This window comes from Equus quagga, chromosome 1, assembly GCF_021613505.1.
Source record: "Equus quagga isolate Etosha38 chromosome 1, UCLA_HA_Equagga_1.0, whole genome shotgun sequence".
NCBI lineage: Eukaryota > Metazoa > Chordata > Mammalia > Perissodactyla > Equidae > Equus > Equus quagga.
In genome coordinates this window covers 13,290,715-13,434,893 of record NC_060267.1, presented here as the reverse complement: position 1 = coordinate 13,434,893, position 144,179 = coordinate 13,290,715, and the positions used below count along the sequence as shown (strand labels likewise).

At 35.0% G+C, this 144,179-nt stretch overlaps 7 protein-coding genes and 4 pseudogenes across 7 annotated transcripts; 4 read left to right on the top strand and 7 right to left on the bottom strand.

Moving 5' to 3' along the window:
- Positions 1-12,815: 12,815 nt before the first annotated feature.
- LOC124233506 (olfactory receptor 6C3-like) lies at positions 12,816-13,607 on the bottom strand. The gene has a single exon (XM_046650682.1). The coding sequence runs from the start codon at positions 13,605-13,607 to the stop codon at positions 12,816-12,818; it is 792 nt and encodes a 263-aa protein (XP_046506638.1).
- Positions 13,608-17,206: 3,599 nt separating this feature from the next.
- LOC124235086 (olfactory receptor 6C1-like) lies at positions 17,207-18,159 on the bottom strand (annotated as a pseudogene).
- A 7,073-nt stretch (positions 18,160-25,232) lies between these two features.
- Positions 25,233-26,171, bottom strand: LOC124251432 (olfactory receptor 6C3-like). The gene has a single exon (XM_046684231.1). It carries the CDS (start codon positions 26,169-26,171, stop codon positions 25,233-25,235), a length of 939 nt encoding a protein of 312 aa, XP_046540187.1.
- Positions 26,172-43,192: 17,021 nt separating this feature from the next.
- On the top strand, positions 43,193-44,137 carry LOC124251718 (olfactory receptor 6C6). Its single transcript, XM_046684532.1, has one exon. It carries the CDS (start codon positions 43,193-43,195, stop codon positions 44,135-44,137), a length of 945 nt encoding a protein of 314 aa, XP_046540488.1.
- Positions 44,138-49,905: 5,768 nt separating this feature from the next.
- LOC124251523 (olfactory receptor 9K2-like) lies at positions 49,906-54,297 on the top strand (annotated as a pseudogene).
- Positions 54,298-59,021: 4,724 nt separating this feature from the next.
- LOC124229367 (olfactory receptor 2AP1-like) lies at positions 59,022-59,963 on the bottom strand. The gene has a single exon (XM_046644553.1). The coding sequence runs from the start codon at positions 59,961-59,963 to the stop codon at positions 59,022-59,024; it is 942 nt and encodes a 313-aa protein (XP_046500509.1).
- Positions 59,964-70,682: 10,719 nt separating this feature from the next.
- LOC124251462 (olfactory receptor 10A7-like) lies at positions 70,683-71,602 on the bottom strand (annotated as a pseudogene).
- Positions 71,603-80,447: 8,845 nt separating this feature from the next.
- Positions 80,448-81,394, top strand: LOC124251454 (olfactory receptor 10A2-like; annotated as a pseudogene).
- A 16,754-nt stretch (positions 81,395-98,148) lies between these two features.
- On the bottom strand, positions 98,149-99,057 carry LOC124251415 (olfactory receptor 6C74-like). Its single transcript, XM_046684189.1, is given in 1 exon segment — positions 98,149-99,057. A coding segment is annotated over 1 exon segment (909 nt).
- A 16,125-nt stretch (positions 99,058-115,182) lies between these two features.
- On the bottom strand, positions 115,183-116,366 carry LOC124251336 (olfactory receptor 12-like). The gene is given in 3 exon segments (XM_046684059.1): positions 115,183-115,423; positions 115,425-115,851; positions 116,096-116,366. Coding segments are annotated over 3 exon segments (939 nt in total).
- Positions 116,367-123,888: 7,522 nt separating this feature from the next.
- LOC124234694 (olfactory receptor 9K2-like) lies at positions 123,889-124,854 on the top strand. The gene has a single exon (XM_046652056.1). It carries the CDS (start codon positions 123,913-123,915, stop codon positions 124,852-124,854), a length of 942 nt encoding a protein of 313 aa, XP_046508012.1. The 5' UTR covers positions 123,889-123,912.
- Positions 124,855-144,179: the final 19,325 nt, after the last annotated feature.

Genomic DNA, 144,179 nt, shown 5'->3' with positions numbered 1-144,179 from the left:
ATTCCCACTCTCAAAGGAAAGTCATCTTCATGACGAGGTATATGTAACTCATGTTTAGCTTCTGTCTCCTTCTGTGGCGGACCCCAAAGCTTTAAGAAATATCTATCAGTTTATGGAACATTGCTCTAGATTACATCTAAGAACAAAGTTAGGAAAACTTAATCTGTGGGAAGAAGAACAGGCTTATTGGAAAAACAGCAAATTTGTCAATTGATATATTTTACCACTAGTAAGCTTAATTCTGTGAGCACAGTGTAATATTTTCTGCCCCCCAAAAAATATATATATGTGCTAAAATGTTATGTTTTGTTTTTTACCTGTTTCCTTAAATCACTTCAATTTTTTTTTGAAAAAATGTATGTACAGTTATGTCAACAAGCAAACATGAAAGGTACACAAACAAAACAATAAAGAGACTATATGTCTCTAGTTAAATGTAGCCAACTCTCCTACCTCAAACAGGTGAATCAGTTCTGCCTTAGTTCCAAATCAGCCCCTTTTGTGGCTGAATTGGAGCATATAAATGTTTAGCACCCACTGAGAAACGGTCCCTGTGCCAGGAGAATTTGTCTGCTTCAAAATGCTGAGGAACGCCTTGCTTTCTGTTCCAACAAAGATGGGTCAAATTAGTAGGTATGAAGAAAACAAAACACAGCCTGTTTTAGACTATGTAAGCAGCTTGCAATCCCCTGCCAGGCTTTCTTTACCAGTCCTTTGTTCTTAGAATTTATCCATCACTGTTTTTCATATTCATTTTGCTCTAAGTGAATTGATATCTTGCTATTCCTTGGTCATCCAAGCCCATTGCCAACTCAAAGCCTCTGTACCTGCTGTTCCATGTTTCTGTGATGTTCTTCCTCCAGACATCATGTAGCTAGCGCCCTCTTGTCATTCAGATCTCAGAACTGGGCTTGCTCCAGTGGAAGTTTCTCTGATCATGCTATCCAACACAGCCACTACTCAATCACTGTCTAACACCTTCGCTTGCTTGATATTCTATACATAGTAGATTTTTTTATTGTTCATATCACTCTTAAATTCTATTATTTCCTTATTTGCTTGTGTGTTTATTGTCTATCATCTTCACTAAATTGTAAGCTCCATTGAGTGAAGGACTTAATTTAATGCTGGATCTCTGGGACTCATGAAAGTGACTAGCACATATTTGGAATCCTATAAATATATATTAATTGAATCTTTTTTTACCTGATTCTTATTTTATATCAATTTTTTCTAAGCTTGAGCTATTCCAGTATATCTTGCCTTAATCTTTTATAGATCAAAAACAGTCTTTGAATGAACTATTCCTGTTCTTCAAAGCAACCCCAAAATACCTAAATACAGAAAAAGATAATGGTCACAAGCCAAAAACCGTTTTATGAAACTCCAAAGTAATATTTGATTTATATCAAGTATTTTAAATACATTGATCTGAAAGCCCTTCGTAACTGATCGGTTAGGAATTAGATTTCACTATAACATTTCCCACTCAGGGATGACACTAAAGGAAATTTGTACTCTTTTCCTGAAAAATCTTCTGATTGATATTCCTCATTAAATTACATAAATTATGTGGATAAATATGGAAATATCACAAACAAAATAGTTAATAGCTTTTACAAGCAAATTAAATGCAAAAAACATGAAATGGAATGTCAAGATTATACAGTTAAATAAAGTGTCATCTTTACATTATTTTCTTAACTCAGTTCTATTTTTAAAAATTATATAGATTAATTCTAATTGAAGAATTACATAGATGATTCTTCTAATCTCTAATATACATGTATAAATCTTCAGCATAAATTCAATTTATTGATGAGAAATATATTCAACCAAATATATGGGTTTTTTTTAATTTTTAATTTTTATTTATTTATTTTTTTGACGAAGATTAGCCCTGAGCTAACTGCTGCCAATCTTTCTCTTTTTGCTGAGGAAGACTGGCCCTGAGCTAACATCCATGCCCATCTTCCTCTATTTTATATGTGGGACACCCAGCACAACATGGCTTTTGCCAAGCGGTGCCATGTCCGTACCCAGGATACGAACCAGTGAACACTGGGCCGCCGAGAAGCAGAACATGTGAACTTCACCACTGCGCCATCAGGCCAGCCCCTGTGTTTTAAAAACTCATCTGGTCTATAAGATAAACACCGTGTAAATAAATATATAAAAATAAATAAAATGCATAATATATAAATATTCATTGTTTAGATATATAGATACATATATATAAAGATAAAGCATATGTATATATGCTAAATATATCCATGCCTCAAAATGAAATCAATAAAAACTTTCTATATACAAAATAGAAATATGAAAAAATATTGGATGCAATTTGAACTTCATCCAGAGAGTCACTATTTGCTTGCCTGACACCACGTATATTAATGTTAATTATTCCAATATTTTCTCAGAAAAACAGGCACATTTAAATTCAACACAATTTTGGAGAACTAGAGGTTTATAGTGTTACATAATGTACCTCCAAAGATGCCTCTCAGGAGTTGGCCCAGTGGTGTAGTTCTTAAGTTCGCATGCTCCACTTCAGTGGCCTAGGGTTCGCAAGTTCAGATCCCAGGCGGACCTACATACCTCTCATCAAGCCATGCTTTGGCGCCATCCCAAACACTTTGGCGTCTATACAAAATAGAGGAAGGCGGGCACAGATGTTAGCTCAGAGCCAATCTTCCTCAGCAAAAAGAGAAAGACTGGCAGTAGATGTTAGCTCAGAATCAATCTTCCTCACCAAAAAACAGAACAAAGAAACAAAATCCCCTAGTCTTTCTATGTAGTAAAATACCTACTATTACATTGCATGTATCCTCTGAACGAGATTCACCAGCAGTGATGTGCAAGATTTACACCGATCTCTTTTTTAAAAACTTGCAAATTGTGATTGAGTTGCCATGAGTACTACATAGCTCTAGAGAATGTATTGTTTTACTTGTTGCATGGCATTTTGGTAATTTAATGGCATTTACTAAGTCCACTAATTTAATCAGCTATATCTTAATGAGGCCAAAGAGATTTTTCACTTCTCATTAAATAGACCAAGTTCAACCTTTTCTGGGAAAATAGACCTTATCTCTCATTCTGCCAACTTTCTCACAAATATATGGTTTTCATGAAAATGATTATGGTTCAATGCAATTATATCATCAGCATTTGGAGCACAACCTGAAGCTGAGATCATCATTAAATTTCTCTAACTGGAACAGCACTTCTAACAACCATAATTATAAATCGGTAAAAATTGGAGAGTAATTAACCTCATTATCTGAATTGAAAGTACTCTGTAGTGTTATAATCCACAGCATTTCTTAAATCTACAGTTATTGTTTTCTTAATACTCTTTTCCTTTGCATTCTATAACTTTCTAGCCAGAACAGGGCCCTATTGTTTTTGTTTCCTTCTATTTTAATAAAGCATAAGGTTATTCCCTTTTCCATAAACAAGGTCCAATACATTTTTCTTAAAATGTTTTCGTTACATAGGTACACAGATAAAACTATTTTTTTTAAAAAATTGAGGAAGAAAATAAATCTTAAAGAAAATACCTTAATATATCTTACCAAATAAAACCTTGTATTTCTTTTTTAATCAGAAGTGTAATGAATTTTTTAAAAAAAGAAGTAGTAGTCTGTGAGAATTTTTAACTGATCTTGAAATCTGTTGATTGTCTCAGATCTTCACAATTAAGCAAATACCTTAGGCAGACTAACATGCTTTGCACTGGCACAAATGTTTCATATACTTTAGTAGTAATATTTAAAAGTGTGACTGGCCTTGGGGAAATGATCCCTTGGGCATTAGAAGAGACTACTGTTAATTAAACAATTTTCTTAATCTCATAGGGGAGAATATAGAATTTTCATGAAACTGGTATATTTTCTATAAATCATAATGACTAAAATTCAAGATGAATTTCTCAATAATACATATTTTGAGGTGGGTTGATTGGGCACACTGGTCAAGTCTCTTGGGGTTACAATCATTAATATATCAAGACTATTTGAGGAATAGAAATTTTAGTTTTCCCTTGTAAAATTTTTGTATCCGTGGGATAGTTTTTGGTCCAATACAGATAAGAGAAATGTATACCGTGCCTTTGAAACATATGATTTTACATCTCATTTTTTATTTATTTTTAAAATTTTATCATTTTAAACATCTATTTTCCTAATAACAATCTTTTGTAAATGATTAAACACATCGAGTTAAGCTGATAGGTGGCTGTATTTTATTGTTGTCCTATACTTAAATAGTTTGGAGAGTGATTTGTTTTACTATGAGAACACTGTAAGCAGTCCCAGGATTCATATATTCATTGACAGAAGCAGTATCTTATATATGACGTGGTCAATGCCATAAAGAACTGAGCAATTTTTCTTTTTTTTAAATCCTTAGTTTGTTCTATCCTTAGACTTTCTGAGACTATTTTAATTTAGAAGGTAGAGATATAACATTATTCTTCGAAGTGCTTTGTAATGAGCTAAGAAAACTGTGGAAATCACTGTCTCTATTTTATTGTAATATATTTGCTGTAGAACCAATGCATAAAGAAATACAAACTTAAAAAATTACAAATTTGCAAAGTGGGAATGATTCCAAAAAATTCTAATGAAATCTTTGGAGGGCATAAAGCCTTGAAAAGGCCCCAGGAGTTTAAGGTTAACCTAAGTCTGAACAGGAGACAGAATAAATAGCTAAACAGGAAACCTCATGACTTCCTAATTTACCTCTTTCTGGAAAAAAAAACAGGGAAGCTTCCACATTTATGGAAATTAAAGGAAAATTCCTTAATCCTTATTTGCCAAGTAAGCTAAATAACAATGTTAAAGTAGTTAAAAATCTTTTTTTTAATCTTCAATTGGATACATGAATATTTACAATAAGTAAAACAAACCTGTAACCATTTCAAAGGAAAAGTTGTAAATATAGTTCATCTATCTTAATTCATACCAGTACCAAATAAATAACTAAGCATCATACTGAAGGATTTCTTTGTAACATTGGACAGGAAAAATCAAGTGAAAAAACACTACATTACTGAATCATGTATTAGGCTTTTGTTTTCAAGAATTTTAAATAAAAGTTTTATAAGATCTCAACAGGAAACATCCCTTATCTGAAGGTGAGGTAAAAGTCAATGGAGTTATTTCTGCATTATCTGTTCCTAAATGAACACCACCTCCCCTTCCACCACCACCAAGAAAAATCAGATAAAAGACAGCTCACTGAGTGGTGTCTGATTGCCACTCTGGAGCAGTCCATCTCCTTATCAAGCAATTCCTACAGTCATATTACACAATGCATTCACTGACTATTTATTATTGCCTACTTGTGGGTAGCTCATCTTAATTATTTTTAGCCAAAAATTTTTCATGTCATTATAATTTTGCATTTGCCTGCAAACAAATTAATGATTCTTTCCCTACAGATTTCTGGCTTCACCTACTAAGTGGCATGCACTGCAATAAGCAGCAGGTTTGGAAGCTGAAATAGACACACATCTCCATCTCAAAAAGATTACATTGTTTGTAATTCTCATTTGAAGAATTCATTTTGAGGGAGTAAATAATGAAGACATGTGGGGCCGGTCCAATGGCCAAGTAGTTAAAGTTCTGCGTGCTCCACTTCAGTGGCTCAGGGTTTGCAGGTTGGATCCTGGGTGCAGAAATACTCCACTCATCAGCCATGCCGTGGAGGCATCCCACATACAGTGCAGAGGAAGATTGGCACGAATGTTAGCTCAGGGCCAATGTTCCTCACACAAGCACAAAAAAGAATGAAGACATGTCAGTAAGAGAGGCTGTTTAGTGGCTCATGAAACTAGACAAAATATGACCTTACATTGGCCTAGGGTCTGGTCTGTAGGTTTCAGTTTCAGAATTTAAATGTGTGAATTAATCCAGAGGATTTCAAGCTCTTTGAGAACGGTGAACACAAATTAAATTTGTCCAAAAGTGGTCTGTAAACATGAAAAATACGGAAAATCTAAAGTACTATAAAATACTATTTGTGAACTTTAAACCAAGTTATTTTTTAATAAACTTACCACCCTTGTCTACTAACCTGGAAGTTACTTTTTGGAAGTCACATCATTTTGGGGAATTAAAATAATATTTAGAAAATTTCTTTCAAAAATAAGATCAGGGCCAGCCCTGGTTGCCTAGCGGTAAAGTTCAATGCAGTCCACTTTGGCAGCCCCAGTTCAGTTCCCAGGTGGGACCCATACCACTCTATTAGCAGCCATGCTGTCCTGGAAGCCCACATACTACAAAAGAGAGGAAGATTGACATCAAAGTTAGGTCAGGGAAAATCTTCCTCAGCAGAAAAATTAAAAATAAAAAAATAAGATCAAAGAAAACTGCATGAACTTTTGAGATTTTTCATATAGGCTTTAGAAATACATTTTGAACAGCCATTTTATGAGAAGAGTGAACATCTCTTCTAACATATCAGAATATTTTTCTCAATATCAAAAAACCCCCAAACAATCTGATTAAAAAATGGGCAGAGGACCTGAATAGATGTTTTTCCAAAGAAGATATACAGATGGCCAACAGGCACATGAAAAGATGCTCAACATCATTAATCATCAGGGAAATGCAAATTAAAACCACAATGAGATATCACTTTGCAAAAAGACAACAAATACTAAGTCTTGCAGAGGATGTGGAGAACCTTCTTGCACTGTTGGCTTGAAGGTAAATTGGTCCAGCCGCTCCAGAAAACAGTTGGAACTTCTTCAAAAAATTAAAAATAGAACTACCATACAATCCAGCAATTCCTCTTCTGAATATTTACCCAAAGAAAAAAAAATACTACAAGCATACCTCGTTTTATTATCTTTTACTTTATTGTCTTGGATGTGCATTGATATTCTCTTACTTATTCCCTACATATATGATCTTAAACAAGGTAATTAGCATTCTATTCTTTTTAAGCAAAATGGGGAATAATCTTGGCTAACAGGACAATTTTGAAGGTTAAAATAAATAATTATGGTAAAGCATCTACTATAGTAATCTAGCACGTTGCAAACAAGAAATATTAGGTTTATTTTCCTCTGATAGTTCAGTTCTGGTCTCATGGAAGAAGAGACTCTTGTATCTTCCAAAACAGACAAATATAGTAGATAAGCACCAGTTCTTCTGAATTCTTAATAATAATAAATAAAATCTAAGCTCTTGATAATGAAGATAGGATTTTTGGGCTCAAGCAGAATTTTAAACGCTTTATATTTATTCATTCCTTTAAATGTTCCAAAATTTAAAGAAACATGAATTATTTATATCACCACTTTATAGATGAAGATAAGGACACAAAGGAAGCATAATTATTGCCCCAAATCACAGTTATTAAGTTGAGAATCAGGGGAAATATTTAAACTTTCTGACTTCATAGCCCATTTCCTTAATGGATAAATTATTTTAACCCTAATTTGATAGCATGATAGTTTCCAAAATCATCAAGTCCTGATTCCTTTTCACTTAACAGTTCTTGCTTCGATTTATCTCTCTCCTCTCATATTTACTGTCATTAGCAAGACATTTCTATTGTTTGCTTGGAAATTATCTCAGCTAAATATCCAAGTCCACCATTTACTAGTTTTGCTTTCTACATAACTGCAAGATATATGTCTGTTATTTGTTAAGCTTTCTGCCACCATCTAACAAGGATCCCCTTTCCCTCAGGTTCCCATAATGTTCTTTTCATTTCTCTCTAAGCCCTCGACAGTGCCTTTAACATCTGTATTTCTACTAGCCTGTTCTATTTCTACAGTCTGGTCATGACAATTTATTGGTTTTCTAAGGTGATTCAGGTTTTTCTACAATGCTTTCACTTTCTCCTGAGCCTTCATTTCTGTTAGCAGTCTCCTCAAGACAATGTAGGCTTTTTCTATCATGCTCCTCAAATTCTTCCAGTCAATGCCCACTGCCTGATTCAAAAGCCATTTCAACATTTTTCAGGATTTGCTATTGAAGCACCCAAATTTCAGGGACCAAATCTGTATTAGTTTTCTATAGCTTTCATAAAAATAAATTATTACAAACTACGGCACTTAAAACCACAAGAAGCTGTTTTCTTACTGTTCTGTGGGTCAGAAGTCCAACATGGGTCTCAAGGGTCTACATCAAGGTGCTGCAAGGCTGCATTTGTTCCTGGAGGTGGTAGAGGAGACTCTTCTTCCACCTTCAAGAAGCCACTTACATTCCTCCACTTGTACCTCCCCTTCCTTCATCTTCAAGTTTGCATCTCTCTGACCCTTTTTCCATTGACGTGTTTCTTTCTGACCACAGCTGAGAAAGGTTTTACATTTCTAAGGATGCTTTCTGACCACAGCTGAGAAAGGTTTTACATTTCTAAGGACTGATGTGATTACATTGGGCCCACTCAGAATGCTCAGGATAATCTCCCCATCTTAAGGACTCCAGCATTAATTGCATCTGCAATATCCCATTTTCTCATGGAAGGTAACATATTCACAGGTTTTGGGGATTAGAATGTGGAGATCTCTGGGAAGCCACTGTTCTTCCTGCCAAATGATTTATCAATAAAGCGATCTGGAATTCATGAAATTTCTACTTAAAGTGAAATTATGTACTTATTTTTAATAGTGACACAAAATAGTGACTTAACTATCCATCCCAAGAATTTAGAAAACAACAGCAAATCAAACCAAATGAAAGTGGAAGGAAATACATTGCAAAGAAAACTTCAGAAATTAATGAAACAAAATGTATATACAGAAGAGAGTATGAGTGGAGCCAATAGTGATTTTAGAAAATAATTAAAATTTGACAATATTTGCTCTGGCAAAATAAAGTGAGGAGCAATTAACCAAAATAAATAATAAATAAAACATAGCTCCCTTCAAGAGTTCCAGATATACAGGAATGAGTCAACTAAACATAACAATGTAGATAAATAAAATTTAAAACCTTAAGAACAAAACTAGATTTACTAAAGCTGACTCAAGAAGAAATAGAAAACTGGATCAGTTAACACAAGAAATTTTTAAAAATGAATCAGTAGTCCAAAAGAATTTCACAAAGAAATATAGACCTACATGTCTTCACCAGAAAATTCTACCAAACAACTAAGGACCAAAAAAAAAAAAATCAGTCTTTCACAAACTGTCTTTTTTTGTGTGTAAATAGTAGATGTTAATATTCTAAACTTATTTTCTCAACCTGGATCACTATTGATCACTATTGAGACCAAATCAATAAATTCTGTACTGGGAAGGAAAATCACCTACCAATTTTACACTTGAACACCAACATAAAGATCCAAAATTAGATATTAGGAAAAATAATTCAGCCATGTATAAAAACGATAATAAATGATCAAATTTGACATTGGAAAACTAGACAATAGACAATAAAACTTACCATTTTAAGAAGTTAAACATAGGAAATAATATTATCTCTTCATTAGGTGCACACAGGGCTTGAATCTATTTCACAGCCGGTCTTTATAAAAACTCTCAGTAAACAATCTATTGAAGGTGTCATAATTATCTATTGCTATGTAACAAATTACCCCAGTACTTAAAACAAAGTAAACCTTGATCTCCTCACAATTTCTGTGGTTCTGGAATTGAGGAGCAGTTTCTATGAGGGGTTTGGCTCAGAGCCTTTAATGAGGTTGCAGTCAAGATATGATCTCCAGGCGGCCCAGTGGCGCAACGGTTAAGCGCGCACGGTCCCCTTCAGCAGCTGGGGATTCCTCGGTTTGGATCCCGGGTGCAGACATGGTACCGCTTGGCATGCCATGCTGTGCTATGCCTCCCACATATAAAGTAGAGGAAGACGGGCATGTATGTTAGCTCAGGGCCAGTCTTCCTCAGCAAAAAGAGGAGGATTGGCAGCAGTTAGCTCAGGGCTAATCTTCCTCAAAAAAACAAAAAAGCTAAAGAGATGTGATTTCATTTATTTATGGAATCTAAAACAGCTGAACTCACAGAAACAGAGAGTAGAAAGGTGATTCCCAGGGGCTGGGCTTGGGGAAAATGGACAGATGTGGGTCAAAGGGTACAAATTTCCAGTTATAAGATGAAGAAGTTCTGGGGATCTAATGCATGCATGGTGATTATAATTAACAACAGGTATTGTATTGTTATTCTTGTATTATTTGTACTGTTATACTTGTTATACAAGTATTATATGCTCGAAAGTTGCTAAAAGAGTAGATCTTAAATGTTCTCACCACATGAACACAAAAACGGTAATTATGTGAGGTGATGGAGGTGTTAACTAACCCTATTGATGTAATCATATTACAATATGTGTATCAAATCATCACGTTATATACCTTCACCTTACACAACGTTGTATGTTGATTATATCATATTTTATCATATATTAAAGCTGGATAAACAAAGCTCAATAAAGCTAGGATTGCAACCACTTGAAGACTAGGCTGGGCTGGAGGATTTGCTTCGAGACGGTTTTCCCAAATTGGTATAGAACTGACTCTGACTCAGTTCCTCTGCATAAGGCTGCTTGAGGATCTCATACGTGTCAGTTGTCCTCTCCAAGAGCAGTGATTCGAAAGAGCAACATGAAAGAATCAGTATCCTTTTTTAATTTAATTTTTGTTTTTTTAACGAGCTTCATTTATTTATTGAGATATATGACAATTAAGAATTTATATATTTAAGGTGTACAATTTGGTGATTTGATATACATGTACTTTGTGAAATAATCACCAAAGTCAAGCTAATTAACCCACCCATCTCTTGGATAGTTACACATCTTGCTGCACATAATGATCAGATAATGAAGTGATTTGCAGACCACAACAGAATAGTCACAGGACATGGAAACAGAAAATTCTGAAGCTTCCAAGAGGGTAATAAAAGAAATAATCGAGCTGCACCAACCCTCTAGGCAATGGTTAGTCTTGGTCACCATAGTTATGAGGAAGTTTGGAAGACACACTATTGTGAATGAAATATCCAAGATGGAGAAATTTTGGAGGAAGAATTACATTAAAACATTTAAGCAAGGATTCATCAAAGTAAAGAGGGTAAGTTCTCCATCATGCTTAACCATGTACTTGAGAAACAGAAACAGGAAAATAACAGTTTGCAGCAGTTTCATCTGTAAGTCCAAGCCCAACGAACTCTATCTCCATTAATTCGTTATTTCACTTTTATAAATCTTACCAAAACTACACAATAAAGATGATGAAACAAGTGATAACAGTGATTTTTTTCATTTTTAAAATATTCTGACAACCAAAGAAATACATTTTTGCAGAATTGTATCCATGAGCAAGTACTTTTTTTTCCTGCATGAAATTTCCCTTGTGATTTCTTCTTTTACTCATTGGTAGTTTATGAGTGTGTGGTTTAATTTCCCTATTTTTTTAATACTTACTATGAACTGGTTCTGAAGTTTCTAAGAAGCTAAACTAGAAATTGTTTACATTATCTAACTATGTTTACATTGCCCAATATGGTAGCCACTAAAACTGAAATGTGGCTAGTCCAAATTGAGATGTACTGTGAAGATAAATACACGTCATATTTCAAAGACTTAGTACAAAAATAGTAAAAGATTTCATTTCTTAGTGTATATTAGATGTTTAAATGATAATATTTTGTATATATTGAGTTAAAATGTCTTAATACTGTATGTTTGTCACTATATACTTCCCTCTTAGTGTTGCTTTGCCTGTAAGGAGTTAAAGCACAGAGAAAGAGAAGGAGCAAGAGATGACTAGTTTCTTCTTAAACAATGGAACAAATTTCAAATTAGGAACCTCCAAACACAAGCCTCAGAAAATACATCCTCAGAAAGATTTGAGAGGCCCCCAAAATCTCTGGGTAGACTGAATGGTGATTGTTTTCACCTTCATGAATTCAAAATTTTAGAAAGACTGAGAGAGGTGGTTGTTTTTTCAAATGTGTAGATATCAACACAAAGTTACAAGGAACATGAAGACAAAGAGAAAAATGGCCCAATTAGAGAAAAAAAATAAATCTCCCTAAACAGACTCCAAAGAAATGGAGGTATACGAACAGCTGACAAAGAATTCAAAATAACTGTCATAAAGATGCTCAGTGAGTTCAGGAAAGTGGCATGTGTTTTAGCTTATTGCACTTATCTTGAATTTTTCAAAATAAAAATATTTTCTAAAAGAAGATGGAGAACATGGAATTCCTATAAATAATACTTAATATCATGATCAGTATCTATCTTGAAAATATGAAGTAAACTTCACGAAGTATAAAGCTCTATATTTAAAGTACAATACACTAGAACATATTCACTCCAAGCACTGAATTTAAAGCACAATAATACAGACCACGCAGATTCTTTAAACATTACAAAATTATCAATGTTCATCTTGAAAATGTACAAGAAATTACACACTAATTTTGACACTTTACATTTTAAATACGTGTTATTATGTACCTTTTAGTCATTGATATTAACAGAATTGAAACCATTTTTTACATTGTGCTATAGGGTATGTCTTAAAGATCACTTCTAGAAAATTTTGTAGTTCATAGTAAATAAACTTTACTATATTTTTGAATGAGTCAATAAACAATACATTGAAGAGACATTGGTATGGAAGTGAAAAAAATGAACTGGAAAAATATTAAATTAACTGTAATTTGGCATATACATAGACTATAAAAAACAAGCATATTTATACAGATATTTAGGAGTTTCAAGGTTTTACTTAAATTCTCTGTAGAATGTCCTTTATTTTTGACAAAAAAACAACTGATTTAATTGCAGAAAATAGAACTTTATGGACCACACCTTTGAAAGCTTGTTTTATTGCTGGAGTCTCAGGGTGTAAATGAAGGGATTGAGCATGGGGGCCACAGAGGTGTTGAGAATAGCTACTCCTTTTGTCAATGATGCCTCTTTCTTCGCAGTGGGATTAGCACACATGAATGTACAGCTTCCATAAGACATGGAAATGATAATAATTTGAGAGAAAAAAGTGGAGAAAGCCTTTTTTTCCTGACTGGCAGATGGAATTCTCAAAATAGTTCTGATAATATACATGTAAGATAAACTCACTAACGTCAAAGTGAAAAGGAAATTCACCAAAGCAAAATGAAAACAAGTTACTTCTAAGAGCCAGATATCTGAGCAAGACAGTTGTAAAAGGGGAAAATAGTCACATGCAAAGTGATCAATGACATTGGAAGCACAGTAATCCCGCTGGAGGAGCAGCATACGAGGTGGGAAAATGGTCAGAAACCCGCCCAGCCACGCACAGAGCACAAGCAGGCTGCAGAGTTTCCTCTTCATGATGGTTGTGTAGTGAAGGGGCTTGCAGATGGCAACGTAGCGGTCATAGGATATGGCGGTTAGGATGTAAAATTCAGTCACCCCCATGAAAATAAAGAAAAATAGTTGGGCTGCACAGTTGTTATAGGAAATAGTCTTATCCCTGGTGATAATTGCCCACAGAAATCTAGGGACACATACAGTTGTAAATGAGATTTCTAAGAAAGAGAAGTTCTGGAGGAAGAAATACATCAGTGTCTGTAAACGGGAGTCCACCAAGGTGAGGATGATGACCGTCAAGTTTCCAGTGACACTTAATATGTACATGATAAATAAAAAGAGGAAAATCACAATCTGAAGGTCAGGATCATCATAAAGCCCTAGGAGGATAACTCTGTGATCACTGTGTGGTTCATTTCCCTCTCTCTCTCTCCTTTTTTCTTCTTTTAAAGATATTTAGGTGGAAAGAGTACAAAAGGGAGGAGATGAAAATATGATTCACCATGATCAATATCATTATCATTGATATAATTCTAAAACATTTTCTACAATCCATGCCAATGTTATTTCCTTTTCACAATCTTGTTTGCATTATGTTTTAATACATTTTTGTGAGTCCTATTGTATTTACTAGTTTTCTTATTTTAAATCTATCTGGAGAAGTTAGGAAATCTTCATCCAGTAAGCCACATCATTGAGAGGTGGTAAATAAAATTGATACTTCTTGCTATGTCCAATTTATGCAAATCATTACATTTTTGTTGAAATGATCATATGAAATATGTATTTTTCTTTCTTTTCTGTCATGTATTTATTATAGGATACCACCACCTAGAACCAGAAATGGATGATCTTACTTCCCTCAAAGGTAAAAGTGAAACTTAGAAGACCAAATTAATAATTCATTACACTTTTTATGATATGTAGAATCAATTAAGGTTTTTCTCAGCAAATAAACTTTCACTTTTAATTATTAATTTTATTTTTAGTATTAATATGCATGGGTGTAATTATCAAGATAATATGAGAGCATTCTATACATAAACATTCTATGCAAATATATACATACATTTGCTATAAGATAGAACCAATAGTCTATTTTATTTAAAAAATAGAGAACATGCTCACTTATTGGTTTGTCTTACAATTCCATCAAAACCATTCATATTTCACATCTTCTATGACTTGCTAGAAGTGTATATATGGAAACATTTTTATTTCTGAGCTTGAAAGGTCATACGGTGTTTATCTACTTTTCATTTTGCACTGAAACACAAATTGGAAGACTCGTTGCCTCCGATCTTAGCAGCTCTGTCACCCAGATTGTAGCCCAGTGCATTTTCCAGTTGGACATCCTTCTTTCTGAGCTATGAAGCTTTGGGAAAAAAATGTTTTATTCCTTTGTAATTCTGTCCCACATTTATCTTTCACATAAGACTGCTATCTCAGAAAAGTATAGGAAAACCTCTTCCATTTGTCCTAAACTATTCAGTTAATTCCCAGCTGTGCTGGATATACTATGCTGTAGATTTGGTTTGCCAGAATTATGACAGTTCCTTCCTCCATATTTTAGATAGTCAAATTTCTACTGTGAAGGATAGAATGTAAAATTATTGCTTTCCTGCCAGATGCTAGCCAAATTCACACTAATCAGAGTTTCCCATCTGTTTGGATGAATCAATAGGTCATATTGTACATGAGTTACAGCCGGACTATATTTTATATGGCCAGGTGTAAAATAAATGGTTTATGGTTTGTTTATTAATGCCTCTCGACAATTTTCAAAATGCATCAAGTTGGCCTCTGAGGATTTCCCACTGGCCTGGGTTAGAAGGGAAAGGTAAGAGTGTGCTTTTTTTCTCATGAAGTTACAGAAAATTCCTTTCAGGAAGAAACAGTAAAATGCACTGGCAGTTCTCCTAACTAACTTGCTTTCACCCTCAAGACTAAAATCAGAAAAATCTCCTAAAGAGTCTAAAACAGCTCTAAATCAATTATTATAGACCATAGAAATGTTTCAGGTTAGTTTTCAATGATTTCTATAATTTGTTCCTGGTTTATCACCCACGTATAACCTATTCCCCAATACTGCTGTATGCTGTAATATTCATCACTATCAACATTCCGAGGATACTCCACCTTCTCTGGCTTTTAAAAACTCCCCACATCTCGGAATTCTTATCCATGCCAAGTCTGATAATGTGTAATTCATTTCTCAATTCTGTGTCAATATACAATCTTCTCTGTCATCTTTCCATAAATATCCCCAATTGAGTAACTCTTTTCCTCCTCATCTGTTACCGAGTTTATTTATGTATCCTTTCCAATACTGATAAAAATCTATTTCATTTTTATATTTATGAATGTATCTGTCAGTTATAGTAGACTTGAAATTTTAAAGGAATGAAAATATTATCATTTAATTTTGAATCTGAACATATTCACAGTGATACTAGCATACATAAAAATAATGATAATAATTATTAATATTTATTAATAGCTCATTATGTTATGTGCATTACAGATTTCATTCCACCCTTGCAGTATCTTATTTAAGATGTTATGCCTGGTTTATAGATAAGGAAATGTGTGCTCAAAGGGTATATATATCTCAGGTTTTCAACCATTTTTCCTCTTTAGCACTCAAATGTTAAATTTACTAGGAAAGGATGAAGTTAAGAAACAATTCTTAACCTCCGTATAACATTTTGAATTCATTTCAATTTTCTACCATTTTTTCCTCAGTAAATCTTATGCTAAGTCTCCCAATTGGATATATTGCATGAGGGTCATTAAGAATTTTGCTCTAATGGTTAAAATTATAATATTCTTTCTATTACTAAAAATTATAGTTTGTTTTCCATTGATGAAATTTAGAATATTATTTAATATCATAAAACCTTGTTTATCTTTTGACTTCATGGGAAAACACACACACACAAGACACATCTTGCTTAAATATTTTGGACATTTATTAAAGCACTAAGTAGAATGGGTCTAAGTAAATTTTCACAGATTAACTCATAATTTTATATGTACTGGAAAACTTTTGCATTTATTTTGTACAAAACTTAACCTTAAATCATTTTGTTTAGGTGTAAATAATTGCTATTTTCAAACTAGTGCAAAACTTGAGAATGAGACCTATGTATTTAGTTTTTAGCTATTGATAGAAAATAGTTTATTTTCTACTCAATTACAGAAAATGAATGTATCTTAGGTATCTAACATATATTTCTTCACTATTTTTGACAACATCTATGTATGTATGCATACATGTACATATGTATCTATCTATCATCATCGTTCTTTATAGACAGATATCATGGAATTCAACAAATGGAAATATAAATAGTACCTATTCCTAAAAAGGTGTATACCGACAACGGTATATGCTTCTTTAAAATAGATAAATTCCATGGGCATACCCAATTAAAATGAATAATGAAAATACTTTTTGCCTTTAAAATGAATGAATTTACATTTTCTTTAACTTATAAGGAAACTTCTCATATATTTCCTGGAACATCAGTAACATAGAGAAGGGAATTTCTATCAAAAATAAATGAAAATCATAAAATTATATTTTCTGTGTATAGCAAGTGAAATATCTTATCAATATTTATAAAGACATTCCAACATTTCTGGGGATCATTTTAGTTTCCTGAAAAAAACTCAAGGACAATTTCACTTTCAAAATAATTATTGAAAAGGCTGTAATATAAAACATTGTTCAAAGAAGGGAGAATCACAAAGACACAAAGAATGTATTTTAATGGAATGAGAAGTATATTCAACAAATATGCCTGTAAAGTCTTAGAAAAAAGAAAGAGATAAACAAGGATGACAGGGAGGCTATGCTGATTTGAAGGGGTTACTCAAAATTCATATCTTTGTTTTAAATTTCCCTTCAGTGTGGCTCTAATTCATGACACTACATATTTACATTCCTTTGTGAATGATAGAGTCTTCCTCGCCATGTCCATGAAGGCTCCCTTGACTTTCTGATTCCTTAGGCTGTAAATAAAGGGGTTCAGCATGGGGGCCACTGAGGTGTTTAGCACAGCAACTCCCTTGCTCAAAGATACTCTGTCTTTTGCTGATGGATTAATTTACATGAACATGCAGGTGTCATAGGAGATGGAGATGAGAATCATGTGGGAAGAACACGTGGAAAATGTCTTTGTCCTCTGACTAGTAGAAGGAATTTTCAAAATTGTTTTGATGATATATATGCAAGAGAGAATTATTAATGCCAATGTGAACAGTACACACAGCACAGGAAAATCCCATTATCTTTAGGAGTTTTGTGTCTGAACAAGAAAAGTATAGTAAGGGGAAATAATCACAAGTAAAATGGTCTATAACATTGGACTTACACTAATCGAGCTGTCTGAAAAGTATAAGTAATGGGGATGTGATTAAGAATGAAGCCAGTCAAGAAGCAAAGGCAGGGAGTGTGCAGATTCCACAATTCATGATGGTCATGTAATGCAGAGGTTTGCAGATGGCAATATAACAGTCATAGGACACGGCAGCCAGAAGGTAAAATTCAGTGACTCACCAGAGAAAGAAAAAAAAATAACTGAGCAATACAACCATTAAAGGAAATGGTTTTATGTCCTGAAATAATAGTATCCAGGAACTCGAGTATACTGACAGTCATGAATGAAACCTCTAATAAAGAAAAATTTCTGAGGAAGAAATACATGGGGGTCTGGAGGTGGGAATCCAGGAGGGTGAGGGTGATAATGGTCAGGTTCCCAGTGATGCTGAGCATGTAGGAGATGAGCAGAAAGACAAAGATCACCACCTGGAGCTGTGGGTCATCTGACAGTCCCAGGAGGATAAACTCTGTTATTTCTGTGTAGTTTCTCATTCTTCAGTTGTTTATTTGTTTTTCTCCTGCCAGATGTATGGGAAAAATCACAAAGAACAAACCTGAAGAGTGGTGTAACACATATCCAAGTGTGGAGCTGTAACATGGCTGAAATAGGATGTCATTTCACCTTCAGGGGAAATTTAAAACAAGTTGACACTGGCAACGATCCTCTGATTTCCTCTGTTTTACAGGTGAAAACCTTTGGTTGAGGCAGCCTTAAAAGAAATCAATATCAAAAAGTTTGAAATGTTTCGGCAAGAATTCGTTCCAGACTTTTCTAACTCCAAATATTACCTGTGAATGCTCAGAGACATGCCCAGGATATTCCTTCCCAATGAGATCCCCCTTTATGCTATTCCTCCAATTGTTATACAACTTTCTCAGTCGATATAAAAGTTCAATTACATTGAGAGTTCTCAAAAGTGGGAAAGATGCTTTATTGTTTAAGTGACTGTTTTGTCCTCAGCCATCTATCCACTTTTGCTAACACTCAGATTTTCCAACTCCTGCTACTACCTTTTTGGAAGTCAGAAATACTAAAGTCATTGCGATGCGTAATTTCGGATGTAGAGATAGAGAGGAGAAAGAGGTGGAAAATAATTTAAGCTGGAGAGCTTAAAATTGAGGTTAAGGGGCCGGCCCCATAGCCAAGTGGTTATGTTTTTGCATTCTACTTTCACAGCCCAGTGTTCACCAGTTTGGAACCTGGGCATGGACTTACACACTGCTCAAGCCATGCTGTAGCAGCATCCAACATAGAAGAACTAGAAAGATTTACAACTAGGATATACAACTATGTACTGGGGCTTTGAGGAGAAAAAAAAGAGGAATATTGGCAACAGATGTTAGCTCAGGGCCAACCTTCCTCACACACACAAAAAATTGACGTTGATTACATCTGAAACCCTGTCAATATTTTATGACATATCAGCCTACCTCTGTGTCATTTTTATGACGTTTTTATATTACTTATCTCTTTCTATTTAAAGGAACTATTATGATGATGATGATGATGATTATTATTACAATGGAGAATTTCCCATTAAAGAGTTAGATAAGTGCCCTCCAAGAAAGCTAGGGTAATAGTTTCCTGTTTTTATGTGTATGTGTTTTTAGAATAGTAAGTTTTAAGTTTTCTTTTTTAAAAATAAAATTTAAATGGTATTACCATAGATATTTCCATAAGGAAGAGTGAGGACATCTAGTTTGAATCCAAGCCACTCAGTAGGTCAGAAAATCACTGAGTCCCTCTGTGCTTCATCTATAAATGCAAACTTTATTCCTCTGTAGACAAGCCTATCACATAAGGTTATTGTGAGTATTAAATAAGTTAATACATGTGGAGTGTTTAGAAAAATGCTTAGCATTTAATAAAAGCCTTTCTGCCTTTGTTCAATGTAGAAAACATTCCCTAATCACCGAGCAGAAAACCTTGGGATTAAGATGGTGTCCTGTGTAAAAAGCTATGTCTAAGATAAATAGTAATGAACAAATTTAGCACCAAGAGAACCACATAGAAATAATCGCAACAACAAAAATGAGGTAGCACCACCTGGTTGTACAGTACCTGTCAGGCATTCTAGGCAAGTGAATCTTAGCCTTGTTCTTCCACTTTGTGTACATGGTGACCTCTCCCGCCATGCTGTATCTGCCTTCTCCACCCCATCACCACCCACCATCCCACCCACACACCCACACACTCAATCCACTGCTCTCATCTTCAGCTAGGATTTGATCAGCACATTTGAGGCAAGTTAGATATTTGCAGCATGTCAACATTGCCACCAATGGCCACTTCATTTCTCTGCTACTCCTTAGTAACAGAACTTTCCTGAGAAAGACTATGAAGCTTGCATTAAATACAATTTAGGTATGGAACTGGCAATGTGGGGAGCAGATTCCAATGACACCCCAAAAATCACTGCTTTTATCATTCCTCCAACACTTGGTTTAATACTTGTTGTAGGAGCTCTATAAGATCTTATACTTGTTCTTCCCAGCCCACCACGCATCCTGTGCTGAAATCTGTTGTGAACTCCTCCACTGCTCTGTGTGTTTTTGAAAGTTAGGACAGACTCTTAACTTCAAAATTAATGCAACATAATCCAGTGCCTCGTATAGTCATAGTAGGTTTAAAATAAGCATTTATCTAATGAATTATTTGAATAAGGTTGAGCTTGCCATTGAATCAAACATTGCCATCAGGTGCAATTCTCTATTTTATGCCAAATTCTAGGCTGTACATTATGTACTTTCTCTTGTTTTACAAGGTGTATTTTCCTACTTTACCTGCTTCTTGAGATATATTTATCTACTTGGCGTAAATTTCCTGTATTAAGTAAATTTATAGCAAAGACATGTAAAGGAAGCCCAAGTATTTAATATATAATTTAAAAGAAAATTTCATAAAACATTATTTGAAAATTACTTTTCTTAAATTTCTTTACAATTCATCCTTTTAAATAACTTTCCTCCTGCTCAGTAATATTACTGTTGCTTCATCAGGGTTTGCTTTTCACTGAAAGAGCTAGTTTTTCATAACACCTTGAAGTCACAAAATGCATTCTCATCAAATACACAAGATTTGGTTTCAATCTCATGATTGAAATTTCTGCAATAACTTATTGGCATCCAGGTCTTTTAAAAAATATACCATTGTGATTCCATAGTGAATAATGTATCATTACACTAGATTTTTAATCTTCAACTTTTTTTTGCATATTTGCATTTCCTCTTCAGTTTCCCCTTAATTTTAACACTTTTCTGAATAATAATACCATAACTTATACTTTTTGGCTACTGATTAAGCCTGTGAAGGAATGTATGAGGAGCCATGAAGAAAGATATTAATAGATGTTGGAAAGCTTCATGAGTGCATCACTGAAAATTAATGTTTACATAACCAGTCTTCTAGGACCAGAGAAAACAGGCTTGAAGAAACTCTTGCAAGTGATGACCCAATAGTACAGAATTGGAGACAGTATACTATGCTTTTATGTAAAAATGTTTATGAAAATTCAGCAGATTCTGTTCATTTACCAACATCAAATAAGGCTCATAAATATTATCTGCAGTCATTTATTCACTAATCAGCCTTTTGAGGGAAATAAACTTCAATGCTTAACAAGGTGATGTGGTTCCTAGAGCCTTACCCATCCTAAGGATGTACTGATTCAGAGTATGAATGATATCTCCAGCATTTAACTTGGCTTTTCAGCTTTTTATTTCTGAATGGTGATCCATATTTCCCCTTGGATGAACATGATTGAGGTTATTAAGCTTTATATTTCCTTCCACCCATTTCATCAAAATCAATTCTTACTTGCCTCCTAAGAATCCCTGAGACAGACTCTTTGAGATATTCAAACTGAAAATTAACAACATCTCGTATTTGTTAAATAAGATGGCTACAAAGTATATTCAAGGAGTCCCTTCCAAAATCCCTACCACAAAGTTAATATTAACAATAATCCTTCAGATAAACTATCTATTGATGGTTTCTTTGATGCCCAAGGTGAGAAAGGGGCTCTATATTAAAGGATACATTAAGTTGGAAGGACCAAAGGATGTTCCTTGGAGAGACTGAGAGAAGAGACTTAGATTGGTTCAATTGGTTCAATTGGTTCAATTTTCTGGGTGTTTTTCTGTTGTAGTTTTAAATATTCTATATTCCACTGTGTGGAAATATCCATTAGTAATGAAATAACTTTGAAAGTCTAACTGTTTCAACATTTTCTATGTATACTAATTCTCTTTTCTTCAGTTAAATCTCATTAGAGGTCATTAGAAAAATTTCATAAATCCTATCTCCAAAGCAATGTGCTTTATTGATTATATCACTCAGTTTCTTTCTACTTTATGAGTTTAAAGAGTTGTTCAGGGTGACAGATACGATGTTAGAGAAAGGGAGAATTACTTAATTCAATGTTCCAAGTAAAACTGGTTTGGCTTCTTAAGTACTCTGCATTTACTTTGGGCGCTCCTCAATTATTCTGGGGTTTGGGCCATGGCACACAGTTCATTTAAGAACTTCCCTTGGCCTGAATGAGGCCAGACTCCTTAGGAAAACCCACTGAGTCATTGTACAGATTGTTTAATTATGTACTTTTAAGTTTATTCTCACAATTCTTTTAGATGACTATAGCCCTGAGAAATCTGAATAATTTATAATCTTCATTTCAGTAATGATGGACAGATTCAATTCTCAGCATTCACGAAATGTTCATAAAATAAAATCAAGGTAAAACAGAGCTCATCAAATAATATTTAATAATAATTTCAGAAGTAGTAAAACTAATATCTGTTTATGGCAATTATCAACTCATAACTTCATACTTTTAGTTCTTTCACTAGCCACCTATAATTTAAAGAAAAGTAAAAAAATAAGATTATCTTATCAAAACACTATTAATTTATTATGAAATTCTAGGGTAAATTATTATCACAGTAAGTATATGGGTTTTGCACTTAGAGAAACATGGGTTAAAAATACAAATGGGTCACTTAATGAATTTGTGACTTCGAAAGAGTTACCTAATTTCTTTAAGCTTCAGTTTTCTCTGTTTAAAATGTAGTTGAAATTTCAAGGGTGTTTTTGAGAATTAATAGCAATACAATAAATGAAAATACTCTATAAATCATGTGGCACTTAATAGTTTTCATGAATAGTTGTTTTATTTACTTTATTTTTTCTGTCAGTTGGAATTAACTCAGGGAAGGACATTCATAGTAATTGTGATTTAGCAAAGACATTATTTATTCCAGTGAAATGCTAAGTACTTTTACATTTTATCTCATTTAGCCATCTTAACACACCTATGAAATTTTTGTCTTTATTCCCAAACAAAGAGTTAGGTTCAGAGAGGTTATACAGTTGGTTATGTTCCTATAACTAGCAAACGTCGAATATAATCTCAGACCACCTGAAACTGAAATCTATTCTTTTAAGCAAGAACTACATAGCCTACATTCAATTAGAAACACGCAGAGACAGAGATAGTAGTTTTCTGCCTTTAACAGAGAATGAATAAGTTGATAGGATAAAACAAAATATATTCACCTATTTTTATAATTTTTAATATGTCCATTTGTAAAATACAACTCCAATATATCCTATTTAATTGATTGAAGCTGAGCTGATAAGTAGTAAATCAATGATAAGGCTTGGAAGACTTCCATTGCCATCTGTATGTCCGACTTACCTCTGATTTTCATACAGGTTCACTAACACTCAGAATAACTAGACTATAAAAAATTTTAGCAACGGCCATTGCTGTAATCCAGGGAAACCAGCATTTCTGAAAATATTTGCTCTCGTTGAACAAATTTGTTCTCTATTGTCAATGTTTTTGTCTTAAATTTTCTATTTTCTCCAGATGGGATATATTTCTTTGACTACAGAGAGTGAGAAAGGAGCAAATATATCAAAGAGAAAAAAATACCGGGAGGCATTTAAAAACTCTCTGGTGTGGTTTCTACACAGATTTTATGTAGCACAACCAGTTAATTTTTTTGTCTGTTCTCTCTGCTGCTGGCTTAAGAGGAATAATTCAGTGAATCGAAATTGCCAGAACAGGAATGTACACATAACACTAAGAAATATGAAACATAATACACAGTACTATTGAAATTGGAAAAGGAAGCTTGGGAGACAGTGTCCAGTGAGAACGAAAAAGTACCAACAAGCAAACAACAACACTAAATGAGGAATTTGTTTCCTTTAACATTATTTTTCAGACAGAGATTAGTAACCAAATGTCTGAATTCCTGATGCAGATCTCTACCCAATACTCCATCTCATCTTTTAATCTGGTTATCTACCACATTGTACTAAGTACATTTGTTAACTCCATTATTTTTAATATGCCCTCCAATAAGAATTTTTGGTAGCATACCACTGTTTATACTTTTTTTCCCTATTCACTCTTGCTCACCAGGAATGGCAGTTGAAGAGTTACTTGTTTTGATTGATTAATGTTGTAATTCATATGCCAATTATAATATTAGGATTTAGTACCTTCTGTGACTAGACTATAATAATATAATCATGACCAAATGGGATTATGTGAGTGACAAAAAACAATAAAATTGTGCAAGTCCTTAGTAAAAGCTATGTGGAATTTTCAGGCCTTGCAGAGTTTCAAATATGTATACAATAGAGCAAACACAAGTTTTTTGTTTACTTTGTTTTATTTTTTCAGATCAGGCTATCATACTGGCTATTATAACTCAACACCTCAGGCAAGTTAGTCAACTTTTCTAAGCATCAATTTACACATTTATAAAAAAAGAGATAACCATGTCTAATTTGCCATAAAGCTGTGAAGATTAAATAAGATCTAGTATAGAACAAACCTAGTTTAGCATATGACGCAGGATAAATGCTCTCTACGGAAGAGATATTACTTATGAAATTCCTATCAAATTTCCAGGAGGCATAAGACTAACGGTAATTATGCAAATATTCCTTTTACGTTTTATTAAATATAATACTGATAAACAAGGAAAATATATAAAATGAGACATACATACCTTCAGTATAACTAAGAAATATAGGATATTATTAACTACAAATTATTTGTAAGTAGGAAAATAAAATATCCGTGTCCATCAGATAAGTGGGAAGAATTGAACAGATACTGCAGATAGTGTGCAAAAATATGGTTGTTGTAAATATTCAATTTAGGTCATATTTCTTATAACTTCAAGAAAGAAACCGTTATATTAGGAACAAGAAAAAAATTGAGTAATTTGACCAAAACAATTTACACTGCTTTAGCCCTTACCTTATAAAGTATTTTTATTATTGGGGACAAAAAGTAAAATGATTCCCATTCTATAGCTATTGGTTTCCTGTTCAAAATTATAAATCCATGATTCCATGGACCGTACAGGTAGTTTGAAAGGAAAACACAACATAGTCGCTTTTAGGTTAGAAAGAAAGCTTAAGCAAGTGAGCTCAGCATTGCAGGTATCTGCGAGATGGATGTGGGAGGACATTGCAGAAGTTACAACTCATTTTCCCCTTATTGCCTCTTCACAATGACGTTCAATAATATTAATACACACTTTCATTTGTTTCTAGAAAACACTACTTTATGAACCAAGTTTTTGAAAGCTTGTTTTACTTGCTGGTTCCTCAGGGTATAAATAAAAGGGTTCAACATTGGGGCAATTGAAGTGTTGAGAATCGCTACTCCTTTGGTCAATGATGCTCTTTCTTTGGCTGAAGGCTTGACATACATGAATATACAGCTTCCATAGGAGATGGAAATGACAATCATGTGAGAGGAGCATGTGGAGAAAGCCTTTTTCCTCTGACTGGCAGATGGAATTCTCAGAATGGTGCTAATGATGCGCAGGTAGGATAGAATCACTAATGCCAACGTGAACAGCAGAGTAACAAAAGCAAAGTAAAAGCCAATTGTCTCTAAAAGCCATGTGTCTGAGCACGAGAGTTCTAAAATGGGGAAATAATCGCAAGAGAAGTGATCAATTACATTGGAAGCACAGAAATCTAACTGGAGGATAAGCATGAGCAGTGGGAAAATAGTAAGAAAACCTCCCAGCCATGAACACAAGACAAGCAGAGTGCAGATTTTCTTGTTCATGATGGTGGTGTAACGGAGAGGCTTACAGATAGCAATATAACGATCATAAGACATGGCAGTTAGAAGAAAAAATTCAGACACACCCATGCAGATGAAGAAAAATAATTGAGCCAAACAATTGTTATAGGAAATGGTCTTGATTCTAGTTGTGATTGCCCTTAAAAATCTGGGGATAGAAACACTGGTGAATGTAATTTCTAAGAAGGAGAAATTCCGGAGGAAGTAATACATAGGAGTCTTCAGACGACAGTCTATCAAGGTGAGGATGATGATGGTTAGGTTTCCAGTGACACTTAATACATAAGCCATAAATAAAACAGTGAAAATTACAACCTGAAGCTCTGGGTTGTCTGATATGCCCAAGAGTACAAACTCTGTAATCATTGTGTGGTTTCTCATACTGACTTTTTTTCTTTAAGCAAAACCTATTGGCGAAAAACAAAGAAAAAGATAGAATAAGTGAATTGTACATGAATCGAAGATTTAAATATTGGTATTAGTAGCTCCAATGGAATGAAGCAATAGACTTTCTTCCCTATAGCATGTTTGCAATATCCACTCACTCTTATTAAAGTAGAAAAGTTTCACACATCCTCCATTGAAAAGGAAACGTATTCATGGATGTACGTTAAAAGTCCCCACATCAAAGACTTTCCCAAAACATCTACATGTAACCACATTGTCTATATGAGCAATACACCTTTAATTATATGTTTCTACAACAATATTTATTAATTAGTTTGGATATGAAGACATCTTTTTCCAGTTTTGAAGATTGTGTGGCTTTTAGGACTGAAATATCTCATTTGGGTTTTAATTCAGATGCCAGTTACAAATTTTATTGACTTGCAAGGCTTTGATGGAAATTGATGACGCAGTCACAATTCCTGAACTTAACAATAGCTAAGATAATAATTTTTATTCTTAATACATATTCTTTTAAATATGACCATCAGAAGTAAATGTGTTTGCAATCACAGAAAGATAGGACTAGAATTGCCTTGGTTGTAAACAAAAGTGAAGTTCTTAATTAATGGGAAAGAAACCAGAAGCCAGAGAAATTGATTAATGCTCACATAGATAGAGCTATAATAGTAATATGATTCTACAATATACCAATCTGATTGTGTCATGTTTATGTTCCTTATTTAGATTAAAAACCATATATATATATATATATATATATATATACACTTTTTTTTTTACTATCTCCACTTTGCCTTTTTACTCTTAAACGTGCCTGAGGACAAGAAGGACCACTTACGGGAGTTTTTTGATGACAAAATCTCTCATTTCCTTCTTTTTAGAAATAATTAGAATAAATAAAATTCTCTTTAAGATTTACCTTATAGAAACTAACAATTTCTAAAATGTAATCTAAATGATTTTTATCTACCCATTTTCTCTTTTTTCTTAGCAACCAGCATTTTATCGATAATATAGGTTCTCAATAACGTTTGTTGTACTGTTTTATTTCTACTGCATGAACTGGGTGAGTCAGCAGCTGATAAGTATCAAAGCTGAATTGAGCCTTTTTTTCTTTTATTGATTTCTGACAATCAACATTCTCTTTCTTTAGGAATATACACATTTTTGTTATTAACATATCAGCAAAATGGGAAGATCAAGAGGCAGAGACTGCTACTATGTTTTGAACAATGACTGAAATATTATAATATAGAAGTAGTAATAGGAAATATGTTAAAGTGATAATGTGGAGATCCCTGCAACTATTCTAACAAAATAAACTTTTGAATGCAAGGAAGATAAAACTACATTTATTGACAAATAGGGAACATACTTTTTTGATATGTTCAATAATTTCAATCAGAAATATAATGCCAGATTTTTCTTAATTTATTTAAAATATGAGATGTAAAGCATTCATAATGTACCTCAGGAGACTTTTTGTTATTTCGTTCTCCCTTGCCTCCATCTATTACATAGAAGCCTCTCACATGGAGAAAGTACCGGTTTGATTGCATGCAAGTTTTCTGTAGATTCTGCTATAAGATTCTTCATTATCTCTTTTATCTTTCCATATAAACATAAACATTGGTCCATATAAACATAAACATTGTTCTGATCTGAACTTCAAGAAGTTCCTACTGCAATCTTGAGAGTACTTTATGTAAATTTCCAGGGAATCCTGCTGAATGACTGGAGGGTAAAACATTTCAGAGTCCCCTGGCTGAGATGAAGATTGGAAACTACCCAAAGATAAAACAATGCTACCTTCTCTGGTCATCAGATAAATCCTCAAAAGACCACAGTGAAGAAAGACGGGGTGCAAGGGAGGAGAAACCCAAGAGATGTAGTGATGTCATGACATAAACTTTTCTAAAAACCTAAGCAACATAGTCAGAGAAAAGCAGGAGTGAACCAGCCACCTTATACCAGCAACCTGGTTTCCCTTTGGCTGGACTTGATTTTCCGAATATGCACATGGTGCTCAGTCTACACTCGGGAGATTATTTATCTCAATTCCTCTGGGGTTGGTTAAACACAGGGCTGAGCTACACCACAGTGGACCCTTCACTGAGGGTATTATTCATGTTTTTTTCATCCATACATCTCCCCAATAACAAAGCAGAATTAATGAATAAAGAAAGCATTTTAATATCTTTAAAAGTCAGAAGAGTATTGAAACTTTAGTTTTTCATTTTTAAACATTTGAAGAGCAATATATACTTAATGATATGAGAATCAAGTGTCAGAGAATCAATTGTGAAATTAATGGAATACAGTGATTTATGGAACGGCCCTTATGTGTCCAATCAATCCTCCATTTGTCTTTAGATCTCCAAATTAATCAGTATTAAACACTTACAGTATGTGCTACCAGATTTATTTTTATGTACTCACCCACACACACAGTCATATGCACACAATCAAAGACATACTGTTTTTCTTTATACACTAATGCAATTTTACTACACAAAATATTCTGCAATTTTCCTTTTTTTCAGTTAACAGAATGTAATAGATATCATTCCTTGTCAAATTATGTTGTTGGAACTCATTCTTTAATAGCAATTGCATAGAATACTATATATATAGTAGACATATATAATTTAATAATTTCATTATTTATTAAGATCTAGGGAATTAGGTTACTCCCAATTTCATACCATTATTTACAACGCTGTTCATTTTTATGCATTCCTTTGCATATATACAAGTATTGGTATTATACGTGAGTGCTAAATTTTTATACTTAAATATTTCCCTCCTACAGACAAGTCCTTTTCATTACATCCTGACCAACACTGGATATTATGAATCATTTACAAATCTTACAAACAGAGAGACAAAAGTGATCCCACAATTCATTTAGTTGTAAAGACAGTAACATAAAGACCAAGTCACGATGCCTGGGTTTCGAGGTTACAGACATCCACTATCATTGTAAACTTGCAAAATTTATTTAATTTTTCTGAGTATCAGTTTTTCTACTTACAAAATGAGAACAGTAATAGTCTTAACTCAGGATATAGCAAAGATTCAATGAGATAGTGTATAACAGTGCTTAGCAGTGTAGTTAGGGCATAATAAGGGGTTAGTGTATAAACATTATATATTCTCTTAAATTTCATATTCTTCAGTCAATAGAGAAACTGAATTTTCTTAATATTCATATTTCTCATCCATGAATTGCCTATTCATAACTTGTGTTCACTTTTCATTGTGTTTATGTGATCTTATTTATTAGTAGGACATATTTATGTATTATGGCTATAAACCCCTGGTGTGTCTTATATGTTGCAACATGTGTTTTATCGCCTATCCTTATCTTTTACCTTTTTTATAGTGTGGCTCTACTCAAAAAGATCGTATAGGCTATCATGAATTCTTGATGACATATTCTTCTTAGCACATCCTTCCACACATACTTCAAAATTATGTAAATACTCGTTTATATTTAATAATTCTATGGCTTTGCTTTTTATACTTACATGTTTAATTCATCCAGAATTTATTCTAGATGAGAAATATGGGTCTATTTTTATTGTTTTTTTAACAGATAGCAAACTGCCTTAACATCATTAGGCGAGAGACAATCAGAGTTTGGACAGTGAGTTACAAAGAGCACCAATGTCATGCTACCCCCTCCTAGCAATGCTTCCAGCCAAGAGTTCTCATTAACAAGTTCCACGTGTCATCTTTCAGCAAGAGGTGGAATTGAGTCCATTGAAATATAATCTCAGCCTGAGAATTCATACTTCTTCTATTTCAGGAAAAAATATAGGTTTCTTAGTATCCTCAACATAAAGTGGATAATTTTAACAGATCCAAGGCCCTATGAGTTCTAACCCGCTCCTACCATTTCAGCCTCGTTTCCTACCAACCACCTTCACTTTTTCCATTCCAAAATATCTGTGGTTTTTGTTTGTTATTTTTGTTTTAATATCTGACACTTTCTCTTCTCCTTCAGAGCATTCACACTCACCTCTGTATTCTGCCTCCTGGAAGTTGTTTCTTCGGCACCTCTATTCACTTCTACTCATTCAGCAATTCTACCTTAATTTTACTGTCATTCTGGCAGTCTTCTCTGATTCTTTGATTTTCTCAAACTCTTATATGTTCCCATAATGCCCTGTGCTTCCTCTTTGCAGTAGTAAACACATTTTAATTGCTAACCAGGTGACATCTTTGCTAGACCTTAAATTTCAGTGTAAGTTGTACATGTAGTTATTTAAATTAAAAATATGAATTAATTAAATAAAATATAAATTCTTCAGTTACATTAATTACAATACTCAGTAGTCAAGTGAACCTAGTGGCTAATATACTGGACAGCACAGATTGTAGAACATTTCTATTAACATAGATAATTGTTTTAGACAGTTGTTTCTTCTTTTCGTCACTCTTAAAAAATTAATGAAGTATATAGCACCTTTTCTTGAACGTAGGCCCTGTATGACCTTTGCTCTGACCTCATCAAATTGTTCACCATTTCTTGTAATTGCTAGGCATTTTCTCACACACATGCACACACACATATTTTTCTTTAAGTTTTCGTCTAAATGTCATGTAATCTTTGAAATCTTACCTGTTGGCAAAACCAGAATTAGTTTCTCTTTCTTCTCTGCTCTCCTAAATATTTGTATTCTTACCTTCTTCTGTTGCAATTTTTTGTACATATGTGTGTTTCCACTAAAAAGCTACCTAAAGTTGAGGCAATAGCTTTACTTGATCCATATTTATATATCTGGGTGCCAAGTAGAGACGCACAATGCTAAACCGGATTGTGATGTCTCACTCTTTTTATATAATGCTGTATTTGAATTGCTAATCAAATTTTGTTAAGAATTTCTGTATTTACGTTCGAGAGAGATGTGGGCTGTAGTTTCCTGTTCTTGTAATTTATTTTTTTCTTGTTTCAAATTCGGATAACGCTAATCTCATTAAAAGAGTTGGCAAATTTTCTCAACTCTTCTCATTTCTGAGAGAGTTGTACAGATTTGGTATAAGTTCTCCCTTAAAAGTTTGGTAGAATTCACCAATGAAGTCATCTGCACTTGGACTTTTATTTTTGGAAGCGTTTGAACTAGACATTCAAATGCTTTAATAGATATAGAGATACTCATGCCTTATTCAGCGAATTTTGGTAGGTTGTATTTTTTAGGAATTGGTCCATTTCATTTATCAACTTTATGAGCATAGTGTTGTTTGTAATTTTCCCTTATTTCCCTCTAATATCTTTAGGAACATAGTCATGCCTTCTCCTTCTTTCTTGATATTGGTAGTTTCTGTCTTGGTTAGCCTTGCTACTTGTTTATCAATTTAACTAATCCTTTTTAAAAGAACATCTTTCGGTTTCATTGATTTTACTGTTTTCATGTTCTCAAGTCCATTGAATTCTGCTGTAATATTTATTGTCTTCTCCTCTGTTTGCTTTCTGTTTATTTTGCACTTCTTTCTTAAATTTTCTAAGGTGGAAACATGTTTTCATTTCAAAAGTACCATTTACTTGCGTGTATACACACAGACATACAAACACGCACACACGACACACAAACACACACACACACACACACATATATATATATACATAGTATGATTTTATTGTTCCCCAAACTATGCATTTAATGCGGTAAATTTTTGGCTATTACGTATGATATTTCTATGAACATTTGTGTATATTTTTTTCGTGTGAACAGTTTTGAATTCCTTGAAGTAGAATTTCTGGATCATGTTTTAACCCATATGATAACATATATAAATTTTTGAAGAATTGCCAGACTGTTTTCCAAGTTGCTGCACCATTTTACATTCCCATCAACGTATGAGGGTTCCAATTTCTGCACATCATATATAATACTTGTTATGTATGTGTCTTATAGTCACTCTAGTGCCTCTGACATGGTATGCCATTGTGGGTTTGATTTGTATTTCCCTCGTGACTACTGAATTTGAGCATCTTTTCATGAGTGTTTTACCCATTTGTACATCTTCCTTGGAGAAATGTCTACTCATTCTCCTATTTTTTGTTGCGTTTTGGTCTTTTTATCATTCAGTTATAGGAGTTATTTTAGGTAAATTTAACCAAGGACGTGCAATACTTGTAGAAAAAAATGACAGCACTTTTTTTAGAGACATTGAAGAAGACCTATATAAAGACACTGCGTGTTCATGGATAGTAGACTTTAACATTGTCAGTTAAGATGGCAATACTTCCCAAATGGATCACAGATTTAGTGTAATACTTATAAAAATTCCAACTACTCTTTTGCATAAGTGAACAAGACAATACTAAAATTCACATGGAATTGCAAGGGACCCTGAATAGTGAAAACAATATTGAAAAAGAGGAAAAAAGCTGAAAGAGTCATACTTTCCAATTTCAAAACTTACTCTAAAGGTACAATAATCAAGAGAGTGTGATACTGGCCTAACAATACACATTCAGATGAATAGAATAGAATGAAGAGTCTTATAACAGAACCATACATTTATTGTTACTTGATTTTTAACAAGGATATCAAGATTATTCAATGGGAAAATAATAGTCCTTTCAACAAATCATGTTGGTATAACTAGATATGTATACATAAAAGAAAATTTTCAACTCTACTTTATGCCAAATACAAAAATCAACTCAAAAGAAATCAAAGACCTAAAGGTTAACAGCTAAAACTATTAATTTTCTTAAAAGAAACCATAGGAATAAATCATTGTAACTTTGGATCAGGTAATGGTTTCTTAAATATGACAACTAAAGCACAAGCGAAAAAGAAAAAAAATAGATAAATTTGACTTGATCAAAATCGGAACCTTGGTGATCAAAGAACATTACTGAGAAAGTGAAAAGACTAAACATAGAATAGAAAAAATATTGACAAATCATATATCTAATAAGAGTCGACTAGTTTTTAAAAGGCTTATTGAGAAGCTTTCAGGGCATTGAAAACAGTAATATAGACTTTCTTCCTCCTATTTGCCAAAGAAATGTAGATAGATAGTAGTGTTGGCCTAAAAATAATAAAATGAAGCAGAACGCAAATCTGAACTTAAATTATTTCTATTCGGGGCTGCATGGATAACATTTCCATCAAATATATTAATTATTTTTTACTCGTATCTCTCTGATGGTATATTATATCCAGTATGAAACTCTGTATATTTTAGGGATTTCCTTGTAGGTCATATTTTTTATGTGACAAGATATCAAGAATACCCATTTCTTAAAAGGCATTAACTATATGGATGAGAATGTGCAGGAGTGAGCAGAGGGGAAGTCCCAAGAAGACTCAATGCAGGTTTTAAAACCTCCTTCCATTTATACCAGAAATCCAATGCTCAACATTTCCCTCAGTTTATTCTCTGAAATATCTCTGGAACCATCTCCCTGAGCTACAGATTCATTGCCACTATTGTGTTTTAACCTTCAGGTAGCACATTTAACTAATACATTAGCCTCTAACTTGTCTTCCTGACTCCAGCATCTAAAAACCCACCTTCAATACAGTTAACATAACAATTTTTAAAAAATAAAAATCTGATCACACAGATTGTTAGAATCAAATTGAAAACTCTTATATGAACCACCTGCCTCAGAATCACCTACAGTCTATGTTTCTACATGGTACACCAGGTAAATTGAAAATATACTTTAAGGATAAGAACATGGACTTTGTATTTAAATATGCTAATGACTTGGGTGATTCTTATTCACTCCAAATTTTCAAGTCTATAGGCCTACCAGTTAAAGTTGTAGTACATTTTTGGACATACAATCTTTTCATGATTTGAAGCCTGTCTTTTTTTCTTGCCTTGTTGAATTCTATCTAAACCGAGGCAACGTTTTCCCCCGAGGGCAGCTAACATTTATTGACAGTTCCTTCTGGGCCAGATGCAGACCTAAAAGCACTTTATATATACTATCTCATCTCATGCCCAAAATAACCCTATTAAATAATAATAATTATTATTACTTCTATTTTATACCTGGAGAAACTTAGCAACAAAGAATTTGAGAAACTTGAACAAGCTCACACACATATCTGGATTTAAACCTTGGCCAACTGGCTCAACAGTCTACACTCTTCATGATCAGGCTTGTGATAACAGCTAGTGACATTTGAAATGCTTCCTAAAGCCCTAGTGGTTGTACAGGTTGTAATATTTATGTCTATAAAATTGTCTTATGATTTATATAGAATTAAAATTCAGTTTTTTTGAGGAGGTCAGTAGCATGTCTTGTAGAGTAAATGAAGTTTAGCATTTATGTTGATAACCAGAAGAGAGGACTCTTCCTATAGCACAGAAAGGAATGCTAATCATAAAGAGAAGTAGGAGGGAAAAGCCACATTGTGCTGAAAGGTTTGGTTAAAATGTTAGGAGAAGGTTAACGAACTGAAGGACAGATTAAGTAAACTTAAAAAATGAGTAAAAATTTTTATTCACTTTTTCTCCAAGTTTAAAATGAATTTTTTTCTTTATTTTTGAAGAAAAGAAATCTTTTGGAGAGTATCCTTGAAGTTTTGTTTCCCTTGCTGGTTCCTTAGAGTGTAAATGAAAGTGTTTAATAAAGGGGCAGCTGAGGTGTAGATAACAGCTACACCTTTGGACAAAGGCTCACTTTCCTTTGCTGATTGCTCCGCATGAATAAAGATACAGCTCACATATGTAAGGGAAACTTCATGTGGAAGGAAAACAATCGTGTGGGAAGAACAAGTTCTTTCCTGAGCAGAGGGGATTTTTAGAATGTTCTTGATAATATATGTGTAGGAAAAAACTACTAACGGCAACGTAGCCACGAGTGTTCCACCAGCTAAGACAAATGAAATCAAGTCTAGAAAATGAGTGTCTGTGCAAGAAATCTGCAGCACAAGGGGAGTGTCATATATGAAATGATCAATTACTCTGGAAGCACAGAATTCCAGTTCATTTGATGTGCAATTGGAAAAAAAGATAATCTTAATTCTTCCAAACATGTTTAAATTTTGATTTTGCCAGGCACCTGAAGCCCTTAGTAATCCAGGATAATCTCAGTCCAAATGCACATATTGAGACAATTTAAAGCTGAAAATATACTACCTGTGAGGGTCTGCCTATTAGAATTTCTCAACTCAAAATTAGAGGTGTTCATCAAGTCTTCTCTGATGCGCCCTATCTCTGTCTCCCTGGACCCAGGAATCAGCCAAAAACACCGGTGTTTCCTCAGTGATGACACTTCTGAATCAGCAGTTCTCTTGGGAAAATGAGGCCCAAGGGCTAAAGTTATTTTCCTGGATCTTGCTTCCCCGTATTATGGACTGATCATTCTTCCTTATCTTGTTATCTCTCCAATTTATGTCAAGCACATGATTTTCATATTTCCCTTTCCTTCTGACACTTTTCCCACTGAGGATTGATATGTATTCAAAGTTCTCTGAAATTTGTTTCTTCATAGTGATGTGAATGACATTTTTCTAAAGAAAAGAGGTTGAAACTCATCTTTCGATGTTTCAAGCCCTGTGAAGTTAAGGCAGTTGTATGCAGGTTGTTTATCTATTCCCTATCGTATCACAGGTCTGTTTTTATATATCACAGATACCAATCCTTTCTGGCTGCAAATATTGCTTCTCAATGTGTGGCTTATATTTTCATCATTTTCTGGTGTTTTTGAAAAATTGACTCTCATAGCTTTTAAATTAATTTTGAATTTTTGGTATTCAAATTTTGGGGAAGTATGCAATTCACTTCCAAATATGTCTAAGCGTAGGGATGAGAAAGAAGTTCCTAAGGAAGCTTTTTTTTTTCTTCCACCCATAGCCAAGGTCAAGGGAGGCAAGTGTTCACACATTTATCTCTCTTTGGTGAAGATGTTATATCTCTTATTCAGATTTTGAGGAAGATAGCTTTCCCTGGTTCCAGCTCAGCATATCTACATTCAACACAACTAACCACTCTATATGGAACCCAAATTTTGCTTCATTACCCCATTTTCTGAAGCCCAGTAAAGTCCACACCTGGGCCAACACTTGTTCCCTGTCTCTTACCTGTGATGATCTGTTTCTGGACTCATTCATTCTTTCTATCTTTTCAGACATTGCAGATTTCACTTACTTTTCCCCCAGCTTAGATATTCACTTTTTCATTTTCTTTTTCAATTTATTTCAGATCTTTTAGGATTTTTGTAACAGGAAGATTTTTTTTAAGACTTCTGAATGCCATATTTTAGGAAGTAGAAGACTCTCCTTTCTTATATTTCTAAGGATGAATTTTTATTAATATTGATACTATAACTATGTACATATTGCCACTTCTTTTACTGTGCAGTGTATTAGCTTTCTGAGGATACTGTAACATATTAAACAAAATGGGTCACTTAAGACAGAAAATTTTCTTTCACGTTTCTGGATGCCAGAAGTCTGAAATCAGTTTCACTGGGCCAAAATCAAGTTGTTGGCAGGGCTGTGCTCCCTCCAGATGCGCTGGGAGGAGATTCCATTCCCTGCCTTATCCTGGTTCTGGGGGCTGCTGGCTTTCTTTGGCTTGAGGTCAGATTATCCAGTATCTCCCTCTGTGTTCTCATTGCCTTCTCCTCTTCTACCTGTGTCAAATATCGCTCTGCGTCTCTTTTATAAGAACACTTGTGATTGCATTTCAGGGCTACCTGAATAAACCAGGAGAATCTCCCCATCTTAAGATCTTTATTTTAACCACATATGCAAAGACCATTTTTTTTGGAAAGCAGGTAATGTTTACATGGTTCCAGGGATTAAGTCCTATTATCTTTGGAAACCATTACTGACCTATCAGTTACATAATCATCACTATCTCCTTATTAGTAGATTTATTATTCTCATTATTCTGGTTACTTATTTTTAATTAATATGCTAAGAGGGAGTCCATCAATTTGGTGATGAGGATCATGGAAATATGTAAAGTTTATAATTTTTATGGTCTTTTCCCATGGAAATCAATTCTTTTCAAATAATATATCCTGATTCACAGCATCAAATTTGATTTATTTCATTGTCCAAGTTTGTTTTGTTATCCTTACATTCCTTAGGTACTGTGATAACTAAATTGACAAATGCATTATACATGTATTGATTACTACTAAATGCTAAGTCAAGTACAAATATTATGTCATCAATACTAATAATAACTCCATAATAAAACAAAGCCTCGCCATCTCCTTTTAGCCAACTAGGAAAGAAATGCTGGAATGATCAATTGAGTGTCACAGTACAGCTAAGCACTTTGGAGCTGGGATTGCAAAGAGCATTTCAAGGAGGCTAGTAATGACTGTTAAGTAGATGTGCCATTTGTTTGAGAAATAATAGGTTTTGGTGGTATTTATTTATTAGTTTTCATTTTGCAGAACCTAAACAGATTATGTGAAATTCGACAAGCGTATGTGTCTGAAAAAACAGGGAAGTTGTTGTCACAAGATTAGAGGGACTTTCTTTTCACATGTTTCTGCAGCCCAGTCAATGAGACATGAAATGGGGCAAAAAAAAATCTCACCAAACCAAATTAATATCTTACGGACATAGTGTAAGAGAACATAAGTGAGGCCATCTTGTTACACTAAATGACCCCAGCCCCTGTTCTATGTGACTATTCGCTGCTCTGTACATACTCTAAATTCACATGCTCTCCTGATTTATAGCCTACGCTGACGCATGTAGTCCCCTATGACTTGATAAATTAAAACTTCGTTCTACGAGTTTCTCTCCAGTAACAGGCTGACGCTGGTGGGAACGCTCCAACAAGGTGTCCATCACAGCTGACAGAAGAATGGAACAATGTGATGCCTGGTGCCCTTCATGCCTGGAGACCAACATCCCTCAGCCCCCTCCTCACTGGCCATTTTCCTTGTGTAACTACCTGATGCTTCTGTAATTTTTGGAAGGCAGATTTTTTGAGACACTACTCACCCATCTTCCAATTTACCAGCTAATTTGATCTAATGAAAACTCCCTTTCTCAATCCCTAACTTGTTTTTATTAATTGGCTTAGATCATGGCTGACAGAGCGATCCCATTGCTCAGTATCGATAATTTTTTTCTTCCCACATAGAAAAAATCCATGTTAGAAATTATCCCTAAAATTCAGAATTTTTAGTTAAAATAAATTGTGTTCAAAATTATTAGAGAACAGTCGTTAAAAACCTGATATCTGATACACTGACTGATTAATGTAGAAAAAAGGTATGTATTGACTTTGAATATGAATCAATTTGAGACAAATATGTTATTTACTTGGCGTTTAGAAGCCAGTCATGAAAATGGGTAGATCCGTGAGAGAATTTTGGGAAAAGGTGAAGGAGGAAGGATCAGGACTCTGTCTCCCCGCCCAGACAACAACTGCACTGACAGAAGCTGCTGTAATCATTTGGGAACTGTGCAGTCTACTGAAGGCTTGCAACTTCCAAGGGAAGAGTGGGGTGACAAATTATTGTTAATTATCATAATTTCAGCTCTTAGCACAGTAGCACCTACCCATCCTGCACCACCACACTCATGGCAGAAAGCAATGCATGTGTTCCTGGATCAGCTTGCAGGAGCCAAGGTGGGCAAAAAGGATCCTGTCCTCCAAATATCAGCAATCTGTAGTCTGACACCTGCTTCTGCTTCAGAGGTGCAGACAAAAAGGCAGGCAGCCGTTATTGTTAAACCTTCCCCACATTGTAGTAAGTCCTTCCCCCTGTGGCTGAAGGGACTTTCAGGGCATTGAAAGGGCTGGTGCAGTCTTCCCCCCTCTTCGTTTACTGCTTTTTCCCTTTTTGGGAACCACACATTAAAGCCAAGGACATTCATAAGAAAATGCATATACAAGAAAATTAGAAAGTGATTGTGCATGCCCAGGGAAAGCACAGGCTCAGAAGATACCTGAGAAGAACTTAAGTTTACGCTCAGGCTGATACTTGGCTCAGAGAAAGCCTACAAGAATAAACAATAAAATAAAAACAGAAACAATAACAACAAAAAACGTATCCCTAAGAAGTGAGAAGAATCTGAATTTCAGAGTTACCACATTATTGGATTCAAATTCCAGTGTTCAACAAAAAATAGCAAGTCATAAAAAGAAACAGGAAAGCATGGCCCAGTCAAAACAAACCAGCAGAAATTGTCCCTGAAAAAGACTTAAGCCTCTAGATCCACTAGACAGACTTCAGAACAACTATCTGAAAGATTCTAAAGAACTGAAGGAAGATGTGGAGAAGTCAAGAAAGCAGTGCATGGACAAAATGCAAATATATAAAAATGAAATAAGAAAACAAAAAGAAATTATGGAGAGGAAAATTACAATTAAATGGTTATCAAGTGTATTAATCTTTACAAAAATAAAAAAGAACTTAGGCTTTGGTATTTTTCACCCCCTTTGGATAAATAGGAAATGCTGCATGTAAGTTCAAAATACCTAATATTCTTAAAATTACATGAAATGTTTACAAAATTAACTGTGAGCTTAGCATAAATGAAGTAAAAAAAAAAATTACACGGTATTAAATTCTTACAAGTACTTTCTAATTATGATGAAATTAAGCAAAAATCAATAACAGACAAATAACTAAAAAATCTCCAATACTGGGAAATTAAGAAAAATACTTCTAAATAGCCAATTGGTCAAGAATTGGAATTAGAGAAAATTTTGAACTATATGATAAAATATAGCATATCGAAATTATAAAACATCTACTAAAGACACCTTTACGGAAAATTTACGTAATTAATGATGAAAGATAAACATCAATTATCTAAGTCAGTGCTGGCTAATATGGTAGCCACTAGACACCTATAGCTCTCAAGCACTTGAAATGAAGCTAGTGTGTCTGAGGAACTGAATATTTAATGTAACTTAATACTCATTACTTAAAACTTTTAGGTATACTGTATATCCACATGTGGCTAGTGGCTTTCATATTGGACAGCACAGATCTAAATAATCTTCTCAATAGCCTACTAAAAAAGAGGTAAGTTACATCCAAATATATTTGATAGATAGATTATTGAGATAGAATTAACTACAAAAAAGTTCACCTTTATGGAGTGTATAGTTTAATAAAGTTTGACAGACATAGAGGCATGCAACCAACACTACAATCACAATATAAAATATTTCCATCACCCTAAAAATCTCCTCCTGACAGTTCCGTGGTCAATCACTTTTCCTCACCCTCAGCTCCTAACTGATAAGGTTTCTGTCTCTATAGTGTTTTCCATAATTATGGAAATAGAATCACAGAATACATAGATATTGTATCTGGCTTTGTTGGCTTGGAATAATATTTCCAAACTTCAACTGAATTTTTTATATATTATTAGTCTATTCCAATTATGGGCATATACCACAATTGTTAAACCATTCATCAGCTGATGGACATTGGATTGTCTCCAGGTTTGGGCATTAATGTAAAATGTATCTAATGGGTAAAATTCAATTCAGTTGAAGAATGAAAAAAAAATTCATCAAAAATCCACCCCAAGCCTCACTTTACTAATCTGATAATAATTTATGCATAATTAATACTTATAAATAAAATGTATATACACTACTAGATGCCAGAGTGTAAAATAATTTATAATAAAGTCTAAAATTGCCTCTCTTGCTCATTGGAAGCAAAGCAATGTCTTGTGCTGGTGGAAACCAGCTTGAAATTCCCCAGTGTTCCCCCAGGACAGTGAACTGCTAATGATCCTGTTCAGTCTTTCACTGATTTTTCTAAAGCACTTCTGATACTCATCTGGAATACTTTCACTTCAGCTTTTATTTAAAGTAGATTGCAAAGGTGTCTCTTATTGTCAATAATTAGTCCTCTGGAATCTGATCCCCAGAGAAGAGTTTTTCTTTCTTTGTTTTATTTCTATAGATCCCTTGAGTCTGTGGTAAGTAGAAAATGATAAAACTGCCGCATCTTATAAGGGTACAGTTGGCAATGTGGAATCTTTCTTGGAGCAGCGGCTTACCTTTCATCAGGTGATGTCCAGAGCTTTTTCAGTTATCACTTTTTATTTTATTTCATTTTGAGGAATGAAAACCTATTCTGAGGTTTTGAATGACAACAATTATAAGAACCAAATTTCATAAATTACAACTTATCTGGAACAGAAGATGGATGTCCATTAAAATTATTGATACCTGAGTTCCAAACTTCACAAGGAGTATGAATTTGAAGGAATATGGAAATTCTTTACAGAAGCACAATATGTGCATGTTGCCTCTTTCCAGAAAAATCATTGGCTATAAATCTCCCTATTGATAATAAAATATGAGCATAAAAGAGATTACAATAATAATTAATTTTGTTAACATACATCTCTTCCATACACACATAAGGGAACAATAAATTCAATAGATCCAACAAGGTAAGTCAATTATCCTTTTGACTCAACTTCGAACTCAGAAATTAAGTCAAATATACAATAAGTCCAATTAAGGGAATTAAATTTGACTACTAAATTTTTATACTTTACAATTTTTTTAATGGTAGAGTCATTTTAAGTTGTGTATTAACAGCTGTTGTAATCTACTTTATTCATATACAATTGCATCTAAGATTCATTTCCTCTGACTCTCTTTATGAATTACATGTTGTCCTGGGTAAGGGAATGTGGAAAAGATACTGAGTGCCTCTTCCCTATAATTTGAGATAACACGGTTCTAGAACCGTGTCAGACCCACATGGTGATAGCAATTGTATGACTAACTCCTAGAACACACCTTTTCAAATCATAGGTAGAGGAAGATGAGAGTCATAGCAAGGACAGAAATACATATTTTTACAATATAATCTTGTGACCAATTAGTAGTTGAAGTCTGCAAACTTCAGATACCTTTAAAAACATTAAAGCTATTCACTAATATCTTCTTTGGAAAATCACATTAAGCTTGGAGAAGCTTAATTTTATTTTTTACAAATAAAAAAAGAAAGTAATAGGATAGCGATATTAAGTCAAATGCAAAAGAATAAAGATAGCAAAGAGTGCTCTAGCAAACCATTTCTTTTATGAGTCTGCAGGTAATGGATGCAATGAAATAGACTGTCATGCTTAACATAACCGAGGGACAGTACAACATGGAAGAAAGTAGAATTCTTATATGTAGAAAGGACAGGAAGTAATGTAATTTCTGGGGTATTTAACAGTTCTATAAATAACATGGAGGAAGTAAAAAAGTAGTGCCCAAAATTATGTAACATATAAAAAATACAATTCAATAAGGTTAATTGAAAAAAAGACACAATATATTATTAACTAAAATATGTTGCTTGTTTTTGTCATGTTTTGTTTTGTTTCATTCGTTGTATATACTGGAAAACAACTGCCCATTTGTATATAGCAAAGCCAGTGAAGAAAATTGGTAATAATAATGGCTTATTCTCAGTACAGAGAAAATTTCAAAACTATTATAATCAGGATATTTATCTAATCAGTGGATATCAATACTGTCTTAGCCACTGACCATCAAGGGAATTGTAATATCACCCTAAACACCCTGATACTCATTCTAATAAGACCAACCAACTTAGCGTATTTGCACAGGTTGAATAAAAATGATAGAAAAATCCATTTAAAATAACTTATATATTTTTATTTAAATTATACATGCAGAGTAGAGTCAATAGGGAAGGGATGGGCAAAAATGCATACTAACCAAAAGACGCTTCAAGCTCTAAAGGAAAAATTCTGAGGACGATTATATAAAGAGAACTAAGATATAGGAAAGAAAGTAGAATTGACTGTAGCATGTAATGTATTTATTTAGTTAATATATGATAATTTAGCTTGTATATGTAAGTTAATTTATACATATTTAGGGTATTTATACACATTTAGGCTAATTTTTATATATACAGGTTTACATACAGGTTAATATATATCGGTTAATTTATATTACATTACATTATATATATGCATATATTTTCAATTCTTTTTCTTCTCCTCTTATGCAGAATTGATCATGCTCTAAAAAGAGAAATGAAGAACCAATCAATGGAAATAGAATTCATTCTCCTAGGACTGACAGATGACCCACAATTACAAATTTTGATTTTTCTGTTTCTATTTCTTAACTACTCATTGAGCCTGATGGGGAACTTAATCATTATCCTCCTCACCCTGCTGGATCCTCGCCTCAAGACACCAATGTATTTCTTTCTCCGAAATTTTTCATTTTTGGAAATCATATTCACAACAGTATGTATTCCCAGGTTCCTGATAACCCTTGTGACTAGAGAAAAAACCATTTCGTATAATAATTGTGCAGCTCAATTATTTTTTATTCTTTTACTGGGAGTTACAGAGTTTTACCTTCTGGCTGCCATGTCCTATGACCGCTATGTTGCCATCTGCAAACCCCTGCATTACCCAGTCATTATGAGCAGCAAAGTCTGCTACCAGCTTGTACTCAGCTCCTGGGTAACTGGGTTCCTAATCATCTTTCCCCCATTGCTCATGGGACTCAAGCTGGATTTCTGTGCTTCCAACATAATTGATCACTTTATGTGTGAAACGTCTCCTATCCTGCAGATCTCCTGCACAGATACGCGTATCCTGGAACTGATGTCTCTTGTCTTAGCCGTGGTGACACTTGTGGTCACACTGGTGCTAGTGATTCTCTCTTACACTTGCATCGTTAAGACCATTCTGAAGTTCCCTTCTGCACAGCAAAGGACCAAAGCTTTTTCCACCTGCACTTCCCACGTGATCGTTGTCTCCATGACTTATGGCAGCTGTATCTTTATGTACGTTAAACCATCTGCAAAGGAAAGAGTGACTGTCTCCAAAGGTGTAGCTTTGCTGTACACCTCAGTTGCCCCTGTACTGAATCCCTTCATTTACACCCTAAGGAACCAGCAGGTGAAAGAAGTCTTCTGGGATATGTTACAAAAGATGATGTGTTTTTCGAAAAGACTATTATAAAAAATGCTACAAATCACCACCTTACCATAAAAACTGCAAACACATGCTTCATGCATTCCTTCTGATCACGTTTGTCTACGTCATCAGTTGTCTCATACAGGAGAGTCTTTTGAAGAATGTTGCAGCTGATTTCTACCCTTGCGTTTCATTTTTCCTTTTGAAAACATTTCATTCTGCTATGATAATTTACTCTAGTCAAGTCTGGCTTCCACATTTTAAATAACATCCCCTTATTGCCTATTAGTTTCCAGAAACCATGACTTCGAAGAAACTATGCCTGGTGTAAGTGTAACTTGTCCTATGATTCATTAAATAATTCAACATATATTTATTGTGTGTCTATTTATTCTGGAAATTCTCAGGAGCTCTGTCCTTACCTTTAAGAAGCTTGCGTTACCTAAAGGAGACAAACACATCACCCCAATATTGCTACATGCTGTATAATTTGTGTTGTAATAAAGGTCTACAAAAATATTGTGGGGCATATTGGATGGCTTCAATGTAAGTTTGGAGATCTGAGAAGCCTTTCAGGAGAAAGTAATAATTATGCTGAGACTAAAAATGTACATAAGGAAAGAAGTCTGAGATAGAAAGATATGGAAACAACAGAGGTGTTCGATAACCACATGCATTTGGAGAATTGGTATATCTAACTATTGGAACAGGATTTTGAGATACTCCAGCCTCTTCAGTAAAGACTTCACTACATACACAATGTGGGACACTGTATAGAATATGTAAACCTTCTATGCCTCAGTTTCTCCATGTGTAAAGTAGGAGAAATATAACCCCACACCTCATAGTTCAGTAAATATGTGCTGTTAGCCCTGTTTATCAATCAGTAAAAGGAGACACTTATTTAAAACAAACCAAAAACGTGTTGCAACTATTACTTGATGTGCTTTTAAGAAGACAGTGGTAAAAAACATGAGATGACCTGTGTTCCAGAGCAGTGTCATAGACTTAAATTTGATATATCAGTAATTTCGAAAGGTTGGGTACATAAGAATGAACTAGGTAGTCTTATAAACGTAATTTCAAGTTACCATTGCTAGTGTGTCCAGGTCGTTATGTTTGGGATCCCATAAATACATCTTATGTTTAATATACATCCAGGTTGTTTTGAAGCGCTATTCTTTACCAGACAGTGCCAGCAAAGAGAATCCTTGAAACTATATTTAAAGTGTAAACACTAATATTCAGCTTTTCTCTTTTTGAAAGATCACTCTTGAAAATGATTTTGGATATGGACTGTCTTAGTGTCAAAGGCACTAGTGAGGAGATCATTCCTTTAAACTATTGAGCAATTATAAAGTTTAGTATATAAATGTGACAGCAGTTCTAAAATACAGATAATAGAGTCAGAGATGTTTCAGGAAAAGGAGAGAGCTTTCTTTAAATTTCAGATTGTAGGGATAACGGAGTGGGAGGAAGATTACTCCTTCTTATTCATTCGCCATTTCCACACTCACCAAATATACATTGAATGATTTTAAGGAAGCATTTTATAATTACCTCATAAAAGTTCTAGGTCACACAGAAATTACAAAAAAAAAAAATGCAAGTTATTTATGACGGACCAGATTTCTCAATCTATTAAGGAATAAAAATGAACCAAGAAACAGACGTTTCGATGTTTTGTTGTTACAATTACAGCTATTGGAGTATGGCTTAGGTTCTCCTTGTTTAAAATTTGTTTTAACAATCCCTTAAGTCATCCATTTATCCCACAGAGAAATGATGTATTACCACGTTTTTCCCTCACCTCTCACAGCCGCTCTTCCTCACAGGCCGCTCCTCCCTTCAGAAGGCAAGGTTTTCTGGGGGCCTGTTTTAACATAACAAAGCAAACATCCATATAGACAAGAAAACTTTAGAAATATCTGTCTGTTTGTATGTAAATGTGTGTGTGTGTGTGTGCTCACTTGAAATTATATCTCTTCTCAAAAAGCCAAAGCAAGGAAAAGTAATGTTTTATTTCATCTGAGCTTTGGGAGTAGTGCCACAGTTTTTTAACCAGAAACTAATTATAACTGTTCTGGTTTATTGCTCTTTAATATTTTGTTAAGTAATACAGTAATCAGAGCTGCCTCCCCCTCCACCAACAGGTAGTGGAAATTTCTCTCCACCAAGACAGAACCCTCACTTTTTTCACAGTGTGACACGTGAGGCTGATCTCATATCTCACGCCTGGGAACTTCCCCACCCACTTTCCCAGGATCTCTATCAAGGAGTCTTTCTTAGCTAAATTGCTTAGGAGAGTTGTATTCTCACATCACTGGGAAGTTTACTCCTTACTTTACATTTTCAACTGGATCTCCTAGGAGTATATTCCAGGGGGAAAACATAAATGAATGAGATATTGAATCAATCATTGCATTGACCTGAGCCCTTTTACTCTACAGTAATAGCAATTCTAAGAATTAAATTTTGTTTTTGAATTAAGACAATTCTCTCATTTCCTCTAACGAAAAGATTTGCTCCCAAATTTAATTTTGTTATATTGCGATGCTGATGCATTTGGATAAAAAGAGCACTGAGGGAGAGAAGGCAAGAGACAGAGAGGGAGAAAAAGAAAGAGAGGCAGAGATTGGGCAGAGCAGATTAAGAAGATGTATCATTTTATTTCAGTGTGAAATGATGTTAAGCATAATTACAGTTCTTGTTACTGAATAGTGCTAGAGCAATATTTCATAGTTACTGACTGTAGTTTGGTTTTTGCTAATCATATTCTTTGTCATAGCTAAAGACTTCGTCTCAGCCCATTTTCAGTATTTCCAGGAAACATTCAAAAGGCTTCCTTTTCCTTTTATCCTCCTTTTAAGTATAAGCTATAATAAGAAAGAATTGAAATGCAACATAAGTATTTTCCTTTTCTTTTCAATTAAATTTATTCAAAGACATTCCCTTGTTTTCTAGATCACTTGATATTACTCTTTTAATCACACATATTTTTTTAAAGTCACTGAATCCCTAGAATCTTTGTCTTAAATATATCTGAATGGTTGCCACCAGTTTTAGTCTATTGTTTGTGAATAACATGTTATTGTATTCCAACATAAAAATATATCTATTTGATTGTCCTAAGTTTTTTCATTAATCACTTTCTTTCTCTTATGATAAAATATGAATCTACATTTTTCATTCATTATCTGTGGAATTTTTATGATGTGGTAGACCAAATATAACTAGTAAGGACATTACATCTTTATTGCATTGCTCTTTCCTATTTTTCATAATCTTCTGAGTTTCGCCAAACATAGTAATTGTCTTTAACCTTGAACTAAGTGTAAATGTGTTTGTTCCATTTCTTCAAGATGTAAAGAATAGCTGCGCGCTAATTTTTCCTCCGTGATTTAACCAAGGCAACTACAAGTTCAGAGTTAGATACAAAAACTGAATTAAAGACTCATTTGTATATTTAGAAAAATACATTATTGTGTTTTCTTTATATGCATAGTAAAATTACATAGCAATTTTTGCTTCTCTATCAAAAAGAATAGATCAAATGAGACAATTTAAAGACAAATTTAATTCTCTTACTTGTATGTCCAGAATTTTTCTCTAATTTCTCATTCAAAGGGCTAAACTTAAAATTTGACTTACCTTACACAGAAGATACTGGGATTTGTTTTGATGTCACGGTATATAGTAGAATACATAGCCTACCTACGTTAAGAGTGATGATGATCGTTTCAGACATTATTCAATTGTTAAAGGGATGTAGCAAACCAAAGTTTTCTTCAGAAGGGTTCAAGTAAAAGAGGAAATGTGTTTTATTTAATTTTCAAAATGTTTCCCATTTTTCAGCTAAGTTCAGATTCTCTGCACATCTCAGTATTCAGATAATAAGAACATTGATGTATTTCCATCATCTTTCCCAGTTTGGTTAAATTTTCAGAAAGTTTTTCTCAGTCTTTAACTGGAAATGTTGTATCAAAGATCAAATCTAGAAAGGGATGCAACGTTACAGAAATTTAACATATCTCATGATTCTAACCAACCTAAAGCGTCACCTTTTGGCTCAATAAAGACACAAGGGAACCTATGGGAATCAGCAAACAAAGAAGATAGGTAAAATTTTCCTAGAGACTGGTATTCAGGAATTACTATCTATCTGCAAAGAAAAAAAATCCACTTGGTTATTATTTTTGTTTTTTAATCTGGGAAACTGCAACAGAATTGTCGATTGTTTCATAGTCCTAAAACAATATGGGAAAATCTGCTGGTCTAGTTCTTTTCAATAAGAAAATTTCTCTCGCTATTATTAAAATAATAATAATGATGATGATGATTAATAATAGTTCTGTAGCAAACTTTAATATTGCAAATAGATTCAATCTTAAAATGAGGGTTTTAATTGTATATTACTGGAATATTGTCTAAGGTTTTAAATTTTATTTTAAGAGAATGCTTCTTTTTGCAATATGCAAAATAAAACTATGATGGTATACTTATTTTGTAACATGAGGGCCTATTTAGGAGAATTTAAATATCTGAAACATATGGAGTGTATTGACATAATGAGTAAAAGGGATTGGTTACATATATCATATCAGAGATTAGACTCTAAAATATTATGAAACAAAGTCTCCAAAGAATTTGTTATGACACTAAAAACAGTCATCAAAAGCAAATCAAAGAAGATTTGCTATTAGTCTTTAAATATGAGGAAAAATTGCTTACTACCATCCATTTATAAGAAAGCTTCAGCTCTACTACAGGAATTCAGAGTCCAACGGCAGCCCAAACACTTTGCTCTCATACAAGAAACACAATAGCAGATCAACCCTTTGAAAAACCCTATCCTTTCTCAACTGATTTGTCTTTGAACTTTTCTTAAAAATTTGGGTTTCTATATTGGTGTTCTCTATTTCTGAACTGCATTCTGTGTTTTTGATCTATTTATCTACTTTAGGATGATGCTACACTGCATAGATTACCGTAGATATATAGTAAATATTTAAAAGGGGTAGTGTTAGTCCTCCAACATAGTTCTTTTCTAAAGTTGTCTTGGTGATTTTAGGTCTCTTGTATTTCTATATGAATTTAAGAATCAGTCAGTTTGTTTACACACACACATACACACAAACACACCAGGCACTCTCTGGGGTTTGAATGAGATTGCATTCAGTATAGATCATTTTCAGGATGATTCACATCTGAAAAGTACTGAGTTTGACCTATGACCATTATATCCGACCCCTGAATATGTATATATATATATTTTTTTTTTTTTTGAGGAAGATTAGCCCTGAGCTAACATCCACTGCCAATCCGCCTCTTTTTTGCTGAGGAAGACTGGCCCTGAGCTATCATCGGTGTCCATCTTCCTCTGCTTTATATGTGGCACGCTTACCACAGCATGGCTTTGCCAAGTGGTGACATGTCCACACCCGGGATCCGAACTCGCAAACCTCGGGCTGCTGAAGCCGAATGTGCGTACTTAACCACTGTGCCACTGGGCCGGACCGAGACAACTGAATATATTTTATCTCTTCATTTTATTGTAGGTCTTCTGAATTTCTCTCAGCAACGCTGTGGAGTTTTCAGTGAAAATGTCTTGCAAATTTTTGTCAAACTGATGCCTAAGTATTCCAAATTTTTATAACACAAAATTGTATTTTAAAAATAATTTTAATTTTAATTTATAGTTATTGAAATAGAATTAATTTTTGTATTTATTTTATATTCTGAAAAGTTTCTAAACTCATTTACTAATTATAGTAATGTTTGTTAAGAAGCCTAGGGTTTTATACATCTTACTAATGTTTCAGAGGATCAAGGTGAGTATCCTATATTATCCATATTTTTTAACTAATTTTTATCTATATTATTCGCTTTCTTTTATTTTGTTTTCACTTGCTGTTTTCTATTTCACATTACTAAGACAGGAGATTAATCTAGATGCCCCTACCTTTCTCCTATATAATATTTTCCTATAAGGTTTTGTATATCTCTCTAAGTAGTTCTTTTTCTGCATCCCAGAAATTTAGATATATCATAATTTATTATAATTTCGTTTGAAATTTTTTGTGTGTCTGTGAGGAAGATTGGCCCAGAGCTAACATTTTTGCCAAACTTCCTAGACTTTATGTGGGACGCTGCTGCAGCATGGCTTAATGAGCAGTGCTAGGTCCACGCCTGGGATCCAAACCTGTGAAATCTGGGCCACCGAAGCCGAGAGTGCAAGCTTAACCACTCTGCCACTGGGCTGGCCCATTCATTTCTTTTTTATCCATTCATTTTTAGGAAGTGCTTATTTAATGTCCATGGCCACAGAGTTTTCTAGCTATCTAATTGTTATTGATTTCCATGTTAAGTTGACTTGATCAAAGAACATAAACTGAATGACTTCAATCTTTCAATTTGTTGAGGATTTCTTTATGTCCCATCTTTTGTCAACGTCAGTAAGTGTTTCTTTTGTATGTATAAGCAGTAGTGTGTTGTTATTGCTAATATTGTGGGAAGTTTAAAGATTAGAAAAAGAATATTGGAAACTGGTATATTTTATATATTAGATATGCAGGCTCCACCCCATGCACTTTCTAGTCTCAGATGTTGGAAAGTTAAAATGTCTCCTGCTTCTAGAGTACTTGACACAGATTTTGTTCTACCAGTTAGATCCATACAAACTTAGAATTTGGAACGGCATCAACATTTTTTTCCTTTTGACCTTTTCTACCAGTTAGGTAGTTTGTAGAAACAAATGGGCTTCTTTTTGCAGCATTGTTGTGTCCCTACCTTCCTAGAGAAGCTATTTTGATGGATGAGGAAGTAGTAATATCTTTTTCTGTCTATGTATCTGATCAGTAGATCAGAGTTACAGTTTTGTGTGTGTGTGTTTTGTTTTGTTTTTTTTGAGGAAGTTTAGCCCTGAGCCAACATCTGCCACCAGTCCTCCTCTTTTTGTTGAAGATTGGCCCTGAGCTAACATCCATGCTCATCTTCCTCTATTTTATATGTGGGACGCCTGCCACAGCCTGGCTTGATGAGCCAAGCTAGGTCTACACCCAGGATCCAAACTGGCAAACCCCAGGCCACCAAAGCAGAGTACACAAACTTAAACACTATGCCATCAGGCTGGCCCTGATGGTGTTGCGTTTTTAAATCATACCTCCCATAGTAGCCCTCTTTGTGATTTAATCCTATATTGCTGTAAGTATCATTACAGTAGTGTCAGCCAGAAGTTCCTCCAGCCTTTCCAAATTTTATTGGAAATTCACATTAATTAATATTTTCCTTTTAAGATAATTAAACTACTCTTTCTTCCTACACTGACCAAACTTTTACTAATACTGTATTATAAAAAAGAGAAACTCTGGCCCCCATATCGTTTTGCTATCTATACATGAAAAAAAAATTCCAGAAAAATTCTAGGAATAATTTTTAATTAAAAAAAGAAACTTTCTAAAAATAGGATTACAATTAAGTGATGGAAATATTTATGAAAAAATGGTAGCCCTATAATACTAGCCTGATTAAATAGAGTATTATGCCCCTGATTTAAATGTTGTCTTTTAGTCCCATAGTCGTTTTTAGAGGATTTTTAAAATATAGGTCCTGGTCTCTTATAAATATTTTTACTTAGGATTTTAAAAATAATTTTATTGAATGTTATCATATCTTCCTTTATATTTTATGTTTATTATTTAAATATGGGAAAGCATAAAATTAGCAAAACATTATCTTATTTTGAGTTTGTGATTTAGAAGGTCTTTGTCATATCACGAAATATGTGTGCATCAAAAAATAAAGGTAAACTATAGTTTGGAATGAATTTTTGTCTTTTTAAAACCATAGCAAATGTAATTTACTATATAATTTAAAATATTCATTTATCTAAAACTTTTCTCATAGTGTACAAACTTTTCATCTGTTTCTCTATGGCTATCAATGTGTCTGCTGTGATTGTCACCACAAAGGTGTTTTTTTGCGGACGAAGAGAATAAAGTCCAGAGAAACTTCCAAAGGATACACACAACCAGAGAAGAAAAAGTTCGTTGTATTTGGACTATTATTAGACTATTCGTTTGTCTCTGAGGTTACTGCAGTCCTCACAAACAACTGCCCAGGAGCCTGTGCCGATGTTTCCGTAATTTACCTTATGACCACTCCTCTCCTAGTGGAATCTATCACAGAGGATGAGCCAAACCTCCAGGCTGAAACATCCTTAAAAAAGATTTCAGAGCAGTAAAAATAACTGAGGCCATCATAATTAACCGCTGTTGATGCTGTAGCAGAAGATGATGGACTCTGGATGACGCAAGGTTGCCATGCTCCTTAAATATCCGTAGTTATCTCATTACTTTTGTTTTAAGAATTATAAAGTATATGAAAATTCAGGAAAGGAATTTTCCTTTATACATACGTTCTTTAAGTTTACTTTCCCTGACTGAGAAGCGAAGGCTTTTGAACTGATGCAGTGTTGGCAGAAAGTCCTTCACTGCTGTATAAGGATTGGATTATTCACCAGATTCTGGTATTTTTTTTAATTAAGCAACTACTGATGGAAGTGAAATATTTATAATGAGTCAGTAAAAATGCACTTATTTTGAGGAATGGTCTTGAATTGAGAAAATGAATGTATATTTGGAAATAGCTTTGGAGAATTTTGTTGTATCCAGGCTTAGTGGTTTTTTGATGTTATTAATTTTAACGTACCAATAACATCCATTTTTATTCTACTTCAAATATGGATATAGTAAAAAATGGAAACTAAATAGCTTGCAGTAAAATAAGGTAAAAACATTTTAAAATATACTTATTACAATCATACAGTGATTCAAACACTGTTCTGAGTATCATAATGACTACAAACACTATCTTAGACATTACACACAATACTTCTATTTTTGATTATATGTAATACTCCTATTTTTACGTAAGATAATTCTTGAATGTAAACATATTGAGAATAGAAATTCAAAAAGTGAGTAAAATTAGGTAATAAAATATACTGCATTCTTGCTGAACTCCATGGATTATTTAAATACAATGACTAAATATATTCACAGCTTAATAGAACGGTAGTCTCAGAAACCTAGTGTTATCCAATCCAGATTCTTGATTCTTCACGACATTAAAAATATTTTATGCAATATTAAGCAGTAAACAATTTATTTCTACATTTAACAGACTATTTATGTCACTAGAATGAAAGGCAAGAGTTCATTTATTTGCCTTGTGCCTCTCAGCAGGTTTCCGCCACGGGGTCAGGAGAACAAGCAATCACTCAGAAGTGAGCGACTTCACTCTTGTAGGCTTCATGGTCTGCCCAGAGCTCCACATCTTCCTCTTTCTGCTATTTCTGCCTGTATATACCATGATCCTTCTGGGGAATGTTGGGATGATGGCCATTATCATGACTGATCCCGGGCTGAACACACCAGTGTATTTCTTCCTGGGCAGCCTCTCCTTCATTGATCTCTTCTCTTTATCTGTTCTTACACCCAAGGCTATGATCAACCTCGGGTCTGAGAACAAGTCCATCCCCTTCACAGGATGTGCGACCCACTCTTCCTCTTTTCCCTCTTCATTGTGACTAAGGGATTTCTCCTGGCAGCATTGAGTTATGACCACTTCATTGCCATCTGCAACCCACTCCTCTACCCTATCCAGAAGTCAACACGTTTCTGCACTCACTTGGTGGCTGTCCTCTTTTTGTGGCTACATCAGCTTGGTTCTTCAGATTAGCATGACATTTACTTTACACTTTTGTCCTTTTTGGACCATTGACCACTTTTACTGTGACAACCGTCCACTTCAGAGGATTTCTTCTTCTGATCTCTACAGTTATAAGTTGGTTTCTTTTTTCTTATGCATCATTATTATTTTGCCTACCATAATTATATTATTGTGTCCTATATGTATAATATGTCCACAGTTCTAAAGATACGCTCCACTGAGGGATGTAAGAAAGCCTTCTCCACTTGCAGCTCTCACCTTGGAGTCATGACTATACTGTATAGTGCTATCTTTTTTATATATCTTACTCCTGACAAACTTTCTTTGCTGAGTAAAGTGTGCTCCTTATGCTCTACCTTAGTCACTCCCATGTTGAATCCTTTGATTTACACCCTGACAAACAAGATGTCAAAGAAGTTCTGAGAAAGATCCTGGGGGAAAAATTATTTAACTTTACATTAAAATTGAAATAACTGAAAGATCTGGATATTATGACAATTTGGGGAAGCATACACTCAAAGAATGCAACATCGATCTTATAAATATTTACTCTTAGTGAGTTTATGTAAATGAATTCCTTGCACATACAGCTGAAGAATACATTTGGATTATATTTCACTTGGCTGTTGATTTTGGACTGGAATGGTTTTCTTTGAACTTCATCTTTATTTTCATCCACATTTTTTAAGATACAGTTTATTGGAGAAAATAGGGGACTAACTAGGTAGAAAATCTTTATGAGAATTTTCAGGTAAAGGGTACTGTGCTAAGGTGGTGTCCTATCTCTTCTGGGATGAAGCAGAAAGATGTTTAGATTGAGTGAGGCACATTTTACTAACCCTCCTCTGGGAGTGCCATGCAGAATCCTTCAGGCAGCACTCTGAGTCCTGTAATGGAACAAGCCTGCAATGAAAGTGGCTCCTGATTCTTTGTAATTCCAGCCCACTTAATGCCCAGGCACAGGGTTCTTGTCCAGTGGATATTAGTAATCTTATATTAAACTGGAAAGAAATCCTAGTAATAAATTGACTGTCAAGGGAGAAGAATGTTTCTCTGTATTCACCATGTTCTGCATGAACCCCAGCCACCATCAGTCCCACACACACATAAATGCAAAAATAATCATAGTCTCTGTCTCTCTCTCTCTGTCTCTTCACACATGTGCATACATACACACACGCACAGGATACCTTTGAGAAAAATACAAGAATGGTCACTGACTAAGTCACCTCCTAGAGTAATATATGTCCACTGTTACCCAGTTGACTCAGTTAAAAGGTTGGCAGTTGCGGGGGGATGTGGGGTGGAGGAAGGGATGAATAGGCGGGGCACAGAATATTTTTAGGGCAGTGAAAATACTCTATGACACCATACTTATGGATACGTGTCCTTATATATTTGTCCAAATGCAATTGGCAGCCTTTTGTGATTGGCTTCTTTTACTTAGTAACATGTATTTATGGTTCCTTGATGTCTTTTTGCAGCTTGATTGCTCACTTCTTTTTAGAGCTAAAAGATACTCCAATGTCTGGATGTACCACAGTTTATTTATCTATTCATTTACTGAAGGAATCTTGGTTGCTTCTAAACTTGGACAATTATGAGTAAAGCTGCTATAAACATTTGTGTGCAGGTTTCTGTCTGGACATAAGTTTTCAACTCCTTTGGGTACATACTAAGATGGGCGATTGCTGGATTGTATGGTAATAGTATGTTTAATTTTGTAAGAAACCACCAAACTGTCTTTAAAAACGGCTGTACTATTTTGCATTCTACCAGCAAAAATGAATGTTCCTGTTGCTCCATATCCTCACTAGCATTTGGTGTTGTCAGTGTTCCAGATTTTGGCAATACTAATATGCATGTAGTGGTTTTTCATTTCTCATTTTTTTCTTTTTCTTCTCTCTTTTTTTTTTTTTTGTGCTGAGGAAGATTCACCTTAACCTAACATCTGCGGCAGTCTTCCTCGATTTTGTATGTGTGTCCCACCACAGCATGGCTGTTGAGTGAGGTAGGTCTGCATTCAGGATCCAAACCCAAAAGCCTGGGCCACTGAAGCAGAGCATGCTGAACTTAACCACTAGGCTGTGGGGCCAGCCCCCATTATCATTGTTTTTCTGTAATTTACATTTCCCTGACAATATAAGATGTGGATTATCTTGTCATGTCCTTATTTTCTATCTGTGGATCACTTTTGGTGAGGTGCCTGTGAAGATCTTTGGCCCATTTTTTAATCAGGTTGTTTGTTTTCATATTGTTGAATTCTAAGAGTTTTTTTTATATATATACTTGGCATAACAGTCATTTATCAAATGTATCTTTTGTAAATATTTTCTCCTAGCCTGTGGCTTGTCTTCTCATTTTCTTGACATTGTCTTTTGCAGATCAGAAGTTTTTAATTGTAATGAAGTGCAGCTTATCCGTTACTTCCTTCATGGGTTGTGCCTTTGGTGTTGTATCTAAAAGATCATCGTCAAACCCGAAGTCATCTAGGTTTTCTCCTATGACCTCTTTTAGGAGTTTTAGACTTTTCCTTGCACATTTAGCTCCATGATCCATTCTGAGTTCAGTTTTGTGAGGAGTGTAAGGTCTGTGTCAAGCATGGGCAGAATCACATGAGGAAGGGCTGAAAGTTGTGTTAGTTCTGAACTCAGGTTTACTACGTTCTACAGAAGCCAGGACGCTTTGTCATGGAGCTAAGCATACATTCCCTGATCTAGAGTGGAAAAGCTGAAAGAGGATTCAGATAAAAATGGAATAATTACAAGCCTGGCAGCTGCTTCCAGCTGTATACCAACAAAATACACCAGCAGATAAGCAGCAACCTGTGCGAGCCACAAAATGATTTCTGCTTCACTCCACCCTCCAAATATCCCAAATAATCTCTCTTGTGGTTCATTCTACCAGGAATCATAGAAGGAAGGGAAATCCTAGAACAATAGTTCAGCCTAGTCAAGTTGAAACATCACAAAGCCTCCAGAGATGTATTGCCAGAGTGGCTAAGAAAACTTTTGAAGTTATATATATATAATATATATGTTAAATCTCTTAAAGTTATGAACTTTGTTAGTTGTGCTTTACTGTGTATAACTTATAACTTAATAAAATTGTAAAATAAACAAGGCAAAATAACAACAACAAAAAACTTGCAACTCAGCCTGAATTCAGCTCAGACTCTAATTGAATTAGAACTCAATTATTATTGCCTCTTATTACTCCTTTGGATGTACCAGGATTTCCCAATGCTCCTCATTTGACTTTAACTTATTTTTTTCTCTTTGCTACAGATGTTCAGCTATTTTAGCATGATGTTCTTAGATATTTTTGGTTGGTTGGATTCAATCTTCTGAATAACAAGATTATGCTCTCCACATATATTGCTGATTTCAAAGGCTCAAAAATGAAATAGATAACATTAAACCTCTAATCAACATTTTTATGTTTTTTATGAATAATTTTGAATTTGACATGCAAGATGCATATAATTTTGAATATCACTTATCCCAGTTCTGTAGAGTCACAGAATCTCTGGGTAATATCTATTTCAGGTTGATGGAATGTTGTACTAATTCATCTCTTCTGCAATTTTTATTAGTTACTAGTTTCCTTTCAGAAAAAGTTTGGGGTGAGTTTCAACAGACAACTCTGAATTGGCTCTTTAAATTTTGTGTTTGTGTGTGTGTGTGTATGTGCATGTTTTGAAAGAAATCACCTCTGTTAATAAAATACCTAGCTGTATATAATTCTTTAATCCGTCTTCCGAAATTGAACAATGACCACAGTGAAATCATATTTTGGATGACTATGATTGGTGAACTCATGATGATCTTTCAAAAAACAAAGAAGTGAGTGAATTAATGAGTCAATTACCTGCCTATCTAAATAACTGATGAAAAACCAAACTAACTCACTTTTTTAATATCAATTATGTGTCAGGTATTTAGATGTTTTTGATGTCATTGTGGCGCGGTGTGTAGGAAGTGACTAATTCTACATTTTCAATCATCTTTCTCCTACACGGTTTCCCACCACACACTTTTAGGATCTCTGCTGCTTAATAGATTCTCTATCATTGTATAGACAAGTAAAGAAGGCAAGAGTACAAATTTGGCACTAATTAAATACATGCCTTAGTAAAAGCTCGCTAACATCTCTAGGACTCAGTTTTCTTCATCTGTATCTTGAAGAGATTGGAGTAGCAATGTTTATAACATCTTTAAATTTTAAAATTGCCTATGCTATAAATTTGGTCCATGTATTCTGAAAAATTAATATGGACAAGAAATATTCAGAAAATGTCATCTTTTTTCTGTGACGGAGACCCTGTCGAAGAATATCAAATTATAAACTTTTAAAGTTTAGTATGAAGTTAACAAAGAATATGATTTAAGTTTATAAAATCATTAACACCATGGATAATATTAATACAGTTTTATTTCAGATTCTTGTAAATGAGAACCAGAACAGTTACTGGGCACAACACTAAATTATATGAAATTTGCTATAATGATGTATTTCTAATTAGCTTAAATTTGAATCATCCCTTTACCTCTTTCATGTATTCATTCAAAGAGTTTAATCTGTGTATAAATCATTATTAAGCATTTTTCCATCCATATTAAAGGAAACATATATTGATTTTCTCTTCTTTATTTCTTACCTCAAACACTGAGTATGCTGAGGTTCTTATTAAGTTATCATTGTGGAAAGTCTGAACATTACAATTTGAAAATATTCAACTTTATATCAATTCACTAATATATTACCTAAGCTATTATTAATAAGCTAAAGTAATTTCTTCAATGTATGCATTTAATTATTCGGTTACAAGTACAGAGATTGAAAACCACATGGCAATGGATAAGATAGGAAAAATTCACGTGGAACAAGCAAGCTATTAGAAGTCATATTTCCAATCCTGACTTTCCCCCAAACCTTTTCTTTAAAAGTGAAGTAAAAATGAAGAAAAAATAGTATGAAAGTGTTAGAAGTCACACACAAACCCCCCCCTCTAAATTTTTGAGAACAGTAAAGTGATGATAAAATTGGTTTACTTAAATAGGTAGCTTTACTGTCTCCATGTTCAGACAGGAATATTAATGATATAATACAGAAAATGTTTTTTAGATTACAATAATTTACATCTATGGTCTTCTAAATGTTTTTTATGCATTAAAATAATGAACCTCAGATAGTTTCATTTTCTTGAAAAACTCGCTATCTTCCTGACCATATCTTTGAAGGCTATTTTCACTTGCTTGTTCCGTAGGGTATAGATGAAAGGGTTCAACAGAGGGGCAACTGAAGTGTTTAAAATAGCCACTTCCTTATTAAAAGTTTCTGCATCCTTAACAGAGGGATTTATATACATAAAGATACAGCTTCCATAAGAAAGTGAGACCACGATCATGTGAGAGAAACATGTAGAAAAGGCTTTTTTTCTTTGTTGAACAGAGGGGATTCTCAGAATCGTCCTGATAATGCATATGTAGGAAAGGATCACGAGCATCAACGTGAAGATGAGGGTAGCTGCAGCAGTGGCAAACTCAATCACTTCTATGAAATGTGTGTCTGAACAAGCTAAGTGCAGTAAGATAATGTAGTCACAGTAATAATGGTTGATGATGTTGGATGCGCAGAAAGGCAGCTGGAGAGTCATTATATGTGGCACAATGACAACTAAAAAACCAGAAAACCAAGAACACAGGACAAGTTGAATGCAGAGTCTCCTGCTCATTACAGTTGTGTAATGTAGAGGTTTGCAAATGGCAACATAGCGATCATAGGACATGGCTGCTAAAAGGTAAAATTCGGTTGCTCCCAGAAGGATGGCAAAAAAGTACTGAGTGAAACAACCAGCAAAGGAAATAGTCTTGTCTCCAGTCCCTATGTTGACCAGCATTTGGGGAACAAAGACAGAGGTAAAAGATATTTCCAGAATGGAAAAATTCTGGAGGAAGAAATACATAGGAGTCTGGAGGCAATAATCCAGCAGGGTCAGAATGATGATGGTCAAGTTCCCCATGACACTGAAGACATAAGTTAGCAGCAGAAACAGGAAAAGCACAGCTTGAAGCTTAGCATCATTTGTCAATCCAAGAAGGATGAACTCTTTCACTGATGTTTGGTTTCCCATCATTAACTTCAGACAAATTAAGGGAGAAAATAATACTAATGATAAAGGTTGGAATAAAACAAATGTTTATAGATTTTTACTGAAGTATAAAATCAAGGTAAAAAAGAATTAGAATTAAAAGTCAAAACTCTGAATCTTCCTCTACTCCTTATTGTAAAATTAATATATCTTTTAATGAAAAGCTTAACCCATTTTCTTAATTTACTTCAGAAATAATGAAGGTTCTGCTTCTTAGGGACATTGTCAATTATTTCTTCTAAATTGTACCAACATTTATTTCTCACTATTATCCCACTTGCTTATATTTGTCTTATTATTCTTTCTCTTCTGATTTTCCTCTCTTCATTATTGGATGCTGTCACATGTGCATAAACAAATCTAAAGCAAACTTAGAGAGTAGGTTTATTAAGATTTCCTAAATTAGTCTTTTAGCTCTCAGTTTATTAGCCAACAAAGTAAATTTAATCCAAGGTATGAACTATAAGAATAACATTTAGCTTAGTTGATTTTTTCTTTTTGCTGTTTTGTATTTTTTGTTTATTTCAACCTTCTCATTTTGAATAATAATACTGTGCACCTACTGAAGCTCAAGGCCTAGATAGATCTTTCTCTTAATTCTTGGCACAGTATTTGGAATTCATATTACTTACACTTCCTGGGTCATAGCAAGGGCTTGATAAATGCCATCACCATTTAATATACATATATAGATTAGTCCTTGGTGAAGTAGTAAATCAAAATAATCTCACTGATTGTGCTTTCTTGCTGAACACAGGATCTGCTCATCAACACAGCACAGTTCCTTAAAAAGTCAGTTCAAGCTCAGTTCTCCATACAATTTTATCTAACAATCCCAAGTGGCAATAATTGTTTTTCCTCTTCTTTAAAAAAATTTACCATAACATAACACTGGGTCATAAAGTCAAGCTATTTTCAAGTTATATCAAATATGTATAGTTTATCTGTCCAACTTTAACATGAATAAATTGCCCACAAGAATAGGATCTTTTTCCTTTCTATTTTTATACAGAGGCCAGAAACTGTACAGATACGGTAAAAATTTCAATACAAAATATTTTTTTGACTTCTCTTTAGATTCATGGGCCTATTTTATTGAATGTGATAGTTTTTTGTTTTTTTGTTTTTTTTTAAAGATTTTATTTTTTCCTTTTTCTCCCCAAAGCCCCCCGGTACATAGTTGTGTATTCTTTGTTGTGGGTTCCTCTAGTTTTGGCATGTGGGACGCTGCCTCAGCGTGGTCTGACGAGCAGTGCCATGTCCGCGCCCAGGATTCGAACCGACGAAACACTGGGCCGCCTGCAGCGGAGCGCGCAAACTCAACCACTCGGCCACGGGGCCAGCCCCCTGAATGTGATAGTTTTTATGTGACTAGAAGCTCCAATTAAGTTTACGCATACAGTTCCTCGGAATTTTTTTTCATATTTTCTATGATCAGAAATGAATGAATGTTACTACAAGAATGCTTTTTCCTACTGAAAAATTATAAAATTATTTTCATTTTAACAGTTGTTTCACCACATACTTTGGCATATTTCACATTATAAGATGTAATAAGTTACCAATAGTCACGCATCTTATACCTTTATCAAGGTAAAATTTCCAGAAACATTTAATACAGACAAAGGGCAGTTTTGCCAAGTTAGGAAGATTTATTGTCCAGTAGAATTATATCTCAAAAATAACTGAGCTCCTAATATTATAACATTAGTGCCAATTTGCACTTTTGTAGAAAATTGATGTTTAAGTAAGTGATCTCATCATGTATTAAATAAAAGATGAACTAAACGATAATTTTTAAATAAGAAAAATTTACATCAAACATCTTTCTTTCAGCACAATAAAAGATGATAATCCTTTATAATAAAGATTTGTGCTATTCACATGAAAAGAATATATACGTGTGTGTGTGTGTATACATATATAAAATCATATGTATAAGGTCAAATAATATGTGATCCAAACAAGACTTATTTGGCAAAAAATATATTGTCTTCAACAGATTTACTGCTAAGACACTGAAAAAAAAAGCAGAAGGTTTATGTCTAGTTAAAAAGATGTGGAAGAACTCCCCAACCTTTTCTGGATATCTTTCGTTAGGAATTCCTTCTCTCAAAGAAAAATTATCTTCATGATGAATTATGTGTAACTGTCATGTTTAGCTTCTGTCTCCTGTGGTGGGCCCTAAAGCTTTAAGAAATATCTATTAGTTTATCGAGCATTGTTCTAGATTACTTTTAAGAGGAAAGTTAAGAAAATTGAGTCTATGGGAAGTAGGAATGAGCATAGTGGAAAAACAGAAAAAATGTGATTTGATTTATTTTCCCACTTTAAGCTTAATTCTGTGAGTATGGTGGAACATTTTCTGCCTGAAAATATAAATGTGCTAAAATGTTATGTTTTGAATTTTTTGCCTGTATTTACCTAAATCATTCCAAATTTTATTTTAAAAAACGTGTGCGCGGTTATGGCAGCAAGCAAACATGAAAGGTACACAAACAAAACAATAAGGAGACTATACATCTCCAGTTAAATGCAGCCGTCGCCAACCCTCTCCTACCTCAAGTGGGTGAATCAGTTCTGCCTTAGTTCCAAATCAGCTCCTCTTGTGGCTGAACTGGAGAATTTAAAGGTTTAGGACCCAATGAGAAACAGTCCCTGGGCCATCAGAACTTGTCTGCTTCAAATGTTCAGGAATGCCTTGCTTTCTGTCCTAAAAAGGATGGGTCAAATCAGCAGGTAAGAAGAAAACAAAGGCAGCCCTGTTTTAGAGCATGGAAGCAGGTTGCGATCCCCTGCCGGGCCTCCCTTACCGTTCCATTGCTCTTGGCGTTTATCCGTCACTGCTTTTCGTATTCATTTTGCTCTCTATGAATGGATATCTGGCTATTCCTTAGTCACCCAAGTCTATCGCCAACTCCAAGCCTTTGCACTGCTGTTCCATCTTTCTGTGATGTTCTTTCTCCAGACATCACATGACTAGCCCCCTCTTGTTACTCAGGTCTCAGAATTGGGCGTGCCTCGGGGAGGCCTCACTGATCACGCGATCCGAGACAGCCACTACTCAGCCACTGTCGAACACCTTCACTTGCTTGATAATTTATACATAGTAGATTTTTTTTATTGTTCACATCAAAATTTTATTACTTCTAAATTCTACTATTTCTTTATTTGCTTATGTGTTTATTGTCTATTGTTTTCAGTAAATTGTAAGCTCCATTAATTGAAGGACGTTAATGCTGGATCTCTGGGACTTATGAAAGTGACTAGCATATGTTTGGAATCCTATAAATATATATTAATTAAATCTTGCTTTTTACCTGAATCTTATTGTATATCAGTTTTCTGTAGGCATGAGCTATTCCAGCATGCTGTCTTTTTTTTTTTTTTTCTTTTTAGGAAGATTAGCCCTGAGCTAACATCTGCTGCCAACCTTCCTCTTTTTGCTGAGGAAGACTAGCCCTGAGCTAACATCTGTGCCCATCTTCCTCTACTTTATATGTGGGACGCCTGCCACAGCATGGCTTGTTGAGCAGTGCCATGTCCCCACCAGGGATCCAAACCAGTGAACCCCGGGCAGACGAAGCGGAACGTGTGAACTTAACTGCTGTGCCACCAGGCCAGCCCCTATTGGTATTTTGATTAGAATTACATTTAATCTCTAGAACAACCTTTAGGTGGAACTGACATAACAATATTGAGTCTTCCAACCCATGAACACAGTAATAGATATGTGAACAAAACAAGAAAAAAAATTCTTCACTCATAGTATTTATATTACCTAGATTCACACTGATATATTTTTAAAGAAAAGTCATAAGCATATATATACAAAGAAGTGTGCTAGCAATATGTAAAAAAATTGATGTGTACAAAATTACATGATTATAAGCTTCATCAAATGCTGTCCTTTCAACTGTTCCCCATCCTCCATTCTCGAAATCCCTGGGCAAAAGTCTGTAATCTGTGACTGACTCCATCACTTTCCTGTATCTGAAATATACTTGTTATTCTTTCTATCTTGTCTCATAAAGCCAGTGAATTATCAAATATCTCCTTTGTGATTTCTTTTTCATTCTTCCTTTTATTATCAGTCTCTCCCCTAGTACTATAATATGGGGTTAACATCACACACTAGCTGTGCTACAGTAATATCCTAATTGGTCTCTTTGAATCCAGCCTGTATTTTGTGCCACCCATCATCCTTATTCCTCCAATTTTAATGTTGTAATTACCCTGCTTAAAAATCACACCATTACCCACATACTATGTCTAATACAATGACTGGCATCGAGATTGTTCTATATCATGGCATAAATATATGTTTCAAATTTTTTTGCCAATAGTTAACTTTGAACATTGTAGCGCTTCAAACTAGAGAATCTCTAGTCCTCTAAATATGATGTGTGAATTCTCAAATACAAAATATTTCTCAGGATACCTTCTATACCACAGCATTGTAGCAGGGTGAGCAGAAAAATAGCTGATTTTTTTTCACCTGCTAGCATTATATTTACTTTTAGTGAATGAACTTAACTTACTTAATAAGAAGACATGACATCACTGATGACAGAAGATAAAGTCCTAAGGATATGGGTTGAAAATGGGTCAAGGAAGTAATTGATATATGAACCTGCGTTAGGAAATCAGTTAAGAAAATCTCAGTAACATATCTAATATCTCTGTACTTCAGTTTCCTCTTCTGTAAAGTAGAGATCTTATTAGCACCTACCTCAGGGTTTACTACATGAATAAGCTTTAGAACAGAGACTGGCATATAGTCAGTGCTATATAAGTATTAAGTTCTAATATGATTCTCCTCAGAGCCTGCTCTCACGTAGTAGATAAGTTCACCAGGAAAGGATTTATTGGCTTAGCAACTGTGCAGTGAAGTGTTATTCAGAAGGAAAGGGATAGAGGACCTATTTTTGCCAATTGCCAACTCTAATTTCTTCAATTAAGCATTACAAGAATAAAGAAATATATCTGGATTTCTGTTTCCTTTGCATATTTTCCCCAAATACCCCAAATCAGGGAATTACCATTTTTTCTCATCTACAGTTTTTAAATATTGTAAATCTCATTTATAGCTATTATTAATCACCTTTTTGTTATAGTCTTCAGTGAGTAGATGAGTGTTTCATTTTCTAAGTAGTAATTTATGGGGATTATACTGAGAGTAGTTCTATCTGAGGGCTAATGGGGTCGTTAGAATTATTTCCTAACTAAAGCTATCGTTGATGCTGTGATCAATGTAGTATTCAGTACCAGAATGTAAAAGAGTCCAAGTAAACGAGAGAAAAAACTACTGGAAACTTGAGGATGGAGTTAATATTCAGAGAGAGAGACAGATGAAGACAGGAAGATTCAAGAAATCAAGTGGGTAAAAATAAAGACAAGCATGAGAAATTAGCTCTGTTACAATACATGGTTAACATTTACAGCTTTTCTGTACCATGCTTCATAGTATGAACAATTTCTGCTAGAGTCAAGGATGGATCTGATAGATGTGACTCTTAATTTCATTACCTGGAATTAGTTATGCATCTTTTAGGACTTTGCCTTTTCTAAATAAATATCCCCTAAACTTAGTGTCTCAAAACAACCACCATTTATCATGTTGCATGAGTCTCTACTTCAGCTAGGAGGTTCTGCTTGTCTCGCCTGGGTTCTCCCAGATTTGAAGGAATCAATTGGCTGTAGCTTATGTAGAATAGCCTCAGTTGGGATGAGTGAGCTGTGCTTCAATAGATCTCTCTCTTCCAGAAGGCTAGCCTTGTGTTGTTCTCATGAGAAATCGTGTGGGTGCAAGAGAGAGAAAGAATCTTTCCCATATCTTTCCCCTAGCCTCTAATGGTTGCCAACAATCCTTGGCATTCCTGGCTTGTAGTGGCATCATTCCAGCTTCTGCCTCCATCTTCGCATGGCTGTCTTTCCTATGGGTTTGTGTATCTCTGCATCTCTAAATCTCTCTCTCCTTACATAATGACTCTAGTCATTGGATTTAGGACCCACCCTAACCTAGTATAACCTCATCTTAAACTGATTACATCTGCAAATATCCTATTTCCAAATAAGGTCATATTCACAAGTAATCCAGTTTAGGACTTCAACGTATCTCCCGTGGGGACACAATTCAGTCCACAACAGTGATCGTATATAATTTATGGAAAGTGCTTAGGAGAAACCAAATATCCTGATTATTGTTGGAAACATAAGCCTGTAAATTCATAAAATATAAAAGCCCAATCTATAAACAACTGTATAGGAAAAAGAGGAAATGCCAATTAACATGCAAACTAACTAAATTTCCTTCGTTTCTTTTTGCCCTCCGCTATCTGCATTCCCTTGTCATGAAAAAGGCATGCTATTCTTTCAACTTAAATTTAAACTCATTTTGCAAATTTCCCAATGAAAATTCCTAACCCAGCTCCCAATTACTTTGCCGTTTATGATTCTTACCTTATTATTTATTTGCTGTCAGATTTTTGTATCATATAATTTTAGAACCTTCTCCTATATAGATGATCAAAGTGAGTCTCAAATAGTTTATATCTTGACAAAGGAAGAAAGATAGTTAATGAAAGAATCAGAAATATGATGTATGTTGTTATTTTTATTTTATTTTCAGATTTCACGAGTCTTATTTACTTTCTTCCAGTTTTATTGAGGTATAATTAACATATAACCCTGTGTAAGTTTAAGATGCACAACATAATGTCTTGACATACATGTATGGTGAAGTCATTACCACAATAAGTTTAGTTAACATCCACCACCTCATACAGTTAAATTTTTGTTTCCCTTGTGATGAGAACTTTTAGAATTTACTCTCGTGGCAACTTTTGAATATACCATATGGCTATATCAACTATAGTCATCACATTGTACATTTCATCTTTAGTACTTATTTATCTTAAAACCGGAAGTTGCACCTTTTGCCCACCTTCATCCAATTCCCCCACCCTTTCACCCTGCCTCTGGCAACCACAAATCTGATCTCTTTTCCTATGAGTCTTCTTTTTAGATTGCACATATAAGTGAGATCATACAGTATTTGTCTTTATCTGTCTGACTTATTTCACTCAGCATAATGCCCTCAAGTTCCGTCCATGTAACAAATGTCAGGATTTCCTTCTCTTTTATGGCTGAATAGTACTTCAATGTGTGCGTGTGTGCTTATTTATTTATATCACATTTTCTTTATCCATGCATCTGTAGATGGACATCAGGTTGTTTCCATGCCTTGGCTATTGGAAATAATGTTGAAACAAACATGGGGGCGCACATATCTCTTTGACATAGTGTTCATTTCCTTTGGATGTATACCCAGAAGTGGAATTACTGGATCATATGATAGTTGTATTTTTAATTGTTGAGGAAACTCCACACTGTTTTCCATAGTGACTGCACCAATTTACGTTCCCATTAACAGCGTACCAGGGTGCCCTTGTCTCCATATCCTCACCATTATTTGTTATCAGTTGTCTTTTTAATAATAGCCATTCTAACCTGTGTGAGGTGATATCTCATTGTGAGTTTTTTTTTTGAGGAAGATTAGCCCTGCACTAACATCTGCTGCATATCCTCCTCTTTTTTGCTAAGGAAGACTGGCCCTGTGCTAACATCCGTGCCCACCTTCCTCCACTTCATATGTGGGGCCCCTGCCACAGCATGCCTTGCCAAGCAGTGCCATGTCTGCACCCGGGATCCGAACCTGCAAACCCCGGGCCGCCAAAGCAGGATGTACACGCTTAATCATTGTGCCATCGGGCTGGCCCCTCATTGTGGTTTTGATCTCATTTTATAATGATTAGTGACATTAAGTACCACTTCATGTGCCTGTTGGCCATTTGATTATCTTCTCTGGAAAAATATTCATATTCTTTGCCCATTTTTTAATTGGATTATTTGGGGTTTTTGGCTATTGAGTTGTATGAATTCCTTATACATTTTGGATATTAACCCCTTGTCAAATACATAATTTACAAGCAGTTTCTCCCATTCTGTAGGTTTGCTTCTCATTTTGTTGATCGTTTCTTTTGCTGTGCAGAAGATTTTTAGTTTGATGTAGTCCCATTTATTTATTTTTATTTTGTTGTGTATGCTGTAGCCATCATATCTAAAAATCATCGCCAAGACTCATGTTAAGAGGATTTTTCTCTATGTTTTCCTCTGGGAGTTTCGTAGTTTCAGGTCTTGCATTTAAGTCTTTAACCCATTTTGAGTTAATTTTTCTGGGTGGTGTGAGATAGGGCTCTAGTTTCATTCTCTTACATGTGGATATCCAATTTTGCCAGCATTATTATTGAAGAGACTGTCTTTTCTCCATTGAGTATTCTTGGCTACCTTGTCAAATATTCATTGATCTACATGCATCTAGGTTTTTAAACACTAAGATTAGTGTTTCTTTTACCATGTGTTGGATTTTGCTTTATTTATATACGGTTTCATTTGTATTGATTTAAAAAGTTGATTGAACAAATTATCTATCTTTTCTTTCTATCAGATTTTTATCCACAAATTTGCCAATGGTTGTAGATAAAGAAAATACACCCAAGTAATCTGAAAATAAAAAATACCATTATAGTTTTAAGGCCGCATGCAATGGGCTTTTTCGAAATTGTTTGTTTCTTCACCCCTCCAGATGCCCCAAATACACAATCACAGGAAGTTATTCACATCTAATTTACGATGAAGAAGTAATTCTGTCTCTACATATCAGTATGTCCCACCTATTCATATAGGTAACATTTTTTGCCTCTATATTCAAAATGTGTTTTCCATAAGACTTCTGTATGAACTATTTCGATGGAACTTATAAATGAATTCAGTCAAGTGACATTTGTTTCCTGATTTGATTTTTATCCATTGGAATTCTTCACTGAGAAAACCCAAAACTGACTCACTGATTTACAAAGGTAAAATACTGAAAAGATATTGAGAAGCACACCACATATGACATGGGAAGGGAATACAAGAATAAGCAGAAGTCGGGACCACGCTAAAAATCCAAATTAATACTCCAGAATCAGTTGTGAAAGCACACTGTTACGGCCACAACTAAAACTTGGATGCCACAGTTTAAGCTTGCACTGCCAGCACTGGACACGGGGAACTGCCACTGCCACTGCGGTCTCTGTGTGGCTTCATGTGAATCCCCACTGTCCCCATTTCTTTGCACTATGAAATCACGTTTCAAAATCTAAGTAGTTGAACTTAGGTTAGATGCCTACAAACTAGCTGTGAGGGACTTTGGTAAAATATATATCTGACGTTCACATCTGCTCCATGGGAAATGGCTCCTGCCTTCCCCCAAGACTCACGAAATGAAGAGTCAAAAGGCTAAGCAGCCCATAAGTAATCACTACCCTCCTTTCTGAATATATTACATTCTAATACTGCAGTGAACACTCACAAGACTACCATAAACCTGCGCCAAATGGGGATTCATGGGAGATAAATAAATTGATTCTGAGTATTGGATTCTGAATTCAAATTAGTGATTATCCGACTGCCAAGTTTGTAGGTTTCATTCCACAATTAATCTTCATATCATCATTTTACATAAATTATATCTTCTCAAATATCTGAAAATTGTGTAAATTCTAAGAATTAATAGCTGATTAATAAAAATTAATACCTTCTTTAGCCAATGATCAAAGAAGTCCAGAATCATGTCACCAAATATTAATACTAAGGTAATTTTATTAAAAAGCTCATTTAAGCCAGCAACTCATATAAAGAATTTGCACCATGAATTCTTGGCAACTACAAATTTCCACCTTTCAAGATGTCTTTTAAAAAGTCACTTAAAACACATTACATGATTGATCTTTACATCATATTAGCTGCAAAATATGTAGTGATTTATGGTGGACATTTTCATTTACCCTTCATAACCTTTTCCATCCTGATCTATGCCCAGCAGGCTGACCTTTATAAACTGCATCAACAGACATTGTTGTCTTCTGTCTCAAAATTGGTTTGATCAAGAAGAGGCACAAGCTGGGCCAGCCCGGTGGCGCAGCGGTTAAGTTCTCACGTTCCGCTTCAGCGGCCCAGGGTTCGCTGGCCAGGATCCTGGGTCCAGACATGGCACCGGTTGGCACACCATGCTGTGGTAGGAGTCCCACATATATAGTAGAGGAACATGGGCATGGATTTAGCTCAGGGCCAGTCTTCCTCAGTAAAAAGAGAATTGGTAGCAGTTAGCTCAGGGCTGATTTTCTTCAAAAAAAAAAAAAACAGGCACCAGCAGTAGATTTGATAAAGTCAAAGCAGAATAAGGCTGAGATGGCAGCCTTCCTCTACTAAAGAACAGAACTCCTAGTGGGTGGCTTTTTCTCATAGTTTTGGCATTTTCCAGGTTTCAGTTAATACTTCTTCTCCTTGCCCTTTCAGGTCAAGAGATATGGAATTTACATCATATGAACTGTGTGACAATCGCCTGACCCCACTCCCCAATTTGTAAATAGTCCCCTCATAAAGATTTTCTCAATTATTCCAATCTGAAAGTACCAAATGTTTCTTGCTGTGACTCTGAGATACTTAGAGCCACCCACCATAGTAAGTGACACTGAAAAAATAAGAGCAAATCTTCTCCTCCTTTTAGCTATTATTCTTGGGTTCTGCTGTCCCTACTTTCTTTAGAGAAACTCTACACAATAGGACTAATACCACATCTAACTTCTGCAAGACTTTTCAAGTGATTGTCCTCCTGACTGCCCCCTTCACTTCGTTGTTCCTTAGGCTGTATATGATGGGGTTTAACATAGGAGTGATGACAGTGTAGGACAATGACACTAGCTTCTTGCTTTCAGGGGACTGGTTGGATTTGGGCCGTAGGTAGGTCAAGCTGGCTGTTCCATAGAAAATGGATACCACAATGAAGTGTGATGAACAAGTGGAAAATGCCTTCTGGTGACAAGTAGCAGAGGGAATCCTCAGGATGGTTGTCTTAATGCGGGTGTAGGAGACCAAAATAAGGGAAAAGGGAAACATAATAAATAGGAGTGTGGAAGCAGGTGCTTGATTTCATATGTGGTCATATCCTGAATGACTAGTTTCAACACTGGGGGACCATCAGAAAAAAAGTGGTCTACAGTGTTTGACCCAAAGAAAGGAAGGGCCATTATCTAAGTTGTCTGTAGCACAGAGACAGGAACTCTAGACATCAAAAGGACTATGGCTATCCACCATCATACGGGCCTACTCACTATGACTGAATACTGGAGAGGGTTACAGATGGCCACACAGTCATCATAAGCCATCATAGAGAGGAGAGAACATTCAGAGCTACCAAAGAAGAAGAAGAAGTACATCTGGGTACCACAGGCTACAAAAGAGATGATTTTCCTTGGGGACACTAGATCTACCAGCATCTTCGGCACCATGACTAAGGTGAAACAGACTTCAAGAAGTGATAGGTTTCGGAGAAAGAAGTACATGGGTGTGTGCAGGGCAGGATCCACACTGGTAACTGTGACAATAAGGAAGTTGCCAAACAAGGTGGCTGTGTAGATGAGCAGGAACAAAACGAAAAGAGAAACTTGCATCTCAGGGTTGTTTGTAAAACCGAGAAGAACAAATTCAGTGACTCTGGTGTTGTTTTCACAAATCATGTCTGAGACTAGTTTCTCTCTAAGAATCAAACTATGTGAATCAAAGGATAGTCTTTGAATATAGATATAATCTCAACAATATCAGTACAATCCATAAATGCGTCTCTGTTCTCAGTGTCATATCATTCTACTTCTCTGAAGCAGAGAGAACATTTATGATAACATAAAATCAAGGGAAAAGAAACATTTTGCACGAATCCTACTAATTGCTGATCATCTAGATGCAGTTTTGCTTCCATCAGTGGTCATAGCCTACAGCTCGTGTTCTTCATCAGAGGCATACTATTTCTCAGGATTAAATATAAAGAGTTTAGACAGATAATTAAAATAGAATCATCTAATAATTTTTAAAAAGAAATCTAGAGTGCAAAAGATAAATTATGAGCTAGTTGGACTTTTCTAATCTTTGATTATATAAATGACATATTTGTACTGAATGGAGTACATTTTACACCATTCCATCCACCATAATTATACATATATACATTTATATACATATACATGCACACACATATATATGTATATATGAGATAAACTCAGTATATAAACATAAGTAAACAAATACATAAATATAACATATGCTTATGATTTTGGTGCTTTCCTGTAGTCTTCATGAGATTGCTAATTTATGTGATTTTTGATATTGTCTCTTGAACATAATTTCGCTTCACTGGGCCTCCATTTCTTATTATGCACATAAGTCTAATCATATCACTTGAGTTGGGCTTGAAAACAAACTTCTGAACAAATTTGACTTGCAATAGGGAAGTCCTGCTTCTAACACTCTTTTTACTTCCCATCCATCAAAATAGTTCTGCTTCCCAATGTGTTGAGACTTTGTTAAATTAACGCTTGTTTAGTAGAGCCCAGGGATGTAGGATGGTGACCTGTGATTTAACAAAACACTGTAAGAGAAAGTGAAATAGAGAAGTTTATTTCTCACAGGTCCTGGAGGAGGTACAGGACACACCTCGAGGAACCACATAGGGAAGTGAGGGAAGGTTGCAGGCAGAAAGAACATGGCAGGACTTGGGGCACATGCCTTTATCAGGGGCAAAGGGTGGAGTAATTTGGGGATTCTTGGCTATAGCCAGATTGGTCAATTCAAACCCAAAAGAGCAAGGCCTGGGTATGCTTCCACCAGGGTTTATCTAAGAGGTGCACAAGGGGAAGCCCTTGGAGGCAGGGGAGACTGTTTATCTCAAGGGCAGTCAGGGAGTCGTATCAGGAACTTACGTCTATCTGTGACTCTATGCGCTGTTATTTAGGTTATGCACTCAAGGGACAGCTTAATGTCAGTCCAAGGCCTCTGCAGGCCACTTGGACACACAAAATGGATACTGAGTCAGTGATATTACGGAGTAGTTTAGCTGAAATCTCAACAGGCTGTCAGTCTCCAAAGAGCATGGTTGGCAACGAGAGCAAGTCACTTACTATTGTGTGTCCACTAAAAGTCCAGTCATAAAAGTACTAATTCAACTATTATGAACTCAAACACTATATCTTATTTAGAGTGAAATATTTTGACCAAAAGTAGAATTATATAAATATTTTCTGTACAGGTCTCACTTAGCGATAGCATACCTAACAGAAACATATGTTGGAAAACCAATTATTCATAATGCTACATTGGAGCTGAGCTGAACAATGTTTCATTTTTTTCAAATGTTGGATCAATTATTCTATAATTAATTTTTCAAATTTAATTCAGAAAAAACTTAACTAGGTTATTTTATAGTCAAAGTTATATTTAAAATAGATTTCTAATCTAAAAGTAAGGAGATTAAAACTCACAACCTATAGATTTAATCTGAAACAAGTGGCCCATTTGAAAGATTCTGTGTTTTAATTCTAACTCTAAAGATACATACTTTGGTAATATTTCATCTGTCTACTTTGCTTACTGTAGTTCTCAAACCAATATCATCAATAGCAAAAGGAAAGGAAATTTGATGATCCTAGGCTGTCTGTGCTCCTTGAAGTCCCAGAATAATAGGTGACAGACGTGACAGTGATTGTGATCATTACTTTCTCAACACTGTTGCAAAACCTGCTTCTATACTATTCTCATCATCAGTAATAACAACAACATCATTATTCCTGGTATATTTAACAAAGCATATAAAAACCTTCATATGCATTATCATGCTTACCCGCATTTTGCAAAAATTCTAAACTTAAGGCTCTAAAAATACTCCATCATTTGTCTAGATAATAAAACAAAAAATAGGAAAGCTGATGAAGATATCAAGATTTTAATAACAGACGAGCAATTTTTCATGTATCCCTAAATTGACTCCACCACCACCATCCCTCAGAATTCTGATGTTAACGAGGCAGACAGCAGCACTGAGTTGAATGGCTGACCCTTGAGTGATCAAGGTTTGTAGTGCACCATCCATGGTCTCCACAATGAAACATAAATAAGGCTACCCAAGAAAATTGTCAATTTAAAAAATTTTTTTGATAATTAGTGTTGCACGCTTTCTACTTTGCCTTGACACATTTAAATTCAATGAAATTTTGAAGTACTCGAGGTTTATAGTGTTAGAGAATGTACCTCCAAATATCCCTCTCAGTCTTTCTATAGCCTAAAAAACCTACTGAAAAAGGAGGTTCACCAGCAGTGACGTGCAATCACTACCACACATTTACACTGATGTCTTTTTTAAAAGCTTTTAAACTGTGGTTGAGCTGCCGTGATTACTACATAGCTCTAGAGAACCTACTATTTAATTTATTGCATGGCATTTTGGTAATTTAATGCGTTTACTTAAGCCCACTATTTTAATGGACTATGTCCTGTTGAGGCCAAAGAGTTTTTTCACTTCCCATTAGACAGGCCTACTTCCACCTTTTCTGAGAAAATACACTTAATCTCTCATTGTGCCAGCTTTCGCACAATTACATTTTCTCATAAAAATGATTATGGCTCGACACAATTGCATCATCGTATTTGGAGCACAACCTGAAGCTGAGATCATCACTGAATTTCTCTTACTGCAACAGCACTTCTAACAGCCAGAAATATAAATTAGTAAAAATTGGAGAGAAAATAACCTCAGTATTGAATTAAAGAAACACTTTGTATGATTATAATCCACAGCATTTCTTAAATATACAACTATTCTTTCCTTAATATGCTTTTCCTTAGCAATCTATGGCTTTCTAGACAGAGCGAGAGCCTTATTGTTCTTTGTTTTCTTCCATTTTAATAAAGCATAAAGTTATCCCTTTTTACATAAGGAGTCCCATAGTTATTTTTCTTAAAATGTTTTTGTTATACACAGATGCACAGATAAAACTGTTTTTTAAAAAAATTGAGGAACAAGATAAATCATAAAGAAATATCTGAATATATCTCTACCAAATTAATACTCATACTTCTTTTTAAATTAGAATTTTAATGATTTTTTGAAATAGAAGTAATAGTCTGTGAGAATTTTTAACTGATCTTGAAATCTGTCGATTATCACAAATCTTCAGAATTGAGAACACCTTCAGCAGACTGACCTGCTTTGCATTGACAGTACTGGTTGATATATTTTAGCGATAATATTTAAAAACGTGACTTCCCTTGGGGAAATGACCCCTGGGATATTAAAAGGAACTACTGTTAATTTAACTACTGTTTTAGTCTCACAGGGGAGAATATAGAATTTTTGTGGCTATATTTTCTTTAAGTTATAATGACTGCAATTCAATAAGTGTTTCTCAATAACGGATATTTTGTCATGGGTCTATAGAGCACGCTAGTCAAATCCCTTGGGATTACAACTATGAATATGCTAAGACTATATGAGGAATATAAATTTTAGTTTTCCCTGTAAAATTTTTGTATTTTTTGTGGGATAGGTTTTGGTCCAATACAGAAAAGAGAAATTTGCATTATGCCCTTGAAACTTACATGATTTTTTTTTTTTCCTGAGGAAGATTCACCCTGAGCTAACATCTGTGCCAATCATCTTCTCTTTTGCATGGCTACTGATGAGTAATGTAGCTCTGCACCCAGGAATATAAGCTGGGAGCTGAAGTGGAGCACACTGAACTTAACCACCAGGCAACAGGGCCAGCCCTGAAACTTATATGATTTTAAATTTCATTTTTTGTCATTATAAAAATTTTATTATTTCAAACATATATTTTCCTAACAATGATCTTTTTTAAACGATGAAACACATCAAGGTAAGGTGACAATTGCCTGTTTTTTAGTGTTGTCTTATACCTTCAATAGTGGGGCTATTGACTTGTTTTACCAGAACAATGTAAACAGCACCAAGATTCATGTGTTGTTTCATGGAAGCAGTACCTTATATCCAACATGGTCAGTGTCATAAAGAAATAAGCGATTTTTCTTTCTTTTTTAATCCTTGAAATGTTTTGTCCTTGGATTTTCTGAGACTATCTTCATTGAGAAGGTGGAGACACAGCACTATTCTTTGAAGTGTTTTGTAAAGCTAACAAAACCGTGGAAGTCACTGTCTTTATTTTATTGTAATATATTTGTTGTAGAACCAACTCATAAACAAATACAAACTTAAAAAGTTAAAAATTAGCACAGTGGGAATGCTTCCAAAAGATTCTAATGAAATCTTTGGAGGGCAAAAAGCCTTGAAAAGGCCCCAGGAGTTTAAGGTTAACCTAAGTCTGAACCGGAGACATAACAAATAGCTACACAGGAACCTTCATGACTTCCTAATATACCTCTCTATGGAAAAGAAAAAGAGAAGCTTCCCACATTTGCAGAAATTAAAGGAAAATTCCTTAATCCTTATTTTCTAAGTAAACTAAATAACAATGGTAGTTTAAAATCTTTTTGTAAAATTTTCAATTGGATACATCTACCTTTAGATTGAGTAAAACAAATCTGTAGCGATTTCAAAGAAAAAGGTTATAACATAAAATATATCTTAATCATCTATCCATCTTTGTTCATACCTGCACCAAATAAATATCCATGTACCATACTGAAGGATATATTTTTAACATTGGAGAAGAAAAATCAAGTGAAGAAATGGTGCATTACTGAATCATGTATCAGGTTTTTACTTTGTTTTTAAAAATTTTAAATAAAAGTTTTATAAGGTCTCATCAGGGAGACCGTGGAAATCCCGGTATCTGAAGATGAGGTAAATGTCAACGGAGTTACTTCCGCATTATCGGTTCCTAAATGAATACCAGCTCCCCCGCCACCACCACCAACAAAAAAATCAAATCAAATACAGCTCACTGTGTGGTGTCCAATTGCCACTCTGGAGTAGTCCAGCTCCCTATCAAGCAATTCCTACAGTCATATCGTACGCATTCACTGACTATGTATTTCTGCCTACCTGTGGGTAATTCATCTTAATTATTTTACCTGAAAATTTTTCATGGTGTTATAATTTTGGATTTGCCTGGAAATAAATTAATGATTCCTTTCCCGTAGATTTTTTGGTTCACCTACTAAGTGGCAAGCACTGTGCTAAGTAGTAGGTTTGAAAGGTTAAATAGACAAAAACCCTCATCTCGAAAAGAGTACATTGTTTGTAATTCTCATTTGATGAAATTCATTTTGAAGGAGTGAAGAACAAAGACATGTCAGCAAGAGAAGTAGTTTAGTGGCTCATGAAAAAAGACAAAATATGACCTTACATTGGTCTGGGGTCTGGTCCATAGACTTCAGTTTCAGAATTTAAATGTATTAATTAATCCAGAGAATATCAGGCTCTTTGGGAATAGTGAACACAATTAAATTCATCCAAAGGTAGTGTGTAAATACTAAAAGTATATAAAAACTAAAGATGTGTAAAATATTATTTGTATATTTTAAACCAAGGGATGTATCTTTGTAATAACCTTACTACACTTGTCTATTAACCTACAAGTTAATTTTTGGAACTCACATGATTTGAGGAAATTAAAATAATATTTAGAAAATTTCTTTAAAAAATAAGGTCAAAGAGGGGCTGGCCCCCTGGCCGAGTGGTTAAGTTCGTGCGCTCTGCTGCAGGCGGCCCAGTGTTTCGTTGGTTCGAATCCTGGGCGCGGACATGGCACTGCTCATCAAGCCACGCTGAGGCAGCATCCCACATGCCACAACTAGAAGAACCCACAACGAAGAATATACAACTATGTACTGGGGGTCTTTGGGGAGAAAAAGGAAAAAAATAAAATCTTAAAAAACAAAACAAAAACAATATAATAAAGGCCAGCCTGGTGCCCCAGCGGTTAAGTTTGCACGTTCTGCTTCTCAGGCACTGGGGTTCACCAGCTCGGATACTGGGTGCGGACGTGGCAGGGTTTGGCAAAAGCCAGGTAGGCGTCCCACGTATAAAGTAGAGGAAGATGGGCATGGATGTTAGCTCAGGGCCAGCCTTCCTCAGCAAAAACAGGAGGATTGGCAGCAGTTAGCTCAGGGCTAATCTTCCTCAAAAAACAAAAACAAAAACAATACAATATACAGAACTCAGATTCTCAGTTTAGTGGTTTTTGACAATTATATACAACCAGGCAAAAAACAAAATTAATTATTCCATAGAGTTTTCTCATGGCTTTTCCAGTCAATTTCCCTCACCCTAAGGCACCCATTTTCTGATTTTACCACCATAGATTTGTTTCTGCTACTGTAGGAATTCCAGTAAATGAAATCATATAGTATATGGCATTTTGTGTCTGCATTCTTTCACTCAAGTAAATGTTCATCCATGAGGTTGAGTGAGTCTGTCGTTCATCCTATTTTTAGTGGCATTGTATGAATAGACCAAAATTCTGTTTATCCATTCCATTGTTGATGAATATCGGGGTTGCTTCTGGTTCAAACTGTGATGACTACAGCATTTGTAAACATTCTCGTATGTGTCTTTGTGTGTTGTATATTTTATGTTTATTTTCATTCCTCTTAGCTAAACATCTAAGAGTGGAATTTGTGGGTAAAAGGGTCATGATATGTTTAAACTTACAGGAAACTATCAAACTGTTCTGAAAATTGGTTATAAATTTATAAGAATTTCAGTGTTTCACATCCTCAACAACATTTGTTTTTCAGTATTTTTTTTACTATAGCCATTCGAATAGCTTCTACTCTCCCCGTTGGCATGTGACAGAAAATCTTATGTATTAGCTAATTGGTATATATCTTTGTTGATAGTAATTGTACAGTTGGTTGGGATCCAACATACTAAATGTCTAAAAAGAATTGAGAAAAATCAAAGTATTGGGCCAGTTATTTATTTATTAACACAGGTAATTAGAATCTTTGATTTGGTTTTGGTTGCTTGTGTTTAAAACTTGGTTTACTTATTTGGTTGATTGTTTAGTATTTATTTTGCTACTAAATACTCTTCTATAAATACGAATGTATAGAATTTTTAAAGATGTCTTAAAAATCACTGAACTGTTAACGAGGAAGAGCTTCGTATTACATCTATAATTATACCAGCTTTTTATCCCCAAGGATTACCCTGCATTCTCAGCAATGTAAAGTGACGGTAGAAACAAGTACCTTCACATTCTTTAAAATAAGTTCTTTGAAGATGTGGAGAATAACCAGAATGATTTGGGATCCTCTTTCTCTCTTCTGGGTCTTTCATTTCCTTCTTTTCACATACTCATAATGTTTATTATTTTCATTTCTTGAGGACATTGCAAAGCAACATTTTTTCACCTTTTTAAGTTTATAAATTATTTTAAATAATTCCATTGGAAATTTTCAATTTCCCTAATCAGGTCATTTATGTATGTTTCTAACAATTTAATCATAGATAATTAATAAAATGAATGCTATCTGTGAAGTTTAAGGAAACTATTGTATACTGTGTTGTGCCTGTTAATATCACAAAGATCTGACAAGTCTGTTTCCATTTGAGGAGCTCAAAGTGGATTGCTGTGGCAAACACCCATAAAATGCAATAATTATATTAATTGCATGATAGGAATGCAATAGAAACGTTTAGTGTTACACACTGAAACTTAAGGGATGGAACCAATAGCAATACATGATCTCTGGAAAATGCATTCAAAAGATGAAAACAAAATTTGCATTGAACATTCGTTGTTGTTTCTGAACAAATTCCTCTTGAGACAAATATAATTAAGCTGTGCAGTGGATGCAATCCGTATGGTCTCTAGTCAGAATTGAAATACTGCGTATTCCATTACCATGTTGTAATGTGGAATCGTAGGAAGTCTAGAAGTCCAACAAGGAAAAGAAAATTTGCCTTGTGTTTCTAGGTATGTTTACCTACTGATAATTTCCTGTAAAGTTACCTGAGGTTGTGGAAAGGAGATTCTATTCCTTTCGATTTTCATGGATTTTAGCTGTCTAATCATTGGCTTATTCTATTCAAATATAAATGAGCAAAAATATGCATGAAAATGAATAGAAAAATGACTGAAAATATAGTCCCTTCCAAACTCTTAAGTGTGGCTTTAAGGAAGGTTGTGGAATTGAGAAGACCAGGATAGAGCACCTTTATATTTTACTCTATACATTTAAGTTTTATGTCACTCCTTTACAATTAGAATGCTTTCATGCATTACTTATGTTATAGCCTGTATATAAGATTAGAATATCAATAAGATAAAAACAAAAAAAAAAAAAAACAGATTATGTAACTTAAAGTTATGTTTTCTCTAAATTTCTGTGAAAATACCATAAGATCCAGAAGCCCAAATCAGGAAGGAATATTGCATCCATTTTCATTGGGCAGTTATTTAGAAAGGTTTAGCAAAAGGAATCTAAGTGTCTAGGTTCTTGTGTCAGACCACTGATGTTAGGAAAGCTCCTTTCTCTGAGGTTTGATAGAGACCTATGCTAGGTGACTGGATTCCTTATGTTATTTGCCCCTCTTTCTCGTCTCTGCAGATGTCCAGTTCTGAGTCTACAAGGAGTGGAAAACAGTGCCTTTGCACCAAATTCACATTTGTGGCTTTTTCCTCTCTAGCAGAGTTACAACCTGTGCTGTTCCTTGTGTTCTTAATCATTTGCTTGTTTACTGTGGGAGGAAACCTCATCATCATCTGCCTGATCTGGGCCATCCCTTCCCTGCACACCCCCATGTATTTCTTCCTGGTTAAACTCTCCTTCCTAGAAATGTGCCACATTGCCAGTGTGGTGCCTCTGATGCTGGTTCACATGCTGCCGGAGACCGAGATCATAAGTGTGGAGGCTGTGCAGCTCAGATGTACATATTTACCATCTTGGGACTGACAAAATGCTGCCTGCTAGTAGCCATGGCTTACGACCGCTTTATAGCTTTGTTACGCGCTGCATTAAACTCTCATGGACCCTCATGTGTGTTTGAAATTGGCTGCAGCATGTTGGACCACGGGGTGGTGGTGGAGTCAGCCCAGACCACCTGGGTCTTCTCTCTGCCTTTCTGTGGAACAGGAAAGATTCAGCACTTTTTTTGTAACATCATGCCTGTAGTGAAACTAGCCTGTGTTGATACCTCCTACAATGAGATTGTGATGTTCGCAGTCTCTGTGCTCTTCATTATGAGTCACTGTGTCCTCATCCTGTGCTCCAATACACACATTCTTGTGACCATCTTGAGAATCCCTTCAGCAGCTGGCAGACACATTGTTCTTCTCATTCATATCCTGGTTGTTTCTCTGTTCTGCGGCACTGCCTTGTTCACTTATCTCCTACTTAAGATGGCACACACTCCAGAAACAGACAAAGCCACTGCCCTCATGTACACCATTGTAACACCTGCTCTGAATCCCATTATCTATACCTTGAGGAACAAGGAAGTAAAGGAAGCCTTTCAAAGGGTAACCCAAAGGAACCCTCTTAGACAAATGGCCTAAACCAGCCATAGTAGCGGAAACTTACACTATTGTACAAAGAGGTTACCTAAGATTTTATGTTCCCCCTAACAATACTAATTGTCATTATTTATAGGATAGCAAGCAAGAAATACTTGGATCTGTTCTACTGAGAGGTATAGCAATTATATTTATATTTGTATTCTAAATATTAGGTTTTTGTCTTCCCTGGTTTTTCTGTTTTTCTCTCGTAGAGTTCTTCGCTGATGATTCAGTGGAAATAGCATAGTGTTCAGCAAATGCTACTGAAACAATTGGATATCCAAATACCATCGAATGAACTTTGATCTGTTCCTCAAACTATATTAAGAAACTAATCCAGTAATCCATTTCCCATAAGATGAGGACGAGTTGATACAAGTTGTTAGCACAGTTTGCTGCGCATAACGATCAGACAATGAAGTGGTTCGCAGACCACAATAGAATAGTCATAGGACATAGAACATAAAATGATGAAGCTTCCAAAAGATGATAAGAAAAGTAATTGAGTTGCACCACCACTCTAGGAAATTGTCTAATCTTTGTCACCATGGTTATCAGGAATTTAGGAATACAGACCACTGTCAACTATAATCCATGTTCCAAAGCTTCTCCTCAGCAAGACTTTTAAGTCCATGTTTATCTGCCAATGTTATGCTTTTCACATTTCTTTTTTCATCCAGCTCCTAAGTTTAACCTATAAACCCTGAATATTGTTCTATACATTTATCCAACACAGAAAAATCTTGTTTATTATTTTTTATCATTATCCCACTTTTTGATTAAAAATTCAATCTATCTGCTGTTTTATCACTTGACATTAAGTCCAAAAAATGAGTTGATGCTTTCCTAAATCTGTCTGATATAACGGAAGAAACATGACTATAGGAAAACTAAACAGAAGAGAAATCAAAAGCGCCTTCCTTAATTTCATTTTCCTTAAGGATACATACAGGGAATGCATCATTTATAATTTACAATTCCTTCAACTCATTTATCATTGTACAAACCATAAAAAGTTGATCTGTCTATCTGGATGATTTTCAAAACCAGAGTTTTGTATTTGCTGCAATTATCATTCTGGTCTATTGCTCATGAGGCAGTGGTCTTCAATACTTTCTCATGGTCCTTACTCCAATATTTGTGAAAACACTTTCATTATATTTAACTCTTTGAGTTCTGCATTTCCTTTACACTCAAATATTTATTTTACCATTTAAAAATTGGCCAGACTTACCCAAACAGACCTTTTTAAATTGAGATTCACAATAGTTTACATTATTGTGAAATTTCAGTTGTACATTATTTCTTGTCTGTCACCACACCTCCTGTGCCCACACCACCCTCCTTCCCCTGGTCACCACTGAACTGTTTTCTTTGTCCATGTTCTTGTTCATATTCCACATATGAGTGAAATCATCTGGTGTTTGTCTTTCTCAGTCTGGCTTATTTTGCTTAGCGTAATTCCCTCCAGCTCCATCCATGTTGTTGCAAATGGGATAAAAATTCTCAATAAAATCAGTATTGAAGAAAAGTACTTCAACATAATAAAGGCCATTATGACAAACCCACAGCCAACATCGTACTCAATGGCAAAAAACTGAAAGCCATCCCTCTGAGACTAGGAACAAGACGAGGGTGCCCACTCTTGCCAGTCCTATTCAACACAGTACTGGAGGTATTGGCCAGAGCAATTAGGGCACAAAATCAATTCAAACACAGGTTTTTTAATATGTCCTAACAGGATTACCCTGGAAGTTAAAATTATTGAAAATCATCAAGTGCTGCAACTATCCATATTATTACCCATGTTATTTTTACATTATTATTAAACTCTTTCATATTCTGTTACAGGTACTTTATGACTAGTATTTCTTTGATGTACTTGTTTAATAGCTTTCTCTGAGCTCCCAATTTAAGCATCTGTTAGGAAAAACATTGATTTTATTAATGTCTCCCTTTTTCTGATCCTCTCTATATTTCTCCCCTTTTACTAATTATTACTTCCAATTATTACTACTAATAATCTTTTACTAATCATTACCTAATTCATTACGTCTCAGTTGGAGTAATGAAAACTAAGCATATCCGACTTTGAATTTTCACGATTCTATTTTTTAGCTCTGTGTCTATCAAAATGTTTTTATTCTTACTGAGCTATCTGTTTCTCCTATGGATAAGGCTAATAATAATAATTATATCACACTCTTGTTTCCAGAATTACATATAAAATACCTACTAATGCCTGTAATTTATTGAGTAGTTAACAAAATAGAGAACTTATTTTTTTATTATTATTTTAATGGGGTCATATTGGCTTATAATATTGTGTAAATTTCAGGTATATATTATTATGTACCCGTTTTTCTTAGACTGTATCATCTTCACCACCAATAGTCTGTTTTGTTTTTTTTTTAACATTGGCACCTGAGCTAACATCTGTTGCCAATCTTCTTTTTTTCTTCTTCTTCTTCTTCTCTCCAAAGCCCCCCAGTACATAGTTGTATATTCTAGCTGTAGGTCCTTCTGGTTGTGCTATGTGGGATGTCACCTCAGCATGGCTCAATAAGCAATGCCATATCTGATCCAAGGACCCAAACTGGTGAAATCTTGGGCCACCAAAGCAGAGCCTGTGAACTTAACCACTCGGCCATGGGGGCAGCCCCACCAATAGTCTATTTTTTATCCATCACCATACATATAAAGATCTTTTATTTTATCAGATTGTTGTTCAGCTTCCTTCACTGATAAGAAAAGCTGAAAGCATTTCAGGATAAAGCATTTCAGCATTTCAGGTGGAAGCTCTCTTAAGACATGAGTTGTACCTGTATTTAAGAAGCTATGTTACTTGCTCAAGAGCTAATTTAGAGGCCAGCCTGATGGCATAGTGGTTAAGTTCATACACTCTGCTTTGGCAGGCCTGGGTTCACCAGTTCAGATCCCAGGTGTGGACCTAAGCACTGCTTGTCAAGCCATGCTGTGGCAGGCATCCCACATATAAAGTAGAGGAAGATGCACACAGATGTTAGCTCAGGGCTAATCTTCCTCAACAAAAAGAGGAGGAAAAGAGGAAGATTGGGAGCAGATGTTGGCTCAGGGCTGATCTTCCTTAAAAAAAGGAGAAAAAAAAAGACAATTAAAAAGATTTAGCATGGGCCTTGCCTGGTGACACAGTGGTTAAACGTGCACTCTGCTTCCGTGGCCTGGGATCACAAGTTCAGATCCCAGGCACAGACACACACACCACTCCTCAAGCCATGCCATGCAGGTGTCCCATATACAAAGCAGAGGAAGAGTGGCCCCAGTGTTGGCTCATGGACAAACTTCCCCACGCAAAAATAAATAAATAAATAAATTCAAAAACCACTATTAAACTACCTGAAGATTCAGAATCCAGAGGCCAATGGTAGTGGTTCTATTAGAAATAATGTGAGGTGATATGTCATAGACTAATAATTCTGGGTCATCAGTCAAACCTGCTAGGATAAACACGGTCACTTTTGTAAGGTTTCCCATTACTGTCCTCTACTATTCCATGTCTAAATAGGAAAAAAAGAAAGAAAACGATCATTCCAATGGAAAAATAACAGTGATAACTAGTGTTTAAGGTAAAGTTCACAAAGCAATATTTCTGATAGAGTAACACAGTGCTCATTCATGTTATAAAGATGGTTCTGCTAGGAAGAACAATATTTGCATTTACAGCATATCTGGACAGAGAATTCAATCTTTAGTTTGTAACTATACCACAAGAAAACCTGTATAATGATAGTAATTGTTGATTGTTTTTATGTGAACGAATTAGGGAGAAATTTAAGGGACTTTTAAAGCACTGAAAAATGTTTTTTGCTTTTCCGATTTTTGGAAGATGTGGGATGGAGGCCATTTCCCATTCAATTAAGAGGTTTGCACACTAGAACCAAAATGATACCTGTCATTACAAGTACATGAACCCCTGTTTTGAATTCAACACACACACACACCCACACACGTGCAAACCTAGCCGTTATAAATAAACAAGGTTAGTTTACCTTTACCATTTTACTAAACTAATAAAACTCAAATGCCTGATTCTTGTATTTATTTTAATGGCTGAGATCAAATTTCAGATAAATGCTTATGAGGCATTGAGAATATATTTATTTGCCATCTTCATTAGTATTCTCATCCCCTCAACCTCTGTGTCATTCCCAACCTTCCCACTTTGTACACCAAAACAAAATCAAGAGAAGCAGTGAAACTGTAGTTTTCCTCTGCATGTTAGGATTCTGAGACTAAACCAGGTAAAATTAAGTGAAAAATGAGAATAGAGGATGTAGAAGCACATAGAAATATATAAATATGTGTTCAGGAAATTGTAAAGCCACACTGTGGCGGGTGTCCCACATGAAGCAGAGGAGGATGGGCATGGACGTTAGCTCAGGGCCAGTCTTCCTCAGCAAAAAGGGGAGGGCTGGTGGTGGATGTCAGCTCGGGGCTAATCTTCCTCAAAAAAAAAAAAGTGGGGTCGACCCAGTGGTGTAGCAGCTAAGTTTGTGTTTTGCTTTGGCGGCCTGTGGTTCTCTGGCTTGGCTCCTGGGCATAGACCTATGCACCGATTATTAAGCCATGCTGTGGCAGACGTCAACATATAAAATAGAGGAAGATGGGCACAGATGTTAGCTCGATGCCATTCTTCCTCAGCTAAAAGAGGAGGATTTGTGGTGGATTTTAGCTCAGGGATAATCTTCAAAATAAAGAAAAACTTAGTAAAATTAGAAAAATAAGTAAACTTCATTAGCCTGTTAAATATCTATAAAAACTGAATGAAGACTTATTCTAATGGCAAAATTTTAGAAGGATTTTCTTTAAAATTAGGAAAAAGACAAAGTGCCCATTATCCTCAAATACAGTTCAGCATTCTAGTAGAAGTCTAGCAAGTGCAAAATGATAATAAATATTGATAGGACACACAACCTGGCTATAGCAGAATCAGGAAACCACTGGTCTTCTATTAATATTTTGATAGTAATCAATTGGACCCAAATAACCCAAATTAGTAAAAAATGATAATTTCTGTTGTCTCATGAAATTTATTGTTGTGATTGTATAGTGCATTTTATACATACTAGATTGTCTTTCCAGTTTTTTGCTTTGTTCCATCAATTTGTTTGTCTATTTTTATGTTGGTGTCACATACTTGTTGCACAGTAGTATTGAATGCCTGGTAGGGCTCCATCTTTTTTCGAGCATTTCTCAGCTAATATTACTCAGTAATTCAGCGGCTTCAGAATTATTTTGTGTTTAAAAAAATAACTCCTATTTGTTTTTAGCAGAATTTCATTTAGCAAGTAATTGACTTTATTTTGAATACAGCTTTGTGAGAACAAGGCCAAGAGTATTGCTTCTGCTGCCAGACAGCCTGGGTGGAAGTCCCTGTGCTGCCCCGATCACAGCTGTGAGAAGTCCTTGAGTGGTTTTAAGCTTGAAGGGATGCTGTCAGTTTACCTGCTTCGTTCAACAGGTGAGAGGATCACATAAAATAGTATAACCCGAGCTTTTAGCACCAGAAAGTATTCAATTAGTGCTACTATTATTATAATTACCATTATCATTATCATCTTTTCTACATTTTAGCAATGCTGTAGAGTTTCCATATTTGAAGCCACATATTTTTCAGTAAACATTTTTCCATATATTTTATATATTAATTGCTATTGTGACAAAATCTTTATTAGCTTCTATTTTCTGATAATTTTAGGACTCAGAGAACTTTTAAATAACTATTTATTTTATTTTGTATGAGTTCAACCTACTAAACTTTTGCTCAATTCTTAGAATTTTTAAATTAAATAGTAGATTTGAAGACTGCCAGTAGCGTCAGTTTTTGCAAAGTTTTCATCAACAGTTTTTTAAGGTGTTGATGTTAATTAAAAAAACCGTTCTATACGTGTCAGGTACTATATAAAGTTCACGTATATTTCTTTATTCCTAAAATCAGACTTATGATGAAGACAACATTATATGTATTAAATGTGTAATTTATATTAACATATTTTATGAATATAGAAGTTGTATCTTAGAAGAATTAAGTAATGTGCTTAATTTCACATTGCCAGTAACAAGCAAGGTCAGGGTGGGAACACAATATAGGATTAAACTGCCACTTATGTGATCATTTCCAAAGAAAATCTGAAAGAAGTGTTTATTAATATGTCTGTATTCGCATAAAAATCAGTTACATGCGCATACGACAACAGTAGACAACTACAATATTCAATTTAAAAAAACTACACCATGTATCAGAGATTATTGAAGATTTAGGAATAATTTAGCAAAAGACATATTAGACCTAAATGTGGAAAATTATAAAATCCTTTACATGATGCAATAGGAAAATATTGTTCAAAAATCACAAAGAGGAATGGATGATGACAGAATAAGATTTTCTCCTCTTATAGTCCTTCTGAACAATAATAATTTGTCATCCGTCTGTGGACAAAATGCCTCTGTGGAAGCTGTGGGATCCGAGTAGGAGATTGTGAAACCCCAGTGCAGTACGATATGGAGGAGAATCACTTTTAGATATCAGGCCCACACCCAGCTGGCTAATTCACTGATGTAGTCTCAGCTACATTCCGAGAAACAACTCTACACCTCTGAGGACTTGAATAGACCCCCATTTGCCTTGGTCTTGTCACAGTACCATATGTCAAGGGACTCAGGAGGAATCACACCCATCCATGCGTCAGATAATAGGCACACAAAACTCAGTCTGGCTGTGGACCCTGACGTGGCTGGTGAGCTGGCAACAGCCCCTCTTGTCTCCTACAGTTTAGGAGCTGCTGGAAATAAGCCCTCCAAACTCAGTCAGATTGTAGATTCTGAAATTGCCCTGTAGCTGGACTCTAGCCCATCCCAGCAGCAGTCCACAAAGAGTCCTGCTGTCCCAGGGACTAGGTAGAAATCACTCCTACCTGCATCCCCAGAGATCCTGAAAGCATCCTGTATTTGGATTCAGGCCCCTCACAGCCACAGTCTGCCAGCAGTCCCGCAGCTCCAAGGACCCAGTGGGAGACACTCCTGTCCATTCACTTCTGTTAGGCTGCTGACTGAGAATCCAACTGTGGACCCTGAAGTGGATCCTTCCCCCAGTGCCATCCTATCGAACAAGCTACTGGAGGCAATCTTCTTCACCCAAGGACCAGATAGGATCCACGCCTACCTGAACCCCTGGTAACAAGCACGTCAACCAGAGACACCACTGCAGACCCAGCGACAACCTTGAAACTGGCTTCAATCCAGCATGACTGCGATTCTGGAGGTAATCCCATTAGCTCAGGGAAATGACATGAGAAGGACTTTACCTGCTGAAAACAGTCTGTAATGACTGGAAGAGATATTTGCTCCTTCAAATGCACAGACACCAATTCAAGGCTACACAGATCATGAAGAATCAGACAAACACGACACTAAGAAAAGAAACTAATAAAGCAAGGAGAAAGCATAAGGGCAGAGCCATCATTGAGGTCTCTGTGGGGAAGGCAAGATAAGACAGGGTGAACAGTTTAGGATTGGCTAGTTTGAATAATTTCAATGAGTTTTAGGTTATAGGGGTTGTACCTAGTTGCCTGGCCCTATAAATTATTCTTTCAAGCAGAGATTTTAAAAAGTTGTATGGTCAGGCAGAGCAGATTTAATCCTCCATGGGAGGAATCAGAAAATTGTGTTTGCATGTGTATGAAAGTTACTTTCAACATGTGGACCTCTTGGAAACCACTCTAATAATGTTGACATCCACCCAAGAGATTCTTGTGCTTGCGTGTGTGTATAAGTATGAAAACTTAAGGAAACATTTGTTACATTTGTTCCTAACTCTGTTTTTTAACATTTAACATACCACTTAAAACTATTTCAGTCTCAAGTTGCCTTAGAATCACCTACTCAGGGATTTCTTAAGGTTCTTTCTAATTTTGTTCTTTGAATAAATTCACTTTTCAAAAGGGCCCAGTGAGAGTGATTAAAACCATGAGTTATTTTACATGGGTTTTATTTAAGATAATTTGTAGCAAGATACAAAACTTTCTCTCCACCAGTGGGAATCATCTGTTGCCCTGCTGTAACCTATAGCTAATTATGGCAAAACCAGAACAATTTGTCTGAGGAAGTTTGAGAAATTAGCTACCCTACACCCCAAGTGTACCTCAAGACCAATGGGGTCTTATCTTCTCATTAACCTTCTAGAAGGCATGATTCTGTCTCTCTTAGGTCTCTCTCTAACTGGCACACTTAACTGTGAAGATGGAGTATTATTTTAAGTATCCAGTGGGAATTACACTATTCAGAAGCCATCAGAGTGGAGCTGACTACAAACATGCTACCCTGAGGATGACTTCATCTTTAATCTAAAAATATTCGTATAAATATTGTCCAAGGACAAAGATGATTAATGGTAACAGTAGAGGAATGTTATGTGAGTTTCTGATTGCTCTCCCGGGTTTGCTGCACTAAAGATGAAAATTTCTTTTGACTATGAACTCCCGAAGGCTCATTTGACACTTTAGATAAAAAAGATATCTTAAAGGGATTTTGTCCTCTTGCATAACTAAGATGAGATTCTGCTCAACAAAAAATTAATCAGAAAATTTACTCAGCAATTATACAAATTCTTAGGATCTGGGGGAAAAATTAGCTATCAAAAATATTTTTTCTTATCTAATATAAATATGGGTGAAGTATTATGAAAAAATATGGAATTTAAAATAAGGAGAATAAGATTATAGTGGTGAATTAGGACCAATAAGAAGTGTGCATATGAGCTAATAATTTTACATTTGGGGGATTTCTCCTGTAAAATTCTTAAGAATACCAGCCTCATATCACTGATTCTTTCAAAAACTAAATTTAAAAATCCATGCAAACTAATATATATTCTGTTTCTTGTTCTATTCCCCAGGCTGAACCATATTCAACTCCAAAAACCGGGTACCTATCAGATTTTAGAGAAAATAAAATGAACATCAAACCAAGAGATTTGTCAATACCTTTAAATTACTCGTTCTAACGTCACAATTATACCTGTCAAACACAAGTCATTATTATTAAGTGAGTCTTCAAAAATTACCATGTTTTTATTCTTCACACTATATCCTGGTTCAATCCATGATAGGGAAACAGTAATTTAATAAAAAATTAAAAATAATAATAATAACAAGGCATCTAGAAAATCCCCAAATAGCTGGAATTAAATAGCTTCTAAAAAGCCGTGGGTCAAAGCAAGAATTAAAAAGAAAAAATTTGGGGGCCAGCCTAGTGCCATAGTGATTAAGTTCATGCACTCTGCTTCAATGGCCTGGTGTTAGCTGGTGCAGATCCTGAGTGTGGACCTACACACTGCTCATTAAACCAGGCTGTGGTGGCATCCCACATACAAAATAGAATAAGATTGTCACAGATGTTAGCTCAGGGCCAATCTTCCTCACAAGAAGGAACATAAGAAAAAAATTAACTGAATGATTTGACACTGAATAATAGTGAAAAAAACATCAAAATTACTGAGATGAAGGTAAAGTTGGGCCTAAATGGAAATGTGTAGAAATGAATGTATAGATAACAAGAAAAGTCTGAAATAATTATTTAACAGTCAGCCTTAGAAAGTAGGAAAATAAGAACATCCAAAGTGCAAAATGAACAGAAGGAAGGAAATAATAAAGATAGGAGGAGAAAGCACTGAAATTAAAAAGAAAACAGAAAAAAATAAACATTATTATCTACAAAAATGTTTCTATGAAAACATCAATAAAAATTGATAAAACTTTAGCCAACTGAAAACTGAAAAAGTGGACATTAACTAATGTCAGGAATGAAAGAACATCACTACAGATTCACAAATATTGAAGAGTTTTTAGGGAATATTATGAACAACTTAATGCCAAAAACATTTAATGACATAAATGAAACAAAAAAAATCCTTAAAAGGTAAAAATCTCTCAAGTTTACTCTAAAGGAATAGACTTCTGGTTGAAACTCATTTTACATTCCTTAATCCCCGGAAGTTAGTTTAAAATGTATTTGCATTTCTTATTCCTTCAGCAGAAATAGTGATCTTATAATTAAATTTAATAAACATAACCTAAAACGAAAGCTCTTTTTCCAGAACTGTTTCCCTTATCCTTAGAAAAACTTTATCCAGAGTTTCTCTTGTTTCTAGTACCAAGATGCAAAATTATATTTTACTCAATTACTTGGCACTATTCTGTTGCTAATGAGAAGAGTATATAAATTTTCCCTAATATAGTTTTCGATACTTAAATGATGTTAATAAATTTTATACTCAATAAAATTGTATATTTCATATTATCTCGAAAGCTAGAATGTTATAAACTGTCAGATATTTTTAAAGTGTCATAATATCCAGACAGGACTTATTTTCAGATACAGTCATTATAAATTTTGTCCACCAGATGGCACTGCTAGGGAGCTTTCCATGGTCAAGTCAACCGTCATCCCAACCCTACAAAGTAGAATAAACTGCCTCTGAATGAATTTCTTAACCTAACTGTAGGGTGTGAACAGAGTTATATGTCATTTCGTTTCTCATAGAGCATTTATTTGGCAGATAGTAACTTGAACTGATTGCATTGTTTATATTGAAAATAAGTATTATTTGGTGAAAATTTGTGAGTGTACATCTTCTTTGGAACAAAATCTGTTCAGAGCCTCTGCTCATTTTTCAATTAGGTTGTTTGTTTTTTTCTCATTGAATTGTATCTTTATATATTTTGGATATTAACTCTTTGTCAGATACATTATTTGGAAATATTTTCTCCCAATTTTTAGACTGTCTTTTCATTTTGTTGATGCTCTCCTTTGCTTTGCAGAAGCTTTTTAGTTTTTTGTAGTCCCGTTTGTTAATTTTTTCTTTCATTTCCTTGCCTGGTGAGACGTGTTATTTAAAACGACACTACTGAGACCAATGTAGAAAAGTGTACTGCCTATGTTTTGTTCCAGAAGTTTTATGGTTTCAGTGCCTATAGAGGTGAAGATTATGTGGCAGTTGCTCAGAGAAGTTTTATCCTCTGTAGGTTTTCATATTATAAAGGTATTTATTAATTCAAAGGTATTAAGAATTTTATTCAAATCTCTCTAATTTCATTTACTTTTGCTTTCTTGGTATATCATAAACTGAATGTGTTAAAGTATCGTTTGTGTTTCTTTGGTCATTTTCTCTGCTACAATAATTTTAGATTTATTGTATTATATAACATTTGGTTATATGTTTTAGAAATGTAGATGCATTTCTTTGTTATATTTATAAGTGCATTATCCTGAATTCTACTTTATTTAATATCAATATCGCTCTTGGCTTATTTTAAAGATTTTACCTAATATGTCTTATTAAATCTTTGAGTTTTACCTCTTTTATATAGCATTTTATAGCAGTGACTTTCTAAAACTTAGTCCCACCCCACCCCGACACATACACAACAGAGTCACCTTATTTTTAAGTGAGAGGAATCTATCTCTTTCACATTAATTGTATTAATCTGTTATTTTGCACTTTTGCCATTTTTAATATCTTTGTTTATCTATGTTCCTTTTTTTGTATATTTTACTATTAAGTAAATAATTATCCTGCTTCTTTTACCCTTGAGAAATATAAGCTTAAATTATATTGCATCACTTGTGTTTAAGTGCAGAAATTTACTCTCCCTTTATGTCTGTTTACCCTCTGCCACTAATAATGTAATTTTCTTGAATATTTCATGTATATACATTTAGAACCACAGAAGACAGTATTATAATTTTTGCTTTAAGCATCAGACAAAATTTAGAAAACTCAAGAGAAGAAAAGTACATCATATTTACCCATAATGTACTATATCATCATAAATAATATATTATGCTTTAATTTTCAACTTTTCTATGTAATCTCTTATAGCTGTGACATTTTATAAATCAAGTTTCCCTTCTCCCAAGAGAAATGTAATTCTCTTAAAATGAGGGTACCTAAAAAAAAATCAACATACAAAAAAATAAAAAATAAATAAAAAAAGAGTGAAAGTAGACCATTACCTTACACCATGTGCAAAAATAAACTCAAAATGGATTAAAGACTTGAATGTAAGACCTGAAACCATGAAACTTCTAGAAGAAAACATAGGCAGTACACTCTTTGAGGTTGGTCTTAGCAGCATATTTTCAAGTACCATGTCTGAGCAGGCAAGGGAAACAAAAGAAAACATTAACAAATGGGGCTACGTCACACTAAAAAGGTTCTGCACAGCAAAGGAAACCATCAACAAAACGAAAAGACAACCTAACAATTGGGAGAAGATATTTGCAAACCATATGTCAGATAAGGGGTTAATATCCAAAATATACAAAGAACTCATAAAACTCAACAACCAGAAAACCAACAACCCACTTAAAAAAATGGGCAAAAGATCTGAACAGAGATTTCTCCAAAGAAGATATATGGATGACCAACAGGCATATGAAAAGATGTTCAACATCATTAGCTATCAGGGAAACGCAAATCAAAACTACAATGAGGTACTACTTCACTCTTGTCAGAATGGCTATCATTAACAAGACAGAAACAACAAATGTTGGAGAGGATGTGGAGAGAAGGGAAGCCTCGTACACTGCTGATGGGAGTGAAAACTGGTGCAGCCACTATGGAAAGCCGTGTGGAGTATCCTGAGAAAATTAAGAACAGATCTACCATATGATCCAACTATCCCACTGCTGGGTATTTATCCAAAGAACTTGAAAACACAAATGCATAAAGATATATGTAGTCCTATGTTCATTGCAGCATTATTCACAATAGCCAAGACTTGGAAGCAACCTAGGTGCCCATCGAGGGACAAATGGATAAAGAAGATGTGGTATATATACACAATGGACTACTATTCAGCCATAAGAAATGATGAAATCTGGCTATTTGTGACAACATGGATGGGCGTAGAGGGTATTATGCTGAGTGAAATTAGTCAGATGGAGAAAATCAAATACCATATGATCTCACTCATAAGTAGAAGATAAAAACAATGACAAACAAACACATAGCAATGGAAATTGGATCAGTGGTTACCATAGAGCAAGAGCAGGAGGGCAAAAGGGATGATTAGGCTCACGTGGGAGGGGATGGACTATAATTAGTTTTTGGGTAGTGAACATGATGTAATCTACACAGAATTCAAAATATATTATGATGTATATCTGAAAGTTATATAATGTTATAATCCAATGTTACTGCAATTAAGAAAAGAAAAAAGAGTATTTATATTTTAATAATGTTTTTTATTAAGTTGTTATTTATGTATTTTAACTAACTCAGAAGTTGACAAAATGTTTCTACACAGTTACTAGAAAAGTAAGAAAATTTCAGTAGTTCTGCATCTTTGCCAACACTTACCGGTCTTCTTATTAGTCAGTCTAGTCTGTGTAAAGTGATTTTAATTTTGATTTCCACACTAGTAATGCCAAATAGTACAATTCCATTAACTACTGGCCATTTGTGGTCAAATAGATTTATATTCCTTTGCCCATTTTTACGGTGATGAATTTGTCTTTTAATTATTGATTTATAGGCATTCTTGTACATTCAAGATAAAAGCCCTTTGTCAAGAAACATAAATCATGGATATTTTCTCTTTGTGCACGTTTTATCTTCACATATAAAATGTTATATCTTTTGAAGAACATAGATTTCAAATTTTGATCAAGTCAAATTTATCATTTTTTCTTTTATGTTTAGTATTTTTTGTATTCTTTCTAAGGGATCCTTGCCTAATTCTCTTAGGTGTAGTTTGAGATTGTTTATTTGAGATTTTTCTTGTTTGTTAAGGTTTGTTAAAGTGAGCCGGTATTGCAATGAATTTCCCTCTTAGGACCGCTTTTACTGAATTCCAAATGAGTTGATACAGTGTGTTTTCATTTTCATTTGTCTCCAGATAATTTTTGATTTCTACATTAATTTATTCAATGACCCATTGATTTTTCAGTAGCATGTTGTTTAATCTCCACATCTTTGCCCCTTTCACAGCTTTTTTCCTTGTAGTTGACTTCTAGTTTCATAGAATTATGGTCAGAAAACATGCTTGATATTATTTCAGTCTTCTTAAATTTATTGAGGTTTACCTCGTTTTCTAGTATATGGTCTATCCTCAAGAAGATTCCGTGTGCACTTGAGAAGAATGTGTAACCTGCTGTTTTTGGATGGAGTGTTCTATATATATATACAATGAAAAATTGGTTTGAATATAAGATAAGGATTTACATCTCAGTAATTGTTTTTCTCTCTTTCATTATCTGATGCTGTTTAGGGAAGTGTAGTTTAATTCCCAAAGGCCAAAGCTAGAGTTATTTAGCACACAGACAGGAGAAAAAGAAATCTTATCATATCAATCCCTCCTTAATATAGGTTGACTTTCCCTTGAACAACTGATTTGTTTTTTTAGAAGTCTAGAACCATTCTTTTTCTTAGAGTAGCCTTTACAGTTACTAATACAACACTTCCACATTAATCAGCAGATGGAAGACTATAAGTCCCAAGAACATATTCCAGTAGAATGTGTTTAAGTGTGATTATTTTACAAAATTACCCGGTGAGACATTTCTCATGATCCATTACTCAGATTGAATATAATTATTCGATTTCACTATTTTCTTCTCTATGTGCATCCGCATAGCGCAATGAATGGAAGATGAAATTTGCGGTCAGCTATTTAAGTGTATGTTCATCAGAGTATCCATCAAAATAGTTTGGTGTTTTATAGATTGATACTACTTGGTTTGCTTTTAGGATTAAGTACCCCAATTGTCTTAAAAATAAAAAGAAAACTATATCAACCTTTTTAGCACACTGAACAATATTTTCAGGCTCCTTTTTGTTTCTTATTGCTGCTGTTGTTTGGATCTTCAGGTTCATTGAATACAAGGACATGGATAACTCCTTTATGTGTTTTCTAATATAAAATATCCCACTGCAATAAACATAAATGAGAATTTGGGATTTTTCTTTATAGAATCTGTTTAAATTACACATCATCATTTAACATGTTTATCATGATCCAATACCAGAAGAACTAATTATTTTCTTTTTGTTAATGTTTATAGGTTGTGGTGATTAAATGAGTAAAACGTTATTAAAAATCACCTTGTTTGTGTACTGACACTGACTAGTCATACAATAGTAGTTGAAGCATCTCAGAACAGCTCAATGATAAATTAACGATTTAACTTGGATAGTGTGTTTTAAGCAAACTCATCCTGGTTGGCATGTAACAGAATCGAAAGTAAAAACAATATTGAGGCAGCTTTAGGTTTTACTTTTATTAGATTGTCTCAATACGTTATATGTACTTTTTCATTTTTTGTGCTCTTAAAATTTCTAAAATTTAACAATGCTCCAGGGTTATTAGATCTATTTTCTGAAAATGGAAAAAGTATATACATGAATGATCAAGGAAAAATGTAATCGATTGTTTAAGTAACCTTTATTCCTGAAATTATATTCATGACTCAAATATCCTTTAAGATCCAGTTCATTAACGAACTGTACAGAAACCTATAAAACTGTTCAGTCAATTACATACTATATGTAATTTTACCCCTGGCTATATTTTATTTTCTTCTTTAGACAGTATTTTCAAATATATTTTCTTCAAATCAAGATCCATAGTTAAAATAAAAAGGAAATGAAAAAAAATTATGACCTAATGCACACACATTTCCGGGAAAAAAACATGAAACATGATGTGTATCTGTGAAACCTTTTTTTATTTTATTAGTATTTTTAAATTCTGGTCATGATAGAAATAGGTTAGAGTTCCTGAAATTTCAGATTATGAGCTACAGTTTGAAATTCCTTAGAAAATGTTTATCTTACTATTTTGGATTCACTGGCAGGATATATAGCTATATATCTATATCTATTTATATCTATGACAATCTGAAAAGAATAAATGCATTGAGTTAGCACTTTTCTCCTTATGCAAGGTCATTTACAAGCAGTTTCCAATTGGCTTAAGAAGTACCCCAAGTTATTGAAAGGAGTTTTTTCGGTATGAAGGCCACCAAATAAATATTACATTTCATTATCAATTTTTAAAATAAACTAGGAAGATAACACATTTTGTATCTATAATTGATATGCTTATAAATGTTAACAATTCTCTAACAGAAACTAAACAATTAGTTTCTATGGAATGTACTTTAATACAATGATCATTTTTTTAATAGACAAACATTTTCTAATAAGAGCATCATCGCTAATGGTTAATTTCTGCTACAATTTTTTTTTCATTTCATTATACAGAGTAGGAACAATAAATTTATAGTATTACAAAAATATAAATGAATATTAGTTTCAAGTAGTTTGCAAATAAGTACAAATAAAGACTTGTAATAACCTTAACATTGCATACTACCTTAAATATAACTTAAATGAAAAATATTTTATATTCTTGACTAACTAGAATTCGAAGGCAAAAAACACAGATTGAAAAACTTAGCTCAATTTACTTCAGATATTCAGAGGAAAAGGAAGTGAGGTAAGAAAAAGTCTCTGTTGAAGAATATAAAGAAAATTAGCTTCTTTGGAGCAGAAATTTTTGTGAAAATAATACTTGAAAAGAAATAAGATGAATATCAAAGAAATGAAGCTAAAAAGAAGGGAGGAAACTATGTATTCAAATCTACGATTAGATACACTGTTAGTATCTGAGACGCTTTTGTTCATTTCCTTTATATATAATGCAGTGGGGTATTCATTTGTTTAAGAAAGAAGCAATCCTCTGTACCATATTCACGAAGGCTTTTTTCACTTGTTGGTTCCGTAAGGTGTAGATGAAAGGATTCAAAAGTGGAGCAATGGAGGTATTGAGCACCGCAATTCCCTTGGTGAAAGATATCCTCTGTTTGACTGATGGTTTAACATACATGAAGATGCAGCTGCCGTAAGAAAGGGATATCACAATCATGTGAGAAGAACATGTGGAAAAAGCTTTTATCCGCTGATTAGTTGAAGGGATTTTTAGAATAGTCAAGGCAATATAGCTATATGATATTATCACCATTACCAACGTGACCAGGAGTGTCATTGAAGCAGAAGTGAACCCCATTGTTTCGATGAGTTGTGTGTCTGAGCATGAGATCTGCATGAGGGCAGTCGTGTCACAGTAGAAATGATCAACAATGTTGGAGGCACAGAAATCAAGGTGTAGGCCTAAGAGGAGAGGTAGAAAGATGGTAAAGAACCCAGCAAGCCAGCAACTGAGGACGAGCTGTATGCAGATCTTAGTGATCATGATGGTTGTGTAATGGAGGGGCTTACAAATGGCAACTTAGCGGTCATAGGACATAGCTGCCAGCAGGTAAAATTCAGACGCTCCAAAAAGGAAGGTAAAAAACACTTGAGCAACACAACTGTTATAGGAAATAGCTTTGTCCCCTGTTGTCATAATAACCAGCAATGTAGGAATGCATGTAGTAGTAAAGGAGATTTCTAAGAAGGAAAAATTCCGAAGGAAAAAATACATGGGGGTCTTGAGGTGAGCGTCCACCAGGGTGAGTGTGATGATGATCAGATTGCCTGTGACGCTTAGCAAGTAGATGAGAAGCAGGAAGATAAATAATACAACTTTCGTGGCAACTGTATATAGAAGTTGGGAAAACATAATTTTTTGTCTTACTTGAGCATCATTTTTAAAAGTTCAAAATTAAAACCATGACAGTGCATGTAATAGAAAGAGTCTTAACACTAAACATACACTTTGGTTTGTGTATTTGGGAAATTTCTCTTGAGTCAGGTGATCTGGTCACAAAGATTACATACTTTTGCATGATATAATTTGTTCAGCCCTTTCTTTCTGAGGAAAAGAGAAAAACCTTATTATATTAAAATCCTCAGGAATCCTGCCAAACAAATGGATGACTCTGAATTGTTTATCCTATAATATATGAATGGTATTTGTTGAAAAGATGCATAATTCTTGAATTACTCTTAAAGGATAAATGCATGGTGGATTTGTTTAAGTAATAGAATTATTAAAACATATTTTAATTCATGACATTTATAAGGAAATCACCTAACATTTTAATTATGTAAAGATATGTCAAACAAGAAGAAGAATGTATGGTAATAACATCTTTTCTAGAAGAGTGAAAAATAGAGTGAAAAAATAGCTGTGTCTAAGTGTCTAGGACTTCCGTTAAAATGGCTTTTGAATTATTCAGGATTTTTTAGTTACTGGTAAGGAATACCTCATATGAGAATGATACAAGCAAATGATAAAAGAGGGGGAAGGCATTATTGTCTCATGCAACAGAAAATTCCAGTGTGTTATGAAAGCTGGATTCACCAGGTTATATGTCGTCATGACTCAGGATTAATGCAGCTCTAGGCAGTGTTTTCCTCCCATTGACGTTATGGTCAAGTTACCCTCTTTCCTTGTGCTGTAGCTCTGAGGAATTCCAGAGTTATCTCTTCCCAAGTTCAAGTCTCATGGAAAAGATACCACTTCCTTGCTTGCTTAAGTAAAAATTCAAGAGTTAGTTTGACTGGACCTTACTGAGTCATGTATCAAACTTTGAACCAGTCTCTCCTGTGAGGCCTTGGTCACAAGCCACCCCTGTGTTCTATGGCGTTAACACATAGTTTGAGAATTTGGAAGGTGCGTTTTGCCAGTGAGAAACAAGGCAAAGGGACAGTGGTTGCTAAGGGGATAAAAATGCAAAAACTGCCTCTTACACATTAGGATTAATAAAGGATGTAGAAACAAAAGCATAGTGAAATGTGTTTAGAATGGATTTCTTTCCTCTAACCCATGGTAGGTAGGTTGTCAAGGAAATGTACAATATGAGTATTTTATATATTTCTAATTTCCTATCAAATATCTGAAACTGAGAATACAAATTGATTAATTGAATTTCAGATTGGGTTAGGGTTAGGTAGCATAATACCATGTGACTGAGTCCAGGTTCCTGAGGGAGGGACGGAGTCGGCACAGTGAGGGAAGAGATGTGAGACCTGAGTCGGTGTAATCAAGTCTAACTTTACTGTGCGCTAGTGTTGTTTTTATATTTTTCTGGATTAGTACAGAAATAGATCTACAAATATTCTCAGAGAGATAAGGAAGTAAAAAATGAGCACAAGAATATTTATTAGCATTCCATTCTATAGAGCATAAGGTTAATGATTGTCTTCTCTGCAATTAACTATTGTTTATTGTCTCTAAGCTAAAAGAGATAGGTACCTTGACATCTGTTGTAATTCATAGTAAAGTTAAATCAAAGAGAGAAGGTCCAGACCTCCGGACAGGACAGCATTCCATCTGTTTACGTCCTGGGGGAGCCACCCCTGCCTCCCTCAATCATCCACGTCAGGAGTGTAGATGGTTAATGGGAACAAAAGGCAACTCCCGGGTATCTTATCCCCAGGGCTACGTGAAGAGAGTAGTTAAAATTCTTTACATTCCTGCGCCCCTTAGGGGGTGAAAGCATTCCTTTGTCTTTCACGGGGTAGGGCTAATTGTTCCTTGAGCACACTGCCTGGAGAAAATATCATTTTATTAGTAAGGCATCAGGCTGAAAATCTAAGTTAAATTATATATCTTCAAGAATAAAAAGCAGGAACAAGTATAGTCATAACCTTGATAGAAAGCATGCATACATTTCAGAAAATATCAGGTGTGTCGGCCGGCCATTCTCTACCGAGGGGCGTCCCTGCGCCCCTCAGCCCTTCTCAGCCCGAACCCTGTCAGATGGCTGAACAGGTGTCGGTGACACGGCTCCCGGCAGTTTTCCAGAGTGGCTGCACCAGTTTATATTCCCACCAACAGTCTATGAGGATTCCCTTTCTCCACATTCTGTCCAACACTTGTTATTTCTAGTCTTATTAATTATAGCCATTCTGACAGGTGTGAGGTGAGATCTCATCGAAGTTTGGATTTGCATTTGCCTAATAATTGGTGATGGTGAACATCTTTCCATATGCCTGTGGGCCGTCTTTGTATCTGTATTGTTCCAAAGAACCAGCTCTTAGTTTCATTGATGTTTCCTTTTGCTTTTTTAGTCTCTATTTCATTTATTTCCACTCTGGTCTTATTATTTTCTTCCTTCTACTTATTTTGGACTTTGTTCCTTTTCTAGGTCTTTTAGGTATACTGTTAGATTGTTTATTTGAGGTTTTTCTTGTTTTTTGAGGTAGATCTTTATTGCTATAAACTTCCCTCTTATTATAGCATTTGCTGTATGCCATAAGTTCTAGTGTGTCATATTTTCGTTTTCATTTGTCTCTATGTATATTGATTTTTAATTTTATTTATTCATTGACCCAGTGGTTGTTCAGTAGCCTGTTGTTTAACCTCCCCGTATGCACACCTCACCAAGGTGACTCACTCACTCTGCTGCAGTGGTCCCACATACCCTACCTACATGGGCCTATACGTTTACCTTGGGCTTGTTGGTGGGTGAGGCCAATACCTGGGGCAGGCTCCCTGCCCTGGCTGTGTTCAATTAAATTGATGCTTTAGTTGGTAGGACAACCCCCTGTGCCAACAGGCTTGAGAAATGAACCCAATGGCATCTGCTATGATACACGTCATCATGACTGGAGTAGATCACAGTGTCTGCCAGTGTCTCAGTTCCTGGGAGGTGGGCCCAGCTGTCTCCTGGCTCTCTGAAATGTGCTCAGAGCTTAGTTAGTCAGTCTCTTTTACCAATGCACTGTGCACTTTTTTTTTCTGGTGTTTTGTGTTATTTTCTGGAATGGGTGAATCTGTGTGTGGGCCCTTTAAGAGCAGATTTTCTTTCTCTGAAGTTCGATAATCTTTCTGGGCATATTCTGCATCAGTTGTCAAAGCCAGCAAAGCCAAGTAATATGGGATCTCCTCTCAGTTGTTCTGAATTGAAAGGCTGGGATGGTTATTGTAGCATAGAACCCCCACCCCAGCCTACTGCTCCAGGAAAAGTTTTGTAACTTTAAGATTGCTCCTGGGCATGAAGCACCATGGCTAGGATGTAGGTTTTTTTCTCAGCAGAGGTGTTTTTCTGCCTCTTGCACCTCTGTCAGTGTTGTCCCTTGTTGTGGGGGTTCTTTTTATCCATTTTGCAGATCTGTCTCAGAGGAAATTGTTCTACAGGTAGTTACAGATTTGTTGTGTCCATGGGAGGAGGTGAGTTCATCTTCCAAATGCCACCATCCTCCAAGAATCCCCACATTCACTTTTTGAATAACATCTTAATAGCTTCCATTTGTTTCCAATTATATATTAAGCTTCTATAAACATTTGCCTGTAGGTGTTATGTGATCTCTGAGTTTTGGGCCTTTATTATTTTCCTTCTCCCTAAAGAACTTCTTTTTGTAAAACATTTCTCGCAAGGAATGTGTGCCAGGGGTAAATTCCTTACTTATATTTCTTTGAAAGATTTTATTTCCCCTTCACTGCTGGATGATAATTGCACTAAATACAGACTTCTTTGTTTGTGGGTATTTTTCCTTTCAGCACTTTAAATATTTCACTACATTCTCTTTTTGTTTGCATGATTTCTGATGAGAATTCAGAAAGTTCCTCTACAAGTCAAAGATTAATTTCCTCTGGCTCTTTTCAAGATTTTCTCTTTATCTTAAGTTTTCTTCAGTTTGAACGTTATATCTACATATGTTTTATTTTGTTTTATTTTTGTTTTTGATGTGGTTTTCATCATCACCTGCTTGATCTGGGACACCCACCCCTTCCCTACACACCCCCCCTGTATTTCTTCCTGGTTAACCTCTCCTTCCTGGAGATGTGCTGTGTCACCAGTGTGGTGCCTCTGATGCTGGTGCACCTGCTGGCAGAGACCAAGACCATAAGTGTGGGAGGCTGTGCAGCTCAGATGCACGTATTTATAATCTTGGGGCTGACAGAATGCTGCCTGCTGGCTGCTAGGGCTTATGACCATTTTGTAGCTATTTGTTACCAGCCGCATTGCACTCTCTTGATGGGCCCTTGTGCACAATTTCAAATGTCAAATCAGACTTCAGATTTTCAAATATAAGAAAAGATACAAAACTGACTCTTGCTCTCATGATTCCTGGGATGAATACAAGGAATTATTCCTGGTCTATGAATGATAAACACTCAAATCATTTATGACATAGAATCAAAGAGGATTCTTGAAGATGGAATTAAAAATGCTGAGAACTAAGAGAAGCTATCCTAAGAATCAAAGGCCTATCCCTAAAAGATTTTGGCTTTCAGAGAGTGAGACTATTATTCAAAAAAAAGTAATGGAAATAACTAACTTTCTTCTCTGAACATCATACAGACTTTGCAGGCAACTTCATCAACAGTAGAACAGTTTTATCTGTAGGAAATTTAGGTTTAGTTGCCATCAATCACTCTGCAATGTTCAGTGAGAAGCAATGGGCATACGGTATTGACCATACCGATGAAAGCGCCTAGTTATATTGATAATTAAAGAAAAAAAACTAACTAAAATAACTGCCTTCTTGCTACTCAGAAGATTGAAAAAGAAGTTTAATTGGACTTGGAAAATAGAAGAGGTGCTACCAGACTTCTGATTTGGGCCAAGGTGGGAAGAAGGACCAGATCCAGTCTCCTGCCTAAATCAACGAAAGCAACAAAAGAGAGCATCTCTCTCTCTCTCTCTCTCTCTCTCTCTCTCTCTCTGTCTCTGTCTCTTTCTCTCTTCTTCTTCCCTCGGATATATATATCACACACAAACACACAGAAACAAATATATTTTTCTTTTCCAAGACATCAGATGGTAGGCAATGAAGGACAGTGCTTCCTGAAAGATGGAAAAGTAATGTAGTAAGCCCAATGACTGCCCCAGCTTATTTTATTGAGAGCAATTCAAAAACTTGAAATTATAGTTAAAGATTATCCCAGAAAGAAAAATTTTACTTTGGTTCACTGGTGAATTATACCACACATTTAAGTAAACACTTAACAACACTTCTACATAAACTTTTGCAAGGAATTTAAAATGAGGGAATACTTGCTAATTTGTTTCATGAAGCCAGTGTAAAGTTGGTATTAGACAGACAGAAACAGAGCAAGAAAAGAAAACGACAGACGAATATCTGTTGTGAGCATATATGCAACATTTCTAAACAAAATTTTAGTAAATTCAATCCAACAAAGGGTCTAAAGGATAATACACTATGATCAAGTGGAGGCTATCCTAGGTGTGAGGCTGGTTTGACATTCAAAAATAAATCCGTGTAATTTACTATGTTAACAAACTAAAAAGTAGATATATATATATATATATATATATATATATATAATCTCCCTTTTCATATATTTCATATTTCATATATATCCTATTTCATATATATATATGTGTGTGTGTGTGTGTGTGTGTGTGTGAATTAATCTCAGGAGACGAAGAAAAGGCAGTTGATAAAATCAAACATTTATTCCGGATCAGCTTTCAGTAATTTTCCTCAGCTGATAAAGGGCATCTATGAAATAACTTATCAGTAATATCATCCTTAATGATGAAAGACTGAATGACTTCCTCGGAATATCAGGAAAAAGACAAGAAGTTAGATAAAATTGAAATGTAATTGATATTAGTTTAGCAGCAGCTTGGAGGGGATTCAAATTATGAACAATTTTGTTGAAAAAATTTTACTTCTTCAAATATCACATCATCTGATGACTTTCAATTTAATGGGACTATTGTAGTGACTTGCTCTAGCCTAGTCCCCTGAGATCAAACTGTGGCTCAGACAGCATTTATTGAGAGTATGGCAAACCAAAGGTTTCCCTCAACAATTTGTAAAAGTCACGAAATGATTTGGAAACCTCTATCATGATTTCTGTTAAAAACTTCATCACTAATTAAACAGTTTAGAAAGAAGATAAAAGGGGCTATTTTGTATTATTGATTTATTTATTGAAAAATAAGCACTTGTATGTAGTGATCACTGAACAAGCTGTTAAATATTTTTATTATCACCCCTTTTGGTAACCACTAAAACAATTGAATCACATTTCTAGTGATTTACAACCCATCGCCCCTGCTCAGGACAATATGATACAGATGGAAATGAAGTAACTACAAAATACTTTGACCTCTTAATCATTGTTCTGGAAGCTTCATTCTATCACAGTACCCAGAATCTTTACCTTAGATTGAGTTAGAGTGGACAGCAGTCATCAGATGGCAGCAAACTGTAGCTGGGTCCAGGGTTCACTTTGGAGGCAGAACCTTCCAGGAATCCTGAGCAGTTCTGTGCATCCTTGGCTGGATCCTAACGTTCTATTTAATTTTTATCTGTTCCCTCATATTTTATAAATTCTTTTTCTTACTAATTTTAATGTGTTGAAAGGAAAGAAAATTTTTGAAATGAGTCAAAAAGAGACTCGAAGTCCTTGGAAAGACTCACCAAAGAATAAGATATAGTCTTTGCTAAAGAGACATTCACTTCCTGTTGCAGGAAGCAAAATAAATAAACATAATACATTTAAAATGCAATAGAAAATTTGAGAGAGCATAGAGAAATATATGGTTCTTGTACGTGCAACTTCACTTTTAAGAATTGAAATAATAAACTTTTCTACATATGCATATATAAAGTATATATTTTTAAATATCTATAAAATTATAGTGACATATTTCTCATCTTTTAAATAATACTATAATCTTTTCTGTAAAAATTCTATTACATTCCAGATCATTTGTTCATAGTATAAGACCAACTGAAAAATACTTATTATTTTACAAGACTCAAAAAACAATGCTATTCATGGAAGATGAGTTATAATAATGTGTTGAAGCTTAAAAGTTGAAAAGCAAAAATGTGACATATTTGCTAAACACAGACACAAGTGATATAATATAGGCTTATATTTCTCAAAGATGAAAACAGAAATATTATTTTCTCAAAAACAATATACAAAAGAGAAACATACAAAGAGCAAGAAAATACTAGAAACGAAAAAAGTAAAGAAAAATAGATTTGTAATGAGTGTGAATTATATACACTACCCTCATTTTAAGAGAATTACATTTCTCTTGGGAGAAGGGAAACTTGATTTATAAAATGTCACAGCTATAAGAGATTACATAGAAAAGTTGAAAATTAAAGCATAATATATTATTTATGGATGATATAGTACATTATGGGTAAATATGATGTACTTTTCTTCTCTTGAGTTTTCTAAATTTTGTCTGATGCTTAAAGCAAAAATTATAATACTGTCTTCTGTGGTTCTAAATGTATATACATGAAATATTCAAGAAAATTACATTATTAGTGGCAGAGGGTAAACAGACATAAAGGGAGAGTAAATTTCTGCACTTAAACACAAGTGATGCAATATAATTTAAGCTTATATTTCTCAAGGGTAAAAGAAGCAGGATAATTATTTACTTAATAGTAAAATATACAAAAAAGGAACATAGATAAACAAAGATATTAAAAATGGCAAAAGTGCAAAATAACAGATTAATACAATTAATGTGAAAGAGATAGATTCCTCTCACTTAAAAATAAGGTGACTCTGTTGTGTATGTGTCGGGGTGGGGTGGGACTAAGTTTTAGAAAGTCACTGCTATAAAATGCTATATAAAAGAGGTAAAACTCAAAGATTTAATAAGACATATTAGGTAAAATCTTTAAAATAAGCCAAGAGCGATATTGATATTAAAGTAGAATTCAGGATAATGCACTTATAAATATAACAAAGAAATGCATCTACATTTCTAAAACATATAACCAAATGTTATATAATACAATAAATCTAAAATTATTGTAGCAGAGAAAATGACCAAAGAAACACAAACGATACTTTAACACATTCAGTTTATGATATACCAAGAAAGCAAAAGTAAATGAAATTAGAGAGATTTGAATAAAATTCTTAATACCTTTGAATTAATAAATACCTTTATAATATGAAAACCTACAGAGGATAAAACTTCTCTGAGCAACTGCCACATAATCTTCACCTCTATAGGCACTGAAACCATAAAACTTCTGGAACAAAACATAGGCAGTACACTTTTCTACATTGGTCTCAGTAGTGTCGTTTTAAATAACACGTCTCACCAGGCAAGGAAATGAAAGAAAAAATTAACAAACGGGACTACAAAAAACTAAAAAGCTTCTGCAAAGCAAAGGAGAGCATCAACAAAATGAAAAGACAGTCTAAAAATTGGGAGAAAATATTTCCAAATAATGTATCTGACAAAGAGTTAATATCCAAAATATATAAAGATACAATTCAATGAGAAAAAAACAAACAACCTAATTGAAAAATGAGCAGAGGCTCTGAACAGATTTTGTTCCAAAGAAGATGTACACTCACAAATTTTCACCAAATAATACTTATTTTCAATATAAACAATGCAATCAGTTCAAGTTACTATCTGCCAAATAAATGCTCTATGAGAAACGAAATGACATATAACTCTGTTCACACCCTACAGTTAGGTTAAGAAATTCATTCAGAGGCAGTTTATTCTACTTTGTAGGGTTGGGATGACGGTTGACTTGACCATGGAAAGCTCCCTAGCAGTGCCATCTGGTGGACAAAATTTATAATGACTGTATCTGAAAATAAGTCCTGTCTGGATATTATGACACTTTAAAAATATCTGACAGTTTATAACATTCTAGCTTTCGAGATAATATGAAATATACAATTTTATTGAGTATAAAATTTATTAACATCATTTAAGTATCGAAAACTATATTAGGGAAAATTTATATACTCTTCTCATTAGCAACAGAATAGTGCCAAGTAATTGAGTAAAATATAATTTTGCATCTTGGTACTAGAAACAAGAGAAACTCTGGATAAAGTTTTTCTAAGGATAAGGGAAACAGTTCTGGAAAAAGAGCTTTCGTTTTAGGTTATGTTTATTAAATTTAATTATAAGATCACTATTTCTGCTGAAGGAATAAGAAATGCAAATACATTTTAAACTAACTTCCGGGGATTAAGGAATGTAAAATGAGTTTCAACCAGAAGTCTATTCCTTTAGAGTAAACTTGAGAGATTTTTACCTTTTAAGGATTTTTTTTGTTTCATTTATGTCATTAAATGTTTTTGGCATTAAGTTGTTCATAATATTCCCTAAAAACTCTTCAATATTTGTGAATCTGTAGTGATGTTCTTTCATTCCTGACATTAGTTAATGTCCACTTTTTCAGTTTTCAGTTGGCTAAAGTTTTATCAATTTTTATTGATGTTTTCATAGAAACATTTTTGTAGATAATAATGTTTATTTTTTTCTGTTTTCTTTTTAATTTCAGTGCTTTCTCCTCCTATCTTTATTATTTCCTTCCTTCTGTTCATTTTGCACTTTGGATGTTCTTATTTTCCTACTTTCTAAGGCTGACTGTTAAATAATTATTTCAGACTTTTCTTGTTATCTATACATTCATTTCTACACATTTCCATTTAGGCCCAACTTTACCTTCATCTCAGTAATTTTGATGTTTTTTTCACTATTATTCAGTGTCAAATCATTCAGTTAATTTTTTTCTTATGTTCCTTCTTGTGAGGAAGATTGGCCCTGAGCTAACATCTGTGACAATCTTATTCTATTTTGTATGTGGGATGCCACCACAGCCTGGTTTAATGGGCAGTGTGTAGGTCCACACTCAGGATCTGCACCAGCTAACACCAGGCCATTGAAGCAGAGTGCATGAACTTAATCACTATGGCACTAGGCTGGCCCCCAAATTTTTTCTTTTTAATTCTTGCTTTGACCCACGGCTTTTTAGAAGCTATTTAATTCCAGCTATTTGGGGATTTTCTAGATGCCTTGTTATTATTATTATTTTTAATTTTTTATTAAATTACTGTTTCCCTATCATGGATTGAACCAGGATATAGTGTGAAGAATAAAAACATGGTAATTTTTGAAGACTCACTTAATAATAATGACTTGTGTTTGACAGGTATAATTGTGACGTTAGAACGAGTAATTTAAAGGTATTGACAAATCTCTTGGTTTGATGTTCATTTTATTTTCTCTAAAATCTGATAGGTACCCGGTTTTTGGAGTTGAATATGGTTCAGCCTGGGGAATAGAACAAGAAACAGAATATATATTAGTTTGCATGGATTTTTAAATTTAGTTTTTGAAAGAATCAGTGATATGAGGCTGGTATTCTTAAGAATTTTACAGGAGAAATCCCCCAAATGTAAAATTATTAGCTCATATGCACACTTCTTATTGGTCCTAATTCACCACTATAATCTTATTCTCCTTATTTTAAATTCCATATTTTTTCATAATACTTCACCCATATTTATATTAGATAAGAAAAAATATTTTTGATAGCTAATTTTTCCCCCAGATCCTAAGAATTTGTATAATTGCTGAGTAAATTTTCTGATTAATTTTTTGTTGAGCAGAATCTCATCTTAGTTATGCAAGAGGACAAAATCCCTTTAAGATATCTTTTTTATCTAAAGTGTCAAATGAGCCTTCGGGAGTTCATAGTCAAAAGAAATTTTCATCTTTAGTGCAGCAAACCCGGGAGAGCAATCAGAAACTCACATAACATTCCTCTACTGTTACCATTAATCATCTTTGTCCTTGGACAATATTTATACGAATATTTTTAGATTAAAGATGAAGTCATCCTCAGGGTAGCATGTTTGTAGTCAGCTCCACTCTGATGGCTTCTGAATAGTGTAATTCCCACTGGATACTTAAAATAATACTCCATCTTCACAGTTAAGTGTGCCAGTTAGAGAGAGACCTAAGAGAGACAGAATCATGCCTTCTAGAAGGTTAATGAGAAGATAAGACCCCATTGGTCTTGAGGTACACTTGGGGTGTAGGGTAGCTAATTTCTCAAACTTCCTCAGACAAATTGTTCTGGTTTTGCCATAATTAGCTATAGGTTACAGCAGGGCAACAGATGATTCCCACTGGTGGAGAGAAAGTTTTGTATCTTGCTACAAATTATCTTAAATAAAACCCATGTAAAATAACTCATGGTTTTAATCACTCTCACTGGGCCCTTTTGAAAAGTGAATTTATTCAAAGAACAAAATTAGAAAGAACCTTAAGAAATCCCTGAGTAGGTGATTCTAAGGCAACTTGAGACTGAAATAGTTTTAAGTGGTATGTTAAATGTTAAAAAACAGAGTTAGGAACAAATGTAACAAATGTTTCCTTAAGTTTTCATACTTATACACACACGCAAGCACAAGAATCTCTTGGGTGGATGTCAACATTATTAGAGTGGTTTCCAAGAGGTCCACATGTTGAAAGTAACTTTCATACACATGCAAACACAATTTTCTGATTCCTCCCATGGAGGATTAAATCTGCTCTGCCTGACCATACAACTTTTTAAAATCTCTGCTTGAAAGAATAATTTATAGGGCCAGGCAACTAGGTACAACCCCTATAACCTAAAACTCATTGAAATTATTCAAACTAGCCAATCCTAAACTGTTCACCCTGTCTTATCTTGCCTTCCCCACAGAGACCTCAATGATGGCTCTGCCCTTATGCTTTCTCCTTGCTTTATTAGTTTCTTTTCTTAGTGTCGTGTTTGTCTGATTCTTCATGATCTGTGTAGCCTTGAATTGGTGTCTGTGCATTTGAAGGAGCAAATATCTCTTCCAGTCATTACAGACTGTTTTCAGCAGGTAAAGTCCTTCTCATGTCATTTCCCTGAGCTAATGGGATTACCTCCAGAATCGCAGTCATGCTGGATTGAAGCCAGTTTCAAGGTTGTCGCTGGGTCTGCAGTGGTGTCTCTGGTTGACGTGCTTGTTACCAGGGGTTCAGGTAGGCGTGGATCCTATCTGGTCCTTGGGTGAAGAAGATTGCCTCCAGTAGCTTGTTCGATAGGATGGCACTGGGGGAAGGATCCACTTCAGGGTCCACAGTTGGATTCTCAGTCAGCAGCCTAACAGAAGTGAATGGACAGGAGTGTCTCCCACTGGGTCCTTGGAGCTGCGGGACTGCTGGCAGACTGTGGCTGTGAGGGGCCTGAATCCAAATACAGGATGCTTTCAGGATCTCTGGGGATGCAGGTAGGAGTGATTTCTACCTAGTCCCTGGGACAGCAGGACTCTTTGTGGACTGCTGCTGGGATGGGCTAGAGTCCAGCTACAGGGCAATTTCAGAATCTACAATCTGACTGAGTTTGGAGGGCTTATTTCCAGCAGCTCCTAAACTGTAGGAGACAAGAGGGGCTGTTGCCAGCTCACCAGCCACGTCAGGGTCCACAGCCAGACTGAGTTTTGTGTGCCTATTATCTGACGCATGGATGGGTGTGATTCCTCCTGAGTCCCTTGACATATGGTACTGTGACAAGACCAAGGCAAATGGGGGTCTATTCAAGTCCTCAGAGGTGTAGAGTTGTTTCTCGGAATGTAGCTGAGACTACATCAGTGAATTAGCCAGCTGGGTGTGGGCCTGATATCTAAAAGTGATTCTCCTCCATATCGTACTGCACTGGGGTTTCACAATCTCCTACTCGGATCCCACAGCTTCCACAGAGGCATTTTGTCCACAGACGGATGACAAATTATTATTGTTCAGAAGGACTATAAGAGGAGAAAATCTTATTCTGTCATCATCCATTCCTCTTTGTGATTTTTGAACAATATTTTCCTATTGCATCATGTAAAGGATTTTATAATTTTCCACATTTAGGTCTAATATGTCTTTTGCTAAATTATTCCTAAATCTTCAATAATCTCTGATACATGGTGTAGTTTTTTTAAATTGAATATTGTAGTTGTCTACTGTTGTCGTATGCGCATGTAACTGATTTTTATGCGAATACAGACATATTAATAAACACTTCTTTCAGATTTTCTTTGGAAATGATCACATAAGTGGCAGTTTAATCCTATATTGTGTTCCCACCCTGACCTTGCTTGTTACTGGCAATGTGAAATTAAGCACATTACTTAATTCTTCTAAGATACAACTTCTATATTCATAAAATATGTTAATATAAATTACACATTTAATACATTTAATGTTGTCTTCATCATAAGTCTGATTTTAGGAATAAAGAAATATACGTGAACTTTATATAGTACCTGACACATATAGAACGGTTTTTTTAATTAACATCAACACCTTAAAAAACTGTTGATGAAAACTTTGCAAAAACTGACGCTACTGGCAGTCTTCAAATCTACTATTTAATTTAAAAATTCTAAGAATTGAGCAAAAGTTTAGTAGGTTGAACTCATACAAAATAAAATAAATAGTTATTTAAAAGTTCTCTGAGTCCTAAAATTATCAGAAAATAGAAGCTAATAAAGATTTTGTCACAATAGCAATTAATATATAAAATATATGGAAAAATGTTTACTGAAAAATATGTGGCTTCAAATATGGAAACTCTACAGCATTGCTAAAATGTAGAAAAGACGATAATGATAATGGTAATTATAATAATAGTAGCACTAATTGAATACTTTCTGGTGCTAAAAGCTCGGGTTATACTATTTTATGTGATCCTCTCACCTGTTGAACGAAGTAGGTAAACTAACAGCATCCCTTCAAGCTTAAAACCACTCAAGGGCTTCTCACAGCTGTGATCGGGGCAGCACAGGGACTTACACCCAGGCTGTCTGACAGCAGAAGCAATACTCTCGGCCTTGTTCTCACAAAGGTGTATTCAAAATAAAGTCAATTACTTGCTAAATGAAATTCTGCTAAAAACAAATAGGAGTTATTTTTTTAAACACAAAATAATTCTGAAGCCGCTGAATTACTGAGTAATATTAGCTGAGAAATGCTCGAAAAAAGATGGAGCCCTACCAGGCATTCAATACGACTGTGCAACAAGTATGTGACACCAACACAAAAATAGACAAACAAATTGATGGAACAAAGCAAAAAACTGGAAAGACAATCTAGTATGTATAAAATGCACTATACAATCACAACAATAAATTTCATGAGACAACAGAAATTATCATTTTTTACTAATTTGGGTTATTTGGGTCCAATTGATTACTATCAAAATATTAATAGAAGACCAGTGGTTTCCTGATTCTGCTATAGCCAGGTTGTGTGTCCTATCAAGAATGATCTGTAAGACTTATTTGCCTGAAGTAACAGGAGCAAATTGGAAACAAAGCATCACTTTATTTTCATTAGCCAGGATTGGGGTCAAATTGAACTAGAGCATTTGGGGAAGACACAAGGTCTTGAAAGTACTTCCCCTTCTGCCTAAATTAAATTATCAATACCAGTTAAGAAAAAACCCTGCCACATTGGGGTGGTATACAAACCATGTGTGAGAGCACGAGAAATGAAAGAACTAACTTTCTGGTCTGACCCTTGTGGATGAGTGTCAAGAAGACTGACAAACCACAGGTATACATTAGTAAAACAAATGATGTACTCCCACTAATACATTCGGCACAATTAGGTTCCTGGATTCTTACTGAGTATTCATTTATGTAATGAAATGAAAGAAAAACAGAGAAAGTAGGGCAAAACTTTCATTTCCTCTCATTTTTTTCTTCCTTCATTTTTCCTTTCTTTTCTGAAAGAAATTGTACTACAAATGAGGAAAAGAGATGAAAACTCAGAGTAGATAACAAAGATAGGTGCAAAGTCTTCCTGTGAAAGAGCGATTTTTTAAATGTTAGAAAAATTGACTAATTGATAGAAAAGAATTTGAGTAAGGACCTCAGTCCGTATCATAGAAAAAACACTTTTATATTAACTAAAATTTTACAATAATATATTAAACAATTAAAATTAAAAAATATTTATCTGATTTTGACTGGCTAAGCGTATGTACTATATTAAAAGAGAAAAGAGCAATAAATAAAATTATATACAAATATTACTGGTCTACACCAAAAATTGATTAAAATGTTAAAAGAAAATAGAATCACACAATAATATTTGCACAAACAGTGACAGGATAAATGGTCAAATTCATGACAGTTCCAGGACTGACCTCATATGAATACCTGCATTCAGAAATAGTTATTTCTAGGTAATGAGATTACATTTTCAGACTATTCCACAAACTTTGAAATATATATTTGGATAATAAAAGATCTAGGGCCATGCTAGTATTGAGTTTTGGCTACAACAATTTATAGTCTCCCAGTACCTCAATTTCCCCATTTGAAAATGGTAACAAAAATGCTTTATGGCATATAGTACCTGTTCTTTATGTGTAACTTTTATTATCATAAAATATATCACTGTATACTAGAAGAAAATGAAGAAATAAAAATTAGAAGAATGTTATTGACATATTTTCCACGTTAAGAATTACTTCTCAAATGATATATTGTGGGCCCTCTTTTCATAGGAATAGTAATTCTAAGGATGACATTCCTCGGAATATAAGCCTGGACCTTTGGGAAAGAATAGGACCTGTACTCAAAAGTGTCCTATGTAACCATTACCATTCCGTTTTGCCAACTACACAAGGGGGCTGTTATCTTTTTGAGACAAATGTCAGTTTACCTGCTTTCTGGAATAAAAAAGTTAAAGAATAGTTCTGACACATGTAATATTGTTGTAATTATTATATAATAATGGCTCTTAATATTTTCTTCTTAACCAGGGTAAAATTGAATGAAAATACTATTACAACATCATGAGTGGAAGACATATATGCTTTCATATATTCCAAGCAAATAAAATAAAGATGCCTATACTTATATTATTAGAAATATTATTTCATAAAACTTAGAAAAATATTTGTTGCCAATTGTATAAATATCTTGATATAATAATTTTACAAGAACAAGGATAACGAGGACCCTTAGAAAACAAAATTTTTCCATTACATGATGGTTTTACAGGTATCAGTGAGAGAATCTCCTGTGTAATATTCTTTGCACAGCATCTTTTACATCTCTGTTTCTCAGACTATGTATCAGAGAGTTTAACACTGGTATTATAAGCGTGTACAGCACAGCCTCAGTCTTGCTTTGCTCTGGTGAGGAGATGGCCCCAGGTTGGGCACACACGAAGAACACAGTCCTGTAGAATAAACTCACCCCTGCTATACGGAAGCCACAGGTGGCGGTCTTCCTCTTGCCGTGGCGAGGGGATCTTCAGGACAGTGGAGAGGATAGAAGCATAGGAGACTAGAATGACAGTTGTGGTGGTGATGATGATGAGAGCAGAGAGGGTAAACAGTACAATCTCATTCACAAAGGTGTCAATGCATGAGATCTTGATCAGGACTGCGACATCACAGAAAAAGGGGTCCAATCTGTTTTCTCCACAGAAATGCCAACTGAAGGTGAAACATGTTTGGACTATGGCGTTGATGCATCCACAGATATAGGATCCAGTCACCAGTTGAACATAGACTTTCTGGGACATGTGCACAGGGTAAAGGAGAGGGGAGCAAATGGCCAACAAGCAATCAAATGCCATGAAAGCCAGAAGAAAGCCTTCAGTTATCACAAATAGGGCAAAGAAGAAAAATTGAGCAGCACAGCCATTGTAAGAATTTTTTTTTTTTTGAGGAAGATTAGCCCTGAGCTAACTGCTGACAATCCTCCTCTTTTCGCTAAGGAAGACTGGCCCTGAGCTAACATCGTACCCATCTTCCTCTACTTTATATGCGGGATCCCTACCACAGCGTGGCTTGCCAAGCGGTGCCATGTCCGCACCCAGGTCTGAACCGGCGAACCCCGGGCTGCCGAAGAGGAACGTATGCACTTAACCGCTGCATCGCGGGGCTGGCCCCAGCAGCTTTCTTTTTGTTAGACAAGAAGTTGACTAAAGTTTTGGGAGCAACGACTGTGGAGCAGCAGAGTTCTAAAAAGGACAAGTTTCTGCAAAAGAAATGCATAGGCATTTGAATTCTGGAGTCCATCTTAATGTCAGTTAGCATGCTGATATTTCCCGCCACAGTGGCCACGTAGAGCAGCAAGAACACTAGGAATAAGAGGATCTGCAATGTTGGAGGGGTCCTGAACCCCAGCAGAATAAACTCAGTCACTGCTGAGTAATTCTTACCCAGCTGACTCTTCATAGCTGAGACATAGGTGGAACTGGAGAAATGGTAAAAAAGGAAGAATTGAGTGATGAGAATGCTTGTTTTAGTAAAATAACTAGGAACTATTATGCAAAAAACGTTTTTCATGTCATATTGTACCCAATATTTTATAAAACACCAATGAACATAAAGAATGGAAAACTATTTTTTAAAAGTCTTCCTAGAGAGGAGTTCAATCTGATTGGTTCTCCTTTTTACATACACTTATTTGTGAATGTGCAGATTTGCTCTCTACTTGTGTTTTGAGGAAGTGAAGATTCTGGGAAAATGTCTGGAAACAAATAAGAGTTTTTTCTCTTTCTTGATTTATTATCAGTTTACTGCCATTGAAAGTTGCCTTACTCAGTGGAAGACATTTCTTACAGTCATAATCTGTGAGAAATTTTATTTGGAGTGAAAATCTGTTCAAATGATGGTCTCATTTTATTTTTTTAATGATTATTTAGTTTCTTTATCTACTATAGAAAAGTAATATACAAAGATTGTATCTGTCTTTCTTACATTAGGAGAAAGACTTCAGATCTTGACAAAAGCATCACTCTTTTATACATTAACCTCACGTCCTTATTTGTTTCATTATTTTTGTCCCTATGGTGACACATCTCTTAGTGGTACAGCTCATCTGCTAAAAACAGAAGTGACTATTGCTTATATTTCCAGAACAAAATGAAATCAGATTTTTATTGTTTTCCTCCCTCTCTTCCTCCCTTCTTTCCTTCCTCCCTTTCTTCCCTCTTTGTTCCCCTTGGATTTTGCAGGTTGGAACGCATGTGTAGAATTGTAAGGTCTTGGGCAGGGAGTTTTCTGTCTTCTCAGAAACAGACAAATCTAATTAGAAATACAAAGATATGTCCATATGAGGGATAGAAGGCACATGGGATAAATTAAAAATAGCTATAAATGAAAACAAAGAAAGAAATATGTCTTTAAATCAGCTTGCATTATATTTATGTAGGCTTATGCTATTTTGACTATAAAATGTCCCTAAATAAAATACAGTGGAGAGGTACAGAAAGGAAGCAATTTTTATTCTAGTTTTATGAATGGGGAAAATGAGATAAAAACAGATTTAAGAGGTGTATTGAGAGTCATGAGATTGAGCAGCATAGCAGTTTACTGTTCAAAAATCTATCATAAAGTTAAAAAAACTGACAAATGTAAACTTAAAAATTCGCATATTTTATAAATGTCTCATAAGTATAAAAACTTATAACCCTGTGTCTATATAAATTTATGTATAAATGGTATAATTATAATAAATAAAATTGTATGTGATATAAATTATAAAATGTCTCCATTTCTCATAATTTTTCTTGTTGTCTTTGCTATGGATTCACTAATTTTGACATTATTTTAACATAGATTGGGACTGTGGAAGTATATTATAGTCCATTTTGTCTACTTACAATATCCATTTCGTTGAAAAACTTAAAGGTTGAGAGAAATGTTGACTGATTTTAGCAGGCATAGGAATGGTCAAAATAACCTCTGACGTGGCCTATCAACCACAAAAAATGCTAGTTTCATTCAATTCATATTTTACATAAACAAGGATCTGGTTTCAACAGAAAAATTGAAAAAAAAAGGAAGATGTAAATAAATCTATCTAAAGGAGAAGAGTATTGAGAGTAAACAAATATAAGAGATAGTCTCAAGAATGAATTCTACTTCTTATCTTAGCAAACTCACTATATTGAAATAGAGTACATTCATAAAGAAACAAAATTGAGAAAAGAAGCAAATCTCTGTTTACCAGGAAGTTTTTCTGCAACATGGACTGCATTTTCTCACTGTTTACGGCATGACTCAAATTGTTAAGAAGAACAAGTACTAGCCAAAATTATAGCTCATCTCTCTCCTGTTTTCTTTTTTTAGTTTACTGTACTTTGTCATTGATTAAACCAACAAATAGACCTGGGATGAGTTCTGAGAGAAATTCTTTCATGGACAGGAAAACCAGAGTGGTTGGCATTTCCCCTGCAGGATGTTAATTAGAGACTAAGTTCTCTCTCACCAGTAATGCATTTTGTATCATAGTGCTAAAAGAAAAATGAGAGAAGAAATTACTAATTAGTAAATTCACCAGACTTTTAGAAAGTTAGAAGTGCTGCCTAGAGGACATGATAACTAAACTTCTACTCACAAATCAGAAAAATAGAAAAACACATTTGCATGAGAAGTGCTTGATTCTTCTTTTATTTTCATGATTGACACAGAGCAGCATTCACGATTTTTCCTTTGAATGGATTACAACTTTTACTTTTCGAAACTCATTTCTTATTTTTACTGTAAATACATCATGCTTGTATTAAAGGAAAATTAATACAGGAAACAATCTAAATAGTCAATGGAAGAGTTGGAAAAAGAGCAGGATTTTGAAGTAACATAGGTACTAGCTAGAGCAGGCAGTCATCTCTCCATCTAGGATTTCAAGGCACGAGAAAAGGTGGTGTTAGAAGATTCCAGAAGGCTGAGAATTTCTTCAAGGATGAGAAGCACGGTGGGGCTTGCCTTGTAGGTGCTAGAAACAAATAGAGAAACAGCTCGAGAAGCACATTGAAAGTGAAAGAAATTCCCTCTCTGCATATGTCCTCAGTTCTGCCATTGTCATGTGAAAGCACCATAGACAATAGATCAATGAGTGAGGGAAACTGGACGTGGCCCACTACTCTAGAATGTACAAGATTCCTCAACTAAAATATTGGGAAAGAAAGAATCCTACTTGAAAATTTTCAAGACTTCCCACAATCATTTTCTGTGCATTTCAAAATGTTCCTAGAGATCCTAGGTTATTGTGATAATCTTTCCCTTCAGCTAGAAAAACTTTCTTTGGCATTTCTCAGAGTGCAAATTTGGCATAATGCCATCTCTTAGTTTTCCTTTAACTCAAAAGTTTCCTATTTTGCCTTCAATTCCAAAGTATAGTTTCCCTGGATGTAGCATTTTGATTGGTCTCCACTCCTAGCTTAAGCACTTTAAAGATGTTGTTCCATTGTCTTCTAGTTTGAATTGTTTCTGACATAAAGTCTGGGCTCTAACTTGTATTTCTGTGTATATAATGTCTTTTTTTTTGCTTGTTGTGTCACCAATATTCTCTTTTTGACTCATTTTCAGAAAGTTTATTCTAACGTGCCTTCATTTGTTTTTGCTTTTTCTTTTTGCATTTATCCTACTTGGGTTTTGTGAATCTTCTTGCATCTGTTTGTAGTTTGTAGTTATCATGAATTTTGAAAAAAACTTTGCCCGTTATAGTTTCTAACATTTTTATGACCCCTCTTCTTCCAATTACATATGTAATATTTTCTCGGCTCTCACTGAATGTTCATTTTTTTCCTTTTTATCTCTATGCTTATGTTCTATTTGTTTCTATTGTTATGTATTCAAGTTTAAAATCTTTTCTTCTTGATGTTTCCTTTTTCTCAAATATTACTGTCATTCACTGCTTTTTGTCCCATATCTGAATATAGTTGGTTCACATATTTTCTCTAGAGTTTAGTTTTGGTTGTGGAAGACAAATCTTGCATAGTTATTCTTTCATGAGAAGATGTGGAAACATCTTAAATTCAATACTTTTTCAATATTAAATGACCTTTACATTTGCAGTATAAATACATATTTCAGTGACATTTTATTATTTCTTATATATTGAAGTATTTTATTTGTTAATATTCTGCTTAGAACTTTTGAAGTTAAATTTATGAGAGAAATTTATCTATAATTTTTTATTTTAATGCCTATATGAGACATGACAGACTGATAAATATAGTGAGGAAACATTTCCTTTGTGATTATTCCTGAAAGAGTTTAGGTAAGAATGGTCTTACCTTTTTAAACATTTGGAAGTAAACACTGGTGAAGCCATTTAAGTAAGGATCATACTTCGTGGGAGGATTATTAATAAAAATTTAATTTCCTTAATAGATATGTTAGAATTTATATTTCTCTTTATACATCATTTTGCTCTATTTAAAATAATTTTATTTTGAATCATCAATATTTCTTAAAAATATTGTTTACTACATTCTTTTTTTAATATCAGCAGGAGCTACAGTGATATCCCATTTTTCATTCTTGATGCTTGTGATTTAATATTGCTGGTTTATCTTTATTAAGTTGACTAGGAGTTTACTGATCTTTCTTACTAAAGTCTTACAAATCTTTCAAAGGATCCATGTTTAGTCATGTGAATAGTCTATATTGTTCATTTTTCTTTTTAACTTATTTTTATCTATATTATTTCCCTCCTTTTATTTTTCCTCCCCAAAGCCCCAGTGCATAGTTGTCTATCTAGTTGTACGTCACTACTTTCTTTTATTTTTTGTTCTGACTTGCTGTTTTCTATTTCGCATTATTAAGACAGATGAATCTTATTGATGTTCCTGCTTTATAATCTTTACCCATAAGGCTTTGTATATCCCTCTAATACTTCTTTTTCTGCATCCCAGAAGTTTAGATATATCATAATTTGTCATCATTTGGTGTGATTTCTTTTTTATCCAATGATTTTTAGGAAGCGTTTATTTTTAGTGTCCATGACCATAGAGTTTTCTAGTTATCTAATTGTTATTGATTTCCATACTAAGTTGAAGTGATCAAAGAACATTTCACTGAATGTTTTCAAACTTTGAATTTGTTCAGGGTTTCTTTATGTCTCATCTGTTGTGAATGGTAGTGTCGCTCATGTATTTATAAGCAGTAGCATGTTGTTATTGCTAGTGCTATGGTGGGAATTTTAAAGATGAGAAAAAGTATATTGGAATCTGGTACATTTCATAGATTAGATACCCAAGCTCCACCCCATGTGCTTTCTAGTTGGAGACGTTGGAAAGTTAAAGTGTCTTCTGCTACTAATTTTCTTGACACAGATTTTTTTCTATCAATTATACCCATACAAACTCAGAATTTGGAAGGGGATCAACTTTTTGTTCCTTTTGACTTTTTCTACACCTTAGGAAGGTTGTGACTTTAGGTGGGCTTTTTCTCCTGCAGTATTTTTGAGTATTTCTAGAGAAACTATTTTGATGAATGAGGAAGCAGTGACATCGTTTTGAGTCTACATTTTTGATCCCTGGATCAGAGTTATGGTGCTGTATTTTTAAAATCATACTTCCAATGGTAGCCCTCTTTGTGAATTAATCCTATATTGCTCTAAGGGTCATTACAAGAGTGTCACCCAGAAGTTTCTCTAGCCTTTCCAAATTTGATAGGTCTCAGTTCACCTTAATGAATAATTTCCTGTTTAAAATACCTAAAGCACTTTGTCTTCCTATACTGATCAAATTTTTACTAATATTGTATTATACTAAGGAGAAGCTCTACCACCATATCATTTTGCTATATCTACATGAAAAACAATCCAGAAACATTACAGAAATAATTTTTAATTAAAAGTGGGAGTTTCTTGGGGCTGGCCTGGTGGCACAGCTGTTAAGTTTGCACGTTCCACTTCTTGGCAGCCCAGGGTTCGTCAGTTTGGATCCCGGGTGCGGACATGGCACTGCTTGGCAAAAGCCATGCTGTGGGAGGCGTCCCACATATAAAGTAGAGGAAGATGGGCATGGATGTTAGCTCAGGGCCAGTCTTCCTCAGCAAAAAGAGGAGGATTGAAGGCAGATGTTAACTCAAGGCTAATCTTCCTAAAAAAAAAAAAAAAGAGAGAGTTTCTAAAAGTAGAATTACAATTAACTTCTGGAAATACTTAGGAAAAAATGGCATCCCTGTAATATTAGGCTCATTAATAGGGTATTATATCTCTTATATGAATGTAGTCTTTTAGTCACGTAATAATTTTTAAGGAATTCTTAAATATAGGTCTTGATCTCGTAAATATTTTTACTAAGGATTTTTCTAAAATTTTATTGAATGCTATTACTTCCCCCATTTTATTTTCTAACTGTTTATTATTTAAATACAGGAAAGCAAAGAATTAGCAAAACTTTATCTGACTGAGTTTGTGATTTTGAGAGCATTTGTCTTGTCATGAAATATGTCTGCATCAAGAAATACAGGCAAATCATAATTTGGACTGAATTTTTGTCTCTTTTAAATTCATAGCACATGTAATTTGCTACGTAATTTAAAATATTCATCTAAAACCTCTCTCATAGTGTACACACTTTTCAATCTGTTTCTCTATGCCTATCAGTATGTCTGCTGTGATAATTATCAGAAAGTTTTTCTTTGTCAATGGAGAAAATAAGGTCAAGAGAAACTTCCAAAAAGATACAACCAGAGAAGAAAAAGGTCCTTGTTCTTGGTCTATTATTAGACTATTTGTCTGTATCTGAGTTACTGCAGTCCTCCTGGACAACAGCCATGGAGCCTGCACTTATGTCTCCATAATTGACTTTATGGTTACTCTTCTCCCAATGGGATCTTTCACAGAAGATGAGCAAAACCTCAGTGCTGAAATATACTGAAAAAAGATTTCACAGGAATAAAAACGACTAAGACCATCATAAAGAACCACTGCTGATACTGTACCAGATGATCATGGACTCTGGAGGACACAAGGTTGCTATGCTCCTTCAGTATCCATGGTTATCCCACTATCTTTATTTCAAGATGTATAAAGTATATGAGAATTCAGGAGAGAAGCTTCCTTCTCTCCGTATTCCTTATCCTGATTGAAGCGTGAGGTCCCTTGAATTGATGTAGCTTTGAAGAAAGTCATTTACTGCAGTGTAAGGATTGGAATGTTCACCAGCTTCTCTCTCTGCTTCAAGAAAAGGCGAAAGGGTTAAGACATTTTTCACTTAAGCAACTACTGATGGAAATGAAATATTTGTAATAAAAAATTTGAAATATATGTAATGAGGCAATAGAATGCCTTATTTTATTAGTATGTTTATTTTAATAGAATGTTTATTTGGGGGAATAGTCTTGATCTGAGAAAATAAATGTATATTTGGAAATAGCTTTTGAGTATTTTATTTTATCCATGCTTAGTGATTTTGATGTTATTAATTTTAACATACCAATAGCTTATCTACTTTTATTTTATTCTCAAAGATGGCTACAGTGATAACAGAAACTAAATAGACTGAGGTAAAATTATTTTAAATATATTTGTTACTGTCACGTAATGATTCAAACACTGACTTGGCTAACACAATTGCTGTAAACGCTATCACAGAGATTATAAGTAATACTTCTATTTTGTCTTACACGTAATATATATTTTGGATAAAGATCATTCTAAAACTATAAATACATTGAGGAAAGAAATTCAGAATGGGAGTAAAACTAGAGAATAAAACATGCTATATTTTGGCTAAACTCCCTGCAAACGTATGATTCAAATATAATAAAATAACTTCCCTTACTACTTAATAGAATAAGTCTCAGAAGTTTAGTGTTATCTAGTCCAAATTCTTGATTCTTCATGACATTAAAATTGCTTTATGTGCAATATTTAATTGTTACAAGCAATGTATTTCTATATTTAAGAGAATATTTATGTCATTAGAATCAAAGCCAAGATTTCATTGATTTGCCTTTTGCTTCTCAGCAGGTTTCTGCTATGGGTGACAGGAGAACAAGCAATCACTCAGAAGGGACCGACTTCACTCTTGTAGGCTTCACGGTCCGCCCAGAGCTCCACATCCTCCTCTTCCTGCTATTTCTGCTCGTCTATGCCATGATCCTTCTAGGGAATGTTGGGATGATGGCCGTTATAATGACTGATCCCCGGCTGAACACACCAATGTATTTCTTCCTAGGCAACCTCTCCTTCATTGATCTCTTCTACTCATCTGTTATTGCACCCAAGGCTATGATCAACTTCTGGTCTGAGAGCAAGTCCATCTCCTTTGCAGGCTGTGTGACCCAGCTCTTTCTCTTTACCCTCTTCATTGTAGCTGAGGGATTTCTTCTGGCAGCCATGGCTTATGACCGCTTTGTTGCCATCTGCAACCCACTCCTCTACTCTGTTCGGATGTCAACACGTCTCTGCACTCAGTTGGTGGCTGGTTCCTATTTTTGTGGCTGCGTTGATGGAGTTCTTCTGAGCAGCATGACATTTACTTTACCTTTTTGTGCTTCGCGGGCCATCAACCACTTTTACTGTGATTACCGTCCAGTTCAGAGGATTTCTTGTTCTGATCTCTACATTCATAAGATCCTTTCTTTTGTCTTATGTAGCATTATTATTTTGCCTACCATAACTGTCATTATTGTGTCCTATATGTATATTGTGTCCACAGTGCTAAAGATACGCTCCACTGAGGGACGTAAGAAAGCCTTCTCCACATGCAGCTCTCACCTAGGAGTTGTGAGTATACTGTATGGTGCTGTCACCTTTATGTATCTCACTCCTGACAGATTTCCTGAGCTCAGTAAGGTGGCCTCCTTATGTTACACCTTAGTCACTCCCATGTTGAATCCTCTGATTTACTCTCTGAGAAACAAAGATGTCAAAGAAGCTCTGAGAATGGTCCTGGGGAAAAAAAATGTTTTTGCTTGATTCTATTTTAACGTTGATATAACTGAAAGACCTGGACATTATCACAATTTGGGGAAGCACTCACACCAAGAATGCAACATTCATCTTAGAAATATTTAATCTTAGCAAGTTTATCTCTTTGAATTCCATGTACTTAGAGAGGAAGAATACATTTGGATTATATTTTGTCTAGCTATTGATTATAAAGTAGAATGGCTTCTCTATACTTCATTTTGGATAATGACAATGATTGCTGTGTCATTTGTTTTTAAGAAAGATGAATTCCAAATTTTCTCCTGGCTCTCTGAAGATGCTCTTTGGCATGTCTTATTTATCTTGAGGGAATAAGATATGTTATGTGCTTATTGTGCTTATGTATGTAATTGGTAGAGGAAACAAAATCTGGTTGATACAATAAGGCAGACAGAACAAAATATCAAATTTACTGAAGAAATCTTTTTGAGTGTTTAGTGAGAAAACCAGATACTCTGCGGTGCACAGTGTCCTAAGGATGACATGTGAGTCACTCTTAATAGTCCAGAGGCTGAATGAGTGACACAGTCATTTCACGGTTTCTCTGAATTGGATAAGTTACTCTTGAAAACTCTCTCTTTTTATAAGGAAACTCTAATGAAAATAAACCAAAAGTAAATGTAATTCATTTTTTTTTTTTAAGATTTTATTTTTTTCCTTTTTCTCCCCAAAGCCCCCCGGTACATAGTTGTATATTCTTCATTGTGAGTCCTTCTAGTTGTGGTATGTGGGACGCTGCCTCAGCGTGGTTTGGTGAGCAGTGCCATGTCCGCGCCCAGGATTTGAACCAACGAAACACTGGGCTACCTGCAGCAGAGTGCACGAACTTAACCACTCAGCCACGGGGCCAGCCCCCTGTAATTCATTTTTTATTATATATGCCTTTGTGAGAATAAATTCACCAAATTTATATTTATTGAATTTTGATGCACTCTTTGCCCTATGAAAATGCCTAGGTATAAATAATTTCTGTTCTTAAGCTCACAATCAAAAGAAGGGAAAATAGCTGGATAGAAATCTAAACATTCCCATGGTAAACCCGGTGAAAACACACATATATCAAACACAAAGGACGCAGAGCCTCTAGAGTGAGAGGTCTTACATGGCAGGGAACACTTCCCAAGCACATTTGTTAAAGCATAGAGTTGAGCAAGAAGAAATAGACAGGGTTCTGTGCAAAGGGAAATAAATAACCATATAGTGAACTGTGTGAAGTTTAATAAGTGATTTTTAAAGCACAAGATAGGGAATAAGAGGTGAGACTTAAATGGAAATCATGCAGATGTAAATGACAAGCCAAGGAAGATGCCGTTTATTCTGTAGCCTGAGGGTAAGCATTGGAGATTTTTAAGAAACGTGGTATTGTATTCAAATTGGCCTTTTACAAAAATCACACTGATAGCTTTGTGGAAGATAAATATTCACAGGGAGAAGGTAGTCAGAACAGAAAGCGTGCGGTCATCCAAGTAAGAGCTTATGGTGGCTTTAACAAAGGCAGTCATATTAGAGATAGTGAAGAGAGGGATTATGTTTAAAATGGCAGGTACACTCAGTTGAATATTGATTGATGGTTGATAAAATAAGAATGAAGTAGAAGTGAATAATGGCTTCTAATGTTTGTGCTTCTCTGACTTGGGAAATGCTACCTCAAAAAATGAGGAGGAAAATATAAGTGTTAAGAGTTAATTGTTAACTTAGTTAAGAAAATAATCTCAGGAGTGAGACTGATCTTTCAAATTCTGTTTCTTCCTCTGCAACTTTAGGCAGGTTACATAATGTCTCTGCATGTTTTTATTTCCTTATGTAAAATGGGGTGCATAATAGTATCTACATCTTAGAATTACTTGCAGGATTAAATTATACAAATTTCAAATAGATTCATTAAATCTATATATTTCACTGCTACATTTGTTCTTTCCTCAGGCCCTTATGTAACTGAAAGTTTGGTATCTGAACCCGATGCCAATCCAAATAAGAGAACAGAGTCTTGAGTGGAGAGGAAAGGATTTTACTATGCCAGGCACAGGGAGCAAAGCAAGGGCTCATGCCTCTAAAAATTGCTAGCTCCCCGATGAGGAACGGGTAGGGATTTTTCTTTGGGGTTTTGGGTAGGGGAGGGGCGCATGTAGCTTGTGCAGCTCGCTGCTTTCCCACCAGCCTGCGTTTGGCCTTGAGAGGCTGCTTGCAGCGAGGCGGGGGGATGGTGAGATAGGAGGATGGCAGGTGGGCGTCCTTTGCCGTTTTGTCTCGTCTTCCTGTTTGAGGCGGGTTTGAGCACCTGGAGTGAGGAGTTGAGGTCTGGGAAGCCTCTGCTCCTTGATATTCTTGAGACAGCAGCTTTCCTGGCAAACTTCAAGGACACATGATCAACTAAACTTTAGTGTGCCTCCAACTCCAGGCCACCTGGGCTTTGAACAATTTGTAACTCCCATTTAGTTGTAAAGCTCAACAAGTCAAAGTTTAAAGAAACAGGTATTTGCATGTGAGTGGAGCTAGAGAAGCAGGAAAGGGGGTGGTGGGTTTTAGTTTTAACCCCATATACGCTGGGTTCAATGTGGGGGAACTGATATCAGGGCTGATGTTAAGAGCCTGTAACACTTAGAACTATGTCATGTTAAGTCTCGGAGAGGAAGACAATAATTTTCTCTGCCTCTCTCCTTTACTCTCTACCATGGAGAATACCTAATTCTCCAAGTTGACCTATGTTTTAATTTCCATAGACAGATCTTGAGAAACTGCTTAGTTATTTCAGTGTTTACCTTTCTTTCTGCTGACAACTAATATAAAAGACTTAAAAAATGACAATTAAAAATGAACAGAGCCACCCATTAGATGCAAAATAGTATCTTATCAAATACTACAGCTATTTATCTCTCTATCTCTCTCTATAAGAATTCTCTCTTATACTGCAGCAAGTGTCTCCTCTTTCACCTACATTTTAAAATACAGATAACTGGGGAAAATAGAGGACTCACTAGGTAGAAAAGCTGTATGAATATTTTTGGGTTCAGTGGTCACTTTGCTAAAGTGGCATCTTGTGTTTCTCCTGAGATGAAGTAGAGAGATTTTTAGGTTCAAAGAGGCATATTTTACCAGCCCTCCTCTGGGAGTACAATGCAGAATCCTTCAGGGAGCACTCTGAGTCCTATATAATGGAGCACGCCTGCAATGAAAGAGGCTCCTGATTCCTTATAATTCCAGCTATCCTAAGGCCCAGACGCAGGGTCCTCGTCCAGGGGATATTAGTAATCTTATATTAAACTGAGAAAGAAATCATAACAATGGTTGGTGTCAAAGGAGAAGAATGTTCCTCTCTATTCACTGTGTCTGTACCACCTGCCAACCATCAGCAGATCCCAAACATACACAGAAATACAAACATAACAATAGTCTCTCTTTCCCTCTCTCTCTCTTTCGCAGACACATGCGCGCGCACGCACACACACACACACATACCAGGACACCTTTGAGAAAACACCAATAATTGATTCTCCTCCTATGTGTCGAATATCGTAGGCTGGCTCAGAAAAGAATCTTCAGGCTGAGGTAGAGGCTAATGACCCCACCAGCAGAGTATTTGCATAGTATTTTTCAGTGCTGACCTTTATCCTTCCTTTCCTGATGTCAAGTAATTGCTGACATTACTACATGAATTAAATCAGGTCTATTCTATTTTTTGGAACTTACTCTTCTTATTTTACTTTTGACTCAAGGACAATGGATGTGCTGTACAGAGTAAGTTCTGAAAACAAAAGTGAGATTGAAAAATAATAATGATTACCATGTTAATAAAATTGATCAAAATATCATTAATGCATACATACATATACGTATATGTGTGATTCTCTAAATATGATATATGTATTATGAGACTGTGTATAAAATAATCAAAGTTGTAGTACAAGTCACATACAAAATCATTTTAATAATATCTAGTGATTTTTTTTGATTTAGTAATTACTGGGCATTTTTTTGAAGCATCATTTTTAGCACCCAAATAGCAATCTCATCTAAAACATATTCAAACTCATCTAGTGACTTCCCATTAAATTTATAATTATAGCTGATGGAGGTGTCAATAACTAGTAAAGTTTTCCTAACTTAAATGATGGTGTTTATGGTTGTGAATCCTCACTCTCTTTCTGCTCCACTAACAATAATTTTATTAAAAGCTTTTAGCCTACTTTTAGCATTGAGATTTTTTATATTATAAATATCTTCTATTGTCTTGAGTAGTTTCCTGTTCTTTAGGTTAAAATTAAATCTTCAGTTCAAAAAACGGAGACTTCTGTCATGGGTCTAAAATGCTAGTCCTAGGATCTGAAAAAGCAGCTCTGCTCATGATTATTTTTATTTATCTATTTATTTATTTGTGAGGAAGATTGGCTCTGAGCTACATCTGATGTCAATCTTCCTCATTTTCTTTTTTTTGGCTTGAGGAAGATTTTCCTGAGCTAACATCTTCCTCAGTCCTCCTCCACTTTGCATATGGGATGCTGCCACATCACGGCCTGATGGGTGGCATGTGGGCCCTTGCCCGGGAACCATGAACCTGGGGCCCTAGAAGCAGAGTATGCAAACTTAACCACTATGCCACTGGGCTGACCCTGCATTATTTTTTCATAAAGGTTTTATTGAGCAATAACTAGTGTGAAATGAACTTTATTCATTCAGAGTGTACCTTTCTGTGAGTTTTGACAGTTTTATACATCAGTGAAACCATCACCACATGAAACTACAGAACATTTCCATCGCCTCCAAAAGATTTATCCTGCCCCTGTTTTAGTCCATACTTCCTTCCAAATCCATTCCCAAATAACCAGTAATCTGATTATTTCTGTACATATATATGTAGATGAACACACACACACACACAGTATGTACTCCTTTGTGTCACGATTTACACAAAGTAAAATGATTTTAGGATTCATTCATTTTGTCATGTGTGTAAGTAATTCATTCTTTTTATTGCTGAGTATATTTCTTTTTCCATTGTACACATATACCAAATTTTGCTTATGCAATCTTAAATTGATGGGCAATTGAGGTATTTTCAGTTCTTAGGTATCGTGAATAAACCCGATATGAATATTCACATACATGTATTTGAGCCAAGATCCACTCTGTCCCTCCTCTCTCTCAGCCTAGCATATCAGAAAATTTACTTGTTCAGGCAAGTGTAGACAAGTTGTAGGGATTTCTCTCCTTCCAAATCCTAGTCAAAGCTACCATGTCACCTTGAGAGTAGCAGAATGCAAACATTTCTTATGCCCTGTAGATCCATGTTTGCAGAATCTCTATTCAAGGCAACAGTGGCTAAAATGTCTGGAGTTCTCTTCCTCTATCCAGCCCCATTCATAGGTAGAAGTTTTATCCCAGGCATGATAGGCTGAAAATAATGGGGCCCCAATTTCTGTTGTCCCAGTTCAAATGAAAGATGTTCTATTCCAAGAGGGACAAACTTAGAGGACCCTAGAGTACCGACCTCACCCAGAAACCTGCCCATAAGGCACGATTGTCACACTAAGATAACTGGCCCACTGCCCATGCTCCAAGTCCGGAACAGTTGACACAGGTTTTACCTAGCCTGAAAGGCAGGCCATAATAACAGAGGACTCCAAAGCTCTCCTCAAGTGAATTGACTTTATTTGGAATAAATGTGTAGAGGTTCAACCATAGGTCAACTCTCAAACATAACAAATACTTGGTGACAAGCAGTTAAGCAGAGGTTGGTTGCTCCAGTAGAGAAAAAAGTTAACTGTAGATCAACTAGAAGATTAGCATAGTCAACCAGGGAACAACACAGTTAAGCAGGGCCTTCCTGCAGCTGGAACAAACCACAAAGACTGACCTTGAAGACTATTCTTACAAAGAGGACCAAATTTAATTGGATCAGGCTGTAGAGAAATAGATGTCCCAGATGTTTTCAAAGCAATAGAACAAGAATTAGTCGAGGCTACCTGCTGGGTGGGAAACCTACAGAGGTATAACACTCCACAAAGTAACCAGGGAAGACAAAGCCAAAGGCAGCCCTGATTAAATCACTGTCATCCAAGAGTAACTGTGCACCAGCCTAAGGTTGTGCCTCTGAGAAGTGACACAAGAGGCTTCTCAGAGCAAGCAGAATTAGATAAAATTGTCCAGGAAAGTTACTGAAAAATAAACAAGCAAACCAGAATGAAATGAATAAATTATTTTTAAAAATTATCCTGGAGTTTAAAGGTACAATAACTGCAAGGATGTCTTGTATGTCAAATCATACAATATGTAGCCTTTGTAGATGCCTTCTTTCACTTAGTAACATGCATTTATGATTACTCCATTTCTTTTCATGGCTTGATAGCTCATTTCCTTTCTGTGTTGACTATTAGTCCATTGTCTGGAAGTACCGCAGTTTATTTATCCATTCACTTGCTGAATGACATCTTGGTTACTTTGAAGTTTTGACAATTGTGAATAAAGCTGCTATAAACATCTAGGCACAGGTTTTTGTGTGGATATAAGTTTTCAACTCCTTTGGGTAAATACCAAGGAGTATGAAGGAAATATTGGTTGTTTCCAATTACTAGCAATTATGATTCAAGTTGCTATAAACATCTGTGTTCAGATTTTTGTGTGGACATAAGTTTTCAACTCCTTTGGGTAAATACCAAGCAGCATAATTGCTGAATCATATAATAAAAGTATGTTTAGTTTTTTAGGAAACTGCTATATTGTCTTCCAAAGTGGCCGTACTATTTTGCAGTCCCACTAGCAATATATAAGAGTTCCTGTTGCTCCTCATAGTCACCAACATTGGATGTCAGTGTCCTAGATTTGGCCATTCTGATAAGTGTGCAGTGGTGTTTTAATTTGCATTCCGTATGACATATGACATATGACATGGAACATCTTTTGTTATTTGTTATTTGTTTATTTGCCATCTGTATATCTTCTTTGGTGAGGTGTCTTTTAAGGTCCTATGTCCATTTTTTAATCAGGTTGTTTGTTTTCCTGTAGTTGAATATTCAAAGTTCTTTGTATATTTTGGGTATCCTTAAGATATGTTTTCTGAAAACATTTTTCCCCAGCCTGTGTCTTTTCCTTTATGCTTTGACAATGTCTTTCACAGAGCAGAAGTTATTAATTTTGGTGAAGTCCAACTTATCAATTATGTCTTTCATGGATCATGCCTCAGGCATTGTATCTAAAACAGGCATTGCCATACCCTTGGTCATTCAGCTTTCTTCTAGGGTATCTTCTAGCAATATAGTTTTGTGTTTTATACTAAGTCAATGATTCATTTAAGTTGATTTTTGTGAATAGTGTAAGGTTTATATCTAGGTTCACGTTTTTGCATGTGGATGTCCAGTGGTTCTAATATCATTTGTTGAAAAGACTGTCTTATTATCTTTAAATTTATCTTCCACTTAGCCCTGAAGATTTTCCCTGACTACCAACCATCTACTCTCAGCCACTTCATCTTGCAGTCTCTGTGTTTGTCTTTGTCATACATATCTCTGGATTTTTATTGTCTGTACAAGGATCAGACCCTCACACTAATTTGTAAGCTCCTGGAGATTGCTCAGAAGATGCCAGTGTAGGAGGACTCTGAACTCACCTTTTCCCATGCACATAATAAATCCTAAACTACCTGTGGAACAATTACCTCTGGGAGAGTACTAGAGACTATATAAAAAGAAGCCCCAGAACATGGGACAAAGCTGATAGAGGTGGAAGAGGCAGAAATACCACTCTGCTGAGGAAAAAAATCACATTCTAGTTGTGGCACTTCATGGCACATCTCAGAGAGGCATGAGGCAGCTGAGACCACCTTCCCAGGGACTGAGATGCTGGCAGCAGCCATTTTTGTGACCTAGTACAAAGGTGAAGGTGCTGACACAGACATTGGCAGATGCCATTGGATTTCTTCTTCTGGCCTGTTATCAGAGGAGTTTGCCCACACACTAGAGCATTGATTTAATCCAGCTCAACCAGGACAGGCAGCCACCTTATGGAGCAAGCCCACAAGAACTTGTGGGCATTCATAGGCAAAGTGTGAGGGACCTCTGCGGTGGGGCAAGTGGGTCTGCCTTGGTAGGGCATGAGCACAGGGCAGAAGATGTGAATAAAGTGACCATAGAAACTGCACACAGCTAAGCCTTACAACTAGCCAGCCTAGGGTCCACTCTGGCCTACCTGTGCCACCAGAAACAAAAGCAAGCCCACAACAACAGAAGAGCACATGTAGCCCACATGGGGGACACTTCTGGAACTTTTATAACTGGTGATGAGATGGAAGCACATTACTGGGCCCATAAAACATCTCTTACATAGGACCATATTTCCAAAATCAGGAAATGTAACTGATCTCCCTAATATCTATATACAAGCACAAAGAAATAGATAAAGTGAAGGGACAAAGAAATGTGTTCCAAATAAGGGAATAGGACAAATCCTTAGAAAAAGAACAAAGTAAAGCAGAGATAAACAATCTACATGATAAAAAAAATACAAAGCAATAGTCATAAGGATGGTCACTGATGTTGGGAAAAGAATAGATAAACACAGTGAGAACTTCAACAAATAATTTGAAAATATAAAAAAGGACCAATCAGAACTGAAGAATACAATAATGAAAAATTCACTAGAGAGAATCAGCATCAAAGTAGATGACACTGAAGAAAGGATCAGTGAGCTGGATGAAAGAATAGAGGAAATCACCCAAGCTGAACAGAAAAAAGAGAAAAGAATTAAAAAGAATGAAGACTGTCTAAGGGACTCTGGGACAACATCAAGTGTACTAATATCCATATTGTAAGTGTCCCAGAAGGAGATGACAGAGGCAAAGGAGCATAGAACCTATTTAAAGAAATAATAGCTGAAAACTTTCCTAACCTAAGGAAGGAAACAGGTACAGGAAGCACAGAGAACACCAAACAAGATGAACCCAAAGAGACCCATACCAAGACACATTATGATTAAAATATCAAGAATTAAAGATAAAGAGAGAATCCTAAAAACTCCAAGAGAAAGGCAACAAGTTACATACAAAGAAAACCCCATAACATTATCAGCTGACTTCTTGGCAGAAACCTTACAGGTTAAAAGGGAGTAGAACAACATATTCAAAGTACTGAAAGGAAAAAACATACAATCAAGAATGCTCTACCTGGTAAGGTTATCATTCAGAGTAGAAGGATGATTAAGAGTTTTCCAGACAAGCAAAACTACAAGAGTTTCTCACCACTAAAGTGCCCTTACAAGAAATACTAAAGGGATTAATTTAAGTGGAAAAGACAAGACCACAAATAGGAATAATAAAATTCTCAAGGAAAGAAATCACTGGTAAAAGCAAATATACCATAAAGGTAGCAGATCAACCACTTATAAAGCAAACATGAAGATCAAAAGACAAAAGTACTAAAATTATCTATTCCCATGATAAGAAGTTAAGGGGTATATATACACAAAAAAAGAGGTTAAATATGCTATCAAAAAGATAAAATGTGGAGGGGGAGCAGTGAAAATGTAGGACTTTTAGTAAGAGGTCAAACTTAAGAGACCATCAACTTAATATTTATTGCTATATACATAGGTTGTTACTTATGAACCTCATGGTAAAAACAAACAGAAACCTATAATAAATACACAAAAAATTTAAGAGAAAAGAACCTAAACATAACATTAGGGAAAGCGGTCAAATCTCTAGGGAAGAGAACAAGAGAAGAAGAAAAGAACAGAGAAGAACAACAAAAACACCCACAAAAAAGTAACAAAGCGACAATAAGTGAATACTTACCAATAGCTACTTTAAATGTCAATGGACTAAATGCTCTGCTCAAAAGACATAGCGTGTCTGAAAAGATTAAAAAAAAAAAGACCCACATATATCCTGCATACAAGTGACATACTTCAGACCTAGAGAAACTCACAAACTGCAAGTGAAAGGATGGAAAAAGACACTCCATGAAAACGGCAATGAAAAGAAAGCTGGGGTATCAATACTTATATCAGACAAAATCGACTTTAAAACAAAAACTGTAACAAGAGACAAAAAGGGCACTACATAATGATAAAGAGAACAGTCCAACAAGAGGATATAACACTTGTGAATATTTATGCACCCAACATAGGAGCACCTAAACATATAAAACAATTATTAACAGACATAAAAAGACAAATGGACAGTAACACAATAATAGTAGGGGATTTGGGGACTCCACTGAGGTCAATGGATAGGTCATCCAAACACAAGATCAATAAGGAAATGTTGCCCTTAAATGACACATTAGATTAGATACACTTAGTAGATATATACAGAACATTCCATCCAAAAGCTGTAGATTACACATTCTTTTCAAATGTTCAATAAATTTAAGAAGATTGAAATCATACTGAGCATCTTTCTGACCATGACAGGGTGAAACTAGAAATCAACTACAAGAAGAAAATTGGAAAAGCCACAAATAGGCAGAGATTAAGCAAAGTGCTATGAACAACTACTGGATCAATAAAGAAATCAAAGGAGATGTCAAAAAATATCTGAAGACAAGTGAAAATGAAAATACAACATGCCAAAATGTATAGGATACAACAAAAGCAGTAATAAGAAGGATGTTTATAGTAATACAGGCGTACCTCAAGAAACAAGAAAAATCTCAAATAAACATGCTAACAGTATACCTAAAGTAACTGAAAAAGAGGAACAAAAAAGCCCAAAATAAGTGGAATGAAGGAAATAATAAAAATTGGAGCAGAAATAAATGAAATAGAGACTAAAAATCAATAGAAAAGATCAATGAAACTAAGAGCTGGTTCCTTGGAATCAACATGATACACCACATTAACAAAATGACGAATAAAAATCACAGATCATCTCAATAGACACAGAGAAAGCATTTGACAAGATACAGCATCCATTTATGATAAAAATTCTGCATAAAATGTGTATTGAAGGAACGTATCTCAAAATAACAAAGGCCATATATGACAAACCCACAACTAATATCATACTCAACAGTGAAAAACTGAAAGATGTCCCTATAAGAACAGGAACCAGACAAGGATGCCTACCGTGCCATTCTTGCTTAACATAGTATTGGAAGTCCTAGCCAGAGCAGTCAGGCAGGAGAAAGAAATAAAAGAGATCCAAACTGGAAAGAAAGAAGCAAAACTGTCACTATCTGCAGAGGACATGATTTTATATATAGAAAACCATAAAGAATCCACAAAAAAGTGATTAGAAATAATAAATGAATACAATAAAGTTGCAGGATACAAAATCAACATACAAAAATCAGTGTGTTTCTATACACAAACAACCAAACAGTATAAAGAGAAATTAAGAATATAATCCCATTTACTGTCGCAAACAAAGAATAAACTACACACGGGTAAACTTAACTGAAGAGGTGAAAAACTTGTACACTGAAAACTATAAAACACTGTTGAAAGAAATTGAAGAAGACACACAAAAATGGGAAGATATTCCATTCCCATGAAATGGAAGCATTAACATACTTAAAACGTACATACTTCCTGAAGCAATCTGCAGATTCAATGCAATCCCTATCAAAGTCCCAATGACATCTTTCACAGGAAGAGAACAAAGAATCCTAAAATGTATATGGAAAAAAGACCCTCAATAGCCAAAGGTATCCTGAGAGAAAAGCTGGAGGTATCACATTCCCTGATTTCAAAATATGCCACAAAGTTATAATAATAAAAAGAGCATGGTACTGGCAAAAAAACAGACACACTACTCAATGGAACAGAATCAAAGGCCCAGAAATAACCCTACACATTTATGGACAGCAAATTTTCGACAAGGTGCCAAGAAATTAAAATGTACAGAAGAACATCTGTTCAATACATTGCATTGGGAGAACCAGACAGCCACATGCAAAAGAATGGAAGTAGACTATTATCCTACACTGTACACAAAAATTAACTCAAAGTGGATTAAAGACTTGAATATAAGACCTGAAACCATAAAACTCCTAGAAGAAAACACAGTCAGTATGCTCTTCAAAATCAGTCTTAGCAGTACGTTTTTGAACACCATGTCTTACCATGCAAAAGAAACAAAAGAAAAAATAAACAAATGGGATATATCAAACTAAAAAAGCTTCTGCACAGAAAAGGAAATCATCAACAAAATGAAAAGTCAATCTGACAATTGGGAGAAGATATTTGCAAACTATATCTCTGAAAAAGGGTTAATGTCCAAAATATGTAAATAACTCACACATTTCAACAATAAGAAAGAAACAATGCAATTTAAACATGGGCAAAGGATCTGAACAGAAATTTTTCCAAAGAAGCTATACAGATGGGCAACAGGCACATGAAAAGATGTTCAACATCACTAATTATTAGGGAAATGCAAATCAAAACTCTAATGAGATATCGTCTCACGCCTATCAGAATAACCTTAATCAACAGGAAATAACAAGTGTTAGAGAGGATATAGAGTAAAAGGAACTCTCATACACTGCTGGTGGGAATGAAAACTGGTACATCCACTATAGAAAACAGTATGGAGACTACTCAAAAAATTAAGAATAGAATTACCTTATGACCCAGCTATTCCAGCTCGGAGCATTTATCCAAATAACATGAAAACACAAACATGTAAAGATATATGCAACCCAATATTCATTGCAACATTATTCACAGTAGCCTTGACTTGGAAACAACTTAAATGCCCATCAATGAATGAATGGATAAAGATGTGGTATATATACACAATGTAATACTATTCGGCTACAAAAAAAGATGAAATCTTGCCATGTGCAGCATCATGGCTGGACTTTGAGGGTATTATGCTAAGTGAAATAAGTCAGAATGAGAAAGTCAAATACCATGTGATTTCACTCATAAGTAGTAGATAAATACCACCACCACCACAACAAACACATAGATACACAGATTAGACTGGTGGTTACCAGAGGCGAAGGGGGGAAGGAGAAGGGTGAAAGGGGTGATAGCACACATGTATAAACATCAGTAAATATATTGTAAGCTCCCTAAAGAGTGAGATTATTTATAACTGAGTCCACACCCAGTCAAGAAAGTTAATCAAATAAATTAATTAATAAATTAATAAATTATCTGCCATAAGTTTGAAGTCCTTTGATCTAACTATATATGTATTTATAGTATGTTATATATAGTCTATTATACTTATATAGTTATTCTTAATACTAAGAAAGTAACTTAGAAAAATATATATATAAATGTGTGGTTTTGTGAACAATAGTAAAGGTCCTGGAGGTCAACTAGGTCATTTTTTTTTTCTGAAAATCCATTAATTTTAATGGAACATTTTAATATATCCTCTGAAAAAATAAAAAACAATATTTGTTAGCATATGAGGGCTTACAAGATAGTTGATAAAATATTTCCATAAAACAACTACAGAAATACTAGTCTCACAAAAAATTCATATCCTTTAAACACATACAAACACAATCAAAAATATTTTGAAGAATCACGTTCATCTACAAGTAACAGTTAAGAGTCTTCCTGACAGGAGGAAGGTGCTCCTTCTCACACGGAAGAACCAGGTCAAGGCAGCCGCTGCAGAATGCAGCAGAGAAACAAACTCCCATGTCCTTCTTTTTGAATACGCCACTGTGGATGTCACGGTGAATCAGGAAAACATCCTGGCTAACAGCAGTAACAGAAGAAGTTGTTTCCTATATACCCCAGGCCTTACATGGATATAATCTAGAAAAGATTGGAACCAGAGAATACTCCCAGTCACGCAAGTTTGAATTACTTTCCTGGTGGACACAAGAGGCCTTACAGAAAAACCCAAACTCTGATGGATTGTTGAGGTGGAACTTGTGAAGACATCAGCTGAAACCGACACCTCAAATAAACTGGAAATCAAACAGTTGGTGGTGGTTTTGAGGATACTCTTGACTGGAAGGGCAAAGAATCCAGGAAATTGGCTGGAAGATGGTGTCCTGGAAGCTCCTACGTATCTGCCTCTCTCCCTGGATGGTGGCTCCAAAATGTCACTAATGTCTTCTTCTCTTCTGCCTTCCAAATCTCATGCAAGTGAGGCTACTGGTGAATTCTAACTGGGAAGTATAAAACGGATGGATTGTGGAAGATGTGGTTCCTAACATTACTCACAGGAAGGATATCTCCAACTCTAGCTTTTTTGTCCTAGCACAGATCTCTCTTATTAATCAAAATCTATTCACAAAATATCAGTCAGAAGGACAATGAGTGAAGGCCTAAATGTGAACATAATAATTCAAATGGAACCATACTCTTTGATAACCATACAATACATAAAAATTTATTCCTTTTAATAGTATGAAAAATGGAAAAAATATCCTATATCCTCCATCACAAAACAGCTTTTTCGGGGGGGTGGGGAATGAGCACAATATATATAATTTGGTAGGGATGTCCAGGAATTGCCATACAAGGCCATGAAGAAAATCCCAACAAATACCAAACTGTCATTTTTCAATGGCCCCTTAACACAGAAAAAATAAAACATTGTAAAAAGAATAAACCTAACTGTATAGGAGAAATACATGTCAGTTCATGCTTGGATCCAAGAGGCTTCAAAAGAAGTAAAGAGAAAATACTATTAACAGAGTTAAGGAAAAATCACTACCTATTAATCTTATGATCTTACGTACTACAGTAGAAAAATGACATAGAATTCTCTCACCTCAATATTCATTTCTGAAAGTAATTAGTAGAAATCCTCAGTCTAGTCATGTACCTTAGGAAAAAAGCTTAGTAAACACAATATATTTACAATATAACACAACACACTTAGTAAGCACAACATAACAACTCTTTCAATATTGAAAAGTTTCTGGAGCATTATGCATGTATTAATTCCCATTAAGCTTTCTCATGTTATTTACATTTATTTCTTTTTGGTGGCAGTTGTCACATTTTAAGAAGTGGGCCAATTGAAGTCCTTCCCATGCTGTTCACCTTCAAGAGGTTTTCTCTAGTGAGTTCTTTCTTGCCTTTGGAAAGTACTGGGATCACAGAAGGCCTTCCCACATTCCACACATTTATATAGTTTCTCTCCAGTGTGCATTCTCATGTGTCTTTGAAAGTTTGTGTGACAAATGAAGGCTTTCCTGCATTCCTTACATTCATAGGGTTTCTCTCCAGTATGAATTCTTTCATGTTTTTGAAGAGAACTGGGACAAGTGAATGCTGTAGTACATGTTTTACATTCATAGGGTTTCTCTCCAGTGTGATTTCTTACATGTACTTGGAAGGAACTGTAATAACTGAAGGCTTTACCACATTGCTTACACTCATAGAGTTTCTCTCCTATGTGACTCCTTTCATGTCTTTGAAAATTGTGATGATATCTAAAGGCTTTTCCACATTGTTTACATTGATAAGTTTTCTCCATAGTGTGAGTTTTTTCATGTATTCTAAGTGAAGTTGCGACACTAAAGGCTTTCCCACATTCTTTACACTCATAGGGTTTCTCTCCTGTGTGAGTTCTTCTGTGTATTTGGAAGGAAGTGATATAACTGAAGGCTTTACCACATTCTTTACATTCACAGGGTTTCTCTCCAGTGTGGATCCTTCGATGTATTTGAAATGCACTGGGAGAAATGAATGCTTTCTCACATTCCTTACATTTATAAGGTCCATCTCCAGTGTGAGAGATCATGTGCCCTCGAAGGCTTGAGAGAGCAGTAAAGGCTTTCCGACATTCCTTACATTTATAAGGTTTCTCTCCAGTATGAGTTCTTTCATGGACTTGAAGAGAACTGGGAAAACTGAATGCTTTATTGCACTTTTTACATTCATAGGGTTTCTCTCCAGTGTGCTCTCTTTCATGTTTTTGAAGAGAACTGAGACAACTGAATGCTTTACTACATTTTTTACATTCATACTGTTTCTCTCCATTGTGATTTCTTTCATGTATTTGGAAACCTAGATGAGAAATGAAATCTTTACCACATTGCTTACATTCATAGGGTTTCTCTCCTGTGTGAGTCCTTTCGCGCATCTCTAAGGAAGTATAATATCTGTAGGCTCTCCCACATTCCTTACATTCATAGGGTTTCTTCCCAGTATGAGTTTTTTCATGTCCTTGAAGAGAACTGGGACAACTGAATGCTTTACTGCATTTTGCACATTCATATGGTTTCTCTCCAGTGTGGGTTCTTTCATGTACTTGAAGTGAACTAGAACAACTGAAGGGTTTCTCACATTCTTTACATTTATAAGGAGCATCTCCAGTGTGCATTCTCATGTGTCTTCGTAGGGTTTTGAGCCACATAAAGGCTTTCCCACATTCCTGACACTTATAGGTTTCCTCTCCATTGTGATTTCTTTCATGTTTTTCAAAAACGTGGAAATAAACAAAGGCTTTCCCACATATCTTACATTTATATAGCTTCTCTCCATATTTTTGATAGGCAGATGGTTTGTGTTCATTGTGATACCTTATGTGCCTATTAAGGGATGAATGATGTGTGAAGACTTTTCCACATGCCCTGCATTCATGTGGTTTCACACCAGTAGTTTTCTTCTTCAGATTGAGATTTGGAATAAGGCTGACATTTTCTCCACATTTACTACCCTCTTCACTTTCAAAAAGTGTTTTGACCATATGACTTCTTAGTTTTCTCCCCTGGTTTCTGCACTGATCTTGGGTGTCATGATCTTTCCATTTCTTTCCAATTGAGGCCAGATTCCTGAAGGTTTCCTGCATCACATCTCTGTAGAGTTTCTTCTGTAAATGATCCAGTAAAGCCCACTCCTCCAGGGTGAAGGTCACAGACACATCCTCAATGGCCACTGAGTCCAGTTAGAGCACTCCAGGAAGCAGAGGGTGAAATCTGCATGAGCTTTCAATGAGTAAAATCATAGCGAAGAACTGGAAGCTATTTTGTCTCATCCCATCACCAAGCATGAGAGTCCAGGAGACCATCGCTGAGGCTCGTGGGTCCCCCGGCGTCCTCCCTATGCTTCGGATCAGGTCACAACGCAACGGAGTTCGCGGCAGAGAACCGTTAGGAGCTCAAGGGCAGACGACCCGTGACCGGAAGCTCAACTAGGTCATTTTTGTCAAACTTCCCCGTTCCTCAGAATCACCTGGGAGGTTTTCTTTTGCTTTGATTTTAATACTGATTCTTTGATCACAGTTCATTCTTTATTAATCTAAATACTGAAAATTGTCTATTAGTGAGATGAGGGTGGGGAAGCATTCATTTATGTTTTAAGATTCCCAAATGACTCTAATGAAGTCAGTTCCTATGTAGAAGTTTGAAGACCAGTAAACTTGGTCTTCTTATTGCTTCCTGGAAGAATAGCAACTGTCTCCCTCAAAGTCATCAAAGTCATTATTAATTATAAGACTATTCTTAACCTTTCATTTCATTGTTTCACAAATATAACTTCCGTGGATTTCTGTCTTTCTCCAAAACTAATATGATGTAAAAATAACCCATTTCTTGTTTTTCTGATGCCATTGATACTAAAGCTAGTTAGACATTTAATGGGGCTCATGAAATGCTGTTTATATGAACCAGGCTCACCTTCACTTCTGAGGCATCCCTTTAGTTGCTTTACATTTCCACTTTGTATCTATTTATGTAAAACTATTTCTATCTAGTTTTATCTTGGGTTCTAAAAGACCTTTAAGGAATGACATAAAAATTGAAAGTATATTTTACATATACTATGAGAATTGATGTGGAACATTTGATGAAGGGTCTTAGATTTTATGAAACCCCAATAATTGTAAATAAAATTTTGTGTATTTATATGATAGATAGTTTTCATGATTTATATCAAACTCTAAAAACAATTCCCAATCTAAAATGATTAGGAATAAAAATGACAAGTTATATACGTACTACATCAAGAACAATTAGACAACGAAAACAAAGAACATGTGCTACTTTGTTCACTCTTCAAATTTGCAAAGTATCTTTTAATATGCATCACTCAGTCAACTAATATCACAATATGTGGTGCATAATTAGTATTATATTTATCTTATTATTTCTTTTATAAATTTGCATATAGTAAAAAAAGCATACTTTATAAAATACCTTATACCAGCTATAACTACTTCCAAATTCTGTAACTCTCCTACTATACCTATTTACAGTTGCAGGAGGAGTGGTCCTGCAGAATATGTTTCCATTGTTTCAAAGTGTCCTCATTTTGACTTTTTATGTAAGCCTATTAATCTTTGAATGTTTATATACTCAATTCTACTGGAATTTATAATCTCTCCCCAACACAAGGTATCAAACATATTTAAATTTCTAATAATTATGTACACTTTTCACAATCTCTACTACTTTATTTCTTTTTTGAATCACATATGTTCCACATCCGTAAGCCAGAGATAACAACGGCGCCCGCTCACAGAATTGCTGTGCAGGTTAAATAAGCTCTAAAGGATTCAGATGGTGATGAGACGTTACTGGATCACCCTGTTCCTCTCTCTCCCACACTGCAGTCTCCTGTACCTCCCACATCCCAAGCGCCAGCAACTCAGCCTAACACACCATCATATCATTCTTTCTTTTACTATATGTTAGTGTTACTTTAAGTTCTATGTGTTATACGATATGATGTGATGGATTATTTGGGGGGTCTGGGAATGCTCAAAAATTTTTTCTATATAAATTAGTGCTAATTGTTTCTTCACTTTATGTCATTTCTCCTTAAGAAAGCTTTCATAGAACACTCTACTTTCTGACAGCAGGGAAAACCTGTACATGTAAAACACAGCACTATACATGTAAGCTAGTATTACTATTATGTCTCACATATACTATGAAAAACTAAGCTACAATTTAAATAGCAACAGTTAAAATGACATAAGCACTAAGAATACTCAATAACAAGAAAAAAAAGACAAAAGAACTTACCCACAAAAGAGGAAATTTGTAATCCCTTGAAGCAAAATTAATTTTAAAAGAATTTAGTTGATTTGAAGAAAGTAAACTGTTAATAAGGCTTGAAAGTGGCTGTCTTCCCAAAAATAGCAGAGCGGAGTCTGCTAGAGATAATCAGTGTAGCTTTACTATCCAGAAAAAAGAATTAACCACACCTATTGGGTAAAAAGAACTGAGACCCCTGGACTAAAACATAGAGATGATCAGACTTTAGATTGTTAAGTATAAGAAAAAGTACATGACTTACTCCTGCATTACTACTGTAATGGCTGAGGGTTCCTGGAAAGGAAACAACCTAAAAATCAAAGTGTCATCACTCAAAGTATTTGGCTTTCAGAAAGTCAAACTATTCTTCAAAAACAGGAATGGAAATATATGACTTTCCTCCTCGAACATCATACA

Excerpts from the sequence above, each read along its gene's own strand:
- LOC124233506 (XM_046650682.1), bottom strand. The coding sequence starts at position 13,607 with ATGTACATATTAAGTGTCACTGGAAACTTGACGGTCATCATCCTCACC.
- LOC124251432 (XM_046684231.1), bottom strand. The coding sequence starts at position 26,171 with ATGAGAAACCACACAATGATTACAGAGTTTGTACTCTTGGGCATATCA.
- LOC124251718 (XM_046684532.1), top strand. The coding sequence starts at position 43,193 with ATGAAGAACCAATCAATGGAAATAGAATTCATTCTCCTAGGACTGACA.
- LOC124229367 (XM_046644553.1), bottom strand. The coding sequence starts at position 59,963 with ATGATGGGAAACCAAACATCAGTGAAAGAGTTCATCCTTCTTGGATTG.
- LOC124234694 (XM_046652056.1), top strand. The coding sequence starts at position 123,913 with ATGGGTGACAGGAGAACAAGCAATCACTCAGAAGGGACCGACTTCACT.